At 37.5% G+C, this 144,179-nt stretch overlaps 3 protein-coding genes across 4 annotated transcripts in view; all 3 read left to right on the top strand.

The window, feature by feature from the left end:
* Nucleotides 1-25,231, top strand: part of LOC125278727 (connector enhancer of kinase suppressor of ras 3-like) — a 74,813-nt gene extending 49,582 nt beyond the window's left edge. Inside the window, exons 14-24 of the mRNA XM_048208074.1 lie at nt 1,344-1,502; nt 1,700-1,780; nt 4,657-4,693; nt 4,982-5,151; nt 8,209-8,282; nt 13,765-13,836; nt 16,591-16,652; nt 16,797-16,891; nt 17,658-17,829; nt 20,662-20,843; nt 24,202-25,231. Coding sequence (XP_048064031.1) covers nt 1,344-1,502; nt 1,700-1,780; nt 4,657-4,693; nt 4,982-5,151; nt 8,209-8,282; nt 13,765-13,836; nt 16,591-16,652; nt 16,797-16,891; nt 17,658-17,829; nt 20,662-20,843; nt 24,202-24,447 — 1,350 coding nt within the window. The 3' untranslated portion in view covers nt 24,448-25,231. The remainder of the gene's footprint in view (nt 1-1,343; nt 1,503-1,699; nt 1,781-4,656; nt 4,694-4,981; nt 5,152-8,208; nt 8,283-13,764; nt 13,837-16,590; nt 16,653-16,796; nt 16,892-17,657; nt 17,830-20,661; nt 20,844-24,201) is intronic.
* Nucleotides 25,232-50,962: 25,731 nt separating this feature from the next.
* LOC125278962 (rho guanine nucleotide exchange factor TIAM2) lies at nt 50,963-114,875 on the top strand. The gene is made up of 26 exons (XM_048208405.1): nt 50,963-51,256; nt 79,392-79,601; nt 79,801-80,922; nt 81,220-81,664; nt 82,099-82,271; nt 82,381-82,605; nt 84,196-84,381; nt 84,535-84,684; nt 89,556-89,615; nt 92,756-92,923; nt 93,171-93,275; nt 93,497-93,575; nt 96,382-96,471; nt 96,571-96,801; nt 99,997-100,082; nt 105,868-106,056; nt 106,187-106,255; nt 106,372-106,497; nt 106,842-106,950; nt 107,057-107,236; nt 109,904-110,022; nt 110,129-110,237; nt 110,339-110,394; nt 111,252-111,342; nt 111,642-111,729; nt 113,521-114,875. The coding sequence occupies exons 3-26, from the start codon at nt 79,807-79,809 to the stop codon at nt 114,080-114,082; spliced, it is 4,812 nt and encodes a 1,603-aa protein (XP_048064362.1). The 5' UTR covers nt 50,963-51,256; nt 79,392-79,601; nt 79,801-79,806; the 3' UTR covers nt 114,083-114,875.
* Nucleotides 114,876-124,627: 9,752 nt separating this feature from the next.
* LOC125278961 (claudin-20-like) lies at nt 124,628-140,791 on the top strand. 2 transcript variants are annotated; one of them, XM_048208404.1, is made up of 3 exons: nt 124,628-125,425; nt 137,069-137,121; nt 137,655-140,791. In XM_048208404.1, the coding sequence occupies exon 3, from the start codon at nt 137,794-137,796 to the stop codon at nt 138,655-138,657; it is 864 nt and encodes a 287-aa protein (XP_048064361.1). In that variant the 5' UTR covers nt 124,628-125,425; nt 137,069-137,121; nt 137,655-137,793; the 3' UTR covers nt 138,658-140,791. The 2 variants fall into 2 exon arrangements, with proteins under 2 accessions (XP_048064361.1, XP_048064359.1); XM_048208402.1 differs by having other exon boundaries at nt 137,066-137,121.
* Nucleotides 140,792-144,179: the final 3,388 nt, after the last annotated feature.

The following is a 144,179-nucleotide window of genomic DNA, read 5'->3' as shown; positions in this document are numbered from 1 at the left end:
TCATACCATAGATTCTTGTGTGCGGTCAGCTAATATTTCCTAATTAGCCTATGCTTTTCCTCCAGGGGGCGCTCGACGACTCAGAAAGCCAATCAACTGTTGAGTCGCATTCAAATAGTTTAAACAAAGATGGTTTAAATCCAACATTTTCTACGTAAAATATAAATAAAAAAATGGCCACATTTAAAACAAGTCATTTAATATTTTTTTTCAAACATATCTTAGCCCCCCTCTCCACCCCCCCCCCCCTTTTTTTTTTTTTTTTTTTTTTTTTTTTTAAAGAGACCGTTTCAAAATATTGTTGCAACAACTCATTGAGAAATGCCTTGAAATGTGGCTTATGGTTGGAGAATTTGCACATGATAGCATACTTATCCAGGAGATTACATTTATTTTTCAGAATTTGTATCTGTGTTAACAAAACCAAACAATACATTTTTCAAAAATAAAGAAAATTGAGAGTACACAAAATCAATTAAATATAGGCAAACTGCACTTTTGTGTAATAGGCTAGCAAAATAAATGTACAATAAGTTTCATCTTGCATATTACAAAAGTTACACATTGTGTCAACTGGATAGAATCTGTGAATTCATTTGAAAGATACAGTTGCAAGAAAAAGCATGTGAACCACTTGCAGAAAATGTTAATAATTTTAACAAAATAAGGGAGATAATACAAAATGCATGTTATTTTTTATTTAGTACTGTCCTGAGTAAGATATTTTACATAAAAGATGTTTACATATAATCCACAAGACAAAAAAAAAAAAAAAAAAAAATTAAAATAACCCCATTCACAAGTATGTGAACCACTGATTCTCAATACTGTGTGTGGTTACCAGGATGATCTAAGACTCTTTGTTTGTATTGTGATGGTTTTTCATGAGTCCCTTGTTTGTTCTGAGCAGATAAACTGAGCTCTGTTCTTCAGAAAAAAATCTCCAGGTACCAAAAATTCTTCATATACAGATGACCAAAATACTGTTGAACATGGCACATAATTCTTATTTACTATACTTTCTCCCTGTGTCGCATACAATACAACACCGTATTACCTAAATAAAAAGTAAATGAGATATTATCCCAAAGCGTTGAAAAAAATGTTGAAAAGGCGTTAAAAAAATTCTCTATGATCATCATCTGTGCAATCATGCAATAGTGCCCCGCTGTGGTCGGTTCCTGAAGCGCAGGGAATTTTATCAGACAACAACAACACACAAGCAGCTTTACCAAGTGCTTCTTTTAAACAAACCACCAGTTGACTCTTGAATATAATGACAGAAAAAGATGTGATTATAATGCCTAAAAGTTAAATACAAAAGATGTGACGAAGAGACGTGACTGATTAAATCAATTATGCAAATGAAAGGCGTTATTAGAGGCTCAGGCAAGTCAAATTCAGCGTTCACAAACATTCCAGCTTGTACAGGATCCGGGATGTCTGCAAGAGTGATTTTCAGAGGGATAAAATACCTGCAGATTTTCACATGCTGGCTACAGGTAAGTAAAAGAAATGAAAAAAAATACTAATAACACAATGAAAGAGTGTAACCAACCATATCCATTGACCACAGTATTATAATAGTGTAGCGTTTGTTTGTCAGTCAAAGATGCTTCAAAACAAACATAAAACTTACTTTAGTATTATTAATTAAAATATAAAAGACTTTGAAAATGACTTGTTTTTATTTGTTCAGTTGGTAGAGGACATATATATACTGGTCTCCTCTCTGAAGGCAGCAGAGGAGAATCACAGGATGAACGGACGGACAGAGTCAGTAAGTGTTCACTGTTGTTTTGGGATCAACAAATGCTTTGACTACTATCAGAAATCTTTTGTGCAACTATTTTACTCCTGGAATAGTGGCATGTTATTCATATTTTACCTTTCTGATGGCATATTTGTTTTCTAACCATATACACACAGCATTTGTGTCAAATACTTCTAAAACAATCGAGTGAAATCTCACTGTCTTAATTAGAATATCAAATCAACACCAAATACAAATGTAGCTGTAAATAATGTTTAAGCTATAAATCCATAAACACTGCAAGAAAACATTTTAAATAATTGGACAGCTGCCACAAAATGGTTAAACTTTAATGTAATAATAGTTGTAAGTTTTGCAGATGTTGTGTTTTCAGAGCTGATTTTATCATATTTTCATTCTAATTTTTGCATCATGAACTGTTCCTGTTAACAACACATTGAGCTGTCATCTTTTCCTAAGCACTGCTGAAGATTATTTCACACAATACTCCGCAGAATATCTTTAGGTGTGATTATTGCTTATCTGTTAGCTAAATTTGACTACCTTCTTTTAGAAAATTCCACAAAGTGAAAAATAATTCATAACTATACTAATTAATGTTGTTGTTTTTTATGTTTAGATTATCTAGGCCTCTTGTCTAGACAGCATCATGACTGAAAGCATACAATTTAATTATAGCAAATATGTCTCAATATTTCTGAATTTAAATAAATATTTACACAAAATGTACAAAAAAGTTTTTAAAACAAAAAACGTGCCTTGTAAATCGGTGTTAAGGTGTAGATTTTAGAAACTAGGTGAAAAACAAGTCCGAATCATTATCAGCTGCTAATCTTAGGGAACGTTTACATGAAAACAATGTACTAAAAATGGAAAAGATTTTCCTTTTGTGTTTTCCGCGTACATACGACAACGTTGTGAAAGCGATCCCCGTTCACACAGATCCACAAAAATAAAAAATAAAAAAATGCTGTATTATTCATGCCAGGCCAGTAGTTGGCGATGTCACTTTGTAAAGAAACCCTACGCACCCATCTACCTTATTTTTCAGTAAGACCGGGCGTGGCCCTTTGTAAATTTAGGCCTAGTTTTAGAGACGGGGCTTAGATTAAGCCAGGATTAGGCCTTAGTTCAATTAGGATGTTTAAGTAGCTTTTATGCTACTTTTTAATCATTACTGGTGTGCATGCAAGCATGCATTTTAGTCTGAGATAGACCTAAGCCTTGTCTGTGAAACCAGGGTTAATGTGTCTGGCTTCCGGTGTCATTTGCTTAGTTATTTTTAGTTGTACAAAAGCAGCTCTTTATGCTGCTTGATATTAGGGCTGCAACGATTAATCGCGATTAATCATTTGCAAAATAAAAGTCTGTGTTTACGTAATATATATGTGTGTGTTCTGTGTATAATAATTATGTATATATAAATACACACACATTCATGTATATATTTAAGAAAAATGTTATATTTATATAAAATATTTATGTTTATATGTAATATAAAATAAATATATATATATATATATATATATATATATATATATATATATATATATATATATATATATATATATATAAAATACATGCATATATTTCTAAACTTTATACCTGTATGTGTGTGTATTTATATATACATAATTATTATACACAGAACACACACATATATATTACGTAAACACAGACTTTTATTTTGCAAACGATTAATCGCGATTAATTGTTGCAGCCCTACTTGATATTGCAAACTGTTAGTTTTTTACCATATTATTTTAATGTATTGTCTTAATTATAAACAAGCTGGTTTGTAGCGCAAATAGTTTTACAGTTTACTGCACTTTGATATTCTTCTCGTTATTTCCCTAATAAATTGGAAATCTCGCACATTGACACTTCTGCGTTGAAAAATAAGGTGGATAGACTGAACACATTATACGCATTGTGCATGACATCACCGTTTTCACCATTTTTGCAGTTTACATAGAGACGAAATATCGTTTTCAAAAATTTCCACTTTTTTTGCCTTTTCAGGCCCCCAAAACGCCATTGCCGTGTAAATGAACGGCCAAAACTCATGAAAAGTTTTCCGGTTGAAAACAGTCCCATTTAAACTGCCCCTTCAAGTCACAATGAAACAGAAGTAGCAACAGATCTTTTCTTCTGTGTTGTGATGTACATCCAAGTGAAATGGATTATCGAAAAAATTAAGAAAAAATAGGGCAGAGACTTGGTTCTTATGCATCAGTTGGGGAAGATCCAGTTATGACATTTTATTTAAAAATGAAATTGAAACTTTAAATATGAACACAAAAACAAGATTTGAGGAAATGTATGTGGGAATTGGGAAAGTGTATTTTAGGCAGCGATACTGATCACAATGTCAAGTTTTATTTTTTTTAAAAAAAAATGTTTAATCGTTTTTTCTGCAGTTCACTTAAATAGTCCTGCGGCGTGACATGAATTTTTAAAAGTCTGAATATTCCATGTAACCTCTCAATGAATATGAACTCATAAAATATGAATGTATAATAACTAAACAATAATTAGAAAAAAATTACGCATAGCATGTCACACTGCTTTGCACGTCATATCAACTATCCAGTTACCGTAGTTTCAAAACGATCTTCAGGAGGCTTGTGGTAAGTCTCCATTCACTGTACATAGCTAAATAGCATAATATGTGAGTGTGTTTTGAAAGAGAGAGAGAGAGAGAGCGAGAGGATATCAGTATTAGTGTGTGCGTGTACTTGAACTCTCTTACTGGCATTTGTGTGGTGGTACAGGGAAGTGAAGGGTGTTATTAGCGCTGTCTCTCTGAGCTGTGGGCGCTGATGGCTGAGTTCACTGCTTAATTTACAGCGTTTCTCTCTTCTCTCTCCTCGCGCTTTTAGTACCCTCTTCAAGACTTTGCTGCTGAGAAGTCTCAAGGTAAGCAGGAAAAAGTGTTGTAACAGACGATTTTTATTGTCAAGATAAGTTATAGATGTTTTAAACTTGCTGAAGGAGTAAAATGTTCCTGTTGTTGCCAGTACACCTTGTACAAAGAGATAAATTTGGATTGTGTGTTAATGCAATCATGACCCTGTTGACTGCATCATGCAGACGAGACGCTATTATCTTTGCTATTGATGCTTCAAAGACCGTTTAGCGCTGAACCCAGTGAGAACGACACTGTTGTTACCTTATTTGCATGTGTTTGTTTGTTGTTTGCGTTAGGAGATGGTGTGATGAGCCGCAGAAGGGTCTCGGTGAAAGACCTGGGCCAGGGTGACTGTCAGGGCTTTTTGTACAAAAGGAAGGAAAGCAAAGGGCTCTTGGGCTGGAGGTGGAAAAAGTTTTGGTTTGTGCTCAAGAAATGTTCACTCTACTGGTACACATCCGACATGGTAAGTTGTGTGGTTTTCCCTTGATAATGTGTGGCCTCTCTACGGAAAATGTGAACCAGTGTGTTTATGTGTTGAAAGATCATTTATTATCTCTTGTTGGAAATGAGCTTGTTGCACAAAGCTGGTTGAACAAACTTTCCGTTAGTGTTGACAAAACCAAACAGGTTCAGCGATAAATGTTCTCTGTCAACTGGGTTTGAATCAGAGTTTAATGATTTGCTCCAGTGCGTGTGCGCTTGAAAGTGTGACGTAATGTTTTCGGTGAACAGCCAATCACATGAGCAGCTTGCTTCATTTCTCATTAAGTGTCTGTGCAATTCACTTCTCTTAAAATTATGAAGAATTTAAAGGGTTAGTTCACCCAAAAATGAATTTTCTGTGAAGTACTCACCCTCATGTCGTTCCACACCTGTAAGACCTTTGTTCATCTTCGGAACACAAATTAAGATATTTTTGATGAAATCCGAGGGTATCTGATCCACACATAGGCAGCAATGTCATTGCACCTTTTGACGTCCAGAAAGGTAGTTAAAAACATGGTTAAAATAGTCAACGTGACTGCAGTGGTTCAACCTTAATGTTATGAAGCAATGAGAATACTTTTTATGCGTAAAAACAAAACAAAAATAATGACTTTATTCAACAATTTGAACCGTTGTCATATGTAGTGAACTCAGTGCAGGCTTCCGAATGCCGGCTTATTATTGGCCGGATCCTGTGTCAGCATCACATGCATGCGTCGTGCTGCTCACGTGTTCAGCTTCGGCCAATACTGAGTTCACTATGTATGACAACAGTTCAAATTGCTGAATAAAGTCATTATTTTTGTTTTGTTTTTGTGCGCAAATTTCACACAATATTCTCGTCGCTTCATAAAATTAAGGTTGAACCAATGCAGTCACGTTGACTATTTTAGCTATGTTTTCAACTACCTTTCTGGATGTCAAAAGGTGCAATGACGTTGTTGCCTATGTGTGGATCAGATACGGATTTCATCAAAAATATCTTATTTGTGTTCCGAAGATGAACAAAGGTCTTACGGGTGTGGAACGACATGAGGGTGAGTAATTAATGACAGAAATTTCATTTTTGGGTGAACTAACCCTTTAAACAAACTTACCAGACAAGAACAACCATGGCTGCTGCCATGAAAGTTTGTGGATATACACACAAATGAATGAAACAACTGAATTTTTTTAGAAATAATTTTATGTAGGTTTACAAAGAGTTCAAACAAAACGCTTAAGCTGTCATTTTTAGAAGCCTTATTTATATTTATTTTATTTAAAAGCTGAATATTAATTGTCAATTTAACTGTGTAATGCATGAAGGATATAATATAAATGATATATTACCATATTTATATGAAATAAACACAAATTATTAGCAGCAAAAAACAAGTGTTTTCATCTGTAAAAATGAAACAATGTTCCAAACTGTAAAATTGTCAATCACAGTAAAGGTCCGGACTTTGTATTTTATTGTATTTTATGTATGTATGTTTATTTCAAGATGTAATGGTAAAAATCAAAGTTACAAATGTTTGTTTTCTTGGCATTTTCAAGTAAGTATTGGTTTGTATTATTATTATTTTTTTTTTTTTTTTTGTTGTCCCAAATATGCAGTTTTTTTAGAGGTCATTCAGTCTAAAAGGAACAAGAATCCATTCTAAAATCATATAAAAATTGATAGTCATTCAACAGTCTTTGACATCATCAAAAGACTGCATTTATTTTAGATGCCCATGAACAGAGAAAGTTGCTAATCACTGTAAAAAGCCAAAAAGTAAATGCCAGACCCAGTAGGGATGTGACGAGACAGCTCACGAGACGAGACACGAGATTGAGTTCATGACGAGATGAGATTTTTTTTTTTTTTTTTAAGAACTCCTCAATGATGAAATGCATGACTAGAAAAATAGTCTGCAGTTGCATTTGAAATGCGTAAACTAATCATCTTGGAATGCATGTCATTTCTACTTTCCAAATATGAATTATCATATGCAGTAAAAGACAACAATACTCAGGTTCTGTAATGTTTTGCCAAGCTTCTACAACTTTTGACCTCCTAACTGAACTCCTTTCCACAAATTGTAAAACACAAAACAGTTTTATCTTAGTCTTTTTAAGTGCGAACAATAATTGCAACCATAATCAAAGTACTCTCTCAATGTTCAAGTGCAAATAGAGACCAAGTTCTTCTTCAAGCATGATAAAGAGCTAAGAGATGTTTATAACTACACAGTCCAGCCTAAGAAAGCTTTCTTATTGGGAGATATTTGCATCATGGAGTCACTTTCAAAATGTGGAATATTGAAATCACGTTTGAATGTGCGCGGTTTACTTTTGTTTTCATGATTGCGCGCACTCTGTGAATAGGGACGATAGAGAGCACGCATTCTACAAGATAAGATATTTGCCAGACTTAGGCTCTTGTGCATGGAATCCTCTTAATTAAATGCAACAAATTAAATGGTTATTTCTATGAAAAGCAAAATGTAAATTTAAATACAATGTAAACGTAGCGGTGGCATGTTCTATACTAATTTCATCCTCATGCTCCATCATGGCAATATCATGAGACGGCTTTTCACCTCGTCAAAAAAATCTCGTGGCACGAGATCTCGTCCCACCCATAAGACCCAGTAGCTTGAGCGACACTCTTAAGGCCCGTTCACACCACGATAACTATAAAGATAACCATAACGATACCATAATGGCATCCACACCAGCGAACAATACTGTAACTTTGTTTATTCTAAGTGCGCACTGCAGGTTTGTCGTCTGACAGTTTAAAATGCTTAATCTATGAAAGTCGTTCTGAAAGTGATTCCAAAGAACACGTTTCTCGTTATAGTTGTGGTGTGGACTCTGCTATCCTTTTATATTTAGAAAGATGTTTAGAACTATATCTTTATCATACACTTATTTTTGTTTTAACGCCTGAAAACCAGAGTTTGCTCAAATTAAACTTAAACTTGGGTAGTTGGGTAGCCACTGAAACCAGCTTCGTGCAACAGGGCTTTTCTAGAGACCATTTTTCTCCATTTCCTTTCAGGCAGAGAAGGCCGAAGGCTACATCAACATGAGAGACTTCACCGTAGAACAGGCTACCGAATTCAAGAAGAAGTTGTGAGTTTGTCTTCCATATTTAGAGAGGTTTTTGACTGCTTGTGGTTTAAAAAAAATTGACCACATGCCTATTTGTGTCGTGTCACTGCGTTGTATCTGTCTTTCTGAAATTACAGCCTGTTTAGTTAGTGCTGTTTGCTATACCATGCATGGCTACAAATATTGCTCATACTTGGCAACATATAATACTTGGTCAAATCCCTAACCATGAGTATTACTCTGGTGCGAAACTCGCCTCATGCAAATGAATTATACCCCAAAACATTACTTCTTTTATTATTTGTTTTTCACTTGGGGATGATAAAATGAACAGAAATTTTGCCAGAAAGTGACCAGAATATCATAAAGTGATAGTGAGCTCTTTTCCCCTGGGCAAGCAAGCAACCAACAATATAGCAATGCCATAGGAACCCCCTAGTGACGCCTTAAGAACCACCCAGAATACCGTAGCAACATTAACAACACATTTTTAAACAATCAGACCACCTTAGGAACACCCAATCAGCTTCCTAGACACTCCTTGGTATCCAAACAGAAGATCTTTGCAACCTCCCAGAACATCCTAGCAACATCCTACCAACCACCCAGAACATACTCGCTATGGTCAATCAAACCATGTAGCTTTGTCCTAGAAACCAGCCAGAACACCAGCAGCCACCCAGAGAACATAGGAAATGCATAGCAACCACTCCAACCACTCTAGTAACAGCATAAAATCACCCTGGCAACTACTTAGCATATCATAGCTATTGCATAGCAACGCCCTAGAATCCACTTGCAAGACCCAAACAACTTCATATGAACTTCTTGGCACCCACAACCAGCCAAATCACCCTAGCAATGATCTATGAAACCATGAAACAACTGCATAGCAACACCATAACATCTAAGCAGTGCCTAAGTAAGTATATATAGGTGTTTTATATATATATATATATATATAAACTTAGATCAGGCATAACATTATGACCACTGACAGGTGAAGTGAATAACACTGATTTTCTCTTCATCATGGAACCTGTTAGGGGGTGGGATATATTAAGCAGCAAGTGAACATTTCATCCTTAAAGCTGATGTGTTAGAAGCAGGAAAAATGGGCAAACGTAAAGATTTGAGCAAGTTTAACAAGGGCCAAATTGTGATGGCTAGACATGAGCATCAAGAGGGTCAGAGCATCTCCAAAACCGGCAACAGGGTCATAGGCAGCCAAGGCTCTTTGATGCACATGGGGAGCGAAGGCTGGCCCATGCGGTCTGTTCCAACAGATGAGCTACTGTAGCTCAAATTGCTCAAGAAGTTAATGCTGGTTCTGATAGAAAGATGTCAGAATACACAGTGCATCACAGTTTGTTGTGTATGGGGCTGCATAGCTGTAGACCTGTCAGGGTGCCCATGCTGACCCCTGTCCACCACCGCCGAAAGCGCCAACAGTGGGCATGTGAGCATCAGAACTGGACCACAGAGCAATGGAAGAAGGTGACCTGGTCTAATCAATCAGGTTTTCTTTTACATCACGTGGATGTCTGGGTGTGTGTCTGTCACTTACCTGGGGAACACATAGCACCAGGATGCACTATGGGTAGAAGGCAAGCCGGCGGAGGCAGTGTGATGCTTTGGGCAATGTTCTGCTGGGAAACCTTGGGTCCTGCCATCCATGTGGATGTTACTTTGACACATACCACCTACCTAAACATTGTTGCAGAACTTGAACACCCTTTCATGGAAACGGTATTCCCTGGTGGCTGTGGCCTCTTTCAGCAGGATAATGTGCCCTGCCACAAAGCAAACGTGGTTCAGGAATGGTTTGAGGAGCACAACAACGAGTTTGAGGTGTTGACTTGGCCTCCAAATTCCCCAGATCTCAATCCAATTGAGCATTTGTGGGATGTGCTGAACAAACAAGTTCAAAACAGATCCAAGTTCAAAACAGGAGGCCCCACCTCGCAACTTACAGGACTTAAAGGATCTCCTGTTAACATATTGGTGCCAGATACCACAGCACACCGTCAGGGGTCTAGTGGAGTCCATGCCTCGATGGGTCAGGCCTGTTTTGGCAGCAAAATGGAGACCAACACAATATTAGGAAGGTGGTCATAATGTTATGCCTGATCGGTGTATATATGTTAGTATGAAGCACTGCTCAAACAGAAGTCACTTTAAAACCATGCAGTTTTTTTCTTGGTCAACATAATTATGAATCCATGTCACCAACTTGTCCCCGTTGTTAAATCTGCATTATGAAAGCTTTTACCCTCACACAAAATGACAAATTGCGTACGTTCCTATTGAAATGACTAGATTTTGCCTGTAAACCTGCCAAACAATGGTAAATGTGATCACACATTAAGAAACGCCTTAGAAACAGCAACACCCTAGCAACGGCATAGCAGCTAGGACTTTTATAGGAGAAAAAGGCCATAGCAGCCTTTATAGGAGAAAAATTTAAATATTCTACTCTTAATAAATGTACCAGTACTTTATTGACCAACAGCTTCACTGATTATAAAATGAGTGCTCTTTACTTGCTTTCCATGTAATTGAGTCACAATTTGAAGAAAAGTTTTTGTTTTTCATGAGACTTTGTGACTTTTCCTACTTTTCCCCATATAATAGGGAGTGGCTAATAAGCCAATAAGTGCTCCTCAGTTAGCACTATTCACTGGAGAGCCTTTATATAACTTGTGCATTCATGGTCAAAATATTTCTCCTGGTTTCCACCTCAGCGCTGTTTGATCTGTTACCTGTAGTTTATAACAGAGAATACTTCACCGAATTAAAATGCTTCCCACTAGATCTCGCTACAACGTTATTAAAGGGGTGGTTCAATGCGATTTCGCTTTTTTCAACTTTAGTTTGTGTGTAATGTTGCTGCTTGAGCATAAACAGTATCTGTAAGTTACAGCGCTGAACATTTAATGCAAACGGAGATATTGTCTTTTAAAGTTATGGCAGTTTATTGCCTACAAAAACAGGCGGTTTGGACTACAACGAGCTTCTTCCCGGGTTGGTGACATCATAAACCCATGCTATTAACATAAACGCCCCCGGGAACACGCAACAAAGTGGGCGAGGCCATGTGGCACAGTATAATGGAAGCGGAAGAGTAGTGTACACCGGACGCGAGCGGCGCGATGCGTTAAAAGATAATAGAACCCATTATAATCTGTGATATTTTCTACACTGGATGCGGCGCTGAAGACAGCTTCCAGAATCTACACGAGTTCAATGCTGGATTTGCACAAAAGCTATTATTGAAAGATGAAGCAGTTCCCACTTTAAAAACAGAAGCTGCTGTTTATTGGCTTCAAACTGTAAGTACATTTTATTGTTTGTACATGTCTTTTAAACGTAATGTTATAGTTCTGTTGCTATTTTTAATGCATCAAGGACATATACAAAGAGCAACTCGTTTTTGCTAGCCAGTTAGCTACGTTCTAGTGCAACAAACACCAACAAACGTCTCTGTTCATAGACAAACGGTTGTTCATGCTATAAATTAAACGATACCTTTACAAAAATGCGACTACTCAGTCATGTATTCGGCTACAGTAAAGCTTTAATCAGGATAAAACTGTATATTGAAAGCTAACAAACAGCAGTGACACCATATCTAAACACTTTGACACAAATACAAAATGAAATACCATTCATAAACGTCTTTTAAAAGCCGCGATTGCAGAGGTTGTGCTTTACCCTCTTCATCTGGGTCTGATTCGGCTCAATTTGATACAGCAATATAGAGTGCCCCAGGGATGACGCGTTTTTGTAGGCCAACCCGGAAGTTAGCGGCGCGCGGGTTCCCTCGACTGAAAGCCTATTCAGTTTTCCCATAGACTTTTGGAAAATCGCAGAAAATAAGCTCTGTGTTTAACAAAGGGTTATGACACTTACACGTTTTGTCTATCAAGATAATCTTTACAAGTTAACACAACATTTATAGATTTTGAAGCCTAAATAAAGTCGTCAGATATAAAAGGCTAACAGTAGGCTATAAACGGACTACAGCATACCATGGTCGCGGATCAACGTCGTCACCACCAAGCGTCCTCAAACTTTATTTAGAAAACAACTCTATTTAAAAACATGCTCACTGATTATGATCTGCGCTGTGTATGAATACTTATCCACTTTTTCATGAGAAATGCTGTCCAAATGTCCCGTTTTTAATGATGACGTCTAAAGTCCCCGCCAAAGAAGTAGTCCCTTTTAGCAATTTGTTAGCAACCGCCGATTTGAAGACGCAGTAAAAGTTTAAAAAATCACAAGTGGGTTATAACTGGTGTGTTTTATGTCATAGATCAAAACGTGAAAGTATTTAGAGGCTTTGTTTACCACAGACCTTATTTCAGGCGATTTAGCAAAAACCCATTCAAAAAAACCCATAGACTTTATGGCGTTGGAAACGGAAGTCCTAAAATGCTAACTCGCTTCCGGGTTTTGCCTACAAAAACGCGTCATCCCTGGGGCACTCTATTGACGCCATTATTTACATTTCCAGCTTAGCGCGTAACTACGAATGGTAAGGGGTGTGGCATTTCCGGACGCTTCAGCGAATCATGATACACTGGGCCAGCTACCAACCTGCCAACCAATCTGAGCACATTGCGTATTTCGGAGGGAGTGGCTTAATAGAAGCAGGAAGTCAAACGAGCCGTTCATATGAGAGTGGAAACAGAGGTGTAGAATAAATGTAAAATATATGAAAAATACAGCGTTTTCAAAAAAACGAAGCATTAAGACATGTTAAACTGTGCCCCCAAAACACAATCAAGCCTAGAAAAAAAACACTGAACCACCCCTTTAATTTGTGGCATATTCAATGCTTTCTCATTGGATCTCCCAGCGCTCTGCAGTAACAGTGTCGTGATCTAGATCAGCGCGCGAGAACCTTCTGAACCTTCTTTATTATTGTCCAAGCTGATAAACGGTCTGCGCTTTGCAGCTCAAACGGTAGAGCGGTTTCGTTCCGCTTTCATTTCGTTGATGTTTCTCATATGCATTATGTGCAACAGAAATGGCAACTCTCATCAGTTGGGCAACGTGGTGGTGCACCACACCAGTGTGACCTATAAAAAAATTTAGTGGCACTGGCTGGTAAAAGGTTGCAAAATGCAACTGGAACCCTGGATTTGTCAAACTCGTGTCAAACTTTAAATCAGAATTTTTTTTTTTTTTTTTGCACTGGAAGTATGTCTCCTGTCCCCCACTTAATCCGCGCTCATAACACAGGAAACTGTCTGCTCGAAGTGTGTGGTCTGAGCCACTGTGTAGAGACTTCCTTCTTAAAGACATACAGTAACGGTGCTTTACTTTGATCATTATGATTGGATGTAGATTAGACAAGTGACAAACTTTGGTGTCGTATACATGTTCGTTTGTGTAATGCTTCTGCTACATCATATAACTACATATAACCACAAAGATATCATCCTTGAGAACTGCTGGGGTTGTGTATGTTTTTATTTGCATTCTTATTTTCCAGTGCAATGAAAGCAAGCCACCTCCACATGGTGACACTCTACTTTGCTGCTGAGAACATGAAAGACATGAACAAGTGAGTGTGGAAAGACATAAAATGAATTTCTTGTGTGTGTGTGTGTGTAAGTGTGGTGACAGTTGCTGATGCTATAGTCAAAAAAACAAAACTAAACAACAAAAAAAACAACTTTTTTTAAATCATGTAGCACTTTCGCATACATGTGAAGCGTGTGGTCTTGTTTTTAGTCTGGTGACATGTTTGCATTGCAATAAAGCAGGCTGCTTTGACACCTAGCTGTGACCAAAGCTGTCTGTGGCGCACTATGCAATTAAGCACATTTGACGAGGATTTGTAAATGCAGGGTTTTGCAGACCTCCAGTACTAAAAATACAACTGAGGTTTATCTGGTATCATGTGTCCAAAGATTAATTTAATGGTGCTTTCACACTTGGTTCAATTTGCTCATCCGAACCCGAGTTTCATCGCTCCCCTGCCCCTGCTGGATTGTTTTCACATTATATCAATTGGGTCCAAACCGTGGTGCATTTGCATCTAATGACAAAGCAGCAGAAGGTTGCAAAATGCATAGCGTTGCTCACCTCACTTTTATATTTTGGTTTTTGAACCTTTGGTTTTGTTCAAATTCAGCACTTGCATCTAATCCATTTCTATTGAAGGTGAGCAGAAATTATATATACATTCTCTCTGCTTGCATTGCATCAGTCCTGCTTGTCAGGAAAGTAAATGAGAACACACACAATTTTATCGAAATCATCAATAGCAGTTCAGCATGATTTAGCATCATTGTGTTCATATCAGCAGCAAACCATACCCTAGACCAACCTTTTTATGCAGACCTGGATACAGAGTTTTGGAAAACTGCACTCTCATCATCCAAACGAACAAAACTCAATCGAACCCGGGTGCAAAAGTGCTAGTGTGAAAGCATCCTACAAGAATAATTCACAAATGCCCCTTTTCCACCAAATCATTCGCGTTCTTGTGCGTAACGCGGCTCTTGGCTAGTTCTTAGCCAGGCTAACTGGAGCTTATTGTGAACCGGCCATGAGTTTCCCAAAGACCTAAGAAATGAACAATGATGACTGGTTTCTTTGCTACGTGTTGTTTACATGAAACAACAATATGTTTTATGGGGGGGGGGGCAGTTGTGGCCTAATGGTTAGAGAGTCTGACTTGTAACCCAAAGTTTGCGGGTTTGAGTCTCAGTATCGGTATGAAATGTTGGTGGGAGGAGTGAATGAACAGCGCTCTCTTCCACTGTCATTACCCACGACTGAGGTGCCCTTGAGCAAGGCACCTAACCTCCAATCACTCCACAGGTGCCGCAGCAAAAGTAGCTGCCCACGGCTCCAGGTATGTGTTCACAGAGTGTGTGTGTTCAGTTCTACTAATAGTATGTGCTATTAGAATGGTTTGGCCACAGGCCGGGAATACATATCTGTGCTGGTGGAAAAGGGGAAACATGAAATAAAAATCGCCATCATTTACTCACCCATTTGTTGTCCAAACCTGTAGTTTTTCTACTGCTGTGAAACACAAATGGAGATGTTAGGGAGAATGATCACTTCTCTTGTATACAGTGAAAGTCCATGGAGACGAATGACAAAAAAAAAAAAAATCTATCATAAAAGTAGTTCATATACTTGTGCTGTATTCCAAGTCTTCTATAGGCATACAATAAATATTTATCTGTTCCTTGCACAAAGCTGAGCAGTTATTTGCTGAAAAATTTCCCACCCTCTGCAGTTCATAAGTCTCATTTGCATATTCTTGTATTTAAACTTGGCATACGCCAGTTAGGGCATATCAATACAGATTTCCTGATTTGAGTTTAGTTCAGAAGCTGTTGAATTAATTTGAATGTCAATTCTGATTTATTTATCTGATTATTGTATCAGTTTTGCTACACTGCCATACAAAATTTGGGGGTCAATAAGATTTTTTTTTTTTTTATGTTTTTAATTAAAAGAAGTCTCTTATGCTCACCAATGCTGCTTTTATTTGATCAAAAGTAAACAAACAGTAATATTGGTAAATATATATTGTTAAAATAACTTTTTTTTTTTTTTTTTTTTTTTTTTTTTCAGTTTTATTATATTTTAAAATGTAATTTATTACTGTGATGCAAAGTTGATTTTCAGCATCATTACTCCGGTCTTCAGTGTCACATGATCCCTCAGAAATTATTCCAATTTGCTGATGTGCTGAATTTCCTTTCATTATCACAGTTGAAAACAGTTGTGCTGCTTAATATTTTTGTGGAAAACACATTTACTTAAAATATTTTTTGTAACATAACATTACTGTCAGTTTTGATGAATTGAATGCATCCTTGAATAAAAGTTGTAATTTCTTTAAAAAAAAAAAAAAAAAATGACCCCCAGACTTTTGAAAGGAAGTGTGTATATATTAAAGAAATTCTATCCCAGATAATGCTGTAAATTATACTGGGAACAAAAATATTTACAGTAATATACAGTATATAATATACAGTTATATGCAGTAACTACACTAGTCAAGATTCTTCAAAATATCGCCTTTTGTGTTGCATGGAAGGAAAAAATCATATGGGTTTTGAATGACTCAAGTGTGAGTAAATGTTGACAAAAATTCTTCTTTTGTAAAACTTTCCTATCAGGCTTTGTTGAACATACTGAAATAAACCTGTGAGTGGAAAACATTGAGAGAAAACCGTGGGTGTGTTGCTATTAAACTGCGTGGGCAGAGGACTTGCATAATGATCCATCACAATCATTCCACAGATCTGATAAGGGTATATTTACTGTAATTAATTTATTTTTAACCTAGATGGCTGGCTAAACTCACCCAGGCTTCAAATGAACCTGAGCCCACAGACTCAACCAGCGGAGGTAAAGTTTCTCACCACACACCCATACGGAAGCCCGGTTAACATTGATCTTCTAATTCAGTCCATGTCACGTCTTTCAGCAAAGCCAAACCTGACACTTTAATAGCTGAATTATCATATTGAGGCTGTGATTTTGTGAATATAGAGTGCTACAGTGAAGAGAGCGATGATGATGATGAAGCAGACACAGCTGAGGTATCTGTGGAGTACATGGATCAGCTGACCCCCGGTTCTCTGCATGTGAGTAACCACACTCTGTCCAGACATGTAAATATTAATACTGCTAACCATAAATGTATTAAACGACAGGCATTAACTCCTCTATTCATTGTGGTTTATAAGTTCCTGTTTATGTATTAATGCCTGGTGAATATGAAAATGGGCCAGATATATGCGTCTGATGCATTTGCACATGAACTACCATTCAAAAATGTAGGGTCAGATTTTTTTTATTCAGAATGAGCACATTAAATTCATCAAAAGTGACCGTAAAGACATTTATAATGTTGCTAATCTGATCTCTCGATTCATCAAAAAATCCCCCCTTTTTTAAAAAAGTATCACTGTTTCCACAGTAGCATGAGTCATTGATAATAATAAGAAATGTTTCTTGAGCATCAAGTCAGTATATTAGAATGATTTCTGAAGGATCATGTGACACTGAAGACTGGAATAATGATGCTGAAATTTCAGCTTTGATCAAATGAATAAATTACATTTTAAAATGGAAAACAATTTGTTTTGAAATGCAATAATATTTCACATTATTACTGTTTTTACTGTATTTTTTCATCATGTAAATGTAGACTTGGTGAGCATAAAATACTTATTTCAAAATTCTTTAAAATCTTACCGACCCCACACTTTTGGATGGCATCTAAGAATCAATGCATACAATGTTTTTTTTGTCATATTATCACAAGTTTCTTTTTTGAAATAGTATTTCTTTGAGATTTTGAAAGATTGCTGTTATATTTGAAATATATTTGTGTGTTGATTGTCTCAGGGTTGTCTCCCACCTCCCCGCTCCTCTTCCTCTCCATGTCAGGACTTGATCCCGCTGGTTTCTCCGATGTGTAACCGCACAGAGACTCAGAGCGCAGACAGCGAGTCGTGGCAGGAGATCAGCTCAGAGGACAACCCCATCCTCAAAATACAGGAATTCAAAGGAAATGACAGTAAGTGAGCATTGGAATGAGATGTTTTATCCTTATGAGAGCGTTACATTGCACAAATCTAAATTTAAAAACAGTTTAAAGAGATCGATTAAAAAAATCACAATTGTCATAATTTACCCACCTCTATGTCGTTACAAACACATGAAGATATTTTAAATGAGACCTAAGAGATTTCTGTTCCTCCATTGAAAGTCCATTCCAACAAAACTTTCAAGCTTCAAGAAGTTTATAAAGACATTATAAAGGTAATCTATATGAATCATGGTTTAGTCCAAGTGTTTTGAAGAGACATGATAGGTTGAGCTGCTGTTGACCATTTTTGATGCTCTATGTGTCAAGAATCAGCATATACATAGAGCACAAAACAGTTTTCTGCCATTTCATTTTTAAAGGTGTCATGACATGAGAAATCAAATTTGCCTTAATCTTTTGATATATAAGAGGTCTTTGTACCATTAAAACATCATACAAGTTTCAGAGCTAAATCATCATCCTCATAATAAACAAAGCGTTTATTAATCAAGCTCCAAAAAGATCTTGTTTTGATATTGCGGCATCTGTGACATCACACTGGCAAATATATTTGCATATGCCTGCCTCTAGAACATGACATCAACGAATAGTTACACATCATCACACCATAGGCCCTGCCAGGGGCGGAGCCAGACAGTGTAAACATCCGGGGCTTAGCCCAAATCAATATTTGTCCAATGACATTTTAATTTTCTGTTAACAGCTTTACTGACATGAAAGGAGCTTTTGTTGTAGTATTGTTGTTCAGAAAATGTACATTATTTGGCACTGTACAGTATTTGGCATATCACGGTTTCGATTTTAGTTCGCTGGTAAAATACAACTTAGAGACCATTTAAGCTTTGTAGGCCTATGTTTTAAATTTTCGGTTTATGATGAAACGGTGGCAGCGGCGCAGGGTCATTGGGAAACACTGAATGAATGTTGAGCTGACAAATGTGCTAAAGTTGTAATATCAGCTGTTCATATCATAACAAAAACCCTTCAACCGGACCGAACGAGAGTCTCGAGGCCTGCCGCTGAGCTGAGTGAGTGACAGGAGGCGTGTCTGTGTTCAGCTGCGGTGTGCGTGAACGCGCTGTTGGAGAGAAGAGAGAGAAAGCGCTGTATACCGGTGTATGGATGCCTGTATGCAGTATATGCAAAGCCAAAGCGCAATGAAATAAAGCAGCTTATGATTTCGGGGGTTTACATAAGCTATTGTCCAGTTTCATAAGCTCAGTGACAGTCATTACATACGGGGCTTGACTCAAAACATTCGGGGCTGAAGCCCCAGCAAAATCGGCTGGCGCCGCCCCTGGGCCCTGCCCCCTGGTGTTTAGGGGGGCGGGGTCTCCAATACACTTGAAGAAACCTACCTCCAAAGCTACCCGAAAAACTGTGTAAATGTATCTAGGACAAAAGCTGTTTTAAACGCAAAGGGTGGTCACACCAAATAATAATTTAGTTAACACAAGTTAATTGACTGTTTGCAAAGACCTGCCCCCTTTAGTTACTGTTGCTATGTCCGACAAGCCATGCCGATCTCTCGCCACACAGTGAAAAATACATCGCGGAGCAAAGAGGACACTGATGACGCATCGACTGACATGACAGAGCAGATTAGTTTTGATATTAAACAAAAACTCAAATTTCAAATTTTGGAATTTTTAAAGAAATGTAAATAATAAATACCATTTTGTGGCTCTTTAATGTGTCATGACCGATTGCTGTAGTGCCTCAGTTCAAGTGGCTCGTGAACTGATCATCTCTTCCTACTAGTTAATTTCTAGATTCAAATAAACATGAATGAACATCATAAGGAATGTTGTTTCAATCGCGGAAAGACGACAGTACACACCATTTTTCAAGTTCAAGTCCACCTACGTTAATCTGCTAACTCCCCTGACTGCTTTGTCGGACAAAATGGCAGATCCGGCGTTATGATTGGTTAGATTGCCTGTCAATCAAACTCCTGGCGAAGGGTCAATTGATAAATAAAATCTATTTATGACATTATTTTTTAAAAGCATCCTCACTTTACAGCATTTTTACAACAATTTTTTTTTTTTTTTTATAAAAGTACTGTAGCTTTGGAAGTAGGTTTCTTTAAGTGTCTTGGAAACATTGCCACAGTTTTTCTGGATTTGGTCTCAGTTTTTTGGTTTCTTTATGTAATCACAGACAGACTCAATGATGATTACATCAGATCTCAGTGTGGAGCTTACCGGCTGTTGACAGACTCCTTGTTCATACAAAAATCTCACTGTATTATTACAATTAATGGCAAAAGGAACATTTGGAGATGTAAACTGATATTTACTACTGACACACTACAGCAAAAGATATAAATAACTGGCTTAAAACCATTTTTATTTTTTATTTTGGTGAAAATACTAACATACCTAAGACTTTTGCACAGTACAGTATTTATTTTTTATGCGAAAAATTAATAACATTATAAGTGAACCTCAAGGAACATTAAACAACAATAAATAAATAAAAAAAATATGGCATGAACCCTTTAAAAATACTAAGAATTTCCCACCTTTTATTACTAAAATATAGAGATTCAAATGTATGTAAATATCTCTGGGGAAAAAAATAAATAAATAAAACGAATTATAATTAATACTCCACTCTAAAACTGTTTGTTTTTGTCTAGAAATTACTTTTTGTCTCTCTATAAAATGATATTTGAAAATCCTTATCCAGTTATTGTGAACTCCTGGAAAAGTTATGGAAATCCGTTGCTCAAAAAGTGTGGTAATTCTGTAAATTGTTTCATAATCAAATACTCCTCTAATATTGTTTCATCAGGCCCACCGTCTGATGAGATGGAAATGTTGTATCTTCACCTCAAGCAGGCGAGTCTGTCGCCCACAGGAGCCCTACAGCCAACCACCAAACGTGACTTCAGGTCCTCCTTCATTAGACGCTGCAAGAATGAAAGCGTTAATGAGAAACTGCACCTCATTCGAGCTTTAAACAGCACTTTAAAGGTCAGATTGATATCTATGTGATCATTCAAATCTTAGAAGTTTTGTGTTTTACTGTAAGTCATAAAAGGGTTCATCTCAATGGTAATGAATCTACAGGGAACCTATATACTGCTAAAATGAGATTCGGTCAAAGTAGAAACGTGTTTGTGTGGTGTACTATTTTCCTTTATTAAGCCAGAAATTTGTTTTTTTTTTTTTTTTTTTTTTTTTTATATAAATGGCATCATGATGGTATGTTGCTTCATAAGCATATCTTGCAAAACATTATGTTGAGAAGTAGGTTTATGTGGAAATAGTTTCTGAACACTAAAATCTAATAGATGTTAGCCTGAATATGGAACTATAACATGTCTTTCATAAAACCAGTTACTGTTACTATGGTAAAATTGTGATGTGATGAAAAGCTGTCTTTTCCAAATTATTTGTTCTGTACTATATAATATATATGTGTTATAAGTCAGTGGCAGATAGTTGGCATCTCCCAATACCCACACTTACAGTACACCACTTAAGAATGCGTGTAGATGACAGGAAGTGTTCAAGACTTTCCCAGGTCAGAAAAATGCCATTAAATGCATTAGATATTACATACAACTTGGTTGTAAAATGTAAAGTTGTTATAGATGCAGAGATGAGTATGTGTATTTTGGAAAATGTTTTCAACTGATTTTTTTTTTATCACTTAATTAGAAGCCCACAATTAAATTGTTTGTTACATAAGGACTGAACAGACAAGTCAAAGTGTGTAAATAAAGCTCTTGCATTTTAAGTGTGCCCCATTAGGTTATCAAAAGTTCTACGAACTTGTGGACTTTGTGCCCACTTGAACCAAATACAGGGGCCAAATACAGGAAATATGTCATGTAAGTAGCAAGTGGTTAAGTGCAAAGACCACAAGTGTGGGTATTGGGACAGGCCCAGTATTTATAAGTTAGTGTGAAGGAGATGATTGTGTTCTAAGAAGTGTTTGATTGGACAGCATTTTTTCAGGGCATTGTGACTCCTCAGTTTTTCTGGGTGCTTATTCTCCAGAAGAGAGAGACCGTAATTTAAAAGTGCGTGTATGTGTGTGTATTTTGTCCACTGATAGGTGATGTGAATAACACTGATTATCTCTTCATCACCTGTTACTCTGTGGATTATATATAAGGCAGCATGTGAACATTTTGACATTTTATACTCAAAGTTGATGTGTTAGAAGCAGGGGAAAAATGGGCCATCGGATTTGAGCGAGTTTAACTATGGTCAAATTGCAATGGCTAGGCGACAGGGTCAGAGCATCTCCAAAACTGCAGCTCTTGTTGGGTGTTTCTGGTCTGCAGTGGTCAGTATCTATCAAAAGTGGTCCAAGGAAGGAATAGTGATGAACGGATGACAGGGTCATTGAATCACGTGGGGTGTGACTAAAAGCAGTGTAATGCGTCAATAAAGCAGCATCCATTTATGATTTTAATAAATATAAATCATATACACTGAATATGTTGCTATTATTGCATACTGTTTTACAGTATACAATACAATACACTGAGGTGCAAATAGTATCTGCCACTATTTGTACAAAGTATAAATAATTAGTGCAAAAAAAAAAAACCTTCTTTGTTGCTATTTACATTTAGTCTCAATGGCCACTAAGTGAAAATGGCTGCTGCTTATATAAAAAATCAGAGTGTCTATTTGCAGTAAGTGTAAATAGCCTGTCTTGTTGGCAAAGGCTATTTACACTAATTCCACCCACTGATGTCTGGTTGGACCACACAAGATTAAAAAAGATGCACACCATTCAATGTCTGCAGTTGCTTTTGATGATTTTGACCCAAGTTCGAATACGCCTTCCCAGGAGGAAAAAAAAGAAAAAGTTCCATACTATACTTAAAGTACTCTCTTTTCACACACTAATTTTGTTCTTGATATACTAAACATTCTACTTTAATACTTCTTAAGATACATTTAAGTGTATTCAACTGTGCAATTTTGAGACACCATGAATATGAACTAAAATGTGCTTTTAACATACTATCTCTGTATTAAAAAATATATTTAGTTACCTACTTCAAGTGGTGACCTGGTAACTAAATACATTTTAATACAGAGATAGTATGTTAAAAGCACATTTTAGTTTTGCGTTTTGCGTTTTGCCAAACTCGCTCTTCTCCCTTTTCCCATCACATATCAGATCAGAAAGGCATTTATTTTCAATAAAATTAAAAAAAAAAATTAAAGTGGAAATAAAGTGCCTAACAAGTGTTAATTAATAACGTATTTATCGGGTGGGGTTAGGGGTCGTGTAGGGAGGGTTTATTGTTTCAAGGCAGAATCAATTTAATAATTTTAATATAGTCATTTACACTGTTAATATTGCATCCTGTAATGTGCAATATTGACTGTGCAAATAGTATCTGCCACTATTTATGTGTGAAAATATCATCTAACAAATATTTGTACTCACTGCAAAGAACTGCTACTTTTATGTAGTATAAATAGAATATATTACTATTTTCACTTAGTGTAAATGGCATCTACAGCTATTTGCACTTTGTGTAAAGAGCATCTTTTACAAAGAAAATATGCTTTTTTTTTTTTTTTACTTAGTATAAATAGCATCTATCGTAAAATTTAGGCAAAAAGTGTTAACATGCATCTAGTCTGATAAATGTTTTCTAACCCTGTTTAATTTTTATCTATAAATAACACTTACAACGTTCATCTTTGTTGTCACCATGACCGTATAATGCCAGTAAAGCCTGTAAACCTGGTAACTTCCACACAAGGACACTAATATAGGAGATGAGGTAATGTGATTGTTGTTTACATGAAGCTGAACAGATAGTTTGCCAGACCGGTCTTGAATCAGCTAAAGAACATAAACATGTCTCTTACTTCTATCTGCATCCGTTCATTCATAAACCAAGCCAGTAGTTAAAACCAGCTAGAAACCAGTGTAAACAGAACAGGTGTGTGACGTCATATCTCTGTTGACATACCGGCAAGATCCACAGATTCTACATGGGATTGATTGTTTATTTAGGTTCTATTAAGGCATGAGTTGGGCCAAGACAAACCAATGGGCCACCGTCCATGCATGATGTGCCAGTCCATGGCAAAAAAAACCAAACAAACAAACCATTGTATCTGCCCCAGAGTGATTCGGCCTACTGGGAAAAGGCCTGGTATGCCAGATTAACAATCCAGCCCTGACATATGCACAATTAGATTTGTTTTTGGACACTAATATTTTTCATTGAATCCAGTCTTCAGACACTAGATGGCAGTATTGATAAGCAGCTTCACTTGAACTGTGGGAAGTTATATTTAAAGTTTCACAAAAGAAACCAACATACAAGTCTTTGCTTTATTTCAGGCTAAGGAGGCCGATCTGCAGGTCATAGAGCAGGTCTTGAGTGAACCATCTCTGAGCGCAAGTAAATACAGACAGTGGCGAGATGCTAATGTGCTCCTGCTGCAAGAGATCGGAGAGAAACACAAGAGTGCCGTGGAGACCGAGGCCCAGAAACCACTGGTTCAAACTCAGCCCCAACGCCAGTCACTCTTCAGGCCGAACGCTGCGTTCCCTGCTGTCCCCGTCTACACAGAGACCAGCCTGTGAAGATGAGAGGCTGATTATAACAAGAAAAAGATGAAGTGAAACAGATGTTTGCTGTGTGAAGGTGACCACAGGTCCTGTACAACACCAGTTTCTCAGACACAAATGAAACCTCTCTGAAACTCGGATTCCGGCCTATAAAGGAAGAATGCAGTAACTACGTCATAGAACTGAGAAAAATGACTTCATAGTAAAAACTCGTTTTTGATATGTATAGTTACTGCGTTTTGCCTTTGTAGTTCATTCACAATCATTTTACTTTTCAAATTTGTCATTCAGTGTTTTTATAAAAGTGGGAGAACATGTCGCAAGCGTCTTATGTGTTTGTAGACGTTCGGTAAAATGGTTAATTTAAATGGTGTGTTTTTAATTTGATTTTATGAATGACTCATGACACTGGAACATGGTGTGTTGTCTGGTTTGACTTTGAGGTAGGCGATACATGAATTTCACCAAATACCTCTTATTCAGCCCTTGTGTTTGTTACAAAGTCACTCCATTTCACGTGCACTATCTAGGCTCAGTTATCTCTTCTGTTCATTAAACTTGTTTGTGCTTGATCTTTTTAGGAGTGCAGTCTTGTTTACCTGTTTTAACATGACGGTCTCTTTTAGATGTACATATTTTAGCATTTTACAACTGTAAATGAATGTCCTAAATATTGTACATTTTTGTATAAATGTCTACGATTCAATTGTATAAATGTCTATTTGGTATTTTTGAATTAATCCGTACTAAAGGAGTGCAAAAGGAAATAAAAATGGCTGTTTAATATCTTCTTTCAAAATGTTTCTGTCTATTTGTGTGTATTTGAGAAATTATGGAGAGTGATCAAAAACGTTTGTACAACCACTTTTTGTTTGTCAAAATTGGTGAAATATGATCAATGTGATGAGGAACAATATGTGATCTGTGGTTATTTTTTGAGGGGAACTGACTTGAAATCGCAAATGTATTTTCTAAAATCGAAATAAAACTGAACGCCTCAATATCGCGACACAACAGCCTTTTGAATGTGAGTGCATTAGCAGGTAAATTGCTGAATCACTGGCGTTTCATATGAGATTAGGACATGTCACGTGACTGCAGCTGCTGATGAGGTCGAAACCAGCACGTCCAGCGCAGGTAGGCTTTGACTAGTTAAATTTACTATATTTTATTTATCCGTTATTTTAGTATATATAACTTTTTAAAGTATATCGGTTTACGTTACTTATGCCCTTTTTGAGCTTAAAGGGTTACTTCAGGATTTAGCATTAAGCTTTGTATTAGTAGAATACCACTAGTATTTTCGAATTACCGTGCTTTCCCCCTTCATATCAGCCCGAGATGAGAGATTTATGCATTTTTATTCTGTAAAAAAGCCTCCGATGACGCAAAAATCGTCATTTTGCGTCATCGGAGGCTTTTTTGGCCAGAGGCATAAAACTACAGCCAGTAATAGCAGGTAACGTTAGTTCCGCATTTTTTCACCACGCCCATACATATGCGCTTTTGAGGTTACTCACGGACATAGATCAAAGATTTTATCAAAAGTGGGTGTCAATTATATTTTTAAGCTTAACATATTTTGTTATAGTCTGCACTACATCAGTGGTTCATCTTGCAAATTTATCGGTCTCTGCAGTCATCTCAACCAATACAGCAACAGGCTTTTGTGGTAATGTTAGCATAAATAGATAAATAGACTAACTCAGTTTTACAGAACAGTGGCTTTACTTTGATAACAGTCAACTTATATGCAACTTATATGTAATTGTCTATCTAACGTTACTTTGCTAAGTTTGCAGTTTTACTGCTACCTATGTGCTACCTACAACACTACATATAGGCTAACGTTACTGTGTTATCAGTCTAGTATCAGCGAGTCTTACCTCTAGGCGAATACGCTTAGTACCAGATGCCCAGGCTGTTCGTCCTCTGGGAAAGTGAATATCGATGGTATCGCAATGTCCTTCAGAATGGTTCTCTTCATTGCAAGGATATTTGGTTCGTAGTCCTCGTGCTTGAAATGGAGACTACATATTCTGCGGTTTTTTAGGTTTTCTATAACGGTGTCATCTCCAAACTTCGGGTGTTTGATGGCCCGCAGCCACTGTTTACATCGCTCCAAATCTTTAACTTAATCAGAAAATGATGGAAACTTACTTGTCCTTTCTTGGATTTGGGTGTAACATCCACGTACAAAGCAATTTAGCACCATTTTCGCTGTAAATGTATGAACTAACTCACGATTTATAGAATTAATATGTAACAAAGCAAGCCTAGCTGTTTGAATTTTCCTGGTAATTCCGCCTGTAACCGATAGGCGCGGTTTGGGCGTGGCCTCGCAGGGGCAGCAAAACAAGTGCATTCTGGGAGTTGTTGTCTTTCATCCACATTAGTCAAAAATACATTTTCTGCCTTTTCTCAGTCTAGAAAGCTCCAAATTCAAAAATAATTTCACATTTCTACTACATAAATGACCAATTTTAAATACACATTCATCTTTCCAGGGGTGAAGTACCCCTTTAACTGAGACTCGAATGTCTGTAGACGTTTAGTTTAGGTCGAGTAAGAGCAAAATGCTCAAGTTACAGTACCTTCAATGCCCTGTAGATGGTGATATCACTTCCTTTCTCAGAAATTGTATGCATCTCATAGGCTGCGTCCGAAAAACTAGGGGTGTGTCTCAATCAGTTCCCTAGCTCCCGAGCTCGTGAATCAGTATATCGTGTACACGAATTAGGGCACTGGTAAGGACAGTAAAAGATGCTGGTTCACTACACATTGGGACACTTATGACTCTATTTCCGGCGACGTGACAACGTCCTCATTGTACAACATCACTACTTGTATTTATGAACAACAACAGAGCTGATATTTTCTGACATTACTTGTAATGTTATTTAAAGTACATTATGATTAATTATTTGCTTATGTGCAACATTTCAGCCGTGAATAAATTATAAGTGTTAGCTAGATTATGTTCATTACCTGTCTAGCGATGTATGTTTATGCTGAAATATAATAAAATAACGGTTTGTATTTTTAAAAACATCTATCGCGTATCATTATCAAGCGGCAACCTCCCCCTGTTTCTCATGAAGACAATACGGAAGTGAATTAAACTGCAACTCATCGACTGGCCGCTAGGGACAGGCTGCAGAAGTGAGCAGAATCTCATTGACCATCATGTTAAATTAGCCAAGTTTACAGCAGAAAAAAACATGTTTACAGTCTGGTTCATATTGTGGTTTTGGTCTATACTGCGAATTTGCCCTTCATGACAACTCTGAGGGGGGTGAATTTTTTTATAGCTCATCCGTTTAAATTATATTAAGCCTTAAAGTTCTGCATAATTAAGGGCGTGGTCACTTGAGTGACAGGTATGCCGCTGCTGTCTGTGAGCCGTCATGTTACCTCAGCAGCTCATTTCAGCCGCTGAATTTGGCATCTCACTCGTATTTGTGCTTTTTTCTGTATTATTTTATACAATATATGGCTTGCTGCATACTCGAGACAGATGTCAGTCTGTGTACATGTGCTCGCATGCGGAACACACATTGTTGGATCGTCGTGGCATTGGCTAAAAGTTTTGTTCCTGAGATTTACTTCAATGACAGTACCAGGAGGATATACAACTCCGACAGCACTGCTTGGATATAACTAAAACTGCTGCACTATTTTGAAAAATTATACTTTGGATACGTGCTCATTAGTTTGAGAGAACATTTGAGAGATATACATCTGGTACATATATATATTTTACCCAAGTGCCACGGATTGGATTCATCTCGCGATCTCTATTTCATTATAAAGGTATGAAATCCCATTTGATTTGTGTTATTTGCACACCCCACACAAATTAATTAGCCTACTGGTGTTGGAGCATCTATAACGTTATCGTAAAAAAAAAATCACCGTAGATTGACAGTAATCCTTTAGTACTTTCTAATGATATTGCTATCTTTATTAATATTTTAGATAGTATCTAAGATAGATAGCTAGGGCGGGCGTGGTTTCAGCAACAAGTCGCATGGGCTCCAACTTCGTTCCGCCTCTTTGCCCATTTTCAGTTATCCGTGAGTGACGTGCGGTCACGTGCAGCTAAGATGGCCGCGGCCTCATTTATGCATCAAAACTGCTATTCAGAACTCTATGGGTGACGTCACGGACACTACGTCCATATTTTTTTACAGTCTATGATCATTATGTGTAGTGAGTTGGCTCACGTGATTCAAGTTTCGCACTTCAGAACTTCCGTTAAGGAGCATAGTGAGCATCGATGCTCCCTGGTTTTCACGGTGCATTGTGGGACTTTTCAGGGAGCGAACATTTCAGTGCCCTGGAAGGATTCTGCGATTGAGACAGCCCTTAAAATGGCCGACTCCCTGGTCAGTGCCCTGACTACTGAACTAGGGAGCTGATTGAGACAGGCATAGACTGTAAAAAAAATATGGACGTAGCGTCCGTGACGTCACCCATAGAGTTCTGAACAGCAGTTTTGAAGTGAAAATGAGGCCGCGGCCATCTTAGCTGCGCGTCACCGCACGTCACTCCCCGGATAACTGAAAATGGGCAAAGAGGCGGGACGTGGTTTTAGCTGATATGACTGGTTGCTGAAACCACGCCCGCCTAGCTCGACGTGACCATGTTAGCAGCAAAGGAGCTAGCTATCTATCTTAGATACGATCTAAAATATTAATGAAGACAAGTTTTATCATCAGAACGTTCTAAAGGTTTACTGTCAATCTACGGTGTTTTTTAAGATATAGATCCTCCAACACCAGTAGTGTTGGGTGTGCAAATAACAACATGGAAAATCAAATGGGACTTCATACCTTTATAATGAAATAGAGATCGCGAGATGAATCCAATCTGTGGCACTTGGGTAAAATATGAGTGTCCATTGCAAAAAAACATTTCACATTTCTTCTGAATGATCTGCTCTCTGTCATCGTTCATAAAGAAAGGATGCAATCTGAGCAGCGTTTATGTTGTAAAACTGTATACGATCGTATCTAACAAACAAATGAGCCTGTGTCCAAAGTATATATTTTTTTTCAAAATAGTGCAGCAGTTTTAGTTATAATATCCAAGCAGTGCTGTCGGATTTTGATATCCTCCCGCCATTGTCATTGTAGTAAATCTCACAATCAAAACTTTCAGCCAATGCCACGATCCAACAACGTGTGTTCTGTGTCTCTTCCCCATGCATGCACATCTACACAGACACACATCAGTCTCGAATATTATGCAGCAAGCCATATTTTATAATTGTATAAAATAATCGAGCACAAATACGGCTGAGATGCCAAATTCAGCGGCAGCTGAGGTAACATGACGGCTCACAGACAGCAGCGCAATCTACCTGTCACTCAAGTGACCACGCCCTTAATTATGCAGAACTTTAAGGCTTAATATAATTTAAACGGATAAGTTATAAAAAAAAATTCACCCCCCTCAGAGTTGTCATGAAGGGCAAAAATAGCAGTATAGACCAAAACCACAATTTGAACCAACTTGTAAACATGTTTTTTTCTGCTATAAACTTGGCCAATTTAACATGGGACTCTATGAGATTATGCTCTCTTTTGGAGCCTGTCCCTAGCGGCCAGTCGATGAATCGCAGTTTAAGTTACTTCCGTATTGGCTTCACGAGAGAAAGGGGGAGGTTGCCGCTTGGACACAGGGTAAGTTAGCTGTCTTGTTGCCTCGCTGTCTTATAGACCTTATGTAGCCCCGCCCCTTTTCAGCGCTGCGCTCGTTGTCTTTTGACTTCCGGTTTGTATTTCCACAGTGATCTTACGTATTTATGAATGAACTGCTCATTTAAAATCTTCCAGGTCTACTGACATTTGTTTAGACATCTGCTTTAAACATAACAATGCTCATGATAACTTTCATTAACTCTACAACAGGTAAATTCACTTCACCAACTAATTATTCTTCAACAGTGATGCCATAGAAATATACAGGGCTACCACAAAAACGGAAGTTCAAAGACAATATTCTAAAGATGGCGGCGCGCATGTTTCTCTGGTAAATAAGGTCTATAAGAGAATGACTTGTACGACACCCTGATAGCACACATACATCTCGGAGACATCTATTTGATGTGTGTGTTTACGTCTGGAAGACGTATTATTTAGGGTGTTTGCTCATCTGGAATACGTCTATTGGACGTTTCCTGTCAGATGTCAAATAGACGTTTAGAAGATGTCTTTAAGATGTTTATGATTTAGAATGTATGTAAAACTGACATCTTAAAGACGTCTATTAGATGTTTGTAAACAACAGATGCTTTCCAGATGAAGTGATCTTTAAAAGACGTCTTGCAGACGTACGTGTGCTATCTGGGCAGCGTTTGTGCATGAAGGCACCTCACGAAATTGATTTCGGACAGACTTCTGAGGCAGCGTAACGGTTTAATGATCTACAGCAATATAGCGCGAGCTTTGGTGAGAACTGAGTGATTCTCTGAGATGGGTGCCTTTTGGGTCATAGCTTTTTTATATATATATACCTTAAATAGTTATATTTCTGATCATTTCATGTGATAGTGGATTAGTACAACCTTTAAGAAAAAACATTTTCCCACCTCAGGCATGAAATTCTAATTGATATTGAGTGTTTTTTCTTACTGAAAGTTGTTTTGGAGTTCAACCCCGTCACAGACAACTTGGACCCTGTTTAAATATGATTTAAAAAGATTTTCAAGTAAATTCTTGTAGAAGCTTTTCAATGAGATGTCCCTTGTTTGATATCATTTATTGCATGTAGAATTTTATTTTTAAATACTCACCATTTGAATACCAAATCAGGTCATGAAAACTGTATCTAACATTGGTCTTCATATCTTATCACAAAATATGCATTAACATTAGGATTTAATCAGGCTTTCATATTTTTTCAGACTGTCTTGTAAGTTCTGCACACAGCAAAACAAACATTGACCTAATTTGTCTTCTTATCACGAAAATATTAATAAAAACTATCAAATAACAGGGTTGAACTCGCCATAACGGGGTTGAAAATGATAACAGGGTTGAAGTGATGATCATTATTTCAATAAAGTATGGATTTCTTACCTGTAAGATTAATGATATCACATTCAATAACATTTTATTTTATTAAAGTTGGCAAAAACAAACAAACATTTTAGTAAGTATTTAACATTAAATCAAAAGCATTAAGCATTAATTAATCACAAACATCAATCGATCTTTCCATTTGGTCCAAAAAATCTCTTACAAAAACAACATAGACTATGGAAAACTACCTTGCTGGGATCTCATTTTGATTAAAACTTGTTTTTAGTGCTTAACATTGAACTTTGAAAACAGGACTGTAACATGTCCATTAATTCATTCTTTATTCAGAAAGCCTGGCCCAAACATCTTTTTGAATTTCCATGTGCCGTGTTGTCACTGGCTTAGGAGGTGGGATGAGCTCAAGCACATCATCAAAAACATACCAAAGCACATCCTCACGAGCAGGCCAAAAGAACCTGTTTGGCCCGACACGGTGCATGCATTTTACTTGCACATGCGTTTCATCCATCGCAAGTATTATTCCTGGGAACAAATCTTTATCATATGTGAGCACACACCACTGCCCTAGCACCTCTGGGTCTTCTCAATGGATTCGTGACTGCCTCTGTGACACAGCATCTGGCACCTTCTTAACAAAGCTGAAATGATTTGTGTTCCAACACTCGCATTGTAACTGCTTCTGGGTCGAGCACATACAGCTGACATCACGAGACAGTATCTCTCCTGGAGCAAGAGTTACCACCTGATGTATCCGCATGGTTGCTGGGACTGCTGGTAGGTTTGATGGCATCCTCTCAAGTGCCTGCTCAATAGTATCACCATTGACAAAGAACAACTTGATCGATGTGTTGGTCTCCAAAAGGGCCTTGAAGAGCTCATGTGCATCTTGAATGTCCCAGCCATGGCTTATTAGCATGTCAGCAGTCCTCTTCAAGGCTGCTCCAACACCATCGGGTGCTCCTTTGCCTATGGCTGGCCTCAAAAAAATTCCATGTCCCTGCCTTAATGCCTCTTTTCTCCAGCTCAGTGCTAAAAAGGAAAAAATTGCCCTTCTGCTTATACTGGGTACAAGGCCCATCACTAAAAAAGTGTATCGCAGAAACCTCTGGGTGTGTTGCCTGCACATAATCCAATACAGGGTTCAGATGCTCCCAAATAGCTGCTGGGCTTTTGTGCTTTGATGGAGATATTGTGCTGAAGCAGGTCGGTTCTTGGCTACCGCCCACACAAAGAATCCCTGTGTGTAGTGTCGCCTGGTGATGAGATGATCCAAAGTGCACTGCTTGTATTTCAGAACTGTACTTGCAGGTGAAGTTCTCCGAAAAATCAATGTGAATTAGACATTCATCAGTGGCCATGCTCTTTCTCAGCTCACGGTAGTAGGCATACTGTTGCCTAATATTGAATGAATGCTTCTTGAACTTGCTCAGGTGTGTGTGGAACTGCTCAGCAAGTTGCTCCTGGGTTCCCTCAACAATTTGTTTAACAGATATCTTTACTTTTGGCCCCTCCTGATCATCCATTTTTGCCTTCTCTTCTGTCCCCCACTGAGTATAGGACACTTTTTTTACACTGTCGTACATACTGGAGAGGGGAACTGTTTTATCTTTACAGTTCTCACACTCCCCATACATACAATCCTTGCGAGTGGTATCACAGGACACAATTTTAGTAAGTCTCTCAAGATCTGAGGTCTCAATCAACTTCAGCTGATTAAGCTTTTCTGCTAGAAAGCTTACATTTTCATGCAGTTTGCACTGTCTTGTCTCACGATCAGACAAAGAGGGGTGCACAACCCAAAAGGGACGTAGGCGGCAAAATGAAGAGTATGAGATCCTCACATTATTCTCTGCTAGAAATTTTCTGTGGAGGTTTCTCATTGTGTCTCCAAGAAAACTTTTTTGCATCTTTACTTTGTTTCTAGTAATGGTTTGTTTTCTTCCTGTAGTTATCCTGCTGACATCATCTCTGTTAAAGAAGCTCTTTATGTTCTTCTGAATAGATGTATCTGCAAACCTGTTGACAGTCTTTCTGGTAAAACTGGTCAGGCTTTTGCTCTTCAAAAGGTTTCTGCGTTTCTTTGAAAACCCCAACGCCTGTTCTGACCATCTCTGCAGCCTATACTTTTTGACAATCTTTCCCACAGTAACCTTGGCTAAGATTTGCTTATCTCTTTCATTTCTGGCATTCTGGTATTTTCTCTTGATGTCAGAAATGAGTGCTTCATGAAGTAGTAATGTTTTTCTGATCCTATTGTTCACAGGACAGTTCTTAACCAGTTCACGGACTTTGGATCTTGGAGATTCATTTTGTTTTACTGATCGCTGGAGCCTCTTTTTGTACTTTTCTTTAAGTTTCCTCTCCTTTGTGAGTGCATGTTGGAGTTGTGCTATCTCTTTGTGCAGTTTGTATCTTGCTCTTCGGGATTGTTTCTTTCCCTCCAAATGTTGCCTGAATCAAAATTTTTTTTATTATTTATTATAAATAAATAATAAATAAATAATAATAAATAATAATTATTATTAAATTAAATTATTAAAATAAATAATTACCAAACTGCAGCCAACATTTAAAATCTCACATGGACAAACCCCTAAATACACTTACAGATACAGTATACACTTACTCTCTCTAACACACACTAACTTACACTCAACTTCATCTAATCTAAATTAACTCCTTACAACTGACCTCGAGGACCCAGATCTAGGTTGCTCTGCATTTTGATTATCAGGACTTTGTGGAGGGGTGTCGCTATTCCTCAAAGCTTCCCTGTTCTTCTGTCTTTTTTTAGCATCCCTCCACATCTTTCGCTTATGTCGTTTAGCTCTGTCACCCAGATTGCTTATTTTTTTCTTTTTCCCTGCCTCTGTGTCCCTTTTTCCACCTTTCACGCTCACTCCTGAGATAATTTTCCCTTCTCTCTGGGTCTGCATCCCTTCTTGCTCTGTACTGTCTTTGCCTCTCTGCTGCTGTTTTTGCCTTTGGGATGTCTGAAAATATTGAACATAAAATACCATAATCGATTATTTCTGATAGTTCACATCACAATACAACAAGTCTACAATTGAATAATCTACTAAGAAGTGTCAAACATGCAACCCTGTCACAACAATTCAACCCTGTTATAATAAAAAATGTGACGGGGTTGAATGTGATGGGGTTGAAGTTTTTGGCTAACAGTAGCTCTAACTCCATACTTAGCTAAGACAGTAGCACCACATGGCATTTAGGACATCATAAAATTGTAATGTTTTGCAAAACTATTATTTATTTCATCTTAAACCGTTGTTTACTATCATTTAGTTATACAACAGAGTTGAAATGTTGAGCCTGACAATCTAAATCTGACAGTGAAAAACATGAAATATAGGTAAGAAAAGATACTGACACTTGCCTTTCTTTGCAGCATGTTCTTCAAGAGACTTGTGTGATGTCACTTCCTGGATGTGATGCCACAGGGATTGATCCATTATTTTTATAGGGGGGTAAATAGTATGGCGTGACGGGGTTGAAAACAAACTGGAGGACGTGTATAAATATTGCAATTTCATATATAATTAATGCATTTTTATATATATATTTATATTTTAGTTATATATATATATATTTAGTAGACCAACATATGATTATATTAGCAGCAACGTTTTGGTATTAATTGCACTTTTTATTTGTTTGATATTCGATGAAAAAGTAATGATGGTTAGTGAGGACATGCAAACATGCTTGTTGTCTACTACTTAGGCAACCCATTATCTTTAAATTTAAATTTTAAAAAAGCAATTGTGTTGCATTATAATGCAAAGGCACCTGGTTCTATTAATTGACAGCGTTAAAATGCATTTTGTGATTTCCTTCAATTGAAAATCTTTGAAGTAAGTTTGGGGGACTTGAAGGGCACCCAATTCAGAGAATCACCCAACTAAACAAATATTTAATTATTACAGCAGTAATTTCTCGATAGAAATGATACCAAAATTGAAATATGTTGGTCAAAATCGTACATTTATACACAAACTGAGCAGCAAACGCAACTTTCGGATTTTATTTTTCTAGCTCAGCTGTCACAGAATGGAAAGCACAGGATTGTGGGAAATCAAAGGCAGCTAAGGATACATCTATGCTTCCTTCAAAAATCGATCTGAGGAAGGTATCTCATGAGACAGGAAGTGAAGCTAACATTGGATTCGGACGTGCCTTGATGCCTTACTACCTTGAAAAGTGTCCTCAGAAGGCAGCATTTTCCAGTTTTCAGACGCAGCCATAGACTGCATCTCAATCAGCTCCTAGTTCCGTAGTCAGTGCACTGATCAGGGAACGGCCACATTCATTTACACGATACTGATTCACGACATCGGAAGGTATGGAGCTGATTGAGACACAGGGATAAACTGCTGCAGAAAAAGTTAGATGCCATACAAAATGTAGAGAGTAATTAGTTTTTTTCACACTTTCGGGGTGTCGTATTTCCGGCGCTCGGCATCGCTGGGTAAATTTACTTCCCGCGATGTCTAAAGGTAAGTGTTGTTGTATGAGACTACATGAAATATATATATTTTTTGTGTTCCCATTTGCTCAAATAGCAAAAGGAAAAACTCCACAATAGTGTTTTCACAACTTTTAAAAGAGGAAAAAAATAGAGAGATTGATAACTGCAGTCAGAAGAGAGAAAGATGTCGATTTGACCGTCACTCCCACAGCTGTTATATTACAAACACCCTCAGCAGCGTTAACTAGTTTTTTTGTAATTTGATGCAAAGCTAATATAATACAAAGTATAATGTTATAAATGTACATTTATTTTTTTAAAAATTAAAATAAAAACTTTGCAGGATTTACAATGCTGATGGCTGTTAAACGCGTCATCACCATCTGTGAAAAAGGCCTGTTACTCATCACAAATGTAATGGAGTAAAGAGTACATACACTTATTAAAAAATTTAGTCAAGTAGAGAGTAATTTTAATATCTTTGATACTCAGTCAAACTATAAAGTAGCCAAAAAGATTTAGTACAGTAACCAATAACATTTACTCAAATACTTACACTAGAACTGACATAGGCCTGCATCTAAAAAATCGGCTTGATAGTGACACCACTTATTTTAGAGTTTTAACATTTTCAGCTTTCCATTAAAGACAAGAAAAAGAGAAGACTACTTAGGAAAAAAAATAGGTTGAATGAAAAAGGTTATAGTTCATCCAGAAATGAAAATTCTGTCATCATTTACTCATCAAATATGGTAAAGCTAAAATATTGCCTAATGCATGAAAATAAATCTCATTGTTTTTGTTTGTTTGTTTGTTTGTTTTTTTCTTTGCAGAACATACAAGTTCAGAAAAGAACATGGAAAATATTTCAAATATTACAATAACAACAACATAAGAACAGAAAGTAGAGTAAACATGGCTGCATGTACATAAATAGAAGAAAAGCATAATAGTTAAATCACATCTCTAAATAAACTGTATAATGCATCAAAAATATGGTATTTTTATAACTGCGTATAAGTCTGAGGGATGAAATTAGAGAGTTGAATTCAAGAGTAATGGAAGACAGAATGGAGATTTAACCACTTTTGTTTATGAACAAAAAGAGATAAATGATCAGGGTTTTCGTGATAAAAATAATATCTTTGAGAGAACAAAGGAGTGGTTTCACCTTGGTCTTCTGTGTTTTACATTGTGTGATTAAAATTAATTAAAATCAAAACTATATTCATTTATGTTTCAAATATGATTTCTAAGAAAGTCATGGGTTTGGAACAACATTAGATTGAGTAAATGAAGACAGAATTTTCATTTGTGGTCCCTTTAACATCTTTAATTTAAATAAAAAGAAATGCAAAAACTTCTTTCATGGAATGATGCTAGACAGAGCTGCGGTTCTCTGTCATGCCATCTGTGAGGGATGAGTATATGAATGTATACAGAAACTTTTTAAGAAAAGTCCAGCAAACCGATCACAGTCGGCCATCTGCTGCCAGCTTTTGTCCCCCAACACAAAGAGAGTTAATCCGGCTGCAGTCCTGTTATCCTTTTCTGACACTCATTTACATGAGAATAAAAGAGACTTTCAGCTGACGGCCTGTAGGGAGCACCATAGAGTAAGATGTCTAATTTGACAGATGAATGTCCTTATGCTGCTAAATTTGGCTATATTAGGCACTGAAACAATGGCTGTGTCTGAAAGCTTAGGCAGCTGACTTGTTGCCTCGCTGCCCTATCAGGCAATAACTTTGTAGGCAGCGTTTGCACACAAAGGCATCTCACGAAACTGATTTTGGACAGACTTCTGAGGCAGCTTTGTGGATCTAGAGTACAACAAAATAGAGAGAGCTCTGGTGATAAATAAGCAAATATCAGATGAAGGTATTTCAGTACTTGATTAGAACGAATGCGGCACCAGTTCCATTTTTTCCATAAGTGAAAAGGGCTTTTGGGTAATATTGGCCCAAACAGAGTGCAACAGTGGCCGTCCACTTTTTCAGGAAAACCTTGGTTTTCAACCTTTGTTGTGGAAGTGTTTTTTCCCTTCATTTTTCCTATTCAGATTTTTCAAAAAGTCATGGAAGATTTATAAACCATGAACCAAACCAACCAACAAGAGGTGAATCACAATATTTCCACATCTTGGATTTAAAGCAAAAATGTATCTAAAAATAAAGACAAAAAGATTATTTAATGACTTTAATGAGGGAAAGAGCTACAATCCCATGGAGCATTGCATATGACATAAAAGGCATCAAGGCACGTCCAAATCCAATATTAGCTTCACTTCCTGTCTCCTTAGATGCCTTCATCTGATCGATTTTTGAAGTCAGCATAGATGTATCCTTCACTGCCTTTGATATCCCACAATCCTGTGCTTTCCATTCTGTGACAGTTGAGCTAAAAAAAAAAGAGTCTGAAGAGAGTGGTTGTTGGTCAGTCTGTGTGTAAATGTATGTTTTTGACCAAGGTTTTCCACTTTTGATGTCATTTCTAGTGAGAAATTACTGTTTTAGTAATTACATATTTGCTTAGTCATTACTAAAGCTCGCTCTATTTTGCTGTAGATTATTAAACCATACACTGCCTCAGAAGTCTGTCCAAAATCAGTTTCGTGAGTGCCTTTGTGTGCAAACGCTGCCTACAAAGTCATTGCCTGATAAGGCAGCAAGGCAACAAGCCAGCTGCCTAAGTTTTCAGATGCACCCTATATCTTTTGGTGCAATTTGATTGTCGCAATTTTCTGATTGGTGGAGATTCTCTGTACAGTCATGGGTAATGTAGTTTTTCCACCAGAAATTCCACTGTTGAACACAATTATAGAATAAGTTGAAATAATTCAAGCTGATGGCTTTAACAATAGCTTATACCAACAATTAACAGCCTCGAAGCTCACAGTACAGGTCTGCCTTTAACGGTTTATTTTTTAAAAACAATTCAATGAATGGGATTTTTACTTCCGTAACCTCTACTGTTGCACTATACCATGTACAGATGCACACTTTAAAAATCTATTAGAAAATGTATGCACGGCACCTTTAGCATACTGTTTCTATACATTTTGGGGTATTTAGAATGGATAATATGTGAATTGATAAGCAACGTTAGTTGCTTAGTGTAAACAGGCCTTCGGCCAGTGTAAAAAGGCACACTGAAAATGGGTTATTGTCTCTTATGAGGTGAAGAGAGGGGAAACTTATGTCTCCTGGGCTCAAAATAACAATGTTACTGTCTGTTTACGCAGCAGACAGTGGTTTAACACACAACAGAGGTCAGACAGAAGGCAAGACATTCACTGTAAACAGAAGAAAGTGTCTGTGTTGGACAGAGAATGGAATACTACATTTTATTATGTTTCCTGTGAGACCATATATCTTCAGAGCATTCATATGTGGCCAGCTCAATGAAACTTAATGATAGTGTGCTGTCCATGAGTTCATAACGGTGTATGTATGTGTATTCTTCTACAATAGCAACCCCGAACAAAAACCTTAATACATTCTTTAAAAAAAATGGTTCCTTCTTAATACACTCCAAAAATAATTGTTTCTTCTTAATACACTCTTAAAAACAAGGCTTTCAAAAGGGTGTTTTCACACATTCTATAAAAAGTATTTCACAAAAGTGAGCACACCCCTCACATTTCAGCAACTATTTTAGTATATCTTCTCAAGTCACCTTTATTTATATATCGCTTTTTACAACGCAGATTGTGTCAAAGTAGCTTTACAGTGATAACTGGTATATAATTTTGGCTGCACAGCAGCTCTTAAAGAAAATGGTGTCAGTATCCACCTTTAGTAAATTCAGTATTGATTCATTCCGATGTAAGAATCAATAGTTATTAATTTAGTTAATTTATCTATATCAGCACTGGAGTAAACAGTGATGTCATCATCCAGCTCAGTTCAGTTCGCATACAATGGTGTCAATGCAGGCAGATCAAAACACCGTTGAATATCAAATCTCAAGAGACAATACTATAGAAATGAAACTTGTATATATTTTAGAGTAGTCAATGTGCTGCGTGTATAGTAGTACAGATTTACTGTCTTCTGAAAATAACTCAACATACAGCCATTATTGTCTAAGTAGCTGGCAACAAAAGTGAGTACACCCTAAGTGATAACAGCTCTACGTCTTTTAACCATGCAAAGCCACATGTCCTATTCATCATGTTCATGTCTGCTTGTCTGCTTGATAGGACCATACAAATGTGAGTATCTTGTATTAGAGCAGTTAAAATTTGGTGCTTTGAGTACAATCCTCTCCTACTGACCACTAGATGTTCAACATGGCACCTCATGGCAAAGAACTCTCTGAGGATTTGAGAATTAGAATTGTTGGTCTCCACAAAGATGGCCTAGGCTATAAGAAGATCAGTAACACCCTGAAACTGAATTACAGCACAGTGGCCAGGGTCATACAGAGGCTTTCCAAGACGGGTTCCACTCGGAACAGGCCCCGCAAGGGTCGATCTAAGTAGTTGAGTCCTCGTGCTGTGCATCAGGTGCAGAAGCTGGCTTCAAAAACAGATGCATGAGTGCTGCCAGCATTGCTTTATCTCATGCAATCTCAGAAGCAGAAGGTCAGCTTGTCAGTGCTCAGACCATACACCACACACTGCAAGTCAGTTTGCATGGCTGTCGTCCCAGAAAGAAGCCTCTTCTGGCTGGCTCACAAGAAAGCCCGCAAACAGTTTGCTAAAGACAACCTGTCCAAGAGCATGAATTACTGGAACCATGTCCTGTGGTCTGATGAGACTAAGATAAACTTGTTTGGCTTAGATGGTGTCCAGCATGTGTGGCGACGCCCTGGTGAGAAGTACCAAGAAAATTGTGTCTTGCCTACAGTCAAGCATGGTGGTGATAGCATCATGGTCTGGGGCTGCATGAGTGCTGCTGGTATTGGGGAGCTGCGCTTCATTGAGGGGAACATGGACTGTGACATTCTGATGCCCTCCCTTCAGAAATTGGGCTGAACGGCAGTTTTCCAACATGATAACAACCCCAAACACGCCGCCAAGATGACAACTGTCTTGCTGAGGAAGGTGAAGGTGATGGAGTGGCCAAGTATGTCTCCACACCTAAACCTTATTTGAGCACCTGTCGGGCATCCTCAAGCAGAAGGTGGAGAAGCGCCATATGTCTAACATCCAGCAGCTCCGTGATGTCATTATGGAGGAGTGGAAGAGGATCCCAGCAACAACCTGTGCAGCTCTGGTGAATTCTATGCCCAGGAGGATTAAGGCAGTGCTAGATAACAGTGGTGCTCACACAAAATATTGACACTTTGGACACAGTTTTGACATGTTCACTTAGGGTGTACTCACTTTTGTTGCCAGTTATTTAGACAATAATGGCTGTATGTTGAGTTATTTTCAGAGGACAGTAAATCTGTACTACTAAACAAGCATCACATTGACTACTCTAAAGTATATCCAATTTTAATTTCTATAGTATTGTCGCTTGAGAAGATATACAGTGAATTCAGGTTGATTGGGACACTTTTTTGAAGTCATCTCATCTCTGTTTTCCTCTAAACTTTTGTGCAATGGAAAAGTTCCATGGATATTAAAGTTTCTTCATGAAACCATCAATGTCAATCAAGAACCTTCATTTTTTAGAATGTATGTGTAATTTCCGATTTTTTTATCGTACATTTTTTTTATCCATCACCTCATTTAGGTGATCTCAGACCGATTGTTTTGGTGCTGATCCGAGCGTGATTGTTCGTATATGCCTAAACGAACCGAACTAAGGGAGAAAATGTGCCATGTACAAATGGTTCTGTAACTAACATTTGAAATGAGCCAGATGTGAAAACACCCTTAATATAAAGTGGGACCATAGTTAGATATTTATAGGGACATATCTCTAGCATCCCTTCTAAATTCTATGCCTTTACCTAGACCTACCCCTAACCCTAACATTGAACCTGCTGATCAGGAAAGGTCCAGGATGGGAGCTGGTGTTGAGTGTGGTAACAATATACACTGGTCGATGTGGCTGCCCATCCGATCAAGGACGCCACATCAAATTTTGAATATAGTCTTTGTCTTTGTTTTTATTTAAAATAAATGCTTCTCCAAACTAATATGCAATGGGAAAAGGGAAAAGAACGGGATCAAAAAAAAAAGGGATTCAAGGATTCAGAGGATTCAAACTCAGATTGGTTACGTCAAAAACTATATCCACTATCCTTACTCTACTGCTCCTTTTGTCTGGCTCAACCAGACACTGGTGGGAGGAGTTAATAAATAGCCGCCCTCTGCCAACAAGGTCGGCTATTTGCACCTAGTGTAAATAGACACTCTGTTAAAATTACCCCACCCCCAAACGGCAGCATACAAATTTCCTTTTACACTACACAACTGTCTGTTGTCAGTTCCAGCCAAAACACATTTCACACTGCAGGTCTTGAATCGCAGACAGGTCTAGACATTTAATCTTGCCAAATATATTTTGTATATCTGCAACATGTTGGATCTTCTCATGGAATGCGTCTTTGAAAATTCACACATAGGGATCGTCACTTACATGAACGAGCACCAACTTGCCCCAAAATTTTGGCCGTTTATTTGTCAATGAGGGTAATCAGGGTATTCAGGTAAATTTTTCCATTAATTTTTCCCATAAAAAAATTAAAGGAAAAAAAAAAAGATTCATTAAAGGGTGGAGAAAGAGTGGTGAAAATCAAGTTTTTAATGTTGTTTATATATCTATGTGGTGTTTTTAATATGCTTTAAGGCAAATCATGTGCAAATTCATCACCAACACCATTGCTGAGTTTTTCCCTTTAAAACTGCAGTGAACCAAAGAGTCTCAAAAACACGGTTTAAAATCGCCCGTTTCCTACCGTCACAAACATGTAACCAATCCTGTCAGCGTACAGGGCGGAGCTTTTCCACAGTAAGAACAAGAACACCTTTATGAAGGGACAGGAAAAATCGGGTACATACATAGCAATATAGAGAGTGAATTATGAATATTATGTATTACAATGTTATGATGAACTATGTCTTTTTCCACTGACTTTCTATGATGTTAAAAGCGTTTCTAAGGATGCTGATTTTTAGAAGGCAAACTGAGATGGCGAATGTGAACATGATTTGTGTAACCTTAGCAACACATTATTAAGCTGTTTGATAATGTCATCAAGTCAAAGCACATTACAGATCTGATACATCGACTTGTAGACAACCCTGTATAATTCCTGAATCAGTTTCTGGTTCAAATATGGCTGAATTAAACCAATATTTCCGCCATTGTATAGCGTTTACTTCAGTTAACTGAGTGGATCAGGTTGTCCAAGCTGGTGTGATTGAGTGGAGGCGGGGCTTAGTAATGTGATTTGTTTGGTGGAATTTTCGGTACAGCATCATGGGTAATGTCATTTTCATGAGGAATTCTGCTGTTAAACATGATTATTTTAAAAAATAAGCTGAAATGATGTGAACAGATGGCTTCAACAAAAGCATATACTATTGATTAACAAGTTCTGAGCTCACAACGGGATATCAGGGAGGAAGTTTTGGAGGGTTCCTGCACAGTGTGGCTGTTACATACATCATAATCACAGACAGAGGTGACTTAAGTACATTCAAAATGCATTAAAGGTGTAAATAAAATATAAACAATAAGGCAATATTTGACATTTAAAATTTTTCTGTGCTTCTAGATTCCCGACTTGCACCACAGATGTCAATGTAAATATTTTTGCATTGGTTAATCGAATCATGATTCGGATTGTGTGTCAAACTGCCAAACGGCTGAAATCACGTGACTTTGGCGCTCCGAACAACAGATTTGACACGCTGATTCGTAATGCTCCAAAGCTTCCTGAAGCAGTGTTTTGAATTTGGCCATCACTAAATAAGTCGTTTTTTTTTTTTTTTTTTTTTGGCGCACCAAAAATATTCTCATTGCTTTATAATATTAATATTGAACCACTGTACTCACATGAACTGATTTAAATATGTTTTTAGTACATTAATGGATCTTGAGAGAGGAAATGTCATTGCTCCCCATGGAGGCCTCACGGAGCCATCGGATTTCAACTAAAATATTTTAATTTGTGTTCCGAAGATTAAGGAAGGTCTTACGAGTGTGGAACAACATGAGGGTGAGTAATAAATGACATTAATTTCATTTTTGGGTGAACTAACCCTTTAAGTGTTAAAGGATTAGTCCACTTTCAAATTAAAATTTCCTGATAATTTACTCACCCTCATGTCATCCAAGATGTCCATGTCCTTCTTTCTCAGTTGAAAAGAAATTAAGGTTTTTGATGAAAACATTCCAGGATTTTTCTCTTTAGTGGACTTCAATAGACCCCAAACGGTTGAAGGTCAAAATTAGTTTCAGTGCAGCTTTAAATGGCTTTAAACAATACCAGACAAGGAATAAGGGTCTTATCTAGCGAAACGATTGGTCATCAAAAACAAAAAAAAATGTATATGCTTTATAAACACAGATGATCAAGTGCTTCCGCCAGACCGCCTTCCGTATTCTTCAAAAAGCTTACGCTGTATGTCCTACACCTTCCCTATTCAACTTACGGAAAAATGGAACTGGCGCCGCGTTCGTTCTAATTTGAATATGGAAGGTGTAGGACATATAGTTTGTTTCACTAGATAAGACCCTTGGGAAAGAGGAAAAATCGCGGACTGCAGCACGAAGGCCTTTGGGAAAAAAAATAAAAATAAATAAAAACCTGTCACATCATTGACCCCAACCCAGAGCTTCATAAATGTACTGTATGTTCTTCCTCCTACAATGTGGCTTCATTCTGTGGATGTGACATTAGCTTATTCATTGGCCTGCTGAAGGTAGGTTTTGGAGAGATGCTGAGGTTCCTGTGCATTCCTTACAGGGAATGTGGTTTTGAGCTGTGACTCACTGTAAACCACAGTGCAGCAACTCGCGACTCATTCTTCTGGTTTGACTCATAATAGTATATAAGAGAATCTATTGCTCGTTCTAACTAAAATATAAAAGCCTGTGATGGGTTTGTTCATTTTCCAGGGAATTGTTGTTGAAGCTCTGTAATTATATGGGAAGAGTTCCATGGTTAAGGGTGAGACTCCATATAGCATACTTCTTATAATATCTCTTTTTCCCATGAACATTTGTCTTTGGCTGTGTGTGTTCCATAATACACTTTTTTTTCAGTTGTTCCCAATGTAATGTTCACTCTATCTAGGCAATTGTAAGGAATTTAACGATTATGGTTCCAATTCCAAATTCACTTACCATTAAGGAGTCGGTGATCTGTTCTAAATGTGTATCTTTAACTAGAACAACCAGCCAGTGGTTGTGTCCTAAATTATGTGCTACTCACTGTACACTTAGTACTTACTACTAATAATACTATGTATTCTTCCATCTACTGTAGACATTTTAGAAAGGTGGAGTCATCTCAAATGGAGCACAAAATGTTTAGCATTTCCATTTTCTCTACATAGGGAACACTGAAAAAATGGTAACATCTAAATTAACTAAATGAACTGGTCAAAAATATAATTTAACATACTGAATCAATCAAAATATATTCATTTATACCAACATAACTACATTTTAAATCGGGTTAAAGGTTATTTTGACTTGTTATTAAACTTTCCATACTTTAGTTTTTTTCCAGTTTCATTGAGGCTTAAGTAAGACATGATTTTTAGACAAAAAAAATCTAAGACTCAAAGACTCAAAAATGAGTCTTTTTGACTGATTCTTTAAAAAGATCCACACCCAAAGAGTCCATTAATTCAGAAATCTGACCATTTTGGTTGCTTGGTATGTTTTTATCTTGTGAGGACAACATAATGATGTCAGTTTATTGCTTTTGTCTTATGTTGTCTTTCTTTTCGCAATCAAATTTTTTTTTTTTTAAATAAAACTAAAAATAATGGTATGCACAAGAAACATCTATGTACATACAAAAGAGTTTAGATATACACAATATGAAAAGTCATTCACATAAACAAGGAATTTCTTCAGTAAACATTTTTGTGTGTGTGTGTGAGTCTCAATTTTTGTCATTTTAGGCGATGCATACAATTCACAATTCAGCTGAAAAAAAAATTCTCTATCGTGTCAATTTATTACTTGTCCACAATGTATACATTCAAGAACTATTAATGGAACCAAACATCATGACATTTTTTAAGAACATGGAACTGTTTCTGAATAAGAACCAGTTTTTGATTTCCACCCTTCTGAGGCCTTTATTAAACTTCTCTTTAATCTGTCTTCAAATTTTACTGTGCAAACTCCAATCTTCCTTTATCCTCCGTGTCAATAAGGCTCATGATGAGTTTCTTTCTGCCTCGGTGGAGTGAAATGAATAATAATGTTGATTGGGTAAACCTACTGCGGGCGCTTTGTTTCCCATGAGGTCTCTGATGTTGTTTCCATTGCATGATATGATTATACGTCTCTCTGCTCTTCAGAACTCTTGGGCCCCTCGGCTATGATTCGGAGTTGTGTGAGCAATCGCTATTACCATTAACAAGGAGCAGCAAGATGTGAAATGTTGCACTCAGATTGCAATGCGGGCAAACCAGCGGGAAGGCTGGGGTAATAATGTTGTGGGTAATGGTGTTTGTGTGATCAGCGGCCACTGTTAGGGCTGCAGGCTAGGACAAAACACACGTGTTTCTGTGTGACTGAGGACGACCCTCTAAACTGACATTGACCTCAATGGAAAGAGAAATGCAAAGGCAGAAATAACAATGGACCATGCAGCAAAAGACTTAACCAGTCAAGCATGGACAACATGAACACTAATAGTCTGGCTGGCTGACTGGGTTTGAATCTCTGTGAGACGAGAGGTCAAAGGGTTGTTTCAAGAGACAAAATATTTGCTTTTGTGTATACTTCATGGTCTAATATCCCACAATTCTGTGTACATCTCTTTTAAAAATAGTTTAAATCTCACTTGAATTTGTTGTTGACCATCAGACATGACAGCAATGCAGTTTCATTAACATTCTTAAATGGGTTTACATGGGTTTTGGACAAAACAGTCTGGAAGTTGTTTGAGAGAACTTAATGTGTCTTGTAGAAATTGAAATCAGGCTTCTCTTGTTAGCACATTAGATGTCCGTTTACAAAGACGTGTGGATTGTTCTGTCTCTGCACAGCCAGCCTTCAAGAACACAAGACATTAAAGGAATAGATCACACCATATGACTTTCTCGCTTCCACTGAAGACAAAGGAGAAATTTAAAAGAATTTTAATGCTATTTTTTCAATAAAACAAGAGTGAATGAGTTTTAATGCTAGATGTTCTTGAAGTCTTCATAGGTCACAATAGCACTGTGTAAGGAAATAGATTGAAATTTAAGTTGTTCTTTACTAATATTTGTGTGTGTGTGTGTGTGTGTGTGTTTCACATAAGAAAGTAGGTCATAGTCATACAAATTTGAAATGACATGAGGGTGAGTAAATTATCGCAGACTTTTCAGTTTTTGGGTGAAATATTGCTTTAAAACAGTAAAAAAAAAAGTTGTGTTGTGTACACTGGCATACGATCAAGTCATTTCCATATTTCCAGTAGCTTACTATTTTTATTTGTACCATTTATGCTATTTTGCAATTAAAGTCGGCATGAAATGGAAATTGTGATGGCCTTTTCTTCCTTATAGACCCCTTTGGAGCAGACGTCACAGTTACGCCACTGTGCGCGCATAATGATTGCAGAAAAATAGCAGTAGCAATTGGAGGAAAATGTGCAAAATCCTCAGAATAAGAGAAAAATGTTTTGTTGTGCCTCTGGATGTTGGAATCGGAATGCAAAAAAATATAGTCTTCATTTTTATAGAATACCGTCATTGAAAACACCCTTTGAAGCTAAACGGAGACGTTTATGTTGCAAGTCACAGACTGGACTGATGAGACTTGCAAGGATTAGTCTACTTTTAAAGCAGGAATTTGATGTAATCAGTAAGTCTACATAATATTCACATATGCAGTTCAGAGAACATACATACATAGCAGTTACAACTTGAAAATATAGCTGCGAGCAGCGATGGCGGGCCCAAGCCCGGTGGCACCGCCACCCCGGTGGCTTCAGGGCAACTGTGCAAGCGGGCAATAGGCACTTAAAACGGTTAAACATCAAAGGACTATGTCAAATTCACTCCACATTTACTGCACTACAAGGTGCCGCTATAGAGCCCCTCCTCCCTGCCCATTTTCAAAGGATTACATGTGCCAAGTTTTAACATTATTCTGATGAATTTTGAAGCAAATCAGGTAAAAATAAGAGGGTGATTCAATGTATGCTGAAAGTGACACATTTTCTGCTTCCAGTTGGTGGCGCTATGACTTTGAATCACAATAGTCACATCCATGTGATCAGCCTTGTACAACGAAGATAAGCCGAAGTTTCATCAAAACAATTAATGTATGCAGAAGTTATAACACTTTGTTTCCCTTTTCTTGCCATAAATTCGTTGCCTCGCCACGGCCAAACCGTTTGAGATATCCAAAATCCGTTTGCAATTAAACAACTTCAATGTGTTAGCAACAAGTTAAAAAAGCTTGGTGTAAATTGGATAAACCCTGTAGGAGTAGTAGTATAAAATTCATAGCCTGTTTTTTCAAAAAATTAACATTCAAACCAAAATGTGACTTCCTGTTGTCGGAGCTAATGAATGTAAATTGAAAATTGTCCGGCTTGTGAGAACAATATGTGTACCAAGTTTGGTGACTTAGGAAAAACAAACCCCCCCACTTTTGTCAAAAGGTGGCGCTACTGAGCCCCTCCACCAGCCCATTTCTATGGCTTTGTCCATGTCTACTGGTTGACAATATTGATGTGTGTGTCGAGTTTCATGCAATTTGAAGCATGTTAAGAGCCTCAAAAACATCAAGAATATTATTACAGTTTGACCTGTGCCAGCAACAATATTTAAATTCAAAAATCGCATAGTCTACATCTGCTGTGTATTGACATTACACTGATGAAGTTTGAAGCAAATCAGGTAAAAATAAGAGGGTGATCTCAAAACATTTCAAAAAGTGATACACTTCCTGCTGCCAGTTGGTGGCGCTATAACTTTGACTCACAATAGTCAAAATGTGATCAGACTCCTAAACGAACACACTTTGAAGTTTCATAAAGATCAATATATGTATGCAGACGTTATAACACATTTCCTGTTTCCTTTTTCTCGCCATAAATTGTTGCATCGCCACGGACAAACCGTTCGAGATATCAAAAATCCCCTGGCAATTTTTAATCATCAGTGTTTGACTTCATGCTGACCGAGTTTTCGATCGGATTAATCGTCTAGGAGGAGTATATCAAATTCCAGAGCATGCGTTTTTCAAACAACCCTTAATAGCTACTTCCTGTTTGTTTAACTTAGACCGAAATTTCCGATGAGGCTATATGTGTATCAGACTAATACGTGCAAGCGTGTTTAAATTGGACCAAATTTTCAGACCTTTTTCAAGGGGGGCTGTTGAGCCCCCTGCCACGCCCGGGTACCAGCTTCTGCCCGGCCCTGTTGGCCGCGGATTCCAATGTTGTGCCAATTTTCAAGAGTTTTTGGCATGTTAAGGCCCCCAAAAAGCCCCGGAAGACGGAAAAAAAAAAAAAAAAAAAAAAAAAAAAAAAAAAATTCTGCGAGCAGCGATGGCGGGCCCAAGCCCGTACCCCGGTGGCTTACTGTGAGCGGGCAATAGGCCCTTTGGAGCAGACGTCACAGTTACGCCACTGTGCGCGCATAATGATTGCAGAAAAATACCAGTAGCAATTGGAGGAAAATGTGCAAAATCCTCAGAATAAGAGAAAAATGTTTTGTTGTGCCTCTGGATGTTGGAATTGGAATGCAAAAAAAATATAGTCTTCATTTTTATAGAATACCGTCGTTGAAAACACCCTTTGAAGCTAAACGGAGACGTTTATGTTGCAAGTCACAGACTGGACTGATGAGACTTGCAAGGATTAGTCTACTATTAAAGCAGGAATTTGATGTAAACAGTAAGTCTACATAATATTCACATATGCAGTTCAGAGAACATACATACATAGCAGTTACAACATGAAATAATATTTAAACCTATATAACATTTTACATAGATAACTTTTAAACCCAGCCTATAACATTTTTATTTCACAATTCTGACATTTTTCTTGCATTTGCGTTTCAAGTTTGGACTTTATAACTCGTAATTGTGAGTTTATTTCACAATTCTGAGGGGGAAAAAAGTCAGAATTGCGGGATAAACTTGCAATTCTGAGGAAAAAAGACAGAATAACTAGTATGTCTCACAATTCTGTTTTTCCTTGTAAGAAATGTGAGATATAAACTCAGATTTGCGATAAATACAAGTCAGAATTGTAAGATATAAACTCGAAATTAACTTTTTTATTCTTTTATTTCGTGGCTTCCATAGACTGCTACTGCTCAACTGTCATTTTCTGCAACCAAGTAGGCTCCGCCCACAAAAAAAACCCGTCATTGCTGTTTGCAAACAACAATTGGTCTATTTTGTGACTGACATATCTGAGTGAAACAGCTTCCGGAACAAACAAACAAACAAAAAAATAGGGCGGAAATTGATTTTACCCATCAGAAATGGATTGGATTGTGGTTTGCTATTGGTTGATCTCATGTGAGTGACAGGTTGCCCCGCCCTCTTGCCAGTAAACACGTCAGCAGAGAAGAGATGTTGCTGCAAGAAGGAGGGGAAGAGGTTTTGATTAAAGATTACGAGGACACATGATTTAAAAAATAATGATGTACAGTGCACGGATAAATCATTTATAATAAGTGCTGTAATATTCATAAAAATAAGAATTGTCAAGTTTGATTTCAGACAATCCCTCTCGGACCACTACAAATAAAATTGAATATAGCTCATTCATCGCTTCTTAAAGAAACGGTATTAATTCGAGATAAGTCTGAACTTGTGAACCGATTCGTCAGATTCATTGAAAAGATCCGACAAAGAACAATCGAATGTCGCTGAAACACTGAAGAAAGAAACAGTGCGTGAAGTAACATTCACGTGAACTGCATTAAAGCTGGATAACAAGTGAACACTATCAACAGGAATGCGAATAACAACTCAATGTTATTCAGTGGGCTGTTTTACAGAGAGTTTGGAGAGGGTGGAGGTGTGGTTTCAGCGCGCGCTTTGGCTCATGATGGTCATTTGGCATTCTACGCTCGAGGAGGGAACGACGTGTACTTGTCCTGGAAGATAATGCCATATTTAAGGATTTTGTTTTCTAAAGATAATATTGTCTTATAGTTGTCATCATTTCAGCTGCGGTGAGTGGATAACTTTTAATATTTCTGAAGTGCGTTTGCTCTTTGGTTCAGACGCAGCATAAAGCATGAAATTGAAGCTGTCAAAGTTGAGCGAACAACACTTTTATATTACGCACATTTTTTTGTGTTGTTGTCGAAAATAAGATTATATTTCAGTTTGTATATTATCCTTACCATTAGTAAGGATACTAACTGATGTATCACAGCATGGCATGCCACAATATTATGAAACAGTACGCGTCAGGCTTCACAGGACCTTGTAAAGTAGCATCATTGTTAGAAGCCTATATACATTATCATTTTGCTACCAACCTCGCTCTTTCTCTGTACAAACAACAATACTGAGCTCTTATTTTTCATGTCTGTTTCTTCTTTTTCTCTGTTTACTGTAAGAATATTGCACAGTAATAACACAGTGACCCCAAAATATTGGGATACTAAAGCAAAAGTTAAAAAGTATGATATGTCATTCATTAGATAACGAAATATCTTATATTTTAAAGAAAGACACCTACACCATAAAATTTCCAAAAAGATGCTTAGCATAGATACGGGACTTGATTTTGTCCATAGGGAATTGATTGGTCGTGATTTGCTATTGGTCGATTTCATGCGAGTGACAGGTTGTCCCGCCCTCGCGCCAGTATAAACGTCAACAGAGAAGAGATGTTGCTGCAAAAGAGATAATGAGATAATTAAACTCAGTGAGGGCACATTCAATAATTTTTTTTTTGGAATAATGGGCATGGATAAATCATTTAATAAATAATGCAATAAGAATTGTCAATTTTGATTACATGGTGACTTTAAATGTTACTTTGAGCATCCTGACCAAACACAACATATCAACATTGCCTCAACCAATGTGTAAGTTTGGGGCGGCACCATCTGTTTGCCCAGCCAGTGGCCAAAGGGAGTATTCACGAAACCTGTTTGGAAACGTTTGGTCAGTCAAATTTGGTATCCACTAAATTTGATGAAGAACCTTTCTACCGTTGACAAAGTACAATCTGAAGATATGCAGAAAGAGTACTGAGAGCGCAGATTAATATGTTATAGGTCCCCTCCCAATTGTCTTAGTATTGAATAAAATGAAGTTAATGAGATTTTCCTCCATTTGCTTTAATGATAGCTAGTTAAGGTCTAAGTAGCGATGCTGAGCAGTATAATCTCCACCCATATGTTCTTTAAAAACAGGGACCTTAAATTAATAGGACAAACCTATTAATGATTTACACTGTGCGAAATCCACCGCATGTTGCTCCTAAGAGTCCTCATGCATCTTATTGTGTCTTCAAGAGCCTTAACCACCCCCATCCGCAGGGTGTGTGTGCTTCTTTGTTGTCACCGCCTCATAGTGTTTGCTATGGATCTCAGGGTCTCAAAGAGCATCCAGAGACCAGCTGGATTCCCTAAGTGCAGCTGAGGTGAATAGGGCTCAAAGCATCAGCTGCAGACAAATAAAGCCATGGATTTGGTAGAGCGAGCGTCTTCAGCAGCAGCAGAAGGTTTATACCAGAGTGCCTCTGTCATGGAAACACTACCCCATAATCACCACCACACACTCCTCCGGCATCCAACCGTACCGGCTTTTTGATCAGAGCGGCCACATCATAATGCAATGCGCATGCTGATATATAATGAGCTGTAATTGGAGTTCTGCCTATGACGGTATGCATCTGAAACACTATATTTGGCTTTCTCATCCAAAAATGTTTAGTCTGCTTAACTAAACTTAACTGTCTGTGATGTTTTCGGTCCTAAAGGTTAAAAGGATGTGAAAAGATGGTAACCAGGTGCTGTCAAGCTCTATAAAAATAACATAAATATACACCTCAAGCATGTTATTCCAATTCATATGGTAGCTTTGTATGAGGAACGGATAATCGATCATCAGATCAGTGATTTACACCTGGTATTAAGATGCATTTTGGTTGATCGGATCACAAGTAGACGAGGGAGAGACACCTGTTTTTTTTATACATCATTCTCTTTTATCCTCTTTCAACTTCTTCTGTCTGATTTCTTCAAGGGGAGGGTCTATGGGTGGGTAAATGTATGTTTTTTCAGATCTTTCGATCTAATAGACAAAATAAGCTCTCGCAATTTACATATGAGCGTGCCCGGAGACGACGGAAAAACAAATGGAGAGCAGCAGCGTTCGTTTCTGCTCTTATAGCCACAAGACCATGCCAAAAGAAGTGAGTGCATGTTAGAAATCAGGAATGATGAGAGAACATTGTGCTTGGTACGGTTTTTGTCTTCAAACCAAATTTTGGGTCTTCAGCCGACAAAGTTTAAATCCCGTCTGGCTAGCGTGCTTCCCATGATGCTTCCACAATAGGTCAGTAGGCGTTCTTTTGCGGCTGTTCAAACGCATTCAACCACATGAGCATTTCACTATGAAAGCAATCCGGTCGAATGTGTTTTCAAACACCTTTGGAAGTGGACAAGCTCAAGATGTTTTAGACCCTGTTTACACCTGTACTTAGTGTCGTCCACTTGTGATCGGATTGATGAAAATGCTCCTTAATACCATGCGTAAACAGGGCCATCTGAGTTGCTTTCACATTCACACGAATCGTGCCACAGTTCCAGTGAAACCGAACTCAGACCACCTCCTACAGGTAGTCTCGGGATTGGTACCCTGGTGCGCTCCCGGGTCCACATGACAGTTTTCACATTACCAATTTTTCATGCGAACCGTGCGTGTTTCGAAATGCCAATGGCCCTGTCCCAAATGGCACACTTCATAAGCACTTTCGGTCTTGTGGACTTACAATAACTGCTGCGTGCACGTGTCCGTTAAGTCCATGAGATAGTAGGGTGTCCTATTTGTCATTTTAGGTTCTAGAAGTGTGCTTTGCGGTCAGTATGTGCCCTCGATGCGCACTTTTGCTGAGCTCGCACTGGTGCGAGCTTCACAGAAGACTTCTTCTCAACAGTCAAAGCGCCGTTATGTCAAGAAAGTGCCAACTCGTAGGAAAACCGTGAGTATTTAGGGTGCCATTTGGGACAGGGGCAGTATGAAAGCACCCCAAGTGACCTGAAAATCTTGCCTTCTGGTGTGGCTCTCAAATCTCAATCACACTTGCGCATATTCACACTTGCCTCCTTATAATGCATTAAGCCAAGTATGACATCAGTGAATGTCATTGGTTCTGGCGTGCCTTTAACAGATCGCAATGCATCTCATTTCCCTTTTGGCCTCATGCCTACTGCAGTTACTACACACTAAATTTAGTGCTGACAAGCGGTTTGATTCCATCTCTTGATTGTGACAAATTAGCTCTGTTGTTTGATTTCAATTGAGCGTAAGAGCCAGGTACCTGCACCTGGACATCTGACAGACTGACAGCAGCATGCCAAGTTTATTCAGTGATGCTAATGCACCTGATAATTGTTGGTAAATTGTAAGCACATGGGGCTGCAGTGTAGAAACGTAATGGTGAGGTTAGTCCAATGTTTCAGAAGTTGAATTCTGTCCAGGCGTCATTTGGGCTTGTAATGTCTTTGTGCATCTGATCTCCATCCAAAGTTTCAGTCAACAAGCCAGTGTGTTCCAATGAGTGTCAACCAAGCAAGCGCAGTGTATGGTAATGATTATTACTGTTTGAAAAATGACCTTGCTAGTTATGCATGCGCGGTCTGCTAATCCATCAGTTCTGATTATGGTTTTCGACCCAGATTTTTACATTGGACATCAATTGGCAACCCAATGTACCAAAATTGTACAAAAGTGACAAAAAATTTATATTTATATTTTAATGATCTAAGCACATGGCCTAAAGTGCACGGTGCAAGTACGCTTAGTGCGTGTCTGAATCCACTTTTGCTAGTTTAAGGATGGGAAAAATGGTCGGCACGCCCGGCACATGGTCTAAAAGCACTTTCCCTATTCTCTTAACAAGTAATGGGTGTGTTTTGGGCAATAGACCAATCAGAGTATCATCTCCCATTCCCTTTAAAAGCCAGTTGCGCTCATGCCATGGCGGATTCGCTATTTACATGGCGGAATTTGCGAGCGGAAAAAGTGAACGCTTCTCTAGTGAGGAAACGGATCTGTTTGTGTGCGAGGTTAAAGCACGTGAGCAGACCATCTATGGGAGAAGCCGGATTCCAACAAAGCATTTTTTTCTTTATGCACACAATAATAATCTTTTACATTGTAATTCTTTTATTTTTAATATTTGGCATGTTTTTGTTCTGCTGCGTGCCACTGTGTGTGTAATAAGCAGAGTGTATGTGCATTGTGCACCCGCATATAGGCGCGCATTACTAACACACTCTTTAAGTAACTTAACAAATATTGCGCCATTGACTTTAGACCAGATTTCAGTTGGTCAATGGCGCAGTCTATTTCAGTTGCCTCAAAATAGTAACGCGCCAACAAATGTGCCTGAACACACCTCGTTTTCAGACCAGCACACCCATGGGCACACAAATGGGCGCAAATACATTTGCTATTTAAACAACGTGGCGCAGAACGTGAAAATAATAACTGCGTCGGGCTGAAACTAGCAAAAAACATTTGTGTCGCGCCTGGCACCACATTGCACCGCGTGTATGATAGAGCCCTGAGTTCCCATCATTTATGACACAACACATCCCCTCCATATTTTCACTGTTATACAGTAGGGGGCACTAATATGCATCTTCTGAAAGAGTACAGAATCTCCAAAAACAAGCGAAGAAGAAGCAGAAACTAGCGATAGAAGCATTGCTAATGCACATGTACGCGATCATCAACCATTCAACAGCATATAAAACAAAACTGCGTAACATTACTGAACGAAATGTCAAACCCTTGAACAGGTAACGGCTGTGAAGCTTTGGGGGTGTTGATGGACTCGATCTTATCGGTCTATGTTTGATTATCGTTCTGAATCCGATCCAGACATAGTCTTTGACAAAAACGCAATTTTCTCAGTTTTTTGTTCAAAATGTTGCTTTTTTATAAGACTTACCCATGAATGCATGAAGCAAGAATATTTTTATTTATTTATTTTTTTTTAAGCAGGCTCTTCATACAACAAAATATTCTGGGGGGCCATAAAAGTGAAAAATGATTAAAAATGCTAGTGCTGGCAACTTTTTTCAGAAACGCTGGTGGGGAAAGAGTTGATAAGTCAATTTATTTTGCTATCCTAAACATGAGTGCTTTTATAAATCATTTTATTAGCATTTAATATTGTTTCCCTGCTGTTCATGACCCTATCATCAGAACAGACCTGCAGCCAGTTTTTGGTTCATACACCACCAGTTAAGAAACACTGTGCCAGTCAAAACTGTCCCAATGAACAGAAACTACTTGAAAGGTCAGGAATAACCATGTTAGCATCATATAAGTATAATCACTTTTCTTTACGATGTGTACATTTGTTACATTTGTAACAGAGGATTATGTTGGTATATCTTGTTTGTTTGTAGTAGCATATTTTACTGACATTTTGAGCTGCATAGTTCATGCCGCCCTTCCGTTCGAATAATAATAAAGCATTGTGAGCTCTCAGCTGCAAAGGTCAAATTACAGACCACAAGGGCAGTGGGTTTTATTGTCATTGTCTTATTGATTTTATAGCACAAACACGCCTAATTAGTCTATATTTGGGCAAGATTGTTGCCAGAAAATTTAATTTGGAGAGAAGAAACTTTGATGATTGAAATAAGCTAAAGTGCAGAATGTACTGAAAAGGATTTATCTTATGGGCATGTGTTTAAATATATTTGTAATTATACATTCCTAATGATTATGCTGCAATTTAGTACATATATTAGCTTTAACACTATATAAGTACTTCACATGTGCTTTATGCTACACATGCTTATTTATAGCGTGACAAAAGATGATTAAAACAATAATTTAAAATGTTCTATAAAGAAAAAAACTTTTAATATGACATTATTACAAAGTGCACTTTTTAAAAGTGTACTAAAGTGTACACTTTAAAGGTGCAATATGTAGGATTTTCTGTCCGCTAGAGGTCACTAGAGGCCTATTCAAAACAAAGGCGTAGCTTGATGACGCTAAGTTTGAGCGCGGAATCTTGGGACATGTGGTCTTCACCTCACAGCTGGTGGAAAATAATCGGGATAGGACTCGGGAAGAAATCATGTTCATGGATGTGATTATTAACGTTACTGTAGTATGAAGCAGAGCAGAACCGAGTGTTGTGGGAGCTGAACGAGGCCGCTGGAGCGATTGTTAACGAGAGACGAATGCAACACGGAACTTTTATTATGCCACAGTCGCCGGCGCTGCTTCCGCTTTTCCGGTCATGAGTATGCGGTAACGCAGCTCTGTTTATCATATTAGATACATTTGAGTGTGTTGAAAATGATGTTATAGCATTACTCTGAGCGTTCGCTGCTGTGTGACACTTGTTCGAGACACACTGCAGTAAGCTAGATTGATTTTAGAATATTACATTAAATGCTGGATGGCTTGTGTTGATAAATGGCATGCAATTAATTTTAAAACATATTGTATGATGGAGAAAATTCTGTATTACTGTTACTAAAAATAAAGCTGCATCTGATTATGCTATGTTAGCTACTTGACAAAATAGTGTTTTTCTCTGAGGCATGGTAAAGCATGGTACTCACAAAAAATCAAGAAAATTGGATTTAAACAATAAGACTAAACGTGTTGAGCTATATAACAATAATTCATTTTCTGTCTATAAATATATCAAAAAAGTTGTTCCCTTGTCTATTAAAATGTAATATATTAAAGCGTCTTTGGTGTTTCCATGGTTTCTACAAAATAAAACCGAAAACCGAGGGTAACACGGGTATGGCGCAATTGGCAGGCGGTGACATCCCGGAGCCTTGGTTAAAATTGCAATTTTCTCACGATTTACAAATAGTTGGAAACATCTGGGATATTGTAAGTACTCAAGTGAACAAAATATATAATACTGGCCTAGTGTTTTTTGGATATTTTACTGCAAAATTCGTACATATTGAACCTTTAAGAAACCTTTAAGTGTCATGAAAATGGACTCTCTGTAAGTAACTTAAGTGACCTTTATTTCATTAATATATTATCAGTTTTTAAAAGTATACTTTTTACAAACAAATAAAATTTAAATATAAATGTTACAATAGATCACATTATGGAAACAAAACAAACAAAGAACTGTTAATCCATAGTAGAAGCAGCGGGACCGTTTAAATCACTAAATTATTAATGATAAGTAAAATCAAACCAGGCTAACAGGTTAGAGTTGGTAAGAAGTAAAATGTTATGTGGGAACACACACAACTTCTACTGAACATAGTAATGCCCTGTAAATGTAAGGGAGTCTTTGTTATAATCGCCTTACAGTTACTGTTCTTATAAAAATACACTAAACTAAATTTGATGTCCAACAACAATTATTTAATGAATATTTTAGTCTGTAATATTCGACTTGCCCTGTTTGATGCATTCTGTTTGATTGTCATCCACGCACACTCTATGAAGTATTTTAAGTTTAACAGCAACTTTCTGTTTAGGATAAGCTGTTTTGTGGAATTAAAATACTTGACTTTTATATGTAAGACAATACCATTTATGTTATATGTACAAGAAAATATCAGTAAAATGTGTTGTGCACTTTTTCCACTGCAGCTTGCTTTATGGCCTATGAAATTAAAAGATGGTCAAGGCGTAATTTATAGATTTATAGATTTTCTTGTCAGGCAACATTTGTTGATGTGGGGATAATTAACTTACTGGTTAGACTGAATTGGCAAATGTCTCATGGCCTTTTGTGTGAAATGTTTTCTGCGTTAGCCAGCTGTTTGTGTTTGTTTTGCTTTGGAAAAGGCAATTAGTGCCATGCCGTTTAACTTTTATCATAGAAAACGAGAGAGGAGAGTAACAGAGAGAGAATAAAGACTGGACCTGCGTCACGTGTCTCTCCTGTTTTCATTTTTCCACCGCTAGTCATTGCGGGCTCTCAGCCCTAATCCACCCTCTAAAGTGCCTTGATGTCTTTGTGCTGTGGGCTGGAAGAAGGACCCTCTGTTCCCGGCTGTCTGAACTGCTGCCGTATGGAATTTTCACTGGATTTTCTCCCTAATTAAACCCCATTTTCGTGTGCAGAAACCCACTTTCTTTGTGATGGAGGAATGCGATAGGCATTGGTGCTCCTTGAGATTTGTTGTTTTTTGCTAAGCCTGGCTCAATATCAACATTGGGCCGCTTGTTGGGGCCCAGCAGAAGCATGTAATTGCACAAAGGCCATGAAGACGGTACAACACTGGAGTAGGCGTGATAACATCTTCACAGCTTATTTTAGCCCAGCTCAACTCAATTAGTGTCACCACATGCCCTCGGACCAGCGCTGCCAAAATTTATAGAGGTCTGTTCTTAGAACAGACTGGCTTTTCAAACTTGTGACTGAAAATTTGGGTAATTGAGTTGAGTGCATTATGATCTTTGAAATCTGAATTGATGTTTACACATTACATGTAATACATCTTAAACTAGATTTGCACTTCCTAACGGAATGTGTTTCCTGCGGGTCCTTAAAATATATTAAAAATGTCTAAAGTGCACCTTTTAAGGCTGAAAACCGTCTGAAATATTAGTATAAAAATTATGTTTAAGCCTGTGTGTCCACCAAAGCATTTTTGCTTAAGGGCAGCGTGTTTTTTCAATTGGTTTCAATGGGAGCACCACATATTTAAAGGTGCCCTAGAATTAAAAATTGAATTTATCTTGGCATAGTTCAATAACAAGAGTTCAGTACATGGAAATGACATACAGTGAGTATCAAACTCCATTGTTTCCTCCTTCTTATATAAATCTCATTTGTTTAAAAGACCTCTGAAGAACAGGCGAATCTCAACATAACACCAGACTGTTACGTAACAGTCGGGATCATTAATATGTATGCCCCCAATATTTGCATATGCCAGCCCATGTTCAAGGCATTACACAAGAGCAGCCAGTATTAATGTCTGGATCTGTGCACAGCTGAATCATCAGACTAGGTAAGCAAGCAAGAACAATAGTGAAAAATGGCAGATGGAGCAATAATAACTGACATGATCCATGATATCATGATATTTTTAGTGATATTTGTAAACTGTCTTTCTAAATGTTTCGTTAGCATGTTGCTAATGTACTGTTAAATGTGGTTAAAGTTACCATCGTTTCTTACTGTATTCACGGAGACAAGAGCCGTCGTTATTTTCATTATTAAACACTTGCAGTCTGTATAATTCATAAACACAACTTCATTCTTTATAAAACAGTGTAGCATTAGCCATTAGCCACGGAGCACAGCCTCAAATTCATTCAGAATCAAATGTAAACATCCAAATAAATACAATACTCACATAATCCGATGTATGCATGCAGCATGCATGACGAACACTTTGTAAAGATCCATTTTGAGTGTTATATTAGCTGTGTGAACTTTGTTTATGCAATGATAGAGTCGAGAGCTCGGGAGGGGGCGGAGAGCGCGAGCGATTAAAGGGGCCGCAGCCTGATCGGTGCATTTCTAATTATGCCCCAAAATAGGCAGTTAAAAAAATTAATTAAAAAAAAATGGGGTATTTTGAGCTGAAACTTCACAGACACATTCAGGGGACACCTTAGACTTATATTACATCTTGTAAAAAAACGTTCGATGGCACCTTTAACGGCAGTAGCATGACGAGGCATTGAATGTCTATTTCAAGCTGAGTTCTGAGCACTTTTTTTTCTGAGCATTTTTTTTCCAGACACAGAGAGTTGAAAAATGTTAAATTTAGGGTAAAAATCAGCGCTCGTCATTGTCACTTTTTACCCAGCCATCCAATCACAGTGGAGGAGAAGGGGCGGGACAAATACCACACCGACCAACTGCCACATCCTGCTTGTACAATGGCAACAGACAACAACAACAAGCATAACAATGGAACAAAATAATTTTAAAAAAGAGCCAGAGCAAATACTACATTGTATGAACATTTTTATATTCGGAAACAAACTATTTGCACAATCAGATACCATATTATGAAATTCCATATCATAGCAACTTAAGCGTCTCAAGTGAAAAAAAAAAAGAAAAAAAAAAGCTACGCCACCGAAGCACTCTCAAGTGCCCGCAGCAAGGTATTTTTAGAAGAGCACCTGTTGTTTTCAGCTGACTAAAAACAATTTGGTAAATGCACGGCCTTAAAGGTTTCACCCAAAAATTGGAAAAAAAAAAAAATGTCATCAGTTACTCACAAATGTCATTACAAACCCATAAGACTTTAATTCATTTTCGCAAATAAAGATATTTTTAATGCAATCTGAGAGATTTCTTTCACTTCATTGATGGTCTATACAACTACCACTTTGATGCTTCAAAAAGTTAATAAAAGAGGCTGTAAAACTAATGCGTGCTGTGTAACATGAGAATGAACCTCACTGATTATTGTGGAAGCTCAAACGTGCTGCATAACATGAGAATGAACCTCATTAGTCTCCGGATATCAAACGTGCTGTGTATGAACCTCATTGGTTCTTCCGGAAGCTCAAACGTGCGCAGTATGAACCTCATTGGTTCTTGTGGAAACTCAAATATGCTGCGTAACACGAGAACAAACCTCACTGGTTTTTGCGGAAGGTCAAACAACACGTTTGTGCTGCGTAACACACAAGAATTAACTTCATTGGTTCTTCCGGAAGCTCAAACGTGCTGCGTATGAACATCATTGGTTCTTCCAGAAGCTCAAACGTGCTGCGTATGAACCTCATTGGTTCTTGCAGAAGCTCAAACAAACATGCTGCTTAACACGAGAACAAACCTCACTGGTTCTTGCGGAAGCTCAAACAGCACGTTTGTGCTGCGTAATACACAAGAATTAACTTCCTTGGTTCTTCCAGAAGCTCAAACGTGCTGCGTATGAACCTCATTGGTTCTTCCAGAAGCTCAAACGTGCTGCGCATGAACCTCATTGGTTCTTGCAGAAGCTCAAACATGCTGCTTAACACGAGAACAAACCTCACTGGTTCTTGCGGAAGCTCAAACAGCACGTTTGTGCTGCGTAATACACAAGAATTAACTTCCTTGGTTCTTCCAGAAGCTCAAACGTGCTGCGTATGAACCTCATTGGTTCTTCCAGAAGCTCAAACGTGCTGCGCATGAACCTCATTGGTTCTTCCAGAAGCTCAAATGTGCTGTGTATGAACCTCATTGGTTCTTGCAGAAGCTCAAACATGTTGCATAACACGAGAACAAACCTCACTGGTTCTTGCGGAAGCTCAAAAAGCACGTTTGTGCTGCATAACACACAAGAAAGAACTTCATTGGTTCTTGCGGAAGCTCAAACGTCCAGCATAACACAATGTGTGCAATTGATGAAATGTTTATGTGAATAAAAGCCTAAATTAAATCTGTTCATTATATTATATAAAGTCTCTTCAGAAAATTTGGACTTAACTGCTTCGAATTCATATGGATTAGTTTCACAATCTCTTTATGAATCTCTTTTGAAGCGTCAAAGTGATAGTTGCGTAGCTGTCAATGGAGGGACAGAAATCATTAATATCTGCATTTTGAAGATGAACGAAAGTCTTACAGGTTTGGAACAACATGAGCATGAGTAAATGATGACAGAGTTTTCATTGTTGGGTGTACAGAGGTCTTGCATTTGAGAAAATAGAAATGTACAGAAAGTATGCTGAACTAAAACCTAAGCTGTATTTAGAATAAAATCTGACACCGTTACTCATTCAACACCAGTATGAAAAAGAAATCCAGCTCAAGCACGTGCCTGACTTTCAGCCGAACACCCACAGTTCTGGAAGCCAAAGAGCCATTGAACATCCAGCAGGGATCTGATGTGGAAAGTCAACACATGGTGAAAGGGAATTCACCTTAGTCCAAATCAAACAGGGCTGACATTGTCCTTGGCAAACCTGAACCCCCTTTTTAATTTTTTGGCATGTGTGGATTGAGGTGAATTTGCTGATTCTGGAGTCTGAATCAAACCCAGTCTAACCACTTAAGTGAAAAGGTGCAAATGTGACAGAATGCAAGATTAGTTTGAGTTTAAGTAGTCAATACCTTTGCTTCTGTTTAACCTCCTAGCTATCACATTCATTATAGCCATTTTGGAATTGGACTAGGTTTCTCTGAAGATAATCACACAAAAACAAATAAATAACTGGTTAGTCTGTTTCATGAACAAATGACTCTTATAAGCCGAATTCCTTTTTGATACATTAAGCGGTATATACTATAGCAAATTTAAAAAAATATACCACCCAGCAATATAGGGATAGGGATAGTTCTGAAAATTCTGTCTTCGTTTACTCACCCTAAAGTTGTTCCAAACCTGTATGAATTTCTTTGTTCTGCTGAACACAAAGGAAGATATTTGGAAGAATGTCAGTAACGAAACAGATCTCGGCTCACATTGACTGCCATAGTACTTATTTTTCCTACTATGGTAGTAAACGGGAGCCGAGATCTGTTTGGTTACTGACATTCTTTCAAATATCTTCCTTTGTGTTCAACAGAACTAAAAAAAATTCATACAGGTTTGGAACTACTTGAGGGTGAGTAAATGATGACAGATTGGGTGATTGGGGTTTGGGTGAACTGTCCCTTTAAAATAGACTATAGATGTCTAAATCAGAAAATCTGTATCAATAGCCCTAGATGTTTCACCAACATACTTTGTGATCATAATGGTGTCTGAATTGAACAAGGCTCTGTTTTGCTGGCACCACCTTTAGTAAAATTACTTGTTTTTGGCAAACTCAGGCCTCCTCAGAAATCGACTGTGAATAGAAATGTCTTTTTGTGGCCTTCTTATTTATTTTGACCTAAGTTGCATACTATAACTAAAGCTAAATTTCTTGTTGCGCTGCCTGCTGTACCGTTCACTATGTTTTTCAACCTAAAAATACTAAGTGGTTGAGTGGTTCAAATACTGCTGGCATCTCATCTGATGGTAAAAGAAAATTAAATTTAAAAAAATGGTTCTCATTTTAAATATCTCCTTTCTTTAACTATATATAAATATATATATATGGATGCCTTCACTTCAGCCTGCATAGTTATGGTTAAACATGCTGTGTGTATGTTTGTGTCAAGCGGACACATAGCTTCCAAGAAATGGGGAGTTTTAGTCATGTAGCACATGGAAATGAGGAGTGCTGTGTGCCCATGGCTGTAATTTTGGGAGCCGTAGGTCGTTTAGTCTAGGCGTCCGTTTGGGTGAGGGGGGCACCGAGCGGTTCGGGGCTTGCTGTGGTCACACCACACTGGAAACTCAAGGACCCAGAATCAGCCGCTCTGCTATTTAACAGTAAAATATGATCTTATCAGCATCCCGCTTCTGTGTTAATAATGGACCTTGGGAAAGCCATGCGCCAGTGTGTCGTCTTTGCGCCGCTCATAATCAAATGATCTCAGAGTTGCAGGGATGACCACGATTCTCAGAGAAACGCTTCTGTTTCCAGTCAGAGAAAAGGAACAGGCAGTCGCTATTTTAACAGTTTGTTTTCTCTGGTTTCTCTAATGAGATTTACCACAGAGTAAGAGCTGGTTTTATTCCCAGCATGCTCCATCCCTCTGGCGATAAACAGAAATGTTTTCCCATCCCTTACTGAACTGCTAAGTAAAACGCTCAACGCTACGTACAACTGTTTTAAGATGGGCTCCTCATGACATCATTCACTTTTCCCAGGCCTTCCCCCCAGTATAATGATCCGCCTTCAGCCGCAGCTGCTTTTAATTATACATGCAGTGTTTCTCCTCAGTTCCCAGGACAGATGATTCTTATTCACTCTCTCATCCAGACAACTGTTTATCAGGATTTGCCTACGGAAATATGATGTTTGCTGGAAGTGCAGGGTGTGAATAAGGGGGTTTGCAACAGCATTTTCAAACAAACCACAAAAGTTAGGGCACAGGTTATTTACAGTGCATATTTTTACTCGTCGCTAAAGAAGAGAACAGTCTCTTTTGCCTACAACGGCAACCACAGCAACAGTTAGTCCAGCGTTTTGCATTATAATTGGTATTAAACAGTACACTGACTAAACTAGAATATTGTTTAAAATCTATAAGAAATGCCTGTTTTAAGGCATTAAAAGCCAAACAAAGCTAAGCCATAGAGTCTTGACTAGTGGAACAGTAAACTGGGAACTCTCAAATCCTGTAAGATTAAGGATTTAATGTGCATTAAACAGAGCCCCTTTTCCCACAAAGACTTTCTATGAACCTCAATGACCCATAATTCACAGTAAAACTAGAAATATGTGTGCTGTTTGACCATGTAGAAGTTGCTAGGGTGTTGTGGGTGGTTGCCAAGTTGTTACTAATTGGTTGTAGGTCAAAAGAGCCTTAATTCTCAAGCCAAATCATTATGAATATCTTATGTCCATAGCACAAAGTGCTCCATGATTTTTTTTTTAAAATCAAGATTCTGAGTTTAACATTTTGGTAACACTTTAGTATAGGGAACACATATAAACTATTAACTATGACTTTTCCCTTAATAAACTCCTAATTTACTGCTTATTAATAGTTAGTAAGTTAGTTGTTAAGTTTAGGTATTGGGTAGGATTAAGAATATAGAATAAGGTCATTAATAAGGCAGAATAAGGCATTAATATGTGCTTAATAAGTACTAATAAATAGCCAATATTCTAGTAATATGCATGCTAATAAGCAACTAGTTAAACCCTAAAATAAAGTGTTACCAACATTTTAAACTGTATACAGTATATTATATATATAAAGGAAAGGATATATTTTATATCATGTCACCATTTCAACTTTTTACCATTTAAAAAAACCCCATTTGCCTACAAAAGTTCATACTGAATGATTAGTTACAAGAAAAAATATTGCATGTAGTCTCTTAACTAATATAATATCTAATTGTGCAAATGACTGTATTTTTAGTCATTTGCACAATTAGAATTAGTGTAGTTTTAAATGTTGTAGCATGTTACATTGGAATGGAGTCCTTCATATTTCACAATTGTGACTTTATTTTGCGTATAAAGCATTGTTAGATGCCAGTGTTTCCTGTCATAGCTATGCAAAAATTTGATTTCAAAAACAGTATCATAGCTATTAAACTGTCCCATCCCGATTCTTTTCCACAGGCTGTGAGGCTAAGTCGTTATCTCCCAAGATTCCGTGCTCGATCTCGGCGTCATCAAGCTACGCCTTTGTTTTGAATAGGCGACGAAAATCTAGTGTTGTGTCTTTAATTGAAGTGATGAAGGATTTTGAAAGTCTGTACAGAAATTTGAAAAGAAATTTGAAAGAAATTGTAGAAAAGTAATCAAAAAGTAAATGTAATCAGTTACATTACTTTAATAAAGTAATTGAAATAGTTACACTACTAATAACATTTTAAACAGGGTAACTTGTAATCTGTTACCTATTACATTTCCGCAGTAACCTTCCCAACACTGATGATGCATTCAGATGTGTACAGGACACTTGAAGCCTGCAAAAGGACATGCTCTGATTCAACGTGCTCTCCTCTGACTATGTCTATGAGTCTTTTTCCAACAATATTTTCCATTCTGTCCAGCGCTCGTGCTGTGTTGTGTAAGAGGCACGCCTCTTAAATTCCCGGTGGTGAGATCAGATTTTTGGTGTAGACAGGAACCACAATATGCAGCCCTGTTATGTAAGAGAGAATGGTCTTTTTGGGTTTGTTTACATGTTCCTTTCAGTCCAGAAGAGGTTCTTTTGCAGCAGAGGATGACTGAATGTAACAACTTCTGCAAACGTTAGAAATGAAGCCTTTAATGAGCACCAGCCATCAAGGGTGCGGTTGACTCTTCAAACATCCATGTGACACCATCAAAGTTGGGTCAGAAGAAGTTTTCTTATAGGACCGAAGTATACTTTCCTTGTCCACATTTCGCTTCAGCTTGCTGACGGTCTGCGTGATGTAATTTTCATCATCTAATGTCTACGCGCACTGTCTGCGTGCAGCTTGATTTCTGTGTCCGCAGCGACCTGTGCACAGCCAGTGCCAGTCCTAGACTTCTAGGGGCCCTAAACAAACCTCTGTGAGGGGGGCCCTGTCAGTGCATTCATAAAAAACCTCCAAAACTCACAAAGACAGACATTTTGACATATTTTTGTATGTATTTGTAGCTGAAGCGCGCGGTGACGTCATGGAAATCTGTGATCCATTTTAGCTGAAGTGAGAGTAAGTTTTGAATACCTTATCTCTCCTAAATGTGAATTTTGTCATTGTATTGGAACACACCAGCTTATTCATAACCTTAAGTCTAACATATAAATACTAAAAGCTAAAAAACTTAAATTTTGATTTCAGGAGGACTAACCCTTAAATGCTTACCTCGGGTCTTTAGTGACATGGGACGTCATTCACTACCCTCCTCCTCGTTCATTTTTTAAAGTTAGACATCAACCTTCTTGGTATTCCTCAATCAAATCATTATAAAGAATATAACAAGAAAAAAACCATAAAATTATAAAAGAATGATTATTTTTATATTCATTTTTTGTAAAAATTGTATAGGGTCGCAAATGACCCGAGGTGTGTATGAGTGTACGTATATTTTTTTTGCACAACAATAATTGAATCTTAGATGATGGAATAAGTGCAATTCACCTTTATTCCACAAGGTGGCAGCGATCAAAATATTGATTTTGAAAATGTCGAAAATTATATAGTTTTGAGAATACGTTTGAGATCGCGAATGGGATCATATTCGTGACCTCAAACATAAAACTAGCCTATTATTTGCTGAATTTACTGGGAAATGAGCTCTGACGAGGAAAGTGATGATGGCATGAAACATCTGCTCAAACGGAGCCCTTTCAAGCTCAAAAAGGTAACAAAATATGCTTTATTTTATTCTTCTGTAATTGTTACTCTAATATCAGAGGAGTTTTATATTATCACGACTGGTAGAGATCCTTCCGTGTTAGATGTAGATCCGGGTCGATAAAGACCCGAATATGTAAAAATGATTGGCGAAACAGTCATGCATTTAAGGGTTAAATGCTTTCACACTCAAGGTACGAAGAATAATCCAACCCAATTCTGAAGATGCAAAACTGAGTGAGTTTCAGCCTTGTTCCCATGCATGTTTGACTCAAACTGCCTAAACGGAACTGACATGGATGGGTGGACTGATTTCTCTATGACATTTGAAAAAAAAAGGCCCTTTCTGATTGGTCAGTGACCCACTGGCAGGAAATGGCTAAAGAACAGTGTAAGGCCAAAGGAAACGACTCTTTTCTTTGTGAATATGAGAGAGAAATTCTTGGCAGGCTGGTATTTTATCAGTGAAGTGAATGGGCAGTTCAGTTCCTTACCTTGGTGAAATCTGTCATTGGTGTTATGCAATGCCATGCTTTATCTATTAAAAGTGCTTTTTTTTTTTCTTTTTTATAACCAATCAACGCAACAGCATGGATAAACTTAGTCACATTAAACAGTTTTGTATTTCCAAAGGTACCAGTGCTTTGCACAGCAAAAGAATCAACACATCTCCAAACCATTATAAATCTTTGCAGTGTAAGAACAACTTGACTCACCTGTCAGTTATAAATTGTGCAAAGATGTAGGTTTTAAACTGTGTAACTTTACAAGAAAATAAGCGTACAGTTGATTTGGGAAATTTGGGAGAGCAGATACACAAAGTTAAGAGAACATGTCCTCTTTTCATGACATCAACATGTAATGGCAGATTATGTGAAGCACATACAAAATTCAGTTAATACAAGACTAAAATAATAATGTGCACTAATCTCAAAGCAGTTGTGGGAGAATAACATTTTGAATACTGTATTTAGAAATGTGTTTTTTGTTTTGTTTTGTTTATGTTTGACCTTTTAAACATGCACCAATACACTAAAGTAAATGATGTATGTTCTCATGAAATCAGAGACCTCTTTGAAATGTCATCACAATGATCACAAGGAGACACATTTGAGATGCATGTTACTCCCAGGTGTAAATGGCGATGTGTCTCGCCTGATCAATTGTGATCGGATCCCCTGAGAGGGATGTTGATACCAGCTGTAAAAAGGACTTAAGGCTTGGACTCTGAAACAAACAATGAAAACAAATCATGTATATTTTCTTCAAGAGTCTTTGGCAAGGCTATTCCCATCACATTACTGTATACTATACATTTTAACTATGTTTATTTCCTGAAAAATGCCAGTTTGTCATTGTTAAGTCTAATTTCAATACTAGTGGAATTAAAAACTTGAAGATGCAATTGGAGCTGTATTGATTTTATGTTTTCAGTTTCACTGCAGCGCTTAGGAGTTGTGTTTCGGTGTGTTTAAGGTGTAGGATTGCTGTGTTTACTCGGGCTTAGGTGTAACCACAGCATCCTGCCCATTAGTGGGCAGCAACTGTGTGTTTGTGTGGTTTGCTGGTGGGAGTCAGGTGCTAAAACATGGCAGTGGCCAAATGTTAGTCCTCCAGAGAAAAGCACACAGACCCAATGAATACAGCCTTGCAGTGTAAAATTGTAATGTAAAAACATTAGAATACTCAAAAAAACCACAGAACAAACCAGCTGTCTTATTGCTTCTGCTAACTTTGCCATTTTTTATGTATGCATCTTTTGAGACTCGGAAAAGTCTCTAACCTTTTGAAAAAAGAAGTGCACTTAACTGTATTTAATGTGCACATTTAGTGCATTTCAAATATTACAAGCATAAAAAACTGTACTTGCAGATATAAAATTAATTAAATAAAAGGTCACTTTAGTATACTTTAAGAGAGCATACTTTCATATTTTAAGTACACTTTTCAAAATTTAACTTTCCAAAGTCAATTAAGTTTTACTTTAAAGTACATGTTAAATCATTATGTTTTAATAATCTTTTGCTTTGCTTTGTGCTTTAAAGTACAATTAATTTTGATAAAATTTAACATAAGTTATTTAATATTTTATTTAAAGTTAATATACACTATATTGCCAAAAGTATTGGACACCCCTCCAAATCATTGAATTCAGGTGTTCCTATCACTTCCATGGCCACAGGTGTATAAAATTAAGCACTAGGCATGCAGACTGCTTCTACAAACATTTATGAAAGAATGGGTCACTTTCAGGAGCTCAGTGAATTCAAGCAATTACAGTGATAGGTTGCCACCTGTGCAATAAGTCCATTTCGTGAAATTTCCTCACTACTAAATATTCCACGGTCAACTGTTAGTGGTATTATAACAAAGTGGAAGCAATTGGGAACAACAGCAACTAAGCCATGAAGTGGTAGGCCACGTAAAATCACAGAGAGGGGTCAGCGCATGCTAAGGCGTACAGTGCGCAGTGCGCCAACTTTCTGCAGAGTCAATAGCTACAGACCTCCGTGTGGCCTTCAGATTAGCTCAAGAACAGTGTGTAGAGAGCTTCATGGAATGGGTTTCCATGGCCGAGCAGCTGCATCCAAGCCTTACATCACCAAGTGCAATGCAAAGCGTGGGATGCAGTGGTGTAAAGCACACCATCACTGGACTCTAGAGCAGTGGAGACGTGTTCTCTGGAGTGACAAGTCACACTTCTCTGTCTGGCAATCCGAAGGACGAGTCTGGGTTTGGTGGTTGCCAGGAGAACGGTACTTGCCTGACTGCATTGTGCCAAGTGTAAAGTTTGGTGGAGGGGGGATTAATGGTGTGGGGTTGTTTTTCAGGGGTTGGGCTTGGCCCCTTAGTTCCAGTGAAAGGAACTCTTAATGCTTCAGCATACCAAGACATTTTGGATAATTTCATGCTCCTAACTTTGTGGGAACAGTTTGATGATGGCCCCTTCCTGTTCCAACATGACTGGCACCAGTGCACAAAGCAAGGTCCATAAAGACATGGATGAGCGAGTTTGGTGTGGAGGAACTTGACTGGCCTGCACAGAGTCCTGACCTCAACCTGATAGAACACCTTTGGGATGAATTAGAGCGGAGACTGTGAGCCAGGCCTTCTCGACAACATCACTGCCTGATCTCACAAATGTGCTTCTAGAAGAATGGTCAAAAATTCCCATAAACACACTCCTAAACCTTGTGGAAAGCCTTCCCAGAAGAGTTGAGGCTGTTATAGCTGCAAAGGGTGGGCCAACTCCATATTAAACCCTACGGATTAAGAATGGGATGTCATTAAAGTTTATGTGCACGAAAAGGCAGGCATCCCAAAACTTTTGGCAATATAGTGTATTTTAAATGTCTAAACTATAATTATAAATATATTTAAATACATGACATTTTAGTAACATGTTCAAAAGAAATTACATTAAAGTATATTTTAGTTTACCATAAATGCTTGTCAGTACAAAAATGCTGGGTTGTTTCAACCCACATTTGGGTCAAATATGGACTAACCCAACCATTGGTTTAAATTTTTAAATTACATTTTAAACCCAACAGTTGGGTTTGTCCATATTTTACCCAAACATGGGTTGAAACAACCCCGAATTTTCAAAGACAATAAAATAATTATGAAATTACTTATTAAGTCCTGCTTAAGTGGGTGAAAAAAGCACTATAAAGTTCAGATAATTGCATTTATTATAAATTTAAACTAAATTTATAATAGGTTTTCATTTAATTGCAATTAACAAGCATTATTAAGTTCACACTTAAAGGTCCCGTTTTTCGTGGTTTTTTGAAGCTTTGATTGTGTTTATAGTGTGCAATATAACATGTGTTCATGTTTCGCGTGTAAAAAAACACAGTATTTTTCACATAATTTACTTATCTGTATACCGCTGTTTCCACTGTCATAAAAACGGGCTGATGACTTCCTTGTTCTATGAAGTCCCTCCTTCAGAAATACGTAACGAGTTCTGATTGTGCCAGCGGTTCCTGTGTTGTGATTCGACAGCAGCTTAGCGAACCTTGCCTGGAAAGGTCACGCCTCTTACCATAACGTGGAGATGCATGCGCTCAGTGTTATTGTAAACATGTCTTTAATTTTACCCTATCAATTTGAGCCGGAATCAGACCCTGGTGATTGGACTGCGGGATGAAAATAACAGCGTTTCGACGACATGGCGACAAACACACTCTACAAACGCAACTCTTGTGTATTCCTGTGGGCGGAGGTTAGTCAAAAAACTGTTTTAGTGACGTCATTAAAGAAGGAAGTAGAGGGATGTAGTCCAAACTGGCCGTTCGATGTAGGCGACTTCTGTTAAATAAAATATCTCACTTGGCATTGAACTTTGAGCTTTAAAATTTTACAGATTTTATTTATACTCTAACAACAACATTACACACTAACTAAAGTTTGAAACATGGGATCACGAAGAACCGGGACCTTTAAAGTGTTCACACTATTATGCCCATTTTCACAAGATGTCAAATTTGCTTGTCAAATTTGCCCCTAATTTGGGTGTGAGGAAAAACATGCTGTTTTTGTGTGTGTCCCTTTGCAAATGCAAATGAGATGCTGCTCCCGGCCCCCTTTCCAGAAGAGGAAAGTTGAGTTGTTTGATTTGAGTTGTTGCTCAAAAACAACAAAGCTGGAGAATCTCACACAGCCAAAATGACGATTGTCAGTAATGTGTTCAGCCTTACATTATACAAACCGGAGTCGGACACTGATGGAGAAACTCAAGAAGAAATTACAACTTTTAGAATGCAACTGGACGTTTCTGAATGGTTAGTGGATAAATTTATATAGTTACTGTGGAACTGATTCAACTCATCGACTAGCATGTGCCGCCATGTTAATCTTTTGTGCGAATCCAGCGTTGAATTGACCCTTGTTTGTGAAGCAGTCCGGCGTAAAATGGCGGCCATGGCAACAACACTCTACTACAACAACTCTTCCTCTTCTCCAAAGCAGCCCAACATGGCCTCACCCCCCTTTGTTGCATGTTCCCAGGGGCAGGGTTTATGTAAATTTTGGGGTTTGTGATGTCATCTTTTTGTAGTCACTAACTGCTGTTTGTTGTAGTCCTTAAAAGCAATTTCTGTAAAAGAAAATATCTCACTTTGCATTGAACTTTGAGCATCGTAACTTTGCAAATGTTGTTTATGCTCAAACAGCAACATTACACACTAACTAAAGTTAAAAAAAGTGAAATCATAATAAAGGACCCCTTTAAGTATATTCTTTTCAAGTATATTATTTCTGTTATAAGTGTCTGATTTGAGCTAAATTAACAAAATTTATGATGCTGAATTGAAACATATTAATGAAATATAATCTTGACGGTTTTGGAGATTTCAGTCTTTCTGAAAGATTTCAGTCTTTCACCAAGTAGCAAGTAGCTGCCAGGGAGCGATACAATATGGTGCCTGTTTGGACTGACTTGCTTCAAAAGGACTCTGAAGATACCCACAAGAAATCAAGCAAGTCATGCAATTTAGAAAAGATAAAGCAAAACCACATACATTCAGTTTGGTTGGTTTTAAGGGATGATTGCACATTACAAAGCAAAAGAACAGTGGAAGCAGATGGAAGAACTCTCCCATTCCAGCACTGACCCTATGTAAGGCTCTGCCTTTCTGCCCACAAGCGCACTATAAGAGTCTGTCTCAGGAACAGGGAGGAAACAGATCCAGCCACGCTTCCTGTGTCCTAGTGCTGTTCCCTCCAGACCTGTTTAATCCAGTCATCCCTGCATTTTCCCATAAGAAATGGCCCAGTGCACACAGACCTTGCCCACGGTCCATATCTACCCCCTTTCAGCACAGTTTTCCTGTGAGCTATACATCACAGTGGCCTGCAGTGCTTTCCTTCCGTTCTGGATTGTTCTGTGACGCACACAACTGCTTTCCTGTCAGGAAAAGGCATGCAACACACCTTCTATCACTTATTTCTTTTCATTTCTTTTCGATTGTAGCCTCTAAAGTATTTTTCAAAATAATTAATCAAAGAAATGGAGTGGTGTTTAGTCCTTGTTTGTTATAGCTTTGAGAACATTTATATACTAGTACACTTAAAAATGGACAACAATAACTTTTTGCACTTTCATGCAGTCTTTTCCTTTCCCTTCCAGGAAATCAGAGCAAAAATAGTGATGACTTTTGCACACATGAGTGCATCCATTTTTTTTTTTTTTTGGTCCAATCAGGTGCTCTTTATAATTAGAATGTCCCTCCACCTAATAACACCTGCTGTGACTAGCAGTAGCAGGGTTCATGAATGTGATGTAAACTAAATGCACGCAATAACATCCATAAAGTACAACACCAGACACTGAACAAGGGAAACACAAGGACTTACTGTAAATACAGACAGGGATTAAGGGCACACAAGCTTAAACACCTGGGAACAATTAATGAAACAAATCAACAAAGAAAACTACAAACCGACTACAAGATAAACAAAATCAGAAAACACAAAACAAGAGTCGCGAGCAGGGTTTGTGACACATGATGGCGAGTTTTGCAAGGCCAAGCACCATTCACATTGTGTTCTTAAAATGTAAATTATTTAGTGAACATTTAACTTCAAAGCTAAACAAAGTTTTACCAGTCTGACATCAGCAAAATCTCTCATGGAAACTGCCAGCATCGCTATTGCACAGTATTCTCACAAATTGCTTTTGAATGGGCCGCTGTCTAGCGCCAATATACACAGTTTACTGGAAATTGGCAGTTTGATGTACTGTTACAGAGTATATTCAGTTAGTATTGATGGTGGTGCTGTATTACGTAAATGCTATGTCTGATAGCACACAGACCTTGGCCCATCACATTTTATCATCAGTTATTGTTGACATAACAGCAGCCAAAGCAAATTGAAAAGCGATTTCCTGTATTGCCTAGTATTGAATTATGCTATGAGTTCCCTTGTGAAAAAGAAGTACACTTTAGCATTTTTTAAAAAAGAGTAGCCTACTTATTATGGAAATTATAGTACCTTATAAAAACCAATATATTTAAGTACAAAAAATCAATATGTTTTCGGATACTTAATTGCATGTTAGTTGATACATTAACTAATGTTAATAAAAAAGACCAAATAACTTTAAATGTAATACTGAATGACACACTACAGTTAAAATTATAATCAAGTACTTTACATGTGCTTTAGTATGTTAATCAACACATCAAAATAAGTGTACTTCTTTAAAGCACGACAAAAATGTATTAAAACGTAATGATTTAAAATATCCTTTTATACCCTCTGGCCCTCCTTCGTTTAGGAGTCACACTTGCCTTCTTTATGGTCAAAAGTGACCGAAGCCTTGAAATGTAACTTTTTTTGTTTTTCAGGAAAGCCAATGTAATATATTTTTGTTCAATAATATTTTTTGATTATTATATCAAATTTTGAGGGTATTTTATGATACTATGTAATATTTATACAATTTTTATTAGCTATTTTTCCCCATTGAAAATAATACATATTTTTTTCCAATATATTTTTTAATTATTTATCAATTAAAGCAGTATTCCATATTAAAATAGAGACAAGGCATATAAAAAAAACTTTTTTTTTTTTTTTTTTTTTTTTTTTTTTTGAAGGTAGATTAGTGACATCTAGTGGGGATAAAAAGAGAAAAACTTATGTAATGCCATGGTGTAACCACTAGATTCCTATATAGTTCTATATAAAGTGGCTTATAAATTCTCTAGTGGTTTTTAGACACAAATACTTAGTTTTATTACATTTTGGATTTGGATTCATACTTAACCATTCTCAAAGACTATTGGTCAAGGTTTAGATTTTTTTGGTTTGAAATTTTGATTTGAAGTGTCAGTTTTTGCATTAAAGGTCCCGTTCTTCGTGATCCCATGTTTCAAACTTTAGTTAGTGTGTAATGTTGTTGTTAGAGTATAAATAAATCTGTAAAATTTTAAAGCTCAAAGTTCAATGCCAAGTGAGATATTTTATTTAACAGAAGTCGCCTACATCGAACGGCCAGTTTGGACTACATCCCTCTACTTCCTTCTTTAATGACGTCACTAAAACAGTTTTTTGACTAACCTCCGCCCACAGGAATACACAAGAGTTGCGTTTGTAGAGTGTGTTTGTCGCCATGTCGTCGAAACGCTGTTATTTTCATCCCGCAGTCCAATCACCGGGTCTGATTCCGGCTCAAATTGATAGGGTAAAATTAAAGACATGTTTACAATAACACTGAGCGCATGCATCTCCACGTTATGGTAAGAGGCGTGACCTTTCCGGGCAAGATGCGCTAAACTGCTGTCGAATCACAACACAGGAACTGCTGGCACAATCAGAACTTGTTACGTATTTCTGAAGGAGGGACTTCATAGAACAAGGAAGTCATCAGCCCGTTTTTATGACAGTGGAAACAGCGGTATACAGATAAGTAAATTATGTGAAAAATACTGCACACTATAAACACAATCAAAGCTTCAAAAAAACACGAAAAACGGGACCTTTAATTTTACTACAGTCACAGCATTTTGTTAAACATAACATCAAAATACTATTTTTTACTGCTTAGTGGCTGAATTATTGATTTTATTTCACACATTTGTATAAACTTGCTCTGTCTTATAGTTGTGCTAGTTCATATATGTGTGTGGGTGGGTGGGTGGGGTGGGGTGGGGGTGGTGGTGTCTATTTTGCACTCTTGGCATTTAGGAGTGTCACCCCTTCATTGCTGTGCTTTTTTTTCTGCACAGTGGCTGATTTGTAGTTTGTACCAACTAAAGATTCTCTGAGTTTTCATATTATTTCGTATTTCCCATTCATTTCCTATGTCGGCCATTTTTGACCACAAAGAAGGTAAGTGTGACAATTTTTTTTTTTTTTGACCCTTTAACATGTCTGAATCATGTCCTTGATTTTTTTGTGTTCATATTGCTAATGCGACAAAAGTCACGAAGTGTCATCTCATTCCGATGAAGCTACGATTTTTAACATTTCAAAATATAAAATATAAAAATGACCGAAGAGGGCCAGAGGAGTCTTAGTTTGACATTACACAGTTCACTTTTTAAAAGTGTGTAATAAAACAGTCATGAAAGTATACTCTCTTAAAAGTACACTTAAGTGGCCTTTTATTGCATTAATATTATATCTATCTGCAAATACATTTTTTAAATAAATATACTTTTAATATTTAAAGTACACCATAAGTGCACATTCAATAAAATTAAGCACATTTCTTTGTCACGACAGTTACTCTGCTATGAGCCAAGAATTACCCCTATGCTTCAGAAAATCATCTTGGAATCAAACAAAGTGTGTGGCAACCCCACACTTCCTGTCTGTTCCTTTGATTCAACCCATTACTTTTATCAAGCGATCACACCCTAACACCTGGAACCAACAATGGTCTCTCTCTCCCCCTCTCCCTTTTCTTGGTGCTCTGTGTTGTCTTTGGTGTGGTAGTTTGTCTTAAACGTGGTGTGCTGGTAGTTATGGCATGCTGGGTCAAACAAGAGGCTCAGTCATGATGGTCTTCCAGGCGGCCAGCTGCCTCTACCACCCAAAACCACCCCTCCCAAAACCGCTTAGAGTTGTCCTTTATAAAAATACATACTTTTATAATGCCTTCATTCTTAGAGCCAGGCAGACATAATCACTGTTTGCTGGGTGTAATGTGTGTGTAGATGTGCATGTGTTTTATATCAGGCTGCAGAACTGTGATTGCTTATTGGTTTGGAGCAGCAAGACTGTATTCACTGTGTGTCTTATGTGTAGGTGCACCTGGAAACCTTTAAAATGAAAACAATAAATCAATAAAACTGTCCCGCTTTAACTTGTAAGTAAACTTTAATAGTTCCTGAATTAAATGTGAGTCGACCTTGCCTGTGCAAATCTCTGGGGTGTTCTGGGTGTTTGCTTTCTGGCAAAGTAAAAAGAGCCTACCCAAAGTGATATTGTAGATATGGCTTATGTCCCTCTTTCAATGTAGGCTAAGGGATTTTTTTAACCTGTTTTATTGTGCACCAGGTAAAAATCAGATCATTAAGTTGGAAAAATTAATAGCAAAAAAGTCACATGATTTGAGGTGTCATTAATGTCCATGGAGCATTTTTCTTACAATAATCAAAAAAGTATCATAAAAGCAGTATATGATTAGTGGGAAATATTACAAGTCAAACAACAGCACAACAACGAATGAGAAGTGGCAGGCATATGCCTGCCTTTTAATTCAGGAAAGGTGAGGCTTTGTGTCAAGAGCAGATGGAAAATACCTATACATAATCAAAACAGACACATGCATCCTTCAACAAGTTCCTTTGACTTATCACATAGCCGCTCTTGGCTCAGCCTGTTGAATTCTAGTAAAGTTTGGCACTGCACAGTCTTGTGCTTCTTTTTGGAATGAGTGAATTGCGCGGGTCGAGGGTGACTGATCTCACTTCTTAGGGCAGCAGATGGCTAGTGAGATGCACAAAGAAGCTCACAATGTGAGCGACTGCCATTCAGATCATCTTTTCTGAATGGGACAGGACACACATCCCACAATACCCTGGTTCAGCCCTCTGCAGCCCAGCGTCTGGAACCGACAAAGCACATTGGCTGCTTCTGTGTTCCATGTCTTAAAAAGCTGCAGTGTTCGAAGTATAACATCACACCGCCTGCTGGTACTTATCATAATGAAGCAGCCGTCCGCCTCCCTGCTGCATCTCAAGCGCACTGTTCCTTGCTTCATTGAAGCTTGGTCGTGTGAAAGAAGATGGTGTTAGCGGCATTCAGTGCTCACTCCAGGGTTAGAGGTCATGGTTAGGGTGGTGTGTTTATAGTCCCTCCCCCAAACCCCCATATCCATATCCTCTCGAGCTGCTCTGGCACCCCAGAGTCCCTTCTCACCCTTAACCCTTCGATAACATTCACAGGATATGAGAATTCCCAAGCAGCCAGGAGCACTTCATCCTGCCACTAATAAAATGCTCAGTATGGATCTTTTCCAAATCCTCTTTTGGCTTTAAGGCATAACAATGCCACCACAAACATATTCTGTCCAAACATGTTGCTTAGAGGGATTCATTTACTCAACCATTATGGTTCAGACAAAAAAATAAAGAAAATTGTGAGGAATTTCGTTGCCTGAAAATAAACAGTGAGGTTGTATGAAGTCTGTCCTTGTAAAAGCTTGCAGCGCTACGTCATGGAATGTGGCAGCAGGACAGAAGCATGAGGTCTGTTTAGATTTGGGGTTGGGGGTTGGAGTGGGGCTTCCCACTGCAGACTGCGCACATAAGAGCCGACTGTGTGTTACTGACACATGCCCCTCCCTTCCTCTGTTTCTCCACAGATGAGCGATGGAGAGAGAGGGGAACAGCTGTGGTAGAGAGACAGTAAAGGGAGGAGGATCTCAGTGAGACTCAGATGCTGCACCAGGCAGGAGCAGAGAGAAGTCAACCGTAGAGAACATTAGGAAAAGAGGATGACCACTGCAAAGGAATACGTCTAAAAGAATATGAAGGAATATCTTTGTGTGCTTTGACAAGTGGCATTACAACAGGTAAAAAACTCTATTACTATACAATGCTGTTGTTTTAAATGTGTGTGTGTTTGTGTGTAGGTGTGTGGATGGGTGGTTAGGTGGATAGTTGGATGGATAGACAAATGTAGTCGGATTAGACAGATGTATAAATATATGGAGATGGATGGATGGGATACTTAACTGTGAGCTTGATGTTTTGTTACCATTTTCCTCACAGATCAGAATGGGAAATACAGATAGTCAGTACAGCAGTTTCATCATCCCTGGTAAGGGAAAATCTAGCTCCCTGAAGCCTCACACCTCTAAAGAGGAGGTACTGTCCCCGCACTCTTGGTGGAGGAACTCTGAGAGCACGTCTGGATACAAGGCCAAAAATGGTTTTTCACCACACAAGAATAGCCAACCTTACATCTCCCGCCATTATGACTGCATTAAGGGGAGATCCAGTGATAAAATATGTGCAGAGAACCACCAAGACGTTTTATTCCAGGGAAATGGTTTCTTTGTAGGCTGCAGACAACAGACTGGAGGCCTCCAGGCCCCTATGAGGAGCCCCAGTTCTGAGCTTAAAGAGAGTAAGAGCAGTCCCAAAGTTCTTTTTCGTGAGGGTGGAAGTCTGAGGGTAGAGTTTACTAATGCGCGGAGGGATCCGGATGTTGAGCTGTCACTTGGCAGTTGTCTCAGTGGACCTGTTGATGCTACCCAAAGGGCCAGTAATGGGAGCTCTCTTAGTTCTGAGGGCTCATGGTATGACTCACCCTGGGGGAATGGGACAGATCTGTGTGACAACGTCTTCACCACCAGCCAGCCTTCAGACAACAGTAGTGGATATACCACACTCTCATCCACCCGTACAGTGGACCTTGGATGTATTAGTGGTTACACTACAGAGCAGTCTGAGAACCATATGGGTAGCCTCACCTGCCAAACCACAGCTCATGGCAGTCAGTATGCAAGCAGTGATTCCTATAGTAATGGGTACAATACCAACCACGCTGAGGGGGACAGTGGTATTGGAGACTCTGTGCTCCTTCATTTGGAACATAATGGATTATCTGACCTATACACAAATCCCAACATGACTGTGCCATTCCCTACCGTGGGCATCCTAGCGGCGGATCAACTAGAGCACACTCCTCACCTCCAAGCCTCACTGACCTCTTCCCTGGATGCGAACTCCCAAGACGAGAGTCAGGAAACCCAGCATTACACCTCACATACCCTACCATGCAGAAAAGCAGTTCCTGATGGGAACACAAGGAAGGACTCACTCAAAAGTCGCATCCGCCGCCTCAGCGATTGGACGGGAAGTCTGAGTAGGAAGAAGCGGAGGCTGCAGGTGAGAAAATTACTTTTCTGGTGTATTGGGCATTAGCGTATGTCTGTCAGCATAGCAGACCTTCCTGTTTGACTCCGAAATAATCATGCTGATGTTATCATATTAAAATTCCATCTCCTATTCAATGTTTTGGGTGTTCTAGTTGAAGTTGACATTTTTCCATCCTGTAAAACGTTTATAGATAACAGGGTTCTTAATAGTAGACAGAGGAAGGGTGTGAAAGCTTCACAACATTGTGTCAATTTTGTAACACAAGTATGTACATTTGTCATCCTCTTTTCACTTCATGTACCTCAGGAACCTCAGGAACAAAGTACTGTGGACTTTACAGAGGTTTTCAACTGTGGAGCTGGGGGCACGCTAGAGGAATCCAGTCCATTTTGGAATCCCATGTCCTCCCAGACAAAGTTGGACTGCTCTGGGTCGTTAACGGGCCAATTTGGGCATCAGAACCAGGGTGCGGTCCTGAGGCAGAACATCTACGAGAACTTTATGCAGGGACTGGAGACTGGCAGTAGCAGTGGAACTGCTGATGGACCCCAGGTCTGGGAATGTGAAGGGGAGAGCAGCAGTGGCTCAATGGGCTCCTTGGAGCAAATGGACTTCCTGTTTGAGAAGGAGCAAGGTGTTGTGCGGAGGGCTGGTTGGCTGGCTTTTAAGCCCCTCATTACCCTCCACAAGGACCGCAAACTGGAGCTGGTAGCAAGACGCAAGTGGAAGCAGTATTGGGTTACGCTCAAAGGTAAGATGGTAGTCTTGAGAACAAGTGGACAGTAAATGCAGACACTGCTGAAAAATCCATCATTGCTGGTCACCAGCATAAGGTATGTTTTGCATGCTTGGTCCAGCATGGGATGCTGGTTGCTGGTTTGTTAGTCCCCTGTATGGAAAGTGAGAGTGCTGGTGGACCAGCTACACCAGTTCAGTTTTGCTTGAGAACAGCATGATTATGCTGGTCCACCAGCTAGACCAGCACTAACCAGCATAAATCAGCCTGGATTTATGCTGGATTTCTCAGCAGGGGATTCATACCAATGCTGAATTTCCAGCAAGTAAAACATGCAAGGCCAGTTCAAATTAAAATTTTAATAACTTTCAGGCCTCAGTCTTAAAAATGTACTTGTAATGTCCTCTTTATAGAAGCTCTATCTCAGATTGTTTTCCTGTCTCCTGTAGGCTGTACACTTTTGTTAGGTGAATCCAATGGAAAGACCTCCCCAGAGCAGGAATGCACACCACATTACGCAGTGCTTGCTGAGGACAGTATTGTGCAGGCAGTTCCTGAGCATCCCAAAAAAGAGAATGTCTTCTGCCTCAGCAATGCCTATGGAGATGTCTATCTCTTTCAGGTGTATATGCATTTATCATATAATATATTACACCGTACACCATTTCCACATTGTTGACTCTTGGCTGTATGTTGTCTTTTACTTCTAACCTCTTGCCTCTTACTTGCAGGCTGCAAACCAAACAGACCTGGAGAACTGGGTGACAGCCATCCATTCTGCCAGTGCATCAAATTTAGCTAAGCGTCAGGGGAAGGAAGACACTCTACGTTTGCTGAAGAGTCAAAGCAGAGCTCTCCTGCAGAAGATCGACATGGATGGCAAAATGAAGAAGATGGCAGAGCTGCAGCTGTCTGTCATCAGTGACCAGAAGAACAGGAAGGCTATTGAGAGCCAGGTAAGGAACAAAACGGATATGAGTGTGTGGATGTTTATGCATATGTGTGTGGTTTGTTTTAAAAGATTAAAAGCCAAACCAAGTAGTTCAGAAGAGTGGTTTGCTAAATTGGGCAATTAAGTCATTGATGTCTGTGTTTGAATAAAAACCACACCACAGTACATTTAGTGTATCTGAGTATATGGTACATGCATTAAAACCTGAAACCCCCACTCATGTCCTGCTGTGATTCACATTATTTACATTCACTAGATTTTTATGTTTTCTAAAGAAAATATAAGTGGTGCTTTACCCATACAAAAGTCACCACCAAGGTGCTATGGGTATTGTGGTTTGTTGTCAGAGCATTACTTTGCTAAGATATTCTGTGTGATTCCTAGGGATTCCTATTGCTAGATGGTTGCTAGGATGTACTTGGTGGCTGCTAGGTCAAACTACTGTGTACTGGGTGTTGCTAGGGCTTTTTTGGGGTAAGTTTAGGTGTTCTGGGAGTTTGGGAGACTGCACAAATCAAAAGAGCCTAGGCCAGGGGCCTCATTTATAAAATGTTGCACATAAACCGTCCTAAATTTGATCTTACTATAATTTCTCAGATGTGTGTACATGTGATTCATAGAATGAACGTACACACAGAAAACAAACGTACGCCTCTCTTTCAGATGTGAAATCTATAAATCGCAAATGATCTTGAACTTGCTCGCAGCTGAATGGTTTCAGTTCTCTGCGTTGTAAACGACAATCTAATTAATGTCATTTCCATATAAAAGATCACCAGTCATCGCCCAAATCCTTTCATTTAGAATGGCGAGCTGCAAGAATAGCTTAGATTCCCAAAAACCTGCAGTAATCTTACAGGGGAAAAAAAGTGCATACGTCTGCTCAGACCTTGACGTGGAGCTAAGCACTTTTCCACATCAAAGATCGTTTTTATAAATATGAGTGTTGGCGTGGATTTCATCAAATCTGTGCATATGCATGCTTTATAAATGAGGCCCCTGGTCTCTGTGATATTCTGATCCCCACATATAGTTGAGGTCTGAACTTTTCATCCAATAAGAAAACATGCACATAAACTAAGATGGAAACAGATTTATCGAATAAATTCCTCAATGCACATCAAAATAAATGTGTGACTCTACGAAGGGACAGCATAACTGGACCAACTGGCAGACTCTCATTGCACAGCATATGCTGTTTTGGTTGTTCTGAAATGCCTGAGCAAAGTCTGTCGTCAAAGTGGTTCAGTATAATTATGTCTCAGAACTGTCTTAAACGACTGTGTTCCCAGACAGCAGGTATCCACCCCTGAAAGCAAGATTTATTCTTTATTGCGTTTCGTCTGTGCGCTCTGAGGTGAAAGTAATTTATTATATAGTGGCTTCTCCTGCTGCAGCTACTTCCATTTTTCTTAAATAGCGCCAGTTTTAATCATTTTGTTCTCTTCAGCTCACTGGATGGAATATTCCAATTTTGCGTACAAGTTAAATTCGCAACTTTGGGTGGAAACATAGCTTATGACTCTATAATATTGAAAATGTCTCAATTGTATTTCAGTTACATTTCTCTCTCTCCTTCATCTCTGACCCACAGATCCTGCAATGGGAACAGAACCTGGAGAAGTTTAACCTAGAGCTCTTCCGCATGCGCTGTTACCTGGCTAGCCTGCAGGGCACAGAGCTGCCCAATCCAAAAAGCCTGTTAGCCACTGCTGGACGCCCATCTAAAATGATGTTAGGTCGTCTGGGAATTTTCTCTGTCTCATCCTTTCATGCGCTGGTGAGGATCCGTCACATGCTCTGAGGGTATTTTGTAAAATACCAAAATACCTCATTAAAATGATCTACTTTTGAGATACACCACAAAAATTAAATTAAGATGATGAGAATTAAGATTCGGAGAAATGTTTTAAATGAGCTTGTGTTTGTGCAGATATGCACTCGTGATGAGGCCACCCTGAAGAGACGATCTCGATCTCATCCTCGAGGTATGCGGAACAAACGAGGACTACTGTTTTCTTCACAGAAGGGATTGGACAGTTTGACCAAACGCAACTGTGAAAAGAGACAGTCCCTGTCCCAGGTAAGTGTTGTTGCTTAAATACACAATTGCTGCCATAACAGGAGCATAGACTTCTTTTTGAGAAATATTAAGAAGAAAGGGCCCAAGTGTGTTTATGCTTCTCTTTATAAATCTTTAGCCAGATTGTGAAGAGAAAAATTGACGGTAATTACTTTGACTAGAAATACTCTTTGTGAGTGTGACAGCAATAAAATCAAAATTAAAATTATCATTAACAACTGAAAAAATCATGGAAATTCTTATGGCCAGAAAGTTTGGGAACCCAAGTATTTTGAGGCCTGCCAAACCATAACAATTAATTAGGACAAATAAAAATAAAAGGAACAGTTTCCCTTAATTGTGTGTTAAAATTAATCAATATGTTCTTAAAGAAGTGTGATTTTTGGATTAGGAGTCTTACTCTGAGGTTCACCGGCCTGTGTTTCGTGACTGCAGTACTGAATACTCGTTTATGACATTGGCCTGTTTTACTCATTTAGTCTCACAGTAGCATGTTAATGCCGTCCACAGGTGTCAGGGTGGGAAACACTGTCACACTCGCCGGATAAAACAAACAGCCACTCATCAAAGCTTTCTCTGGAGGTCAAATGGCAGGAAAACACACAGCAGTCCTGTTCCTTTCTTTCGTCAAAGGGTTTGGGGCTGTTTTGGAAATACTGTTTCTGGATCAGTTCTTGTAATTAAGCCCAGATCAGCATTCCTTCTCTGAAGGGCTTTTGTTAACAGAGAGCATGAGCTCTAAATCCACATGTATGATTATGTAGACAGCCTCATGTGAGATCGGAGTCAATCGCTCAGCGGTTCCAGCCTCATAATGATCCATCCTTAAATGGACCAAATCTGGTCAAAACAGCCCCTAATAGTGCATGATTCCAAAGACAGGAATTACCACAAGCTGCATGAGGTTAATTGTTGCAAGCTGGGAGTAGTCTGAGAGGAGAGAGAGCTTAAGATTTGAGAGCACAAGGCTTCCACCGCACAGATGTAGTGTCTGATGCTGGGTGATTCAGCAGGGTTACAGGGGGAAGTGTGATTGTTTCCAGAGCGGTGAGATGTTTTAGTCAGAGTCAAGTCAGAGTTGTTGCCCCCCAGATAAACAGCTCGGTTGTGGCATTGCTACTGTTCCGTGGATGTCCACCTCTTGAAGACTTTTCATAATGTTTTTAAGTATTAAAATCATTACATTATTGCAAGCATTTGAGTTATACTGTACCTATCACGTTTTGTATATTAGCAATATTTGCGATATTTCAATATACCTTGCAGTGCTATCGCCAACTTAAGGTGCGTTCACATTTACTGTTGATCAGTGAAATTTTGCAAGCCAAATCCAGTCATTTTAATAGGAATCTGCATGATTGAGGGTTTCACATGAGGGATGAAAAAGTTCCCCACACAGATTTTGCTTGAGTTCATGTTGGTCTCGCAAATTTGCTTTGTTGACCGACAGAAGAGCTGCTTGGTTTTTAAAGGGGTCCTTGATTATGATTTCACTTTTTAAACTTTAGTTAGTGTGTAATGTTGCTGTTTCAGCATAAACAACATCTGCAAAGTTATGAAGCTCAAAGTTCAATGCAAAGGGAGATATTTTCTTTTACAGAAATCGCTTTTTAAGGACTGCAACAAATGGCTGGTTGGGACTACAATAAGCTTCTTCCTGGGTTGATGACATCACAAACCCCAAAATTGACATAAACCGTCCCCCCAGGAACATGCAGCAAAGGGGGTGAGGCCATGTTAGGCTGCTTTAGAGAAGAGGAAGTGTTGTTGTAGTAGAGTGTTGTTACCATGCCGTCATTTTTACGCTGGACTGCTTCGAAAACGAGGCTTAATTCAACACTGGATTTGCACCAAAGATTAACATGACGGCATATGCTAGTCGAAGAGTTGATTCAACTACACAGCAACTGTAACACAGTTCGTAAATTCGGGAAGAAAGAAGGCGGGGACCGACGAACGTTAAAACAATAATCTTTAATAAAATAAACAAAGAACAAAACTAAAGTAATGCCGGCAGACCCTCGCGGACGTTTGCCGGCCACACAAACATAATAAAACATAAAATAAAGTCCAGGCCTGGTCCTCTCTTGTCCTTCACTGTCGTTGCTCCTCCTTTTATGCTCCCAGAGCTCCTCCGTGAGACACTCAAGGCCGGTGCACCTCCATGGTGAAGCTCATTAACTCTGGCGCCACCGGCCTCGCGCCGTTCCCTCACAGCTCTCGCCTGCCCTGGTCGCCACATACCCCCATCGCCCCTTGCAGGCCGGGGTGTACTCCCGCGTCTGCGCTTACTCCCCCCCCAGGGGCCTGTCTCGGCGGCCGCAGCACCTGGGGGTAAGGACAGACAAGACGAGAGAAAGGAGACGGAAGCAAGGGGAGCGTCAGGACGAGAGAAGGGAGAGAGGAAAAAGAAAAAAGAAATTCTGGGTCTGGTTCCCAGACACACTGCCGCTCGGTCCTCAGCCTGCCGAGAGGCTCTTCCTCGCGGTGCCATGCAATGGCACTGGACGCTCGGTGGACGGCCCGATCCTTGACCGTCTCCTGGCGGCCGGCAATGACTCCTCCGGTTGAGGGCAGCCAGCAGCGAGTCCGCCGTCCCCTGCTCCTCCCCTTCATGGCGGACGGTAGCAGGCTCCGGCCCACGGCAGACGACGACACTCCTCCGCTCCCTCCAGGATGGCAGCCACCCCACCTTGTCCCAGGAGCACGGCATCCGGGTCTCCGTCCCACCTTTCACAAGGCTCCAGTACCAACGCCTCGGGCAGCCTCTCGCGGTCTTCACTCCCGCGCTGCCCGAACTCTGCAGCACCGCGATCCCCCTCAGCAGCGAGGGCTCTCCGACAGCATGTCCCTCCTTCCTCCCGGGTTTCGGCACCAATGTAACACAGTTCGTAAATACGGGAAGAAGGAGGCGGGAACCGGCGAACGTTAAAACAATAATCTTTAATAAAATAAACAAAGAACAAAACTGAAGTAATGCTGGCAGACCCTCGCGGACGTCTGCCGGCCACACAAACATAATAAAACATAAAATAAAGTCCAGGCCTGGTCCTCTCTCGTCCTTCACTGTCATCGCTCCTCCTTTTATGCTCCCGAGCTCCTCCGTGAGAGACTCAAGGCCTGTGCGCCTCCCAGATGAAGCTCATTAACTCTGGCGCCACCGGCCTCGCGCCGTTCCCTCACGGCTCTCGCCCGCCCTGGTTGCCACAGCAACTATATACAGAAATGTCCATATGCATTCTAAATGTTGTAACTTCTTCCTGAGTCTCTCCATCAGTGTTCGACTCCAGTTTGAACAATGTAAGGCTGAACACTGTTACTGACAATCGTCATTTTGGCAGCGTGAGATTGTCCAGCTTTGTTGTTGTTGAGCAACCTAAACATGAGCTGTTAAAACTCCGCCCTCTTTTGGAAAGGGACACACACAAAACGCCATGTTTTTGCTCACACCCAAATAGGGGCAAATTTGACAAGCTCTAATAAATGATCTGTGGGGTATTTTGAGCTGAAACTTCACAGACACATTCTGGGGACACCAGAGACTTATATTACATCTTGTAAAAGGTGCATTATAGGTCCCCTTTAAAGTGACGTGCGTAAACTGTGCTACATACATCGCTACAGACCTTTTTTGGCCACAAAATATAGTTGAATTTTCACTAATGTGGCTGCTCATTTAGATAGCATTTTTAGGCATTGAAATTAGCCTTGTAAGATACGTTAACCACACTTGTGATTTTAAAGCTATTTCTTCCATGTAAATCTGAGTTTTTGTTGGACCATAAAAAGCAACAGGACATATTTTTGTTGTTGCTTAGTTTTTGTGATGTCATGCTTAGTCAACCAAACAATAAAATCCCAGTCCAAAATCCTGTTCTTCAGAATTGATATCTGATGTACATGAAACATCAAATAGGTTATCTTTCTGATTGCACCACAAAATGTTACAGTTTCATGTTCAGTGTGGACAGACAAATAGCTTGTCACTGGAAACTTGTTGCAATACAGCTAGTTTGGACATGGCACGAGGGAGCACTGCGTCCACAATGCGTTGTGACAAGCTTTGTGAAAAAAAGCATTTAAGATGGCTGCTGAGTTTCAATTATCAGATATAGTATTTTCATCTAATCTAAAAATGGATAATTTACCCAATATTTGTGTTATATGTCTGTTTTGAGTTTATTCAGAGTATTGTGTTGTATTGTGTTAGCTTAGCACCATGCTAACATTAGATTCCTTTGTAACTGTAAGAATATAAGTTGAGTTTCTTGGGCACTTCACGAGTAGCACTGTTAGCGTGATGTTAACTGTACTGTTACTCATAATGTGTTTTAATTCAGTTGTGAGGTTTCATTTAAGTTAGGATACTAACTTAGAAAGTAGCTAGCTGCCTATGCAGACAGTGATGCACCTCACCTCTCGCACAACGCTCATGTCAACTTTTGGTATTTCAGGATTTTGCTTTTTCATTAGCTGTAGAGGGTAAGCCATACCATTGTCTGTTTGTATAGACTACATCCATATATACATATAAGTATGTGTGTACACACACAAAGTGTTTATGTGTTAGCAGGAGAACGCATGGGTGTTTCGGGTGAGGGGAGGATGCCATGTCTCCCACTCTGCCCTGATGATTAAGGCTGATCCATCCGTCAGCTTTTATAGATCTATAATTTTAGCATCTTTCAGACCTCTCATTATTTCCCAGCAAACCTCAGGGTTATTTCTGCTGTGATCTACAATCAGAATAGTATCTACGCTGGCGCCTCAGATCGATGGCTTCTAATTAAGGCACAGAGATGCAGAACATGCTTCTTTTTTGAGCACAGATGAATTTAATGTTTCTGTATGTATGTGTGTTTGTGATGCAGATATTTGAAGGATATTCCTCTGGATCATTTGGTCATCCATCCACGCAAAGCAGCTCAGAGGTAATTACACCACTTTAACATAACTACACATTATAATGTGAAAAGTGAAAATCACATCCTCTTCCATGTTAGCCTTTGTGAAAAAGTATTGAGCGTGCACTTACTTCAAATCTAAAGTATTTAAAAAAAATAAAAAAAAAAACTATACTTGCAGATAATATTAACTTAAGAGTTCACTTTCATGATTTTGTTTCTTAACATATTTAAGTACACTTTTAAAAAGTGGACTTTGTAATAATGTGAAATCAGAAGATTTCCTTTAAAGGTAAATTTTAAATAATCATGTTTTAATAATCTTTTGATCTGAAGTACACTTATTTTGATAATATTATAAAGTATTTAAATATATCATATAAGTCATGAAATACAAGTTTCAGAAAATATTTTAAAGTATATTTTAGTTTACCATATATGCTTGTCAGTACAATCGGCAGTACACTTTAACCATATTTTAAAGACAATAGAAGTAATTCTGAAATTACATATAAGAATGTACTACTTATGTCAAAATTGCACTCTTTAAGTTCAAATAATTGCATTCAATATACATTTAAACTATAATACATTTTCATTACACTATAATACAATGCAGTTATGCATTTCAGAAAACATAACATTCAGTTTACATTTAATATATTATTTTAAAATATATTATTTCCGTAATTAGTACTCTTTTTAAAGGCACTGTATGCGTCTTTTTCACAAGAGACTTTTTGTCACAGCCACAAGTGACACCTAATTATGTATTTTGCACTTTATTTCTATTTTTGACAGTTTGCACTTGATAGCTCAGAGTAAAAACTCATTGGTCCAAAATCACTGTTTCAGAAGTCCTTGTGTATAATTTTTAAAGTGTTATCACTGTAATTCTTTTGTTTTTGTTGTTCTTTTTTTGTTCTTAATACTTTTGTCCATGCAACAAACATCACTGTTTTTTGTACCAGAGAATATATATATACAGGTATGGCTCTGATTAATTCATCACATATATATTAAATTAGCTGCTTTTTAAAATAACTGCTTTTTCAAAAAGAGTAGTTTGAAAGTTTGTTTTATCTTATCAGTAGATTGTCCTTAGCAAGCTACGGATTAGAAATAGCTTTGCAAAAGTTTTTAAGACATCTTATGTTGTTTAACAACTTTTGCACTGTCAAATCCCCATATTAAGGCTGCTGCTGAAGGACAATAGAATTACACTGAAAGATCCTCCCCATTTCGGGCGATTTCTCCACCCCCTGATCTGTTTGCACTGCATAATGTCAACAGATCAGCAGGTTGTTGTGACAGCTGTGTGAGTTGAGTCAGTGAAAAGGGACGTGACCCCCCTTTCTCCCTCTCACAGAATAAGGAACGTGCTAAAGATCCATATTAGTGTTGCTGGCACCTGGCTTTGACCCAGCATGCTGGCTCAGAACAAGAGCAGAGACAAGCTTAGGAGTGAAAGCTAGCTGTAAATTTAACACAGTGTTCCAGCATCAAACAACTTGTCCTTACTGAAAGCAAAATGACAATGTGAAGTAACAAAATTACAATCTCCTAGTATATTTGATGTTTAATGCAACTTATAGAGTGGGATTTTGGATTGATGAGATTTCTGAAAACCTCTGCAATATTTAAGATCTTCTGTTTTATAGTGAAATATTTTGTTAAATGGTGATGTTTTTGACATTGTTTTGACTCAGTTGAATGAAAATCAATCAAATCTGTACATTTAATTCATTACACCCTTGCAAAAAAGAAGTACAATTTAACATGCTTTTAAAAAGGGTACTTATGATATAATTTAAAATATCAAAGTGAGAATTGAATGTAATGTTTTTGAATGCTTAAAGGATTAGTTCACCCAAAAATGAAAATAATGTCATTCATTACTCACCCTCATGTCGTTCTACACCTGTAAGACCTTGGTTCATCTTCAGAACACAAATTAAGATATTTTTGATGAAATCCGATGGCTCAGTGAGGCCTGCATCGCCAGCAATGACACTTCCTCTCTCAAGATCCTAAAAACATACAAGGTACTAAAAACATATTTAAATCAGTTCATGTGAGTAAAGTGGTTCAATCTTAACATTATAAAGCAACGAGAATATTTTTTGTGCGCCAAAAAAACAAAATAATCAATATCTAGTGATGGCCGGTTTCAAAACACTGCTTCATGAAGCTTCGGAGCCTTACGAATCGAATCAGTGGTTCGGAGCGCCAAAGTCACATGATTTCAGCAGTTTGATGGTTTGACACACGATCTGAATCACTGATTCGACACAAAAGATTCATAACGCTCCGAAGCAATGTTTTGAAATTGGCCATCACTAGTTATAGTTAAAAAGTCTTTATATTGTTTTTTTTGATGCACAAAAAGTATTCATGTCACTTTATAATATTATAATATTAAAACTGAACCACTGTACTCACATGAACTGATTTAAGTATGTTTTTAGTACCTTTATGGATCTTGAGAGAGGAAGTACCATTGCTGGAGATGCAGGCCTCACTGAGCCATCGGATTTCATCAAAAATATCTTAATTTGTGTTCTGAAGATGAACGAAGGTCTTAGGGGTGTAGAACGACATGAGGGTGAGTAATTACTGACGTTATTTTAATTTTTGGGTGAACTAGCCCTTTAATTGCATGTTATTTACAATTAGCCTAAATGAAAATTTCTTAGTTTAAATTTATATTAAATTAAATTAATTGAACTTCCTTTTTTGAAATTTAAGTAGGATTTAAGTACATCCTTATATGTAATTTCATAATTACTTATATTATCTTTGAAATATGGTTAAAGTGTACTGCCGATTGTACTGACAAGCATATATGGTAAACTAAAATATACTTTAATATATTTTCTTTATAATATTAATTTTAAATGAAACTTGTTAAAAATTGAAAAAAAAAAAATGTCTAAAATGACTCAATGAAATTAAGCAGTCATTACAATATACATTAAAAGAGTGATATACTGTAGTGATTTTATAATAAAAAATTGCAAAATTAAAACAACTGTATAATCTAAAGAATTATAAAAATAAGTAAAATATTGAACTGTACTTGAACTCTACCATCTATCAATACTTTAACTTTATTCACTTTTGGTTCTTCTTTATTTCTACTCTTTTCATCTTCCTCTTGTCAGCAGAAGCTGGACGTGTTTACCAAACTGCATTTAACAGTGCCACCTGAAGGTCATCCTTGGGACTGCAGTCTGGAAAGCCGGGCTTATGTGCTCATGCCGGACAGACAGGTCATCAATGTGCCAGTCAAACAGGACTCTCTGGTTTCTGATGTTCTCTCATTGGCGTGCAAGGTAATTCAGCAGTCACCTCTCACAGAGCTAATGACCTGAATTTGCAATAACCAAACACAGGAACAACTAAAGTTCATGCTTTTGAATTTTCTGTCCTTTGTGGTCTCTTGTGGCTAGTTCAGAGCTCATGGAGTGACAGGAAGAATCCAGACTAGCTTGAGCTTGTCACAGAATGCACATTCTGTACTCCATAATGCTCACCATATGAATATAATAGTGGATGTTGTTGTTTTTTTTGTGTTTTTAGGTAAAGCAACTTGACCCGGCTCTGCACTGCCTGCACATGAGGAGACATTTAGGACAAGATGTGGAGAGAAGCACTCCATCGCCCACAGACCTGCTGAGGACCCTGGTGAGACTAAAACACACAGTATAAAGCAGATTGTTCAAGCTAAACTCTATATGTATTAGCACTGACTGCAACAATAACCAGACCAACATTGGCATCTAAAACTAGACTGGAATTTAAGCAGGTCCAAACTGCTCTAAGTTGTTTGTTTTCTGTTTTACACAGTTATTTAAAAAATCTTTCTGTATCACACAGCACAATGATGTTCTGCTCTTGTTTAACAGGTCTACGATGAACTGGAAGTTTGGCCTCTTAATGTGTTCACCTTAAACATGTCCCGTCCAGACATAACCATAGACTTTGGTGAGTAACAGCATGATCAACAAGAAAAGGAATAGTTCACCCACAAATTAATATCATTTACATAATTTCCTTACCCTCATATTGAACTTTTAGAACTTGTATGACGTTCTTCAGAAGAACAACAAAAAATTGCAGCATATCCAAGCTGCTGTATTCCATTCAAATTAAAATTTGTGTTTGTTTAAATATGTTGTGTCATGATGTGTTGCTCCACCTTTGGTAAATAACGGTCCATTCACACCAAGAACGATAATTATAATGATAACTATATTAGCATCAGCACCATTGGACAATATTGTTCGGTTTATTCTAAGGCGTGCGCTGCTTTATGTCATCTGTCGCTTTAAATGCTTGAGTGCTTTAAAGCATAATGGATTCTGATTGGCTGTCAATGTTTGTATCATTCATTAGCTGGGAAAAATCGTTCTGAAAGTGATTCCAACGATATCGTTTCTCTCTTCCGTTATCATTATAGATGTGGTATGGCTATTCTCTTATAATTAGACTGATTTTTAGAGCTATATCTTTATCGTTATAGTTATCGTCCTTGGTGTAAATGGGCCTTAAGAAGTGTGCTTAATTGTATAGAAGTTTACTTGTTGCAAACTTCAAATGTTAAAAGAATATTTAAAAAAAAATAATGTACTTGCAGATAATGATATAATTTACACTTTTTGAAGAAAAGGTGCTGTGCTTATCACTGGGGCGTACTGGTAAGGTACAAAGGCCTAAGGTACGAAGGTACTAATATGTACTTTTAAACTGCTAATATGTACCTTTAAAGGTGCCATCGAATTGAAAATTGAATTTATCTCGGCATAGTTGAATAACAAGAGTTCAGTACATGGAAATGACATACAGTGAGTCTCAAACACCATTGTTTCCTCCTTCTTATATAAATCTCATTTGTTTAAAAGACCTCCGAAGAACAGGCGAATCTCAACATAACACCGACTGTCACTTAGCAGTCGGGATCATTAATATGTACAACCCCAATATTTGCATATGCCAGCCCATGTTCAAGCATTAGACAAGGGCAGCCAGTATTAACGTCTGGATCTGTGCACAGCTGAATCATCAGACTAGGTAAGCAAGCAAGGACAACAGCGAAAAATGGCAGATGGAGCGATAATAACTGACATGATCCATGATAACTTGATATTTTTAGTAATATTTGTAAATTGTCTTTCTAAATGTTTCGTTAGCATGTTGCTAATGTACTGTTAAATGTGGTTAAAGTTACCATTGTTTCTTACTGTATTCACGGAGAAAAGAGCCGTCGTTATTTTCATTATTAAACACTTGCAGTCTGTATAATGCATAAACACAACTTCATTCTTTATAAATCTCTCCAACAGTGTAGCATTAGCCGTTAGCCACGGAGCACTATCAAACTCATTCAGAATCAAATGTAAACATCCAAATAAATACCATACTTACGCGATTAGACATGCTGCATGACAAACACTTTGTAAAGATCCATTTTGAGGGTTATATTAGCTGTGTGAACTTTGTTTATGCAGTGACAAGAGTCGAGAGCTCGGGAGGGGGCGGAGAGAGCGCGATTTAAAGGGGCCGCAGCCTGAATCGGTGCATTTCTGATTATGCCTCAAAATAGGCAGTTAAAAAAATTAATTTAATAAAAATCTATGGGGTATTTTGAGCTGCAACTTCACAGACACATTCAGGGGACACCTTAGACTTATATTACATCTTGTAAAAAAAACGTTCGATGGCACCTTTAAGATACAAATATGCACTTTCAAAGTACTAATATGTACATTTAAGGTACTAATATGGACCATAGGGGTAAGTAAGGTACAAAGATGTACTTTTTCACTTTTGTAATTTAGGGTACTGCCCCAGTGACAAGCGCCGTACCTTTTTTTCTGATGGTGTAAAAAAGCCACTTAAGTGCAAGTACACTTTCACGACTGTTTCTTAACACACTTAAGAACACTTTTAAAAAAGTGCACTTTGTATTCATTTGAAATTAAAAGTTTACTTTAAAAGTACATTTAATTATCTTTTGCCATGCTTTAAAGAGGTACACTTATTTTAATGTGTTAACTAGCATACTAAAGCACATGTGAAGTGCTTAATTATAATTTTAACTGTATTGTGTTATTTGATATAACATTTAAAGTTAATATCAACTTCATCATTACACTTTGTGTAATTACAAATATTTGACATACAAGTTTCAATAGAAATGACATTGAAGTATATTTTAGTTACTATAAATGCATAAATTTGGCAGTACACTTTACCTACAGTATATTTCAAAGACAGTAGCTAAAGTGATGTTATGAAATTACTAACAAGGAAGTCCTACTTAAGTCAAAAAAGCACTCTTAAGTTCAAATAATCGCATTTAATATAAATGTACGTTTTCATTTAATTGCAATTAACATACTATTAAGGATCACAAAACATTATATTCAGTTTACACTTAAGTATATTCTTTTAAAGTATAATATTTCCTTAAATAAGTACTCTTTTTTTAAAAGCACGCAAAAGTGTACTTCTTTTTCACAAGGGCACGTTTGATGTCAATGTCAAGACACATGAAAGCCACTGATGTTGACACACCATAATTGAACAAATGCAGGCCCATATGAGTTTTAAGTATTAAAATAATTCAGCTTTGGCATCCTGCTGAAACCTCCATTATTTATGTTCGAAGTGACATGTAAATGATGAATAAATTTCTATTTTTCTGTGAACTATTCCTTTAAATTTGCCAGTATGTTGATAATGTAAAGTATTCCAGCAATGATTTATTAAATCTGACGTCTCTCTGCAGGTTTTGCGGTCACAGGCCATGTGGATGGTGCCAGGAAGAGTCATGTCTATGTGAGTGAGGTGAATCCTGAAGGCTTGGCATTTATTGAAGGTAACATTTCAATATTTCCTTCACCTCAATAAAATGTTAAATGTTATGAATGATTTATCATGTTGTGATTTATTTGTATGATGTGTTTTGTCTTTGCAGGTCTGAGAGCAGGAGATGAGATCTTGACTCTTAATGGCATGAGTGTGGCCTCTCTCGACCTCGGCCTCATGCAGAGCTTCTTCAGCCAACAAGATCTCCATCTTGTCCTCAGACGTGAGGAGAACAGCTCAGACGACCAGTGCTCCATTTGGCCAGACTGTGACCCCAGTGAACCTGATCAACCTCAGCCTCCTAAGAGCGACATCATTCACCCGGAGCAGCTGACCACTGGTAGGACAGCAACTGTCTTTATAATGCATTGCTTTTCTGTAAACACTAGTGTTCAAAAGTTTGACGTTCTGCCTGGAAACAAAGCCGTCATGATGCCAAACCCCCTCATGGAAGAAGATATTGTTAATATCTGTGACAGTGAGCGCTTATCAGGATCGACTAAACTCTCTATTTTAAAAGTATGTGAAGTTTGCAGCATAGTCTTTCAAATATGTCCAAGAGTTTTACAACACCGGTCTGTTATTGTAGGGACATTGATGTTACATTTTCACGTCCCTAAATATGAACAAAATGAATTGTGATTGGTTACATGTCAGTCAGATGGCCTCTTGGGTGATCCAATTAAAGCTGCTCTGGCTATGCGAGACTATAGATTTAGTGCTCAAATAACGTTAATCTTGTTATTATCAACCGTTTACTTTTTGTGGAAACCTTGATCATTTCTTTTCAGGATTCTTTGATGACAAAAACTTCAAAAGAAAACAATCTTACTATAAAACCCCAAACTTTTGAATGGTAGTGTATATGGCGATTATACACAGCCCGGCCAAAATAAAGCCACTGTTTGGATTTAAATAGGCAAATACTTAAGAGCCTATAACTGGATCATTATTGCTGTGAATATTATGTTTCTAGCATGTTAGTCAAGCATTTTTGCATGGTTCTAGCATTTTGGTCAGGATCTTGTATTGACAATCTTTTTTGGTCAGGATCTTGTATTGAGCACTCTGTAAAGTCTCCTCCCGTACATCCTTAAGTCTTTCAATTAATTTAAATGGTTAATTCACCCAAAAATTTCTGTCATTAATTACTCACCCTCATGTTGTTCAAACCCGCAAGACCCTCGTTCATCTTCGGAATGCAAATTAAGATATTTTTTATGAAATCAGAGATGTTTTTTATTCTCCCGTAGAAAGCAATGAAATTACTACATTCAAGGTCCAGAGAAGTAGTAATGACATGGTTAAAATAGTCAACGTGACTACAGTGGTTCAACCTTAATGTTATGAAGTGATGAGAATACTTTTTGTGTGCAAAAACAAAACAAAAATAATAACTTTATTCAACAATTTCTTCTCTACCCTGTCAGTCTCCTATGCAATTGATGCAGTGGCGCGCTTCCGTGTTTACATCCAAATGCCGACTCAGTATTGGCTGACGCTGTTCACGTGAGCACCACGACCCACGCGCGTGATGCTGATGCAGGAGACGCCTAATACTTCGTAGGAGAATGACAGGGTAGAGAGGAAATTGTTGAATAAAGTTGATATTTTTTTTGTTTTTGCGCACAAAAAGTATTCTCGTCGCTTCATAACATTAAAGGTGATAAAGAGGATCTTTTCGTCGACTGAGAAACCAAAGACTGTTACTGAGTTTTTGAAATGAGCGCATGCGTAAGAACAACCCCCCTTCCTTTCGAGGGAACGCCTCCCAAAATTCGTGCACGAGTATTGGAACACAAGTGGATTCATTATGTCGGACTCACCGCAGGTAACTCATAATCTGCAGTTGTTACTCCTGTCTCCGGACAAAAACATCGCATGCGGCGCCTGTGGAGTGTGGAAAGTTACTGGAGCGCGCAGCCGCGCTCGTCTCTCACAAGGAACGTCACGGCAGTGATTGACAAGCCAGAGGGCCAATCGTTTACGCGATGATCGTGTAAACGATTGGCTTCAGTTTTTAAGGCCCTACCTCGTGCACAGATGATGTATATTAATATTATTCCTTTCAGTGCACCTAATAAATAGTGTTTTATCAGTTAGTAAAGACAGTTTCAAGTAATATTGCAAAAATGTATAAAACAAAACATCCTCTTTAGCACCTTTAAGGTTGAACCACTGTAGTCACGTGGACTATTTTAACAATGTCTTTACTACAATTCTGGACCTTGAATGTGGTAAATTCATTGCTTTTTATGGGAGATAAAAAAAAAAAAAAAAACTCTCGCATTTCATCAAAAATATCTTAATTTGTGTTCTGAAGATGAATTAATATATTACTGGTGTGGAGCGACATGAGGGTAAGTACTTTCATTTCAAAAATTTCATTTTTGGGTGAACTAACCCTTTAAGGTCTGGACTCAGAGGTGCCAATTCGTGTGCGAAAATGATTCTTCATGCTCTCTCCCAACCGTTCTTTCACAATTTGAGCCTGATGAATCTTGACATAGTCATCCCGGGATATGGCCATGATACATCTTCCTACATGGTTGTTTAAGAAATGAAAAACTACACACTCCATCAATTAGGGTTAAAAGAACTGTTGCCAAATATATAACATGCTAGAAACATAATAATCTCTGCAATAATGATCCAGTCATAGACTCTTAAGTATTTGCCTATTTAAATCTAAATAGCGACTTTTTTTGGCCAGGCAGTGTATCTTCGCACATAAAATTGCATGCGTCTTGTTATTGCTGCAGTAATTGCCATTGCTGACCTGCAGAGGGCGACACTTCTCATTTGCCGTTTGACTCTTATTAGGGGTCTATTTATTTCTGCATACTATTTCTAAGTGTCATATGCCTTTTTTATGGGGGGTGTTTATCATTGGTCCTGTAGTTGATTTTTCCTTAAAAAAAAAGAATGAATATTTTATTTTTTATTTTGGAAATAGCATTTAAAATCAATTTGGTTACCCCTCAATTTGAATGTGCAGTAGTGAAGAAACTGCCTGCAGGGCTTGTGGAGGGCTGTGACTGCGGGCGGCCCCTGGCTCTTTATACAAAATGAAATGACTCCCTGCTGTTTTTATGATGAGAACATAATGACGGACGACTTGTTTCACAGCATGATGCTGTCAAAATGCCCAGACATAACCTATTATACCACAGGGCCATTTCGCAGACAATAAGAATGTTATTCCCTGCAGGATGGTGTTTCCTGTAGATGGTTTTGTAACATTATTCTAACTGTAAACCTAGTACATGTTAAGTTTTCCCTATTTGATACAATGCCAAGCGTTGTAAAATCAGACACAAGATTTCTGCTAAAGTGGACCTGCATGAAGATTTACTGAGTTCAGATCAATGGCGGTTAATAAAGGTCAACTGCTCGCACGGGTCAGCCTCTCCCGAGAGAGTGCGCTGAGCTAATGAGCCTTAAGTGTGTTTATTTCACTCTCTATCACAGTGACCCACCATGTACACAGCCTACCCTTTCAACAACATCTTTCCCACCTCTTTCTCTCCCTCAGATCCATCTCAAGAGCAGGAATTTCCCGAGGGCTCCGTGGCGCCTGCTTTGGAGGAGGTGAACGATAAGGCCGAGCGCGGCGGAAAGGTAAGCCGAGGGAATGTCAGAGATTGAGGAGGTGTGAGCTGCTTGTGTTGAGAGACTGGCTGGTGTGATCAGGATTACGCTGGGTGTTAGGAGGTCAGATGGAGAGAGAGCCGTACTCAACAGAATTCCACAGGTCTTACTGCACACTTGGCATGTGCAAACAATATTATTTGACTTTAATTGCATTGGCATGTTTTAAATGTACACTTAAAGGGTTAGTTCACCCAAAAATGAAAATTATGTCATTTTTTATTCACCCTCATGTCGTTCCACACCCGTAAGACCTTCGTTAATCTTCGGAACACAAATTAAGATATTTTTGTTGAAATCCTATGGCTCAGTGAGGCCTCCATAGCCAGCAATGACATTTCCTCTCTCAAGATTCATTATCTCAAGATCCATATCCATGTACTAAAAACATAAATCAGTTCATGTGAGTACAGTGGTTCAATATTAATATTATAAAGCGACGAGAATATTTTTGGTGCGCCAAAAAAACAAAATAACGACTTATTTAGTGATGGCCGATTTCAAAACACTGCTTCAGGAAGCTTCGGAGCGTTATGATTCTTTTGTGTTGAATCATGATTCGGATCGTGTGTCAAACCGCCAAACTGCTGAAATCACGTGACTTTGGTGCTCCGAACCGCTGATTTGACACGCTGATTCATAACGCTCCGAAGCTTCATGAAGCAGTGTTTTGAAATCGACCATCACTATATAAGTAGTTTTTTTTTTTTTTTTTTTTGGCGCTCCAAAAATATTCTCGTCGTTTTATAATATTAATATTGAACCACTGTACTCACATGAACTGATTTAAATATATTTTTAGTACCTTTATGGATCTTGAGAGAGGAAATGTCATTGCTCCCTATGCAGACCTCACTGAGCCATCAGATTTCAACAAAAATATCTTAATTTGCGTTCTGAAGATGAACGAAGGTCTTACGGGTGTGGAACGACATGAGGGTGAGTAATGAATGACAGAATTTTCTTTTTTCTGTGAACTAACCCTTTAAAAAATGGACCGTTGGAAACATTTCTTAGGCTGCATGGTATGTAAGGCTTAGCACAGCAATATGTTAAATATTTATTAAAAAATCTATATTTTCAATATTCAGATTTACACAAATGTCGAAAGTAATGACTTTTACATGGTTACAAAAAAAATATATTTTTTTAAACTTAATATTCATCAAAGAATCCTGAAAAAAATCATGGTTTATCATGGTTTTCATGATATCATGGATTTCAACACTGATAAGAAATGTTTCCTGATCATCAAATCAACATATTAGAATGATTTCTGAAGGATCATGTGACACTGAAGACTGGAGTAATTATGCTGAAAATACAGCTTTGCATCACAAGAATAAATTATATTTTAAAATAGATTAAAATAGAAAACAGTTATTTTAAATTGTAATAATATTTTTATATTACTTTACTGTATTTTGATGACATTTTTGATTTGTTGCTGTTTATTACCATTCATAGTGTAGTTATACAAAATTATTGACTACAGGGGGACTTTAAAAAAAAAGGTTTTCTGTAGGACAGCATCTCAGTGAACAAAATATGTGATTTTCACTGCTGCTTTATGGGAGGTCAGTGGCAGAGCTGCATGTGGTCATTTAAACTGTTAATCCAGGCTTACAGACACTCCTAAGGGAGAGTGAGAAAGAGTTTAGCATCTACCTGCAGTGGACAGAGTGTTTTGGTTCGGTGTCTATCGTGTTGTACGTATACAGTATAGAGGAGGGATCAGAGGTCATGTGTCGGTTGGTGAGTCAGAACAGTGCAGATGAAGACGAAGAGGATTTCTGTGTCTTCCTCCAGCTGTCTTCACTCTGTCAGACCCTTAAGGAGATGTTGGTGGGGCTGCTGGATGACACGAATGTGTCTGCGAGGTGTGAGTGCATCTCAATGGTACTGACATCATTTCTCAGGCTTTTTTTCGTTGTTTCTGTGGATATGTAGTGATTGTGTGCACATTTGGTAACTCTTCATACCTTTTATTAATATACTAAATGTTATTCATTATATAAAAAAAAATCAGTAACACTTTACAATAAGGTCTCATTTGTTAACATTTGATAATGTATTAACTAACATGAACTAACCATGAGCAATACATTTGTTACTGTATTTGTTAATCTTACAGCTGTTCATAGTTAGTTCACAGTGCATTAACTAATGTTAACAAATACAACTCTTGATTTTAATAATGTATTAGTAAATGTTAAAATGAACAAAGATTAATAAATGCTGTAGAAGTGCAGTTAATTATTAGTTCATGTTAATTAATGTAGATAAATAATGTTAACTAATGAACCAAAATACCAAAATATCTTAAAAGCCATTTGTAGTACGCATTTGGGGCAGCACTTTCTGTTTTGGCATTGCATTTTGATTCACATTTTTTTCATATATAATCATATTTGAATGTAAACGATCTTCTGATCTGTGATGAATTATGTACTGTTTATATATAAAATAACAAATGTATTTCTCCTGGAATACTTGCCATTTAGGGTGTAATCAATGTACATATTAAATGTTATACTAAAGAAAATTAAACAATAATACGTTTTAATTTATATATTATTAATATATATTATATTTCATAAAAATATTTAGCAATATATATATATTATATTAAATATTATATATATATTAAAAAGAAAATGTATTTCTTCTGGAATACATGCCCATTTAAGGTGTACTTTGATTAAAAATAGTTGGCTTTGCTTGCTAATTTTTTTTATAAAAAAAATATATATATATATATGTAATTATACATGTAAAAATATATGTAAAAAAGTATATATGTAATTTTTTAGATATTATTATAGAAACTACTTTTTATATTTATCCTTTCTGGCAGTTATTTGAGTTATTTGTAGTTATCTAAATTACCTTTTTTAACTTAATATTTAAAGCATTTTGTATTTAGAAGACATTGTGTGAGATCATGAAGAATTAAATATATAATTAATATATACATTTAACTCAAATATTTTCTACTAAATAATGTTATCCTTAGAAATAATATTTTCAACAAGAAATAAAGTAGTTGCGTCGTGACTCACTGTCCTCCAAATGGCACAAGTTATTAGTACAAATTATTATAAAGTGTTACCTCTATGGTTGTATAACTTGTGTTTCTGCCTATTGGATGTACTCAGAGACTCTGGCCCATTTTATCTCATGTTCTTTTGTTCTAGTGGTCTGTAATTACTGTAGGCCTTGAAATGAGCCTACTTAATCGTACATTGTATTAAAAACAGGAGAAACGTTCACAAACACATACTTATCTATGACCTTAAAAATCTCTCAGTTGCACTTCATTATAATCATACACTCTATGATTGTATTGAGTTTTGAAAAGAATGAACATTTCATATAGGTTTTTATAATGTTATTTTCCCTGTCCTTTACGTGCTGAGAGTAGCTCTGCAGAGCTGCCCAGAGGGATTTATCCTTTTGTCAGCACTTTATTACACCCTGACAGCACAGATTACGATGACAAATGACTTGAATTTTCACCGGTGATGCTGTTTTTTTATGCAGTGTGGTGAAGGTGCACCACATGCGCTCTAGAGATAAAGCCTTCAGGAGAGCATTTGCATTTTTGAGTCAAGCTTTGAGTCAACATTTCTTGCCCTCGGGCACTGCTGGAGCCTGTTTATAATGGTTCGGTTATTTTACTCAGCAATGGTGGATTGTATTGATTAAGAACCAGGTCATTGATACAGCATTCAGTGAGTGAATGTGTGTGAGAGCATCATTCATAAAGGATTTGGGTGATGGCCCAGCACAGGCTGTGTTGAAATCCCTTTGATTCCAGTACAGTTTGATTCAGTCAGTGTATAATATTTCAAACACACACTCAAAAAAAATGAATTGTTGGATTTACTTAAAAAAGAAGTGTCAAGTGGTTCCACGCAACTATATTGAGTAATTTGTACAAATTACAATTTAGTTGTATGAACAAAAGAAATTCAAGTAAAGCTGACAATTTCTTTGAGTAAATACAAATCATTTAAATATATAATATTATATATTATAATACATAATATTTATATGTGCAGTTTACTTAATGTTATGTTTATTACGTAAGGTGAACACATTTATTGACTTAATTTACCAAAAATCATACTTCGATTTCACATCAATCAGGTTAGTAACACAAACATTATTAATTCACGTAACTTAAACGTAATTGAATTAAGATATTTTGAAGTGACCGAATTAAGTAGTCTCAAGTAATTTTACAAACTAACGAACGTGTAGCGAGCAACAGCACATATTAGCATGCTAAATGCTAACTCTGCCCCTTAAATATAACAGAAAAGATTCACAAATAATTTTATTGAGTAAATCGGACAATCTGTGTTTTCCCATTTTTTTCAGTATATATTCTATACATTCTACATCGTTCTATAAGTCATACAATAGGTTTATTTGAGGGAATAGACTGAAAATGAAATTATTCGCTAATAATCTTCCCTTTTTACATAGCTCTCAAATCTCTCCAACTCTTTATATTCAAACTTGGTTTGTCGCCAAGACACGGTTGTCACGGATGTTCTGAGACTTGCATGTAGAGATCCAAGTGCAGTTTATTTAAGGGAAATCCAAAATCGTAGTTAGAGCCAGGCAAGGGTCAAAATCCATACAAATCAGACCAAACAAGACAACAAAAACCAAACAGAGAAACAAGAAGCCAGAGTGCTCAGAAGTGCAGGATAACAATCCAGCAAAAACTTGGTAACACAGACAGAAACAAACTGGGTATAAATAGACAGACACTAACAACATAATAGAAAACAGCTGGGTGCAATGATGAGACGATGAGTCCAGAACAAGGGGTTATGGGAATTGGAGTCCTAAGAGTGATTAATGTCCATTGTAGTGTGCCCTCAGGTGGCAGTCAAGGGCACTCCAGCAGGTGATCATGACACTGAGGATGTTTGATGCTATTAACGTCACATCATCACATTCTTAGAATGATATTTTTAAGCAGCAGATGGAAAGATTTTCATTGAGAAATGAGTTTTAAAATACTTGCATTTTGTCTGTGGTAGAGCTCAACTAGTCTCAGCCTCAGCCCACGGACCATTGGCTGGACGTCTGATGCATAAGGCACACTTCAGTTTCGAAGTCGACATCTAATTGGTTAAAATCTTTGACGTTCTACCTGTAAACAAAGCCGTCATGATGCCAAACCCCCTCATGGAATAAGAAAGCTGCCATGTTTATATCTGTGCCAACAACTGATTATCAGAATCAACTAAACACTCTATTTTAAAAAGTATGTGCACTTCACGGCATATAGACTCTTTAAAATATGTCCAAGAGTATTACACGTTGGTCTGTTATTGTAGAGACATCACCGTTACATTTTCACACCCCAAACATGACGCTGACCAAAACAAACTGTGATTGGTTTCTTTACATGTCAGTCAGATGGTGTTCAAGTCATGCGACCATGGTGTAGTTTGTTTATAGCGTAACTTTCAAAATTCATATAGGTTTGTGTTTCATAAAGGTTGTGAAGAATATCTTGATTAACTATACATGTAAGAAATCGTGAACTTCGTGATCTTGTTGTTCACAGAGCTTCTGAAAAAGCCAGTGGAAAAGTTATTGGCTTTTTGTCAAGGGAACCAGGGTGATGCTAACTTCCAAGTTGGCCTACAAAAATACATCATCCCTGAAGCACTCTATTAAAAAACAGACATTAAAAGACAATGTTCTTCTGCTTTGATTTACCTTGTAGAACCCAGAGACGGTGTGTAATCTCTATCAGACGTTCCCTGAAGGATCCATTCTCATGCCAGAGGGCCACAGGAACCCTTACTCCAATGAAAATGCCCTTGCCAGGTCTTCTCCCCGTCACATGTCTGTCACTGAGCGCCTGCGCATGGTTATTCAAGAGCTGGTGGACACAGAGAAATCTTATGTCAAGGTATAAAATCGTAGCTGTGGTATTTTAAATGTGTATTCATTGTTTGTATGGACATTTGAAATAATAATTAACACATAATGCATTGTTCTGTAATAACACTGTCATATTATGTGCTTCTCACATTGTTTAGGACCTTGGATCTTTGTTTGAGATCTATCTGAAGCCATTACAAAGAGAAACATTCCTTAGTCATGATGAGGTACGTTTTGGTGATTGTCAAATTGTCGTCTTTTTTTGTCTCAACTGAAACTGTGTCAGAAATGTGCTATTTTTGCACATCATGTCCATAATTGCAGTTCTCTCCTTTTCTGGTAGATGGAGTCTCTGTTCGGCAGCCTGCCAGAAATGCTGGACTTCCAGAGGGTTTTCCTACAAACCCTAGAGGAGAGAACAACTTCCTCACCGGACTACCATGCACTGGAGACTCCAGAGAAACTTAAGGTAAAATATGGTAGTGACACTAAGCCAGAATTTTATGATTAACCCTCTGATGAATGAAATATTCAATTCCTAGTCTGGATCAAATGGAATAAAAGATAGAATTAGATATTCCAAAAGTACTTTGTCAGGCATTTTAAATTTGTGTTGTTATTAATTAAAAAAACAATGAATGAAAAGATGGAAAAATTTGTAAATGTTGTTTGGCAACTAACTTAAATAAGTTTATCACTCACTGTCAGACGCCATGCAGGAGTTAGACCTTTAACTTGATTTACATTTGACAAATGAAGTGTTTTTCAGTTTGAGGCATATTTTGAGTCTTTCTCTTTCAATCTCACATCCAGAAACTCCTTTTTTCCCTGGGCGGATCTTTCTTATACTATGCAGATCACTTTAAGCTTTACAGCGGCTTCTGCGCCAATCACATTAAGGTGCAGAAAGTTCTCGAAAGAGGTAAAACATAAACATAAGCCTCACCTGACATGTCTCATAGCATATTTGAACTGGCATCTTGAGCCAAAAGAAGATGCAGCTGGTTTATTTCATTCTCTGATGGCAGCAAAAACAGACCGGGCGTTCAAAGAGTTCCTGGAGGCGAGGAACCCCACCAAACAGCACTCGTCCACCCTGGAGTCATACCTCATTAAACCTGTGCAGAGGGTTCTGAAGTACCCGCTGCTGTTGAGGGAGCTGGTGTCTCTCACCGACCCCGAGAGCGACGAGCGCAACCACCTCACAGGTGTGCGGATGCATACTTCACCTAATTTTCACTCGACTGTCTTTTACTTCATTCCAATTTTATAAAAACACGTTCAGGCACAATAAAGGGCTTTTCAAACTTGAACTTGAACCCTGGGTCATTCTAAACCCTCATCTGATTATGAGGCAAGCGATTGGCTGTCTGTTGCTAGGCGTATAGGGTAACACTTTGATGGTCCCCTTTAGACATTCTGTTGAATATCTGCTAACACTTTATTTTGATGCTCCTCCAACAGACAATTCTACGTAACTTTGCAAGCAGTGTTGGGGAAAGTTACTTTTAAAGGTGCCCTAGAATTAAAAATTGAATTTTTTTTTAGTTGAATAACAAGAGTTCAGTACATGGAAATGACATACAGTGAGTCTCAAACTCCATTGTTTCCTCCTTCTTATATAAATATCATTTGTTTAAAAGAACCGAAGAACAGGCGAATCTCAACATAACACCGACTGTTATGTAACAGTCGGGGTGTACGCCCCCAATATTTGCATATGCCAGCCCGTGTTCAAAGCATTACACAAGGGCAGCCTAAAAGGATCCTGTCTTTCTAAATGTTTCGTTAGCATGTTGCTAATGTACTGTTAAATGTGGTTAAAGTTACCATCGTTTATTACTGTATTCACGGAGACAAGAGAGCCGTCGTTATTTTCATTATTAAACACTTGCAGTCTGTATAATTCATAAACACAACTTCATTCTTTATAAATCTCTCCAACAGTGTAGCATTAGCCGTTAGCCACGGAGCACTATCAAACTCATTCAGAATCAAATGTAAACATCCAAATAAATACAATACTCACATAATCCGATGTATGCATGCAGCATGCATGACGAACAATTTGTAAAGACCCATTTTAAGGGTTATATTAGCTGTGTGATCTTTATTTATGCTGTTAAAGGCAAGCGCGAGCTCCGTGGGCGGGGGAGCGCCAGATGCCCCAAAATAGGCAGTTAAAAAAAATTATTAAAAAAAATCTATGGGGTATTTTGAGCTGAAACTTCACAGACACATTCAGGGGACACCTTAGACTTATATTACATCTTGTAAAAAAACGTTCGATGGCACCTTTAAAAGTAATGCATTACAATATAGCGTTACTCCCTAAAAAAGTAACTAATTGCGTTATTTGGTTACTTTTTTGGAAAGTAATGTGCTACATTACATTTTGGTTACTTTTTCTCACCTGGGCTGGTTTTGCTTACATTTTTGGCAAATGTAAAGGCCCTTTCACACCAACAGTGAAATAAATAAGCCTCAGGCTGAAGGAAATTTACGCCTGTACAGTAGAGGGCGGAGCTCAAACAAACCTTATTTCTCTCAACATAGGAGACAACAACAGAAGAGCTGTTAGTCAATAAATGTGAAAAAGTAACTTGCGTTACTTATTTGAAAAAGTAACTTAGATATTTTGTTATAAATTGAAAAAGCAAGTTACTTGAAAAGTAATCCGATTACATAACTCAAGTTACTTGTAATGCGTTACCCCCAACACTGTTTGCAAGTACATGTCAACTTATTCTACTAACCCTAACCCTAAAAGTCTACTAATACTCAACTAATACTCTAATGAGAGTTAGTTGACATGTAGGTGCAATGTTATGCATATTCAACAGAATGTCTAAAGGGGATCAACAAAATAAAGTGTAACTACATTTAGCTCTAACATTCTAACATTCACACTGAATGCGTTTTTTTTCCATTCCACTGCACTACATCTCCATTGTTTTTCAATGTAAACACGCAATAAACGGACGTCTTTAACTGTTGCGGTCTTGTCTCGTATCTTTTGCATGACATGGCATTTCTAAAAACAGCGTTCAAGTTATAAGAAGGTGAACGTGTCTTTAGACCTCATGCTTTCTGTCGTTCCACAGATCTGCAGAAATGCATTCTGTGTGAGCCGGCCCTAACACCGCATCATTTCAGGTTAAACCTACTTCTTAACTACAAGTGTGAAATGTTCCTTTATCCGGGGTTAAAAGCGGGATTTAGAATGAAGACAGCCTGGGTTTAAGCACAGTGTGAAATGCCCTATAGTGTTTAATCCATTAGCGATTCAATTGACCCTTTGCCGGGAGTTTGATTGACAAGCGATCTAACCAATCATAATGCCGAATCCGCCATTTTGTCCGACAAAGCAGTCAGGAGTTAGAAGATTAACCTTGGTGGACTTGAACTTGAAAAATGGTGTGTACTGACGTCTTTCTGTGTTTGAAACAATATTCCTTCTCATGTTCATTCATGTTTATTTGATGCTATAAATTAACTAGTAGGAAGAGATGATCGGTTCATGAGCCGCTTGAGCTTGAGGCGCTACAGCAATCTGTCGCAACACATTAAAGAGCCACAAAAGGGTTTTTATTGTTCGAATTTCTTAAAAAATTACATAATTTGAAAGCTGGGACTTTGTTTAATATCATAAGTAACCTGCTCTGTCTTGTCTGTCGACGTGTTGTCAGTGTCCTCTTTGCTCTGTGATGTATTTTTCACTCTGTGTGGCATGACAGCGCCATGGACTTGTCGGACAAAGCAACAGTAACTAAGGGGGGGCGGGTCTTTGCGAAGGGTCAATTGTGAATTGAGTAAGTTATTGGTTTGAAATAAACTGTCTCCTTTCTGTTTTTTTTTTTCTTTTCCTGGTGCAGAGGCGTTAAAGGCCATGGAAAAGGTGGCCAGTCACATAAATGAGATGCAGAAGATTTATGAGGACTACGGCACAGTGTTTGACCAACTAGTGGCAGAGCAGAGTGGCCCTGAGAAGGAGGTGCATACAATTCTAGAATTACATTTAAATGCATAAAAGGATCATATTATTTATTAATTTTTGCCCTTATGATCTTAAAATAAAACCAATGTGTTCTGTGACTCAGGTCACTGAGATCTCCATGGGAGAGTTCATCATTCACAGCTCAGCACTCTGGCAAAACCCTCTTCCCTCTTTGGGCCGCATGAGAAAAGACCCTGAACTCACCCTCTTCCGTAAGTCAGACCTGATTTATTGTAACTATAAAAACATTGTGGTTTATGCAATATATGTGTTATTAAAAGGTCAGTGCACTAATGTGTTTTTATTCACCCAGTCTTCAAGAGAGCGCTCATTTTGGTGTATCGGGAAAGCAAGCTAAAGAAAAGAATGGTGAGTTGTGGAATGTACAGTAGCACATGGTGTATTTTATTAGGCCTGTCAATTGATAAAAAAATGGTTTATTAATTGAACTATTCATGTATATCAGTATTTGCATAGGGAAATTCCACAATTTAAGAACATTATTGGAGCAGATGAATGTACAGAAGCAGTGAATAGACAAAACAACAAAACAACAAAAAAACATTAAGAAGTCTCCTATGCTTACCAAGTAATACAGTAAAACAGTAATATTGTAAAATATTATTAAAAATAAATTGTTTCTATTTAATACATTTTGAAATATTATTTATTTTTCAGCATCAATACTCCAGTCTTCAGTGTCATGACCCTTCGGAAATCATACTAATATGCTGATTTTCTGCTTAAGAAACATTTCTTATTATTATCAATGTTGAAAACAGTTGTGCTGCTTCATATTTTTGTGGAAAACCATGATACATTTTTTAAGAATTCTTTGATGTACAATATAGAAAGTTCAAAACAACATTTATTTGGAATAGATTTTTTTTTTTAGTAATGTAAATGTCTTTACTGTAACTTGTTAGCTTTGCTGAATAAAAGTTTTATTTTATATATTTTTATATATACAGGATGATCTTGAGGTATCATCCTTCAGCCTATCAAAATAAAACTAGTAATATATACTAGTTTTATTTTGATAGGCTGAAGGATGATACTTCAATATTAAATTACTGTATTTACATGCGGGTCCGAGCTCAGAGGGCATGATTAACAGTGTTAGTTTTTATATCTCACTAAAGTAACATTAAATTGACAGCCATGTTTTTGTTGTTTGTATGCTTTATACTGACGGCTAACATAGGCAAGTATGTTTTTCCTCCTAGACTTCTTCACGGCCCGGGGATCTGGATCCTTTTAAATTCCGCTGGCTCATTCCTGTATCCTCCCTTCAGGTCCGACCTGGAAATTCAGCAGGTGTGTGTAACTTGATCTTCCTGTGTAAACTAAGAGATATCTCTGTTGAACATGAGTTTGACATGGATTAAACAGAGGAACTCAGGTTCTGGCAGAGTGTAGATACAAGACAGACCAAAGAGAAATATGGTATTCAAAGGAGAATTTAAAGAACCTCTTAAAAATGTCACATCAGAGCTCAACATTAAAAAAAAATGGATATCATTAAAGTCTCAGGGCATTTTAAAAGACCCATACATTACCAAAATGTAACATGCAGTTCATAACTTGCTTCAACTCCCTTCTCCTGCCTCTTTCAGGGTCAGAGAATCCTTGTGTTTGGGAGGTTGTTCACACTAAGTCTGAAGTGGAGGGACGACCAGAGATGTTCTTTCAGCTCTGCAGCAGGTAACCGATAATGAAAGTCAAATAAATAATAATAATAATCAGCACAAATAAAATACAACCTAAGGAAACTTATTTACCATGAGAAAAAAAAAAAGTTCACCCAGAAATGAAAATTCACACTTGAAATGTCATTGATTATAAGAACTTACATTTTGGGGAGAACTATTGCTTTAAGGCAGTTTTTAGGACTCAAACATCCCTTTAAAGTGTAACTTTTAAACTTTTTTTTTGTCGGTAGTATATAGACGCTTATATAGACGTACGACTCGGCTCAGCTCGCTTTACTTTGGCTTGGTTTGCTTTTTCACCGCAGTTTAGTACCGCTTCAAAATGGGTGGGATTATAGATTGATTGTTATAGCTGCACCGCCACCTTGTCTACTTACCACGATACAGCCATTTCTTTTTTCAAGTTGCATGCGACGGTCATTTAAAGCAAGTCGTGGGAACGAATGATACTGCGGTGGCTGTTGCTGACTATTTAAATCTAGCGGGTTTGGTGTCTCATGTCGCAAATCCAGTGACGCTTGTAGTGACGATTCTCTCTGACCAATCAGTGATCTGCAGATCTCACATTTTAGTATCGGTACGGCCACAAAAGTGAGCCATACCAAGCTGTACCATGCAGTGGAAAAGCGTGTTTACTCGTTTTTTGTTACCTGGACAGAGAAAATCACGTTTTTTGTCAGCAAAGCTGTACAATCTGTAGTTCAAAACTACAGATTATACTTGCGCATTTTTTAATCCCCGCCTGCAGACAGTCTGAGTCAGATCAACAGAGGGTTATTAACAGAACAGTTATTGTAAGGGTAGGTTTATCACTGAAAACTGTATCATACTATGTCTAGTCTTTAAACAGCGTTATGGTAAAATGGAACACTAATGCAACAGCATTTTGCTTCGGGCGGTTGGGAGGAACTGACAGAACTGCAGTTTCTTTCAGGGTTTTTCCCCTCTGTTTGGCCTAAAACAATGTTCGTAGTCTCCCAATTTGAAAGGGTTTTTAAGATTTTCCATCATGCCATTCTCTCCATATTTACGATTCTTTGCAGCCTTCATGCACTGCCTAGTCTAAATCATTATGACTAAAAGTTTGCTAAGAAGTTTTTCCTACTAAAGCAAGGAAGTATTTGACTTCGGTAGGCATATCCATAGCAGACTGGTAGGAGTGGCTTTGGATGGCACGTGTTCAGTGCATTATGGGTGTTGAAGTTTTTCCTAAAAAATGGAAGACAACAACCTTTTTCTCTGTTTTCTCTAATCAGTACAGATTTCTTTTTTTTCCGCCAAGTTTTATTGAAACCCCATTTTACCAGAAGTGAAATACCCCTTTAACTGTGGTAAAAACACTGTAATCCCTTGATAAAAAGAAGTAAACTTTAGCATACTTTTAGAAAAGAGTACTTATTATGGGAATAATATAGTTTAAAATAATATACTTAAGTGCAAACAATGTAATGTTTTCAGACACTGAATAGCATGTTAACTGGAATGAAATTAAATTCATATTAAATAAATGTGTAATTTTAGAGGACACTTCAAATATGTTAACTTTAAATATAATATTGTAATATTTAAACACTCTACAAAATTATAATCAAGCTATTTACATGTACTTCAGTAAACAGCTTTTTTAAATTAAATTAATATTATCTACAAGTCCTTTTAAATATAGGCCTACTTTTAAGATTTGAAACACTACAAGTGCGCATTCAATACAATTAAGCACATTTTTCAATACATTATTAAGCACATTTTAAATATTCTCTCATCTTGTTTTGTTTGTTTGCAGTAATCTGGAGAACAAGGCCAATGCAGTGAGGGCCATCCGTGCTCTCTTGAGAGAGAACGCCAAGCGGACGGCTCCAGTTGAGCGCCGATTCAAAGATTTAAATTCTAACTTCACCTTCCCCAGGAGAAGCCACCCAGGAGCACTAAGAACAAACTCCTGGCAGAGGCTGCCGCCACAGCCAAAAACTTTAGACTCAGATGAGGGCAGACTGCTTGACGGATACGCTCATTCTGAGCCTCCCCTCCCTAGCCGCTTGCTCAGACCCTCTAGAGACGAGAACTCTACTCTGAGCAAGAGCTCCACGTTGTGCTCCCTGACCAGTGCCTTAGAAGCTCAACTCCAGAGACTGAATTTTGTAGAAGAACCCCAAGGCATGAGCAAGAGCAGTACCAGTAGCCTTCAGGGCAGTCAGGTGACTCTGCTGGATGACACTCCAGGTCTGGACCTCAACACCCTGCTGGCCAGGGACTACAGCGTGCAGAGCCTGGGTTCGGTCGTTAATGAGGATTGTTTTTACGACACAGTGATGGGCATTCAAAAAGCTGCCATTCCCACACTGTAGAGGAGGTTGGTGCTACAAACATTAAAATGCACTAAAACATGATTTTCGTGCCTTGATATGAACAGCTCTTACCCAGACCGTTTTATATCTGTAGCTCTGTAAAATCTAGTGAGCTGACTACTTAGACAGCATTTTAAAATCATCATAGGCACACACCATTATTATGCTGTCCTCAGAGGTACTTTGCTTTGGTCAAGTTCTAAGGCAGCATCACATGTAATCTTCAAGGTAAGTATCCACACTCTAAAAAGTAAATGTAAAAAAACTAAACAAATTTACATAGTAAAATACCATTTTCCATTGAAGCAGTAGCTAATATATCAGAAAAACAATGCATTCTGGGTAATATTATTAGTCGTTTTCGAGAAAGTAACCTAAAGGTGACAAATGTTACCCATAATGCATTGTTTTTAACAGTATATTACTTCTGTATATTACAAAGTATTCTGGGTAATATTATTTGTCTTTTTGAGAAAGTGGCCTCTTTTATAGACCTCTTTCTTAAAATGACAAATATTACCCAGAATGCATTGTTTTTATGGCATATCACTATTTCAATGGAAAACTAAAGTATTTTACTGTGTAAATTTTTGTTGTTGTTTTACAGTCAGACAAGATGGCGGCGTTAAAGAGAAATTTACGGTATTTTTGATTTTACAGTATTTTTGATATATACATATACATACTTATTTAATACTGATAAGTACACTGCCGGTCAAAAGTTTGGAAGAACTACAGTAATATATTTAATGTTTTTGAAAAAAAATCACTTATGCTCACCAAATACAGTAAAACCAGTACTATTGTAAATAAAACAAGTTTAAATTACCATTTTCTATTTTAAAATGTAATTTATTCCTGTGATGGCAAAGCATCGAATCATATTAGAATGATTTTTGAAGGATCATGTGATATTGAAGACTGAAAATTCAGCTTTGAAATCACAGGAATAAATTTTTAACTACATTAAAATTGTGGAATTTTTTTATATATATTGTTATAATATTATATGTAATGTAATAATATATGTTTTACTGTATTTTCGATCAAATAAATACAGCCTAGCAAAAACATATATATATATATTTTTTTAAATAATTCACCCCCTTAACAATTAAGAATCAGGAACCAGGGATCTTTGTCTTGGAAAACCTGGACATATGAGGATATATAGTTTTTAAAATAATTGTTAGATGCGGAAAAGTCATGTAAATCAACAAAATCTTAAAACACCATGGACATTTTTATAAAGAATATATACATTCTTCTAGTTAAGCCAAGCTCTACTTTTTTTTTTTGATAGAAATTGTGAGTAAACAAAAATATTAAATACTAAAACAATAAATCATGAACGACTGGAAAGGTCATTAAATAAATTCAGTAAATTAATTTGTTAAAATTGTGGGATTTAGAGTCCTGAAGCTTATTATAATTATTTTAATCTATGGACACTATGGAAGCTTGTTTCTGCCAAAAATACATAAGGTAATTGAGACTTTTTATCTCACAATTCTGAATTGCGAGTTTTGAGTTTATATACTGCAATTCTGAGGTTTTTTTTTTTTTTTTTTTTTCAGAAAAGAAAAAAGTCAGAATTGTGAGAAAAAGTCGCAGTTACTTTTATTTATTCACTGGTGGAAACCAGACTTCACAGGACACTCATAGTTTCTGCAAATTAAAAAAAAAAGTTTTAAAAACAAAACTTTGTTTTTACAGCAGAGATACCAGAGGAAACCACTTAGCATACATGCATGGGGGGCCCTTCAAATAAAAAGAATTCTGTCCCAAATCAGTTTCATCTGGGTAGTCAGCTCACTGGGGTTTGGAACCACTATGTGGATGAACATCTTGATGATCCTGCCTTAAATTCAAAGCATAGTTTGCCTTTCCCAAGGCTGGCCAACTCTAGCCCCCGAGATCCACTTTCCTGCAGAGTTCAGCTCCGATCCTAATCAAACACCTGAACAAGCTAGTCAATGTCTTCAGGATTACTAGAAAGCTACATGCAGGTGAGTTTGATCAGGATTGGAGCTAAAGTGGATCTCAGTTGCCCCGGCCGATCCAGAGCATTCCATATGGCTGACACATGTATTATTAATACACGAGCAAAGACTGTTTCGCTGTATGTGAATACTGTAGCTTTACATGCATATTGCTTTTTCGACAAAGGCTTTTCTCAGCTCAGTACTGAAATGGCTTTATTTCACAGAGCTGGGCAAGGTTTTATAAACCCGAAGTCTGAATATGATTTTTTTTTTTTTCTAAATTATGCTTGTATATGTTTCTTACAGATGTTTTGTGTGCATATTTGTAATGTGTGATTTTTTTATTACTATTATTCAAAGGCATGTTTTACATCCCTTAAGTTAAAAACTTAAGTTTTCTTTGTTGTTTAAGCTTGAAAATACTGGTATTACTGTTAAGATATAAATGTTGATATGCTCTGTTTTCAGTTTTGGCTATTGTAATTTATTTGTAAAAATATATGACTTAACTAAACAAACCTTGTGAAAATGTTTTTGTTTTATTTAATAAAGAATGTGTTCTATAATATTTCCTGATAGCATTAAAGTCTTGCAAATCTTGATCTCCTATATTAAAAACCGTCCAAGCAGCTGTAACGCAACACAATGTCAGTGACAGCTACTTTTTCTGTCCATACTGAAAGCAAAAATGCTGTGACAACACAATCACAGCCAATCAGATCATGCACTGTAAAAAAAATGACTGTGATTTTAACAGTAAAAGACTGTAAAAATGCTGCAGTGAAAAACTGTCAATTGGTTTACAGAAAGTTTCCGTACTATATACGGTGAATAACTGTAATAGATCTAACGGTACATTTAATGTAATTTTACGGTAAAATACCGTTAAATTCACAGTTTTTGGAAGTGAAAAAGAACAATTCATTGTAAAATTTACAGTGAAAAACCGTTAATTGACATTCCCACAATTCCCTGCGTGACACTTCACATTTGATATATTTTCGTTGAAATAACTCTGTTTCTTCTTAGTTTTTCAAATTTTTTTCTAATCAGTTATGTACATTAGGGTTTTATGTTACATCTAATGTTGTTAAATTAATGTTTATTGCATTTTTAAAATGTCATGCATGTTACCATGATGGTGTTTAGTGTGTGTGTGAATGACACTGTGTGTACCTTCTATATATTAGTATTGTCCTCCTCAGCTTGTGGAAAAGCTGCTTGTGATGAACTCTGATTCATCATGTGACTCTCATCACCACTGTGTTTGGTGACTGTCAGTGTATTATAAAGGTAAAAAACATATTAGTACTTCATTAGGTTGGTAAATTAACATTATATCAGTTAATGAAATACGTTATTTTACCGTAAATTTAACAGATTTTTTTTTACGTTGCTACTGTATTTTTTACGGTAAAGTTCTGGCAACCACAGCTGCCGGTTTTTTACCGTAAATTTTACTGGGATTTTTTTTACAGTTTGCTTAAAGCCCGTTAACACCAAGAACGAGCTATAAAGATAACTGTAACAACTATATTAGTATCCACACCAGCATGCCCTGCAGTTTTGTTGTCTTTCACTTTAAATGCTCGAGCTCTTTGAAGCAGGATGGATTCTGATTGGCTGTCAATGTTTTTATCGTTCATCATCTGGAAAAAATGTTCAAAGTGATTCCAACGATATCGTTCCTCTTTGTCATTGTAGTTTTGGTGTGGACTCTGTCTTTCTTTTACATTTAGAACAATTTTTAAAACTAAGTCGTTATCATAATGGTTATAGTTATCCCTGGTGTAAACATACCTTTAGCGTTTAATATGCAGTTATGTGGAGCTGAATTTTTTTTTATTTTCTTTGATCGCTTTGTACATTGCCATGTTTTTAGAAAGATTTAGAGATTCTTTCCATTGACAGATAAGAGAAGCAGCTCTGTGAATTAGTTTTTTCTCAGTCACTCTTTCTTTCTGACTGGCAGCTACAACCTTGTTTTAAAAGTACTAGAGAAAACGAGAGAGAGCGAGAGAGAGAAATGAAACTGAGTCATAATTACGAGCCCTTTTCTCTAGCTTCCTTTGTTCAGGAATTTTGTGGGCGATGTTAATTGTGTACGTGGGCTTTGATAGCACATTACATTGTCTCTTTGATTGAAAAGAAGGATGGGGAAATGAACATTTGCATTCCCAGAAGTTGTATCAGTGCTTGCCAGGCAGCTAAAGAACAGTGTTAAAGATTTAGGTAAGCTTAGGTTTTAGTCTGGTTTTGTGTACATAAAATGCAGTTGGTTTTGCATTTTTAAAGGGCGTTCACAATGATTTACAGCAACAAAGTGACTGGAGGTCATTCATTTTCAATAAGAATTGCTACTCTGCTGTTCCATGAATGAGTTAAGTTTGACTTTATGCAAATGAGCAGTGAAGTATGTGGATCTCATGTTATCAGTCTGGGAGATAATGTAGTCAAGTGAAGGCAAGAAAAAGGAGAAGGTTACGGTAAGGGAAGAACTCATTTGTTTTGTCTCTTCATACATAAACCAATATAATTAAAAGAAAAATCTGTGACAATAATTCTAACCAACAATAGCATGTTCTGGCAACTTTCTAGTTACATAATTGCTCTTAGTGTAAATGCAGAATTAAAGAGCCTATAGACATTTAAATACAGGCACGAAAGAATAGTCCAATCACAAGTCAGTATGCAAAGAAATGCAAGAAAGAAGACCAATCACAATTCATTATGCAAATAGAAGCTTAATATGCAAATACATATACAGTCATTTTGTGTAATGATATTAATAAGTAAACCATTTTGAACCAGTTGATTTCTAAATAAACCTGGCAGTGTATACTATAAATACTGTTGGCTCAAACAGCTTATGTTCCTCTTTTGTAAGTCGCTTTGAATAAAAATGTTAAATTTCCTTAAAAACTACTTTGTCACTTGCTTGTCAATCAATAGTAAAGGGAGTGTTCAAGAAAATTGTAAAAAAAAACAAACAAACAAAAAAAAAAAAAATTATTTGATAATGCTAGCACACTCTTCACCTTAACTTTTCTTTAAAAGTATCATGTTCACAAACCAACATGTTGGGGTGGGGTGGGGCCATTAATAAAAAAATAATTTTGCTAAATGGAAATAGGACAAATGGTGTAAAAAGTACACACACTGCATATAAAAGAACACGCATTTTGATTGGTAATGACAGTCATACGTCATTTCATGATGACAGACGTAACACGACACTGTCATTATTCTTTGTGATGGATATGTTTGATGAAAATGGAAATGCTTTGTCTTATGAAAATTTTATGTTTACCTACAGTTTCCCCATTCCATGGCTAAATCCATATAAATTTTGTATGCTGAATAAAGTTAAAGAGGTACAATTTAAAATACTTCATAAAATCTACCCATGTAAAGCTTCATTATCAAAATTCATGGACATCGACAGCAAATGCTCTTTTTGTACTGTACACGAGGAAGCTCATTTGTTTTACAACTGTGATTTATCTTTAAAATTTTGGTCTGATGTTAGTTCTTTTCTTTTTGCCCCAAGAAATGTAAATTATAAATTATCTCTAAAAGACGTTATATGTTCTTTCACAAACAGAAGCAAAATGTTTGAATTTGCGGTGAACTTCTACATTTTGCATGGTAAATATTATATTCATAAACAAAAATTTGCAAAATGCATTCCTAAATGCAATTTCTTTTTAAAAGAGATGGAATCGCTGAACAAGTCATTAAAATTAATTAAAAACAAAAAGAATGACATTTTGTTAAACTTTATGGAGGAATTCTTTATATTGTAATGTCCCAAATATGTTTACCAAATTCTATGAATCTTGAATTTGTCAATAAGAAAAAGGAAGAAATATTTATTTTTATTTTTTATTTTTATTTGTATTTCTGCTTTTTTTGTTTGTTTGTTTTGTTGTTGTTGTTGTTGTTGTTGTTGTTAATTTGGTTGAGAATATGTGACATCTATCCTGTGAATCATTATTGTTGTATGCTGGATTCAATGTTTTTAAAGGGGAAAAAAATATCCCAGCTAGAGGGCGCATGACTTTAAAACGTAAATATAGGTCGTAATAAGGTGCTTGAAAAACAACCTAGAGGGCAGGGCTCTGAACCGGTTCAAGGAACGAAAACGAAAACAGGAAACGAACGAAATTTTGACCGGGACATAACCAGAAACGGAAACTAAATCAAATTTAATCGTTCTGAACAGAAACGCTAATTTGAAATTGGTCCGTGTATCTTTTGGTCATTCGTTTTTTGATTTAATAATGAAATCGGAAAATGAAAAACGGCACCTTTTTCGTTTTCCATTTTTTTCAAACAAAACGAAAAACAAGAATTCGGCTTGATTTTTCGTTTTTCGTTCAGGGTAGAAAATGAATAAACAACTTGAATATTTGATCTCAAAATGTGGGCGGGAATGAAACGCCCCTTTCCGCTGATTGGTCAACCAAACATTAAACTGTGCCGTCATCAGTTCTTCCGCTGTTCAGAGCAGCAGAATAATAGTCCTTCGCTGCGATGGATTTAACGCGTTTATTGCAACTATATAATCACTTTTAGATGTACATTTAATCTTAATCTCTATCGCTTGATCTCTATCTCTCAAACAGCCAGACTAACGAATGACTTGAGACACAAATCGAGGCAGAGCCTGTAGAGGCTTTCTTCTGTGTGTCCATAAAACGCGTGTTTAGCTCAGAGATATTATACTAGTTTATCTCAGAAATAACAATTTACTTCGCACGTGCACTCACGGCTACCTAATAGCCAATACCTTTGACACACTGCCTGTTTTATTATTGCTGATTTATTATTGTAGATAGCGGCACGCACTGAAGAATTGCATGCGCAAATGCGCCGGCGCGCGCTGCATTTAATTACTTATAGATAAAGCGCAAAAGAAACTACGAGCAATAACCGTCGTTGTTCTGTTGTAAGTTAAGTCATGAAATTACCAAACATGCGATTAAAGCTGCCTCAAAACTGTGCATGCATTTATTTGTTGACGTGGTTTTAAATTGTTATCCAATTTGTTGGCCTTAAAACGTCTTAAAAATGCACATGTACACCAGGGAAATCTAATTTTTCGGGGGAGCATATGCTCCGTACCCCCCTAGGAAACTAAAACTTCTGACCTCGGTAATTATGAAACCCTGCGTACGGCCCAGCTTATATTTTATCTAATGAAATCTGAGGTAAACGTGTATTTCTCCAAATGTGCGCACTTTTGGACTAAAAGTTTGTATGTGTATGCACTGTGAAAAAATAAATGGGACCAAACGCGACTGAATGTAAAGGTTTGTGTCTCGTTATTCTATTAATAACTACCGATTGATTTTGCATTTCTATCAGAAATTAAGAATTATTAGTGTCATTGTAGTGGTGCAAATATCTAAGCTATCTAATACTTCAAACCTCAAGGTTAAATCAGATTTTTTTTTTTTTTTGTAAAAATGTTTCTGTAACAGCTGCCAAAAATAGTAGGCTATATAGCTCTACTGTGGTTTTTAACAAATTTTCAAAAACAAAAAAACAAACAAACAAAAACTTTTCAAAACATCCCCCCTCTTTTTTTTTTTCACAAATCGCACCCTGCACAGATGTCATAACTTTTGTTTTAGGCAATACGCTGAGATTATTTAATTAATATTAGGTATTGGCCGGCTAACAGATGGCATACAGAATTTTCTCTGCCAACTAAACCTCCAAAGCAAATAAAGTCAAAGAACAGTTATGCGACTGACTCGCAGTAGGCACACAGAGTTGTTTCGTTCCTGAATGAATAAGAGTCTTTGAACAACCCATTAATATAGACGATGATTCAGTGACCAATTAATATAGACAGCCACTTGATTTTATTCCTGAATGAATCAGCGCTTTGAACGAACGAATCGACAAATGAATAAATGACTCCTTCTTTAACACAATGACTTACCGCCACCTAGTGGCGATATTACGTTCATAATCCAATTAAGTATTATTTCATCTTGTCATTTCATATTTCTGAATAAAAATGTTGTTTAAAATATTAATCTCATTATATTATACTGTTGTAATTAATGTGTAAATGTATTTACTGTAAGTAGCTACATCTGAAAGCATCATGCAGTTGACTGATAGTGATTTAATTGGTAACAGCCTAGTGTCATGTTATTCTAATTTATTTGACTACATTTAAGAATTTAACATTATAGAGAGCATAAATATTTAATAAAATTAGGAAAGAAATTATATATAAAGGTAAAAAATACCCCTGAAAATCATTTGTCCCATATAAGTTAATTTCTGACACTGGTAGATGGCATTAAATATGAAAACCTTTCATGAAAACCTGGTTTATTGTACAAAGTCTTATTTCAGGGTTTTATTCATATAACTCAAACAAGTTCACCGTAAAAACGTCAAATTCATATTTCACTAAAGTCAATCACTGAAACATTAGATAATGGCATTATGATATCCATCTGTTGACTGAATAAAAATCATAATAGAACTATAGTAGATGTGCTGTGAACATTAACTACGATGGTGGTCAGCAATAATAAAACAGGCAGTGTGTCAAAGGTGTTGGCTATTGGGTAGTTGTGAATGCAGGTGCGAAGTAAATTATTATATCTGAGATAATAATATTTCTGAGCTAAACACTCGTTTTTATGGACACACAGAAGAAAGCCTCTACAGGCTCTGCCTCGATTTGTGTCTCAAGTCACTCTTTAGTCTGGCTGTTTGAGAGATAGAGATCAAGAGATAGAGATTAAGATTAAATGTACATCTAAAAGTGATTATATAGTTGCAATAAACGCGTTGAATCCATCGCAGCGAAGGACTATTATTCTGCTGCTCTGAACAGCGGAAGAACTGATGAAGGCACAGTTTAATGTTTGGAATGACCAATCAGCGGAAAGGGGCGTTTTATTCCCGCCCACATGTTGAGATCAAATATTCAAGTTGTTTATTCATTTTCTACCCCTGAAAAAAAAACGAAAAATCAAGCCGAATTCTTGTTTTTCGTTTTGTTTGAAAAAAATGAAAAACGAAAAAGGTGCCATTTTTCATTTTCCGATTTCATTATTAAAACAAAAAACGAATGACCAAAAGATACACGGACCGTTATTTTATCGTTCCGTTTAATATTTTGATTTGGCAGTCAACCAATCACGAATTCAAATAGTACAGCCTATGCAAATATGACGCTGATGCATCCAACATGAGTGAAATGCCTGCGCTCAGGCTCTACATTGAAATGCCCGCGCTGACGCGCGAGTCACCTGTAGTCCTTTTGGTGTGTTCAAGCGCAGCTTTTTAGCGACAACACAGTCAACTTTCGTCGCTTCTAGTTCTTTGACATCAGCTTGGTGTGCCCCGAGCTTAAAAGTGAAATAATTTAAATGAAGTGTAAAGGTAGACTATGTAACTTTTGGCCCTCTAGCAGTTAAAAAAAAAGTTAAAAAAAAACTGCATGCATTGTGCGGAAGAACATTGTTTTGGTTGTGCTTTGGCTCTGTGTGACATGTACGGTTCATGAGAGAGATTATCGTACTGTTCATAAAACATTCAATATAGGCTTAAGAGATATAACCAGTTAAGATGGAAAGGATCTCAAGCTGACTAGCTGAAGACATTACTGTAGCTATACACATTAATAGACACTGTACTTCCTTGAAAATAAATTCCAGCACTGTGCTAAACAACCATAATGAAATGACCCTTCACAATAGAAAATGCTTTACAATGAACATATGACAAAAGAGCTACATATGGCAATTTATCTGTTCAATAAAAGACTTTAATCACCTGTTGAGTAATAAAAACACCATCCCCAAAAAGCCAAGCCAATGTTGATTCTTGTTTTATTACAAGCTCTGTCGCATTTTCGTTTTGCCAGCAGACTCTTCTCTGTTCAGCGTTTGTTTAAAACGGGTGATTCCCTGGAGGTTGGAGATTTAGATGCGCTATGTCAAACTTTCTTGCTTGTGACAACTAACCAATGCCACTCCCACACCATACACACATCAAAGCAGCTGGAGCCACTTTTCTCTAATTACGGATATGACAAGAAATGCACGGGCGAGTGACGCAAGTACGCCATTTCCCACAAAAACCATCCTGTCAGGTCTAAAATATAAACACTAATAGGCTTACCATAGGGAATCAGGGTAAGACAAAAACAGTTTTGGAGAAAGGATAGATGTGAATGTGTATTTAATGTATTCTAAATTGTTTCCTCTTTTACATTGCATAGTTTTGTTCATGATTTTCAAGAGTGGTTAGGGTTAGTTTAAACTAAAACTAACTAAAACTAAGAAAGTATACTTTCAAGTATATTGAACAAAAAAAAAAAGTTACATAGTGCACCTTTAAATGGAAATAGCTCAAGTTGTTACAGTTTAATCAAATGCAGAAATATGTGGGCTGCTTTGCAAGCATTGTGATTAGAGTTAGCTTTTTTTTTTCAAAATACATTTGAAATGTGTTTTGAAATCTAACATGACTAACTGAAATGTCCAAGTATGCTTTTAAAAAACATCAGTATATACATAGGAGAGTGCAGGGCAAAGAAAATTAATGTTGGGAAATGGCAAAGCAGTCCAAGCTCCTGTTGCCACAGTAACACCTGTGTGGAGGACCATAAAGACGGCCCACCTCTCCAACACATAAACTGTGAATGAGACTCCATCCTTATCAACAGAAGCAGCCAGAGGAAGGGAGCAAACACTTCTCTGGGGACGGATCTTTACGAGGGTGAGTGCATTGATGGAAGAGCGTGGGAAGTGGAGAGAGCTGTATCTCAGATCCCAAGGTTGGACTTCCCTGCCCTCTGTCTGCTCTGAAATGAACTGACAGATTGCTGAAGTAACCAAAGCAGACCCTGCACTGACTAGAGCCTCTTTTCCTCTCTCAAAACCATTGAGAGAGGCTGTCGTTGGGTTTCTTTGGTTTGCTTTCCAGCCTCGTCATTCTCTGAATCAGCCGGTTTGGATCTCATTTCACAGTTCTTGGGCCTTCTAGAATCGAGGAGCAAAGACATGGCACGAGCTGCATCCAGAACTGGAGATATCCAAGGGAAAGTCTTAGTCCCGAGTCTGGCTTTGGTACGGTCTTGACGGGCAGTAAAAGTAGTGGAAACATGTCAGGCAGAGCACTATGGGAGTGGACACCGACGACCGCCTGCATGGAGCTCGTGGAATGTGCTGTGCTCAGCCTGACGTCCACCCTGTGTCACGCTTAGGGTGCCCCTCTTACCCACTACCTGGACGTCACACACTTTCTGTGTGTTCTTGCTGACCACACATGTGTAGGTGTGTTAGCATATTCTGGCTTTAGCTGTCAAGACATACAGGTTAGTGAGATTCTTTTTCCTTTTTTCTTTCTTTCTTTCTTTCTTTCTTTCTTTCTTTCTTTCTTTCTTTCTTTCTTTCTCACTTAGTAGTGAGTAGTTAACTTAAACCTACTTATACAGAGAGTAATTACTAGACAACATACAGTACATGGGAGATTATTTACAGTCTATTAGTTGAAGTTATACTTATTTATGCTGTTTTTTAAGCTATTAGACTTTAGATGTTTGTCTAGTGGATTAAACTTGCAAATAAATAAATTGAAGGAGGAGCCTGAGCAATATACAGAGACCAGAATGTCAGACACTTAATTACGCAGGCAAAATACAATCATTTCAGTAGGAATAAGCATGATCTGGAATTTCTTATTTCACACATTTGTTAAACTTTGAAAATTTGCTGCGTTGATCACTATACACTACCAGTCAAAATGTTTGGAATAATAATGATTGGTAACATTTTAGTATAGGGAACACATATAAACTATTAACTACGACTTTTCCCTCAATAAACTCCTAATTTACTGCTTATTAATAGTTAGTAAGTTAGTTGTTAAGTTTAGGTATTGGGTACAATTAAGAATGCAGAATAAGGCATTAATATGTGCTTAATACGTACTAAGAAATAGCCAATATTCTAGTAATATTCATACTAATAAGCAACTAGTTAAATGACCCTAAAATGAAGTGTTACCTAATGATTTTTTAAGGGGACCTATTATGCCTCTTTTCACAAGATGTAATATATGGTGTCTGTGAATTTTTAGCTCAAAATAAAAAAAAAGTTTGTCAAATTTGCCCTTATTTGGATGTGAGCAAAAACATGCCGTTTTTGTGTGTGTCCCTTTAAATGCAAATCAGCTGCTGCTCCCAGCCCCCTTTCCAGAAGAGGGCGGAGCTTTAACAGCTCACACTTCGTTGCTCAACAACAACAAAGCTGGAGAATCTCATGCAGCCAAAATGAGGGTTGTCAGTAACAGTGTTCAGCCTTACATTGTTCAAAACGGAGTCGGACACTGATGGAGAGACTCGGGAAGAAGTTAAAACTTTTAGAATGCAACTGGATGTTTCGAAATGTTTAGTGGATAAATTTATAGTCTTTAGACCTTATATGTAGTCCTTAAAAAGTGATTTCTGTAAAAGAAAATATCTCCCTTTGCATTGAACTTTGAGTATCTTAACTTTGCAAATGTCATTTATGCTCAAACAGCAACATTAGACTAACTAAAGTTAAAAAGTGAAATCATAATCACCCTACCTTATGCTCACCAAGGCTGCATTTATTTAATCAACAATACAGTAAAAACAGTAGCATTGTGAGAGATTATTACGATTTAAAATAATTGTTTTCTATTTTGATAAAATTTAAAATGTAATTTATTCCTGTGATGGCAAAGCTGGATTTCAGTCCTTCAGAAATCATTATAATTTGTAAGTGGTTTTTGCTGTTTAATATTTTTGAGGAAACAGTGATGCATTATTTTCAAATGATACAAACCACAATGATGTTAAAAACGAAAACAAAACCTTAACAAAAGCATAACCACACACAAAAATCTACTCAAAACACTTAGTAACCACATCGCAACATGCTAAAACGCCTTAGAATACCACAGCTGTGTGAAAAAAAGCCACTCAGAAGACCTTTTCTACAACACATCTTGCTCACTAAAGCACTGTGAACACAGTAGCAACTGCACAGTGACGTGATAAAAAGAACACCTTGCATCGGCACAGGATTGTGTCAAAAACCACTCAGAACACTTTAGCAACCACATAGCAACATGTTTAAAAAAACAACACTCAGAACACTTTAGCAACCATTGTGCAAAAAACCCCAGTCAGATCAACACCTTGCATTGTGGTGGCAATTCTCTCTCAAGCACTCAAATTCTCTTCAGAAAATGTAGAAATCAAGTACAAATCTACAAAAAAAAAGCTATTTAAAATGATATTGGAGTCATTTTTAATCTCTACACGATTCTGAGTTTGTCAGACGTCTTGTCATTTTGTGGGTACATGTCACAATTTTAGACAACAACATTTAAAGATCAGGACAAACAATGCTGCTTCTCAGCTGATGGTAGGTGACGGTGACAGCAGCACTGAGAGTGGAAGTAAATGAGTCGTTTCTACTCGAATGAGAGCAGAGTGATGGTGCAGGGTTGTGCAAACAGCTTCCGCCACCAGCTGGAACAAGCAGCCCTCATTGTTTAATGACAGATATACAGTCTCTGCCTGTCCCACTGCTTTGTGGACCACTATTTTGTAGATCCTCTTTCAACACCCTGTTCACCTTACAAGATGTTTGAAAAGCTCTAACAAAATAATTTAGGTTTATTGGTTGAATAAGATGTGACCCATAAGCAGTGTTGGGGGTAACATTACAGTAACTTGAGTTGTAATCAGAACTTTTTCAAGTAACTAGTAAAGTAAGCATTACTTTTCCAATTTACAACAAAATATCTAAGTTACTTTTTCAAATAAGTAACGCAAGTTACTTTTTCACATTTATTGATGACATGTTGTCCCCATGTTTAGAGAAATAAAGTGCAGAGATATTGTGTGCGCTGTGTAAGCATGATGGTTATTGTAGTTCTGCTAAATGTGAACTGCATTTACTCATCTCACTTGCACGAAATCATTCAGTATTTCTCAAAATGAATAAAAAATCAGTGAAATGCAATTGAATTTTTGCAAACCTGTAATAATTCACTATATTAAATTACACAAATATATTTTGTATTTAATCTCAATTATTAACCAATGTCTTTGCTGCTGACCTTCAATATATCTAATCAGCCTCTAATTTCAGAAATCTTTAGATTAGATAGAAATAAGAACTGACTTCCTTCCCTGTTCACCTAAATCCAGAACGGCAGCACACTGAAAATTTGTTTGATGCCCTCTACTTACAGGTGTAAAATGCTTTTCCTTCAGCCTGAGCTTATTGATTTCATTTTGGTGTAAGGGCTTTTTTTGCCAAAAATAAACTTTTTTGTTGTTATAAAAACAAACAAACAAGCAAGCCCAGCCCCCGGTGAGAAAAAGTAACGCAAAAGTAGTAACGCATTACTTTTATAAAAAGTAACGAAGTAACGTTGTTACTTTTTTAGGGATAACGCAAAGATGCATTACTTTTAAAAGTAACTTTCCCCAACACTGCCCATAAGTAGATAAGAAAATTAGTCAGCTGTAATATATATATAATAGTTTTGTCACTATGACAATGAAATTAATCTTTTTTTCCCCCCTTTGTGTATTGGTATAAAGTGCAAAAAATGTTGTGATGTATTTCCTCATATGCAGTTTTTGTTTTGGTGGCTTATGCAAGAAATATTTCACAATATGTTGGCACCTTGATAAAAATAAAACTGCATGAACTTGTGATGTAAATTTGTCACTGAGACTATTCTTACAATTTGATTTAAACCATGTAATCTCTTATCTGAGCCTTATTAAACCTACCATTTTAATTGTTTTATTTACTCACCATTTTATTTACTTACCCATATTTAGTGTTTAGTAACATCTGCATAATAATAAAAAAGTTTTATAGTCCATGTCTCCATATTCTCATTACCATTAAACTTTAGTTTAAACTTGCGTCAAAATCGCATAGTTTATTTTACAGATTATGTGATTACCATAAAAAGAAAGGAAACATATGAGCAGTAACAAGTGAGCTGTGGTGAGTGAAAAACATCCCTCTGAGAAAAGTGAATTTCCATTTTCTCTTCCCACGCCCTACAAACAGCTAGAGGCTAAACATGCTGCTAGTACACATGCTCAGTCCTGTGACACAAGCCCCTCCTGACGAAAGAGACTCAAACACTCTGCACATGTGCCCACAGACTCTAAACATTTCTAAAGTAATCATCAAAAAATGAGCATGAGAAAGACTTCGAATTTCACTTGTAGAGAGAATTTATTTATGCAGTATCACATTTACTATAAGACCCTTTGTTTGTTGAATGCCACAAATCTACCATCTACCCAGTTCACATGGTACATGGACAAGCATTTCATACAATGGGCTTAAACAGCTCTTTTACAGCAGATTTAGCTTACAAACAATTGACAGTCGTGACCTAAATATGATTTTCATTTACACACAGCAAAATCCCCAGAGTTAAATCAACTCTGCTCAGATTACATATGGTCCCTCTCTATACAGTGTTAAAGGTGCAATATGTAATATTTTTGCAGTAAAATATCCAAAAACCACTAGGCCAGTGTTATATATTTTGTTCACTTGAGTACTTACAATATCCCAAATGTTTCCAACTATTTGTAAATCGTGAGAAAATTGCAATTTTAACCAAGGCTCCGGGACGTGTGAGGAGTTGCCTGTCAATTGTGCCATACCCGTTACCGTCAGTTACGGGTATGGCGTTACCCTCAGTTACCAGTTTTATTTTGTAGAAACCATGGAAACACCAAAGACGCTTTAATATATTACACGTTTTAATAGACAAGGGAACAACTGTTTTGATATATTTATAGACAGAAAACTAATTGTTTTTATATAGCTCAACAAGTTTAGTCTTTTTTCTCCATCATACAATGTTTTAAAATTTGTCAACACAAGCCATCCAGCATTTAATATATTCTAAAATCGATCTTACTACAGTGTGTTTCAAACAAGTGTCTCACAGCAGCTGCCAAACGAACGCACAGAGTAACGTTATAACAACATTTTAAACACACTCAAATGTATCTAATATGATAAACAGACCTGTGTTACCTCATACTCATGACCAGAATAGCGGAAGCGGCGCCAGCGACTGTGGCATAATAAAAGTTCCGCTGCTCATGAGGCGTGTGTTGTGCAATCACTCCAGTGGCCTCGTTCAGCTCCCACAACACTCGGTCCTGCTCTGCTTCACACTGCAGTAACGTTAATAATCACAATCATGAACAAGATTTGTTCCCGAGTCCAATCCCTATTCTTTTGCACCGTCCGTTGAGGTGGAGACCACATGTCCCAAGATTCCGGTCTCAAACTTGGCGTCATCAAGCTACGCCTTTGTTTTGAATAGGCCTCTAGCGACCTCTAGCGGACAGAATTGTTACATAATGCACCTTTAAAGTAACACTGAAGCAGAGTTAAAGTTAATGAGATAATTAAGTGATTAAGTTATGATTGAGCATTAGTGATGAACACCTGCTGTTAACAAGTAGAATCACTGAAGAGAAACACAATAACTACAAATGACTTCCAGCCAAAATCTTAGATGAAATCAACTGAAGATAAAATACATTAAATCTCTCAGGATCTGATTAAACAACTCCACAAACAGCATATAATCTCATTAACTTTAACTCTGCTTCAGTGTTATTTTAACTCTATGTAGAGAGGGACCATATGTTGATTTAACTCTGGGGATTTTGCTGTGCAATAATAAATCCTAAAATTCAGCACTAGTAACGTAGTTTTTGCGCCATCAGTCGCGTGCACACTCAAGCTCCGAGAATCTCCCGTTCTTGGCTCATTTTGAGTCTGACTTGTGAATTTTGTGAATTTTTAACTGGAGATTTTAACAGATCATTTGAATCAGTGAGTTGTTAGTTGTGTTCGACTTGAAGCGGTGCTGCTCAGACCGTTCTATGTATGACATCAAAGTATTTCGAGAGCAATTCGAAAGCATGCAGAGCTGTCTGCTCTCTAAATGACATTGACTTGACATTTGGTATTCAACAGTATTCTTGACATTTATTCAACAGTGCTTTGATCTGCCTGCATTGACACTATTCTTTAAGAGCTGCTGTGCAGCCAAAATTCATGTACCAGTTATCAATGTAAAGCTGCTTTGACACAATCTGCATTGTAAAAAGCGCTATATAAATAAAGGTGACTTGACTTGACTTGACTTAAAAGCTCTCGCGGTACTTTGATATCATACACCAATTGGTCTTTGCAGTGCTGCTTTAAGTCGAACACACTTGGGCCTGTTACAATATAGTTTTCGTGTAATTGCACACTAAGTTACAACTTGAACACTACTTTCACGATTGCACCATTAAACTTAGTTGAAGCATATACAGTATAAACTAAATATTTACGGAAGCATCTGATCAGGAGTAACATTGGAATAAAATAGCAGACTGAAAGAAAAGCATCAATAAGCTCTTGTTTTACCTGACAAAGGTCAATTCTTTAGACATATATAATAATGCTGACATTTACACTCGCTTACATTTTAAGAGAGAGGACATTATGTGAATAAATTACTTTTTTGTTAGCGACTCACTGAATCCATCCTAAACAGCACATGGATAAATTCAAAATAAATGTCATTTCTTTTGTGTTTTTTGTATCAGTATTTATTTATTTATTGTTCCTTATTCATTTCAAATACAATTTCTGAATGTTATTTATTCTACATATAAAAATACCTTTGCACGCTTAAAGGTCCCGTTCTTCGTGATCCCATGTTTCAAACTTTAGTTAGTGTGTAATGTTGTTGTTAGAGTATAAATAAAATCTGTAAAATTTTAAAGCTCAAAGTTCAATGCCAAGCGAGATATTTTATTTAACAGAAGTCGCCTACATCGAACGGCCAGTTTGGACTACATCCCTCTACTTCCTTCTTTAATGACGTCACTAAAACAGTTTTTTGACTAACCTCCGCCCACAGGAATACACAAGAGTTGCGTTTGTAGAGTGTGTTTGTCGCCATGTCGTCGAAACGCTGTTATTTTCATCCCGCAGTCCAATCACCGGGTCTGATTCCGGCTCAAATTGATAGGGTAAAATTAAAGACATGTTTACAATAACACTGAGCGCGTGCATCTCCACGTTATGGTAAGAGGCGTGACCTTTCCGGGCAAGGTTCGCTAAGCTGCTGTCGAATCACAACACCGGAACCGCTGGCACAATCAGAACTCGTTACGTATTTCTGAAGGAGGGACTTCATAGAACAAGGAAGTCATCAGCCCGTTTTTATGACAGTGGAAACAGCGGTATACAGATAAGTAAATTATGTGAAAAATACTGTGTTTTTTTACATGCGAAACATGAACACCTGTTATATTGCACACTATAAACACAATCAAAGCTTCAAAAAACCACGAAAAACGGGACCTTTAAGTATCATATTTAATTTAACTTATTTTTACTGATAGTTAGGTAGGTTGATAGGTTAAACTGAAATTCACAGCATTTCAACACAAATTCTGCTCATTTATTTGAAGGCTGCTATTGAAATATTGAGGGTATATTATGCATTACTTTACAGAGAGCTTAAGAGTTAGTTCAACCAAAAATGAAAATTCTGTCATTAATTACTCACCCTCATGTCGTTCCAAACCCGCAAGACCTTTGTTCATCTTCAGAACACAAATTAAGATATTTTTGATGAAATCCCAGAACTCTCTGACTCCTCAATAGACAGCAATTTAACCACCACTTTCAAGGTCCAGAAAGGTACTAAAGACATTGTTAAAATAGTCCACATGACTACAGTGGTTCAACCTTAATTTTATGAAGCGACGTGAATACTTTTTATGCGCAAAAGCAAAACATAAATAACAACTTTATTCAACAATATCTTCTCTTCTGTCATTCTCTTATGCTGTTTACATTCAGGACTTCCAGGTTCTACATCAGAATGCCGACACATTATTGGCGGGCTCCTGTGTTAGCATCACATGCATGCATCGTGCTTGCTCACATGAATAGCGTCGGTCAATAATGAGCCGGTGTTCTGACGTAGAACCTAGAACGATGAATGTAGACTACTGGACTATTTAAACAATGTCTTTAGTACCTTGAAAGTGGTGGTTAAATTGCGGTCTATACAGGAGTCAGAGAGCTCTCGGATTTCATCAAAAATATCTTAATTTGTGTTCTGAAGATGAGCGAAGGTCTTACGGGTGTTTCTAGCTACATTCTCCCTTAAGAATAAATGGTGCAACCGAATAAAGTTAGTTACTGAGTTAGTTACAAACTAGCTAGTAGTTACTTAGCCTTTAGCGTGGACTTTATGTTCCAATTTAAAGCAGAACTTTTTTTACCTTCATAAAAAGTCCTTACGATGGTTAATTGACTTGTAGTGGTGTGTTTGAGGCGTGCACTAACCCCCTCTGGCACGTCTACGCCAAAAAACAGCACTTGCAAGTTGAGTTTCGCCGACCCGACACAATCTCGCCTCATGTTCACGTTCACGCGAGAGTGACAAAATGCTTTACGGTAATTCAAAAACAATGTATATATTATGACTTTATAAGACAATTTCGAAAATTATCCACCTCCATCGAGATTTCTTGTACTGTATTTGCAAAACTACTGCGCCGGTGAGCGTTGTAGTCGTTGTAGTCCAGAGCTGCGCTTGGAGTATTTACGACAGTGTGATTCACTGAAGGAACCTGTAGGGTGAGCTTCGCAAATCTTACTGAGTTCCTGCTTTAAGTAAAAAATTAACGAATAGCATGGTGCAACCCTACCCTGTTGACTAAAGAACAGATGCGATCAGATCGGTCCAGTTCACAAATGAATCATTCAGTGCGATTTGTGAACTGATTTATCATGTTAATTGAAAAGAATCAGCATGTTAACAAATCTAACCCCGCAATGCGTCTCTGCGGGTCACAATTTCCTCATTTCAAAATAACGAGGAACAACATGTTTTTTGAAATGTAGTTGAGTAAAAAGTACAATATTATGCTTTGTAATGTATTGAAGTATAAGTTTCACAAAATAAAAATACACAGATAAAGTACAGATACTTGAAAAATGGGTAACACTTTAGAATACTGATCCTTCATTAATGAATAACTACACAGGAACAAATGAGTAATGCATTATTAACACTCTGGTAACTATTAACTAACAATAAACTCTGATTAATTAATTAGTAAGTAATAGTGCTCAGTTGAATGAGGTAGTTCACTATTAGCTAATCAGTAACTACTGTTTTTTCATACCTCCCAGAGAACTACTAAGAACTACTATATGGTTCATAATTAACATGAATGATGCATAATAATGTATAATTAATGCTAAAGTAAAGATCATGTTAACCGACTAGTAATGAAGTATGAAGTATTACCAAATCATTCAGAAGGAATTACTAATTATTTGGATCAGTTTTCTAAAGTGAAAAACATGATAACTCTCAAGTAACACTATAAAACCTGATAAGTTCAGAGTACTCAAAATTATTGTAGACACTGATTACCTCAAAAAAATTATGTAAAGCAACTCAAATCTTTTAAGTAAAGAATAATTATAAATAACAATTAAGTCAAACTGATTTTTTTTTTATTTTAGTTTTATTTAATGTTTAATTCCACTGTACGTAAAACTATTGTTTACCATAAGTAATGTTTCTTATTTTTCAATTATTTTGACGCAGTGGTTGTAAACCCCAATAAATTTAGATTACTCAAAACATTTAAGTAAAAAACTCAAAAGATTATTTTCTAATACACAAATTCAGTAATTACAATTTAATTGAAATGTTGAATAAACTAACACCTAATCTTTATGGTTAAGTGTTAGTTAGCAACAGCGCACCAACATGCGATAACACATAACACATATATAACACATATTCCCCTGTATTAATCTTGTGAAAAAAACAAGAAAAAAAACCCACTCAATTCAATGTTTATTCTACCTTACAGAGTGCGACACAAGGCATGTTGGGAATTTGAAATCTGCTGCAACTCAGTTTAATGTTGAATGGACTCTTCTGATAACGTCGATTACGTGGTAACGATGTAACATGGATGACGTCACTTTATATCGCTCAGTAAACTTAAAAATAATAATTTAAGTACAAGGGTTTACTCAAAAAATTTGAGCTACACAAAAATAAAACTAAACTCCTCGTTCAGAAAATGTAATTGTTTTAAGTTGCATCAGTGATTTAACAGACTTTAATTGCAGCGTACTCAATATTTATAATTTAGTAGTACTATTAAACTTTTGAGGTGTTTGTACAAAAATTATTCAGTTTTGTACAGTAATTGCTTCTGATGTATTTGGTAACACTTAAGTAATTACTAGTGGGTTACCATGATCTTCACTTTAGAATACTGATCCAAATAAGTAGTAGTTCCTTTAGAATTATATAGTAACTCTTGAATTCAAAAACCTCAAAAGTTTACAATGACTCAGTAGTTACTAGAGAGTTATCATGTTTCTCACTTTAGAATACTGATCCAAATAATTAGTAATTCGTTCTGAAGGATTTTGTAATACTTGAGTCATTACTAGTGGGTTACCATGATCTTCACTTTAGAATTACTTATACATTATACATTATTCACATTAATTATGAACCTGTATATACACACTATTACTTACCATTCATTAATCAGAGTTTCTCGTTAGTTAATAGCAGTTACTAGAGTGTTAATAATGCATTACTCATTTATTCCATGTGTAGTTATTAATGAAGGATCAGTATTCTAAAGTGTTACCGAAAAATTGTACTCAAGTAACAAAGTTAATGGTACTTACTGTCTACCATTGCAGAAATGCAGCAAAGCCATAACATTATAATAATAAAGTCATATTACTGTGTCCTGTGTACATTATATAATGTTCTTCAGATGTGTGGAATCAGATAAATTGTACACTGACACGCACACTATGCACAAACACATTAAAGTAGTTAACAAAGTAGAGACAAACTAGTGAGTATAACATATGATTTATATGAGATACTGCAGTGCTGTGTCAAGACTTGACGCAAAAAAGTGACATAAAAAAGTGATGCTTGGAAAACAGTGTCAGAAATCGTGGCCATTCTGAATGAGTTCATGCATTAATAATAATTCATCTTGTTCAAGATATGTATTATGCACTGCTGCAATTTACATATAAACACTTTCCTCTGCTTTATGTCATAATTCCTAACAGCAATAAAACAGAAGAGAATATTAAAATAGAATGACCTCTCTTTTTTTTTTTTTTTTTTTTTTACAGGCAATTCATTTCATTATTATCAGATCTTCAAAAGCCATGGCCAGTTGCGCAATAACATTAAAGAATCCTGCAGTAAGAATGGCTTCTAGTAAATAACAATGCGGTGACCTCCAGCAATAATATTGCTGTCTATGTGATCGTGGCATTACATAAGACTTAAACAACATAAACGTTCATTGTAGCTTATTTGAAGAAGTGTCTTTGTCCATTTAGCAGCTTTCTCTTGGTGTGGTTGAAAGAGTGACAGAGAATATGTTTCTTTGTAACAGTCCTGTAAGCAATTTCCTGCTTTGCTACTTATCAAAAATGAATCAAATCAGCAACCCAGTGCAGCCTGCCACATGTAATAGGAATTGATTTTCTGCTGCACATTGTTTTTTTTTATGGTAAAAAAAAAAAAAATGTGTATTATCATTTTCATCACCTCGTCTTGCATATTACCTGAAATGACATTCCTTTTACTCTGTGTTCTCTGACTGACCTTCAAGTGAGGTGTCCAGCGGTACAGTGATTACTGATCACACGCTGAAATATCCAGTCACTCAAAAACAGGAACGTGTGGGGGTTCTTTCATAGGACACTGAAAAGCTTTGAGACATATGCTGGGTTGCCAAGGAGATGTTATTTGAAAAGAAAGAGGCAGTTTTACAGTAGTTTTGCCTGTTTTTTTCCGGTCAATTCTTTTTACATTCTCTTTTCTTCAGCAGCTAGAAGAAATCTCTTCAGAACTGCTCGACGCATATTGCGCACCAGTGAAAGGGTAAGTAAAGGTTTTTTTGGTTGTTGAGAGATAAATGAAACAGAATGCACTCTAACAATGCACTTGTCTTGATCAATTCATGAGATTCATCACCATCTGAAGGACAACAAAAGATAGGAGTAATTTTCATTCCCTTTCTAATTTCCAAGCTGTCAAATGGTTTGCACAGATAAGGAAAAAAATCAATTAACTCCAACAAAACAGCCATGCCTGCCCAGATAATTGGCTAAATTTCTACCTTACAGCGGTCATGTGCCATTTTTATGTATTCTTGTAACAGCATCACCCATGCCAAAGGGTGTTTCTGCAGCAGTGAAGTCAAAAAACAATTAGCCTTTCAACAACGCTACAAAGTCACTTCCCCCCAAAACGCTGACTGGTTCAGGGCGTACTAAAACATAAATGTCCCAAATAAGGATAGGGTGGGGAAAAAATTGCGGCTTTCCCTTCCAGTCATCAGACCCCGTTCCTCATCTGTCAGACCGTCACGCTTGTTCGCTCAGTTCAATTCTCATTCTGTTTTTTTATCGCAGCCTACCAGAGCCAGTGCGGAGGAATTATCTGCTGTCAGGTCCTGCGCCGGGCTGATAGGGAAACGCAGCGCACCGAGGGCCACTGCAAGGTGAGAGGGACGGCCGCAGGGGGAAGGGAACGAAAAGTCAGGGACCGACGATGCCGTCTTCCACCATGCAGATGTTTGCGTTCATTCTGGCGTTACTGGGGGTCCTGAGTGCCACGGTGGCCACGCTGCTACCCAACTGGAAGGTGAGTGCAGATGTGGGCTCCAATATCATGACTGCCATCTCACAGATGCAGGGACTGTGGATGGACTGCACCTGGTACAGCACCGGAGTCTTCAGCTGCTCGCTTAAGTACTCGGTGCTGGCATTGCCGGCTTATCTTCAGACCGCACGCACCACTATGGTGCTTTCCTGCATGATGGCGACAATGGGACTCTGTCTGGCCGCCCTAGGGCTGAAATGTACTCGCTGGGGTGGCAGTTATCGCTCTAAGGGACACACGGCCATTTCCGCAGGGGCTTGCTTCATCATAGCAGGGATCCTGTGTCTGGTGCCCGCATCCTGGTTCACCAATGAGGTCATCACTACGTTTATGGACACCAAAGTGCCCAAGAGCAGCAAGTATGAGCCAGGCGCAGCGGTGTACGTGGCATTTGTGTCGGCAGGATTCCTTTTAGCTGCGGGCGTAATCTTTTGCTTATCATGTCCTGGAAGGAGAGGCGGTCCATTAGATTCGGGCTCGTCCCACCCCGACAAGCCAAAAAAGCAGAAGCTGCGCCAGGAGCAGCCGACCCGCGACGAACAGAAACAACAGCACTGCGAACAGCAGAGTCAGACTGAACCACCGGAACGAGAGCAGTCGCATCGAGAGAAACTACACCAGGAAAAGCTACAAGCGGATGAGAAGTCGGTGCCGGACAGGATGATCCTGGAGAAGGACAAGCAGTACCAGTCTCCATCTCGAACCCGAATTCAAGATCCCAAGGCCGTCTATAGTCTGCACGACTATGTGTAAACAACTGTCGTCGACTCCAGGAGTATTTAAGGCATTCTTGATTATCAGACTGCCTTTCTTTGTGAGCGGCAAAAAGAGGAGGGGAAAAGCAGTGGAGCAGCAGGAGGAATAATGACTTTGATGCCGTTATCAACCCTTCTCATCTGTGCCTTCGCTTACAGCAAGTGAAACAGTGGAGGTATTTCCAAAGCCCCGGAACAGACAAACTAAGGATTGTGAATCCTCGGATACATGGTTTTACTGCAACTACAAGTAAAAAGGGGGCCAAATGGCGATGCATCATAAAAATGCAACATAAGAAAGGGGAATTTATGAAGATACTAATGTAAGGACAGTCCTAAAAGGTGCATTTGCTTACCAAAGGTTGGAAAAAATAAAGTTATTGTTAACCTATCATTTCATTACCTTGTCAAAGTAAAACGCAAACCCTTGAGAGCAATTTTATCAGCCTTTTGGTAGCTGGAACCATGTGTTATAAGCAAGTTTTAATTCAAAAGCTTGTATATGATCCATTAGGCAGTATGTGCATGCTGTTTGTAGATAATGCTGTTAATAATGCTGCAAAATGGCTTGCAGTTAGGGATAATCAGGCTTGCACCTGAGGATGCTTCACACCATCAGCTGTCCATTAAATGGTGCGTGTCCTTCAGAAAAGGGATTTTGACATGTCCAGTCCATATTTTTCAAAGAATGGTGATGGGGGGGAGGCACAGCGGCAGAGATCAGCTGAGGTAATGATGCTCTTTGCTTTTCCATTAGGTTCGCTACGGATGGGTGCACGCTGCTCATTTATTGTGAGCAGACACAGATCCACCAACACACACACATAAGCTTTCCCTCCCTCGTACTCTTGCTAGAAGGGTAATGGGGGCTTGCACCCAATCATCATGATGCTGTGCGTTGGTGTGTCTAGCCTGCAGGAAGTGCATTTGGTCCTGTTCTAGGGCAAACAGGACGCAGTAACACGCTGTTCACACTTTTGCCGAAAAGTAGAACCAAGGTGACAGAAATCTCAGCGGTGGCTTCAGACTCCCTCGCTGGGGAACAATTACACCTTTGGTCTACATCTCAATTCGGTCAAACCATGCACAGTATTTTCTGATTGCTATGCTGTTTTCACGTATAGTCAAGCCATTAAATGTATTTTCTAAGAGTCAGTGGAAGACAGCAATGTACAATATAATGTACAGTATTTGACTCAAGCTAATGCTAAGTGCCATTGTCTGTGCTTTTTCTGTCATAATGATGGTCAAGGGCTCCTATTGTCTCTAGAGAGACGCCACTGCTTTTCATTTTTATCTCACATATAAGAATACATACTGTTCTTTGTGTTTGATACGCTTGTACAGACTGCTTTAAAAACTGACGCAAAGGCTGAGAGTGACAATGAATTAGAGCAGCAAAACAATGTCATTATGTGCCAATGGACCATGTCTTGCTTTATTGTGCATAGGTTTGATATAGTCACTGGGGTCCAAAAACCTGAGACCACTGGTAAAAAATGCTGCTATTTTGCATTACTGCTGCTATTTCCATTATATTTTTCATTATAATTTATATTATCAGCATAACAATTTGAGTGAAATTTGAATTTCTGATCACTAAACACTTACATAGAAATGTATTCTTTTTTTCATGATTTTTTTTAATGATTTTTATTTTTTTCTTTTAAAGTCTTACATCTTTATTTTCAGATTTAAATGACAAAAAATTCCTGATATCCATTATAGTCTCAGAACTTTGGACTGCACTGTAAAAAGTAGGTTACGCTCACACTGCAGTTGAATGTACTGTCATGTGACAAAGATGGGTTTTTATATACAGTATAACTGTTGTATAAAAAACTCATTCTTTGCTACATTTTCAATTCCTATCTTGCTTATTATTTTAATATGTGAATATTAAATATAAAAAAAGATTAATTAGATTTTTTGCAGAGGTATATTGGGATTGTGATTCTTGTGATTTTTAATCTAACGCAACTCATATTTTTTATTTACCTTATAAATTAACTTATTTACCCTTTGCTGTTAGAGAAATACATTTCTTTGGTAACACTTTACAATAAGGTCTCATTTGTTAACATTAATTAATGTATTAACTAACATTAACTAACAATGAGCTATACATTTGATAACAGTATTTATTCATCTTTGTTAACATTAGTTAATAATGAATAATTTTTATATAATAAAAATACAACTGTTCATTGTTTGTTCATGTTAGTTCACAGACTAATGTTAACAAATACAACTTTTGATTTTAATAATGTATTAGTAAATGTTGAAATTAACATTAACTAAGAGTAATACATGCTGAAGAAGCATTGTTCATTTCTTAGTCCAAGTTAATGTAACAAAATGTTAACAAAATGAAACTTTATTGTGAAGCATTACATAGAAAAAATATATTATGTTTTCTATGTATAATTATATATTAAATATATTGATGTTATGATGAACATGCCAGGGAAGGGTGTTTTCCACATGGGTCAGTTTAGGAGTCACCTGTGTCTGATATTGGTCACGTTTAAAATATAATGTGAACAGCTGCATATAAATTTGGAACTGGGTACTTTGGTTTGCAGTGTGAATGTTAACACATGTACATTACATTTGAGAGACAATGATGGACAAATACTTATATTTTACTAAAACCTCTTCTTCTATCATCATGACAGCGAATGTTGACTACAAGTTTTATAAGCCTGTGTTGGGTAAAGGTGAAAACCATTTGCCATAATATTATGTAGGCACAACAAACTGCTTTATTTCATTGAATTTTTTCATTTTGAATTCTCTATGACAAAATAAGGGCTTCATTCAGTCCATTTATAAGCTGATGTGTGGCCAGTAATCATATGGAACTATCAAATCCAATTAAAGCACATGCCTGTACAGCAGAACTTGTATGTTTGTTTTTGTCATGTACTGACTCAGTAAGTGCACACAGTAAGTGCAACACCACGGCATTATTCTCTAATTTCTGCTCATTTTCAGTTAATGTTCATATCAAGGATTTTTTGTACAACTGGCTCTTCTATTTCACATCATTCCCTCTTTGTTGTGAGCTCGTGATCTGATTGCAGATGCCTCCTTATAATGGGGGTGTGTGGTACGAGGTGTCTTGGTTGGCTGCACTGGCCAAGACTCATGCCTGTCCAAATGAGAATCTGCATACTCCTCTGTGAGTGAATCCAAGCATCAAATAAGCTCCATTTACACAGCTGACTGCCCATCACACAGTGTGGCCACTTTTTCACTAAGCATTCATGATTAAGCCAGGCACACTTCACACACCCCCTCTTGCTGATCAGACTAAGGTTAAATCAGCTGTCATATTCATCTGCTGCTTTACATGTGCTTTGTTTACACAGATGGAGACATTGTTTAATCTCGATCACGACACTGAAATTGATTCTACAATTCAAATGCTGAGAGTAAGAGACTCATCAAAAGAATAGAAGCTGTGCCGCATTGTGTTTATGAGCTCTTGGGATCAGCAATAGTGACATTCATTTTCCTACTGCATATCTTTATTCTTCTTACAAGGTACTAATGAATACAGTAAAGTTTGGTGTTGCATACTTTAAAAAGAAAAAAAAAACTCATCATAAATCAAATTTGAACCCTTAAAAGCTGCATTTCATATTTGATATGTGGTTTTCTAGGGCCTCATTTTACCCATAAACCTACCCATCTCCACCCCCTGGATTTGGATCCAACTCCTCCCACTTTACATATCCTAAACCTACCCGTCTCCGCCCCCCTGGATCTTGTGTGTTCTGCAGTGAGGGGCTACTGGGATTTAAGCAACTTACATTATTTATGGTAAATTGTTCTGAAAATGTGTGTATCAAGTATGATACAGCAGGTATTTTTATTTAAATCATCATTGTGCTGCATTGTATCATGATGTATTTTACTCACCACAATAAAAATGATCATAAAATCTTTTAATTATTAAATTCAATGAATTAAATCTTCATTTAGAATATTTTACTAAGATACATTTAGATATTTAACTGATATTTAAAGGCCCACTGAAGTGTCTTGGAACTCGCAGCAATATTCAATGTGTTGACGTAATTTCAAATGAAACGGAAATGGAATATATCGAAAAGCCCCGCCCATTTTTTTTTTTTAAACAGCCAATAGAGTTTTGTTTATATCACAGCTCGGCCAGAGCCACTGAGCTTGGTAAAGCTTTGGTTTCCTTCTAATCTCTAACCGTTTCTCCTCATAATCTCCTCAATATCGCTTTAAAATACAGCATTCTGTACAGAATTCAAATGGGTCTGATGCGTTTTGTGATCTGCGCCGATCTGCGCATATGATCCGCTCTGTGCTCTCTGGACCGGAGCAGACTGCTCGTGCTGCGGCAATACATGTGACACTAACGGGAAAACGGACTTCATTTGCATCAATGGAAAGCATACCCATATGTCTGAATCATTCCCTATCCTCTATATAGTGCACTATGTGACATTCACCATATAGAAACTAGTAAATGCGTCTGTTTATAGTGTAGGAGGGGGCAGGACTTCAGATTCTAGAGAGCATTTGATTGGACAGAAGATTTGATGAGAAGCTGCGGACCATCTACAAATGAAACCAGATTTTCTGCAGGTGATGGATTTATAGATTGGAAACTTCTGAGCCAAGTGTGTTTGAGGCATACAATGTTTGGTATCAGCTAAATAGATGTGTTTTTTTTTTTTTTTTTTTTTTTGGAAAGAAACTGGAAACACAAAAACATTGTGTTAGATACTGTTTTCCACAACAAACTGCATAAAAAACATATCTATGGTCCTCGATGCTTATTCTCCTTTGAACGTGAACAGACAAAGACATTTGATTATGAGATCATCTGCATTTTAACCCGAAAGCCCTGTTGTTTTTACAATAAGTTTCCATTAGTTAATGTTAGTTAATGCATTAAAGCTGCAGTCCGTAACTTTTTTGGTTAAAAATGATCCAAAATCAATTTTTGAGCAAGTACATAACCAGCCAGTGTTCAAAACTATCTCCTTACCTTAGCTCAATTCACAATGATAAGCTTGTAATAATGTTTTATAATTCGGGTGGTACTGGTGGGTTTCCGTGGGAAATTCGAGCATGCAGCCGTTCATCTTTGTGTCATTACGTCACGTCTGTTTACATAATGGCTAAATCATAGGCTAAATCACATGTGAGGATGGCGAATCATTTATATCCTTTTCTCACAGCAGTTGCAATAATTAAACTTATAATTTTGATGGCGGATTGTAATCCAGAAAGGTTCAAATGACAATCATCAGTGACAACTGGAGATTCACCCGTAGTCAAACGCAAAAGACTTTGGACTGCGGAGTGGCCACAGAAATTGAAATCTACAGGTAACGCTAATACACACTAAATAAGAATAAACACACAAAGTCATGCACTGCTGATGTTGTTAACATTAACTATTTGAGAACAAAGTATAACAATAATAATAATAATTTGGACGTCTTGACTTGATCTGAGCTAAGCGATCGTTAT

This window comes from Megalobrama amblycephala, linkage group LG11, assembly GCF_018812025.1.
Source record: "Megalobrama amblycephala isolate DHTTF-2021 linkage group LG11, ASM1881202v1, whole genome shotgun sequence".
Classification (NCBI taxonomy): Eukaryota; Metazoa; Chordata; class Actinopteri; order Cypriniformes; family Xenocyprididae; genus Megalobrama; species Megalobrama amblycephala.
This window is presented reverse-complemented; position numbering and strand designations above follow the sequence as displayed.

Excerpts from the sequence above, each read along its gene's own strand:
- LOC125278961 (XM_048208404.1), top strand. The coding sequence starts at position 137,794 with ATGCCGTCTTCCACCATGCAGATGTTTGCGTTCATTCTGGCGTTACTG.
- LOC125278962 (XM_048208405.1), top strand. The coding sequence starts at position 79,807 with ATGGGAAATACAGATAGTCAGTACAGCAGTTTCATCATCCCTGGTAAG. Across the intron at positions 82,606-84,195 it reads GGAAGGCTATTGAGAGCCAG|ATCCTGCAATGGGAACAGAA; the intron begins GTAAGGAACAAA and ends TCTGACCCACAG. Across the intron at positions 107,237-109,903 it reads CGAGCGCAACCACCTCACAG|AGGCGTTAAAGGCCATGGAA; the intron begins GTGTGCGGATGC and ends TTCCTGGTGCAG.